Source organism: Puma concolor, chromosome B3 (assembly GCF_028749965.1).
Source record: "Puma concolor isolate L17-30 chromosome B3, mPumCon1.1.hap2, whole genome shotgun sequence".
In the NCBI taxonomy this organism is placed as follows: Eukaryota; Metazoa; Chordata; class Mammalia; order Carnivora; family Felidae; genus Puma; species Puma concolor.
In genome coordinates, this window is record NC_141672.1 from 44,099,520 (window position 1) to 44,243,698 (window position 144,179).

Below are 144,179 nucleotides of genomic sequence, written 5' to 3' on the forward strand. Positions count from 1 at the left end.
GGCTTTGAAGTTAAAACTGGAATAGGACATCTTTCTCTAAGACCCTACCTGACTGAAGTTACTATTGCAAACTGAGAAACACATTAAACCCCTTCCGCTCACAGACTGTTTATTCCCTCCTGGTCTAGTTTTTGAATCTAAACTTAAATGGTGAGACAAAGGAACATGTTTGCCAAAAGAGAGAGCAATACAGGAAGCTCCGGTTTCAGAAATGCTGAATTAATCTTCACAAAAACGGCCAACTTTTTAGAAAAGAGAAAACTCAGCTAAGCTCATTAGAAAGTTATCTAACCTTATGTTGAAGACAAAAGTGTGGATAAGTGTGGATGTGCAGTTAGCGAATTACCTACCTCATGCGTCTTGCAGCTTTTTCAGAACCTTGGGAGGACCCAACTACTTGAAGAGAAAACACAGGTACGCTCAAAAATAGCTACACTCCATGCACTGGGAGAGGAAGCAGGGTGAGTTAAACCACTTGAGTCCCTGAAATATCATTTCCTCAATCTGCAAAATGGAGATAGGCCTGTTTTATAAAATTGTGGAGAGTTATATAGTGCCCTGTTTCTGCTATAACAAATTACCACAGATTTAGTGGCTTAAAATGACACAGCCTTCTCGTTTACCATTCTGGTGGTCAGAAGTCCTAAATGGGCTGACAGGACTGCATTCTTTCCAGAGTCTCTAGAGGGATAAGCCATTTTCTTGCCTTTTTTACCCTCCAGAGGCTGCCCACATTCCTTGGCTCCTGGCCACATCACTCCAACTCCTGCTTTGGTGTCACATTTTCTTTTCTGACTCTGACCCGCTTTCTTCCCTCTTATAATGACCCTTGTGATTATATTGGTCCACCCAGATAATCCAGGTTAATTTTCCAATATCTTATCCTTACCTTAATTACACCTGCAAGGCCTCTTTTTTCCATAGAAGGTAAGAGACTTTCAGGGGTTTCAGGGGTTAGGACATAGACATGTTTGGAGGCCATTATTCTGCCCTACTACAGGAGTATAAAATGAAATAATATCTGTGGAGATTTGTAGTGTTGTGCTTGCCACATAATAGCTACTTGACCAAATGCCAATTTTCAGATTTTAAGTTTTAACAATTTAGATATTTGACTATGCATTCAGTCCACTACTGAATTCTTTGATATTCAATAATCTAGTGGGGGGTGGAATACATAATTCTATGTTCTCATGGATGCCAACCTAATTTGTTTATATTTATGAGCTCTGTGTACTGACCTTAGAAGATACTTTCTGTTCAGAAGTAAAGGGCAGTCCTTGAATGGAACCATTTTAAACAGCAAAATAGTTAACATGCTAGTTCTCTTCAGTGACTCTAATGAAAGCCAAATGGAACACATAGGTTGTGGACAATATCCAGAGAATACTCAGTGTCCTAAAAAATGTTACATCTTGTAAAAATTAAAAGGTTATTTCATCAAAATATGTTGTAGGAGGCCAAGATTTGACAACACAGATGTTTGTGCCTCGGCAGATCTCCTCATTTGTATTTGGGGCAACAGGTTCCCAGGTCATCCCCTGGGATGCCCTTTGGGGAGGGTCCTGCTGGCCCTAAGCTGTACTCAGCACACCCCAGTGCCCTGAATCGGGGTGGTAGATGCTAAATACTTCTGTTTTTTGCATGGCCCATTACACTCCAAGGACCTCAATGGCCAAATAAAACTCCTTATCACTTTGAAGATATGCAGTAGCCTTGAGAGCCTCCCAAAAAGATTCATGAAACTATATTCATACATCTAAAGAAAGATAGAGACGATGGCTTTATTAATTTTAGCGAAACAAATAATCACCCATGATACCCGGAAGGGTCAATCTTTGCAGTAATGAAGTTTATATTTGGTATGATGGGCCATCCCTCATACGTGTTCTTCCTGGTTAATAATAGTCTTTGTTTGGTAGGCGCTCTCCTAGTAGGGAATGCTAATGTAATACTCACTGAGTTTTTCTACTGCCGGCTGGGAATTATCAATAGGTCATAAATAAACTACCACCACATAGGAAAGACAATAAGATTATATATACTCCTACTACCTCCAATTACAGTAAGAGCAACAATTATAAGGTTGCACTCCTACAGCCACCCTGGGGAGAAAATGAAAGGAAAATGTTCCATTAGCTTAATGAAGAGAGCACAGCAGAGCTACAGTCAAATTTTCTCACTATTAGCACCTATGGTGTGCCCCAGCACACAAGGGAAGCTCGATACACAGAGTAACAATTAAATTTCCTGACAATTAGCCCCTACCATGTACATTCCCTGAACCCAAAGGAGACATTTCAAAGCATCACATTTACATTCCCCACCTTTCGATGATGGAATCTGAGTGAGTCATTTGCTTGTGGAGATGGAGCTGGGACTAAAAGTTTATTTTATAGATGACTGCAAAGTGTCACTGGCAGACTTGCCAGAGAGGACATACAAACTGAATGGTGGGTTTGTAAAAGGGAGGGCTTTGAAAGATGAAAGCAGAGAAATGTTCATGCCAACCTAATTAGGAAAAGATGGACTGGATCCATGTTGGTAATTTCAGTGTTTAGAGTAACTTCACTGTTACCTGTGTTAGAAAGACCAATTGTGGGGGAGGTGCTGGAAATAGATGTGAGGTCTCTCATTCCAACTGCCAAAGAACCAGGTTTGCTTCCTGGAAGGCATTATAGAGGAGAGAGCTCCTGAGACTGGCTCCCCTGTGTCCAGATTCTGGTCTACCACTCCACCTCACCAAACTCCAATTTCCTTCCCCTACAAAGTGCAGGTAGCACATTTCCATGGGTTATTGGGAGGATTAAAAGACAAAAAGCCTAGGGATCAATCAACAGTAAGTGCTTAACAAATGTTAGTTATTATGATCTACATTCAGATCCAGCCTAGAACAGTATGCATTTGTATGGCCTAAGTAAATATTGGTGTGCAAAGAATACTCTCAAAATTTCCTTCTGGAGACCAAGATTTAAACTTTACTTGGGCAGTAGACAGGGAACAGTTCACTTTGTTTCATCTCAATTTAAGAAGTAAAAGATGTTTTTTGCAATTTGGAGATGCAACTATCTGAACTGCTCTACAAATCATCCATAAATATATGGATAAATGTGGACAAATAATGGGTATCTCCCTCCCCCATTATCTAGAGCACAAGAGGCTTTTGCTTGGTCCAACTTCTCCACCCCACGAAGTGGAATACTGACCTTGAGCACACCAATCCACTACTGCGACTGCTTCTCGTTGCCACATGGAGTTGCCGTTGAAAAATGGGTGCTCCACTGTCCAACAGGCCTGACACATAGCGCTATGAAGTCTCTGGGCAGCACAAAGCAGTTCTTAGATGAAGGTCAAGTCCTCTTCCTTGGAGCTAGCTTTGACCAAATGTGCACTTCCAGCGTAAGCCTTCACCTGTCTTATACCCCATGGCCTCCAGGGCACGCGTTGGCCTCAGTACCTCTGGGTCAGAGTGGGTTCAACCCAGAAGCCTCTCTCACCCTTCCCTGGAGTTCACACCTCCAGGAATCAGATAACTTCTCAGTTTAAATCCTCAAAACACCCTCCGGAGGGTTTCCTGGATTGCAATTTCTCAACCTTTGACTTCCAATAATAGTTACTGATAGAAAGCTGAAAAGAAAAGTGGCAAGTCAAATAGCAGACTTTATATTATTGAGAAACAGTATTCTCTAGGATGGTGTTTCAAGCATTATTATCCCTTAGTGTCTGTGGATTGTGCTGGTGTTTCAGAAGGTAGTTTGGAACTGCAGTTAGAATGCAGGTGTTTCGTGAAATTGCCCCAGTTGTTTTAATATCATTTAGTTTGTATCAAGATTCTGAGTTTAAAAAGTGAAAGCACTTCTCAGTAACACCTTCACCTGTCCTTGTGATACCTGCCATTTTGTGACAAGCAAGGTCACTTCTTTCCCGAATGGTGTGGAAGCTGCTTTTTACAGCACTCGCTGCTCTCTTCCTGATTACCAGAAGGTTCACTCTTGCCCTCAGTTGCTGTGACAGTTGTACATCATGTAAAAATCATACCTTGCTTCCATCCCCCAGAACTCTTCATCCTTCTTCTTTCCCCTTTTTTTTAACTGTAAAGAATTTATCACTACTGACATACCACATATTTTACTTATTGTTGTGATTTTGTTAACATTTGTTAAGTAGAGCCCTAGGGTGTTGGAGGGTGGGCCACAGTTCAACAAAAAGCACAAGGGAAAGTAAAACAGAGAAGCTTATTACTCACAGATCCCGGAGGAAGTACATGGCACGCCTCAAGGGGCCCGGACGATGGTCAAGGCAAGGTGCCAGGGGAGAGAGTGTGGTAAGACATAGGGTGTTTCCTTAATAGAGTCTGCAGGTAGACCCTGGTGTTCCTGGCCAGATTGGCCGATTCAAACTAAAAAAAGCAGGGTTTTCATCTCATTTAAGGGGTACACAAGGAGAAGGCTGAGGGAGATGGGAGAGACTGCTTATCACAAAGGTCAGGAACTTAGATTTACTTGTGACTGTGGGCGTGTGTTCAAGGGAGGGGCAAGTGTGAGTTCCACACCCCAGCAGGCAGCTTGGCCACACAAAATAGATGCCAAGGCAGCAATCTTACGGTGTAGTTTAGCTATACTCTCAACACCTATGTATGTCTCTATTTTCTGTTTCTCCTTAATGTAAGTTCCATGAAGACAGCGGGTTTCTTTTATTCATTGTTGAATCCCCAGTGCTCAATTTAGTGCCTGAACATAGTACATGCTCTATATGTTGTTGAATTAAAGAAGAATCTGTAGGTTCACAAAATCATGTGTGTGTGTTTGTGTGTGTGTGTGTGTGTGTGTGTGTGTGTGTGTGAAAGAGAGAGAGACCCAATCAAGGGACTTCCATAAGAGAAGAAATTTCTTTTTAATTTTATTTTTTTATTTTAGAGAAAGAGCACAAGTGGGGGAGAGGGACAGAGGGAGAGAGAGAGACAGAGAGAGACAGAGAGAGAGGGGGAGAGAGAGAGAGAGACAGAGACAGAGAGAGAGAGAGAGAGAATATCTCAAGCAGGCTTCATGCTTAGTGTGGAGCCAGACACGGGGCTTCATCCCATGACCTTGGCATCATGACCTGAGCTGAAATCAAGAGTCAGACACTCGACTGACTGAGCCACTCAGGTGCCCCAAGGAAAGATTTTCATAATTCTACAATTTGCTTTCCTAACCATGAGCCCTGTGATCATTGTCACCACTATCACTTTTTCCTGTTATTAACAATTTGTCTCTTCTGTTTCCTCAAAATTATGTGCCTATAGACGACAAAATTTGGTTTATGTAAAATTTGTTTTATGTGTACAATAGAAATATAGAAAGTGATAGGAACCTTAGAGATTATGTAGTCAACGTGCCTTGTTCCTACATTTTTTGAATGAAAAAACTGACAATAAATGATATAGTCATGATTGCATAGCCACCAGCGCTGTCTGTTTTAGTTTTGGGATAGAAAAGTCTTGTGACTTTAGAAAAAGATTTGCAAACCTGTCCTCATCAGGATAGAAGCTCCCCTAAGCTCATGAGCCCTCATGCACCATTTGCAATCTTGAGGTGATGACATGGGCTAAGTCACTGTATCAGGCGGGCCATGGGAGTAAGATGAGCAGAGTGGTTGATGTGGTGTGATCTGATCTGAGAGGTGGTATGGAGGCCCTATAACGCAGGATACAGAACAGTCTCCACGTCAGAAGTTGCACCTTTGGTCTTTGTGCTAAGCTTTACTCACTCTGCAATCCTATTTGAAAAGTGAATCCTCTGAATGGTGGAACACACAAGGTTCCTAATACTTTAGTGGGGACACAAACTTTGAAGTGATCTTAGATTTCTGGGATTTCACAGGAGTACTGAGATTCTAGCATTGGGGAAAGAACAGAGTGGAAACTAGGTTGTGCTCAAAGATGAAACAAACATGCTGAGAGCTCAGAGAACTTAAGGAGTTCTGAGTTGCTTCTCCAGTTAAATGTTTTTTGTTTTTGTTTTTTTTTAAAAGGCTTTATAGTGTCAATGGTGGGATATGATGCCGAACTAATCATGTTGTATAGTGGCTCTGGGAAGCAGTAACACACAGTTACTTAACAACTGTTAACTTTACTAATTAACCCTTGGTTCTCCTCACTGAGTATTGATGAACGTGTAAAGATCGGTGCAGAGCATCTCTGGATATTTTCTGCAGCTGGTGTACCTGGCACGAAACAAAGCATGTTTTGTGGGTAGAGATGAAATGAAAGCATGCAGTCATGCGTTGAGGGCCGGGTGGTGCCCTCCTGACATTGTCTGTAGAGAAGCTTAAACACAATAGTAAAACTGACCAACCATGGGTTTGCTTTTTATTGTCATATGCCAATAATTGTAAACAATGTTAGTGCCAAAACAGTTCTCTTCCAAACTACCTCTTGTGTGTTTAAATTCTAAATAATTAGTTATTGTAGAGTTGAAATAAAATATATGTAAATTTCAGATTAGCACATTTTGATAATTTATCCTTTAATAAACAATGCATCCTGCATGGAAGTTAATGTGGAGAATTCCCAGTTATACCATCAGCCTACACACACGGACTTGGTTGCATCCATTCCTTTACATAGTAATAGCAGTTGGGGATGTTTTTGGGTTTTGTTTTTAATTTTTTTTAATGTTTGTTTATTTTTGAGAGAGAGAGACAGAGTGCAAGCAGGGGAGGGGCAGAGAGAGAGAGGGAGACACAGAATCTGAGACAGGCTCCAGGCTCTGAGCTGTCAGCACAGAGCCTGACGTGGGGGTCCAACCCACGAACAGCGAGATCATGACCTGAGCTGAAGTCAGACACTTAACCTACAGAGTCACCCAGACACCCCAGTTATGGATTGTTAAAGCCTGCTTTGCAGGTAATTTCTATCTACAAACTTTATGGTCCTACATAATCCTATTGAAATTAATAATTTAGCACAGTGATTTTAAAGATAAACAGAACTTGAGTCATCTCAATCCAGTCATTCTGGGAAGTTTTATTACAATAACAAGACAGCATGCTAAACCTGAAGTGTGAACTTTTTGTTTGAGAAGTATAAATCTTATTTCAAACATCAGATCTTTTACTAAATTTGAATAATACTTCTTTTTATTGTTAATCATTTGTTTTCAACTAAACAGTAACTCAAGAAAATGGAAGGCTACATCATGGTGGTATGATTTAGTTGTCTAAACTGTACCTTTTGTAGACATTTTGATTTTATTAAAATTCACATCAGTTACTGTAATGCATTACTGTGACAAGCCAATGTGAAGGTATAAATTCACCTTTTAAAACACATTAATGCAATTTAGGGGCACCTGGGTGGCTCAGTTAGTTAAGTGTCTGACTTGACTTCGGCTCAGGTCATGATCTCATGGTTCATGAGTTAGAGCCCCACATCTGCACATCATCAGCACAGAGCCTGCTTGGGATTCTTGCTCTCTCCCTCTCTCTCTTCCCCTCCCCTGCTCATCTCCCCACCCCCTCTCAAATAAATAAATACACATTAAACAAGTACATTAGTGTAATTTAAAAGTATTAGTATTTTTTCTTTACTTATTCTGCACTAAGTATTCCATTTTATTTTTCCCCCCACTGGCATGATTATTATGCCAGTAAAAAGCCCCCAAAATATCTATAAATGAATGTTCAATAAAAGACAATTTTCATTTATCTGCACTCCTTTTCTGGCCATCATTCTTATTCCTTTCATGATTATCACTGAAAACCACATGGAGGTGATAGGTATTAAAAATAATCCACTCCAGGTGTCAAATAATCTAGTATGCCACTAATATCTACACTGAGTCTATACTGAGATCTTCAATTAGGATCTCCAGTAACCAGTTGCAGCTTTGCAAGTGGGCTTTGCATTTTGGTTGATTTGCTAGGGATTACTAAGCCAATGAGCTGTATAAGAACAATTTGAGTTCCATTTTTAACTTCGTCGGAAGAAAGGAATTCTTATTATTGGAATTACTTTGTCTTTACTGGTTAAATTAACATTCAGCTATTGAGGTTGCTGTGCAACAGACGACATTACTTTACCTACTGTGTGTTCAAAGTAGTCTTGTCACAGAAACAGCATGCTAGCATGAAAAGCCATGGCAAATAGGTAAATACATGTCTCTTGTGAATTAAAAAGGGGTAATTATGTCAGCCTCGCTGCATTTGTGTGTGAACAGCTAAAAATAATAGAAGTAAAAGTGTCAGGTAATATTTAACACTAAATACAAATAATCACAAGATTGTTATAAGGAAAAGGAGGACCTATAAAACATAATTTTCAGTTTCTCTTGAGAGTATCCAAATTAGAATATGAAAACACATGCATGAATACTCGTTTATTTTCCCTTCTTTTTAGGCAGTTCCAGTCCTACACACTACAGATTTGATGGCTGCAATTTTCCTGTCAAAATAGATCTTTGCTCTAAAAGGGCCTCAAATTGTTATTTTTATTGAAAAAATTATCTTTATGCTTTATACAAACAAAACTCAAATAAATCCTGATATTGAAAATATTTTGGTTTCCTAGAAGAAACAAGCAGAATTATGCTGTATGGGGTGTGCTTATGAATGAGATGCATTTAAAAACAAACACACCTAAACTTGCAACAGAGCTCCAAAACTGTCTCTTTGGTTAACTACACACTTATTCCAGTGATTTCTGTCCTCATACCAAATCTTTCTGGAAATCCCTTTTTCTTTGTGATTGGCCTTCAAATCATGTGGCATACTCTTCCAAATATTTGACTTCTTAAAAATTGAATCCTATGAATATAAGATGGTTGATTAAGCTAGATAAAGTGGGTGTTATTTAAAGAGGCAATCATAAAGTTCATTTTTTCTTCTGCAGCGTCTAAATTAGCTTTGAAGGCTTTTGCAAAGAGAAGTCCCCTCATTATTTTTCTAGCTATGATGGCTTCACTAGAATCATCTCCAGAGGAGACTAATTTGAAAGACAATATGTATGTGAAGACATAAGCTGGTAGAGTTAGTGAAGTGAGTTTCATTTTTAAAAAATGGTCAAACAGATTCTAATGGCTTTTGATGTAAAGTCATGATTGGTGGCATAACTAAGTTCACTGTGTTTTAGCAAGAATGAACTGCTTAAAGTTAGAAGTCACCAGGGGACTGTCTGACATGATCAGTTTCAGGATCATATTAAATTCTCTCTAATCTTTTTCTTTTAAATTTTGCCTAGAACTTTATCAGTTGTAGATTAATAACACTATTTTGGATATAATTATTAAATATAAATAAATATATAATTAAATAATTATATAATTATTCTTAACCTTATTCCAAAAATGACTTGAGGAAACTAAAATAAAGGATATAATAGCAATAAAGATTCATTAATAAAGATCAATATAATAGGATAAGGTAGTATAGTAGAATAAAAATAGATGCATTGAAATAAAAAACAAAATAGTAAAAGGAATACAATACAAAAATAATAACCAAAAAAATATTTTTAAAGCTCTGGAAAAGGTCAAATAAGGTCAACATGTCAATTCTTAGTCTTTTTAAATAAATTTTTATGTTTGTTTATTTTTGAAAGAGAGAAAGACAGAGCATGAGAGGGGGAGGGGCAGAGAGAGAGGGAGACGCAGAATCTGAAGCAGGCTCCAGGCTCTGAGCCATCAGCACAGAGCCCAATGCGGGGCTGGAACTCATGAACCATGAGATTATAACCTGAGCCGGTCAGACGTTTAACTGACTGAACCACCCAGGCACCCTCAGCTCTTAACTTTTAGTTACCAAAGCAGAGAGGAAAATTGTGTGTGTTACAAGAATGAGTACGCGTGTAGGTTAACTTACTGTGTGTGTGTGTGTGAGGAGAAGCAGTGAGGCTGGTTAGCTTCACTAGATGAAAATCTACATCTGACTTCGCCAATAACACAAACTTTTAATTTTTCTGTGCTGCACTAAATGTGGGAATTCAATATATTGCTTTCCTCTATTTTACTAGGACATTCCAAAAAAAAAAAAAAAAAAAAAAAAGGACTGGAAATAATTGTGACCTACTTCCAGTTCACAAGTCATTAATAAAATAGAAACAGCTCACATTATATGAGGGTGAGTCGAAAGGAACGAATGAGATCACCTATGCACTATCCTCTTTATATGTGTTATGTCATTTAATTCACATACCAATCTTATGAGGTAAGATTCCTATTTTACAAATGAGGACCCCAGGCCCAAGGTTTACTTACATGAAGATGGTATTTGAATTGTGTCTGCCTAACCCAAAAGGCAGAGTATATACTCCGTAGACTACACTGCTTATCAGCCCCTCTGAGGACTTTACTGAAAAACTTTCTCAAGTAGCATAATGAAGAGCTATTCCTATTTTAGATTCCCTAAGTGTCAAACTTTGGTTTTCCAAGAGCTCCTAAATAATTTTTGTGCACTCATCTGTGTCTCCGCCTTTCTGTTCACCACTTACCACCTGAACTATTATTTACTCAATATTTTTCTTTATGTGTATTCATTTTTATTTTTTAAATTTAATTTTAATTCCAGTACACTTAATACTGTTATATATTCACTTTTCATTTAAATTTAAGGAGGAGACTTTATATCACTATTAAAAATGTAAAACCCGTGTATTTGCTAGAAATAGAAACAAAAAGAGAAATACCTATGAGAACTGTGGGTTCGAGCAGCCTCTGGGAAGCTCTCAGGCGCCACCAACCGGGCAACCATAGGGAACCCTCCAGCGCAGGACTGGGAATTTAGGAAGCCCCTCCCCTCCATGGGTGTAGGGGCGTGGTCTTCAGCGGGAGTTTCCTGAGGGTCGCATAGGCCTCGATGTTATCTTGTTCCTCACTTTTCCACTTTCAGACAGCAGGCAGAGAGACTCAGACCTTGGGAGGATGAAGGAATATACCCATTGCTATTAGCACTCTGCAGCCGCAGCTTCTTGTATTGTATTCAACAGAGCTAATTTGGGCAAAAGGTCCAGTAAAACAAAACAAAACAAAACAAAACAAAATGTACCTAGTCTGTTGGGAAAGAACAAACTATTTTCAACCCTTTTTAGCATTACTAAGATTTAATTGCCTGGTTCTGTAACTTCAGGTCTCCAGCTAAATTTGACAACTCAAATGGTGCTTTAACTCAATAAATCAAGCAATTTGACATTAAAAAGAAAAAATTATGTTGTCAACTAAATCAATTTTTTTCTATTATTTATAGGAAAAAGTTTCAAGAAAATCCAAAAGATAACAACTTAGAGCCTTTCTATATCTTAGATTATAAATTCTGGGAAAGCAAGCACTTAATCTTTACATTTTTTCCTATAGCCTAGTACAGTAGGTTACATTAAATATGTGTTTCAGAATATTCTGAATGTATTCGTTTCCTTACCAGACATTAGACTCAGGCTTAATCAGTGGTTCACCTTATGAAGAAATGACTTTCACATGTACCTATTAGTTATGAATGGCACAGACTATATCTTGGATGAGATACAGAAAAGACTTCCAGAATTAAGCTCTATCAATAGTTTGTGCTATTGCTGCATTTGTTCAGTGTTCCTGTGAATAGATTTTATTTTCATTCAGTCTCACTTTTGGCAGATTGCCATTTTTTCAAACCTTATAATATGTAAATTTTGAGTGAATGTCCTTCCAGGAATAATGACAAATTGTTAAACTTCAGTGAGCTTTATAAAACTTACACCCACTCAATTCTACAGCCATTTTATTAATTCCAAGCACCGAGTCAAGCAACGGAGTAGGCATTTCTGCAATATAACATAAAGCTGAACATTTAAAACCAAGGCCAAATAGGGGCACCTGGCTGGCATAGTCGATCGAGCAAGCAACTCTTCATCTCGAGGTTGTGAACTCAGGCCCCATGTTGGACATACGGGTTACTTAAAAAACAAAACAAAACAAAACAAAAAACAGCAAGGCCAAATGCTGTCCCAAATGGACAACTCATACAATTTGGAGAATCTGAAGGCATAACTGTCAAACTACGGGCAGAAACAGTGGCATGAAAAGGCCATTCTGAACATTTGCTACAGAAGGGAAAAAGCATTGATTGAATACCCATGCAGAAGACTTGGTATCCTTTAATACTCAAAATAACCCTATGAGGCTAGGAGGAAAGTGAAGATCACAGAAGTTAAATAATTTATCCAGGACCACCCAGCTTGTAAATAGCAGAGATGGTTTTTGGGATCAGCTGTGTATGACTTCAAAGATCACGTATTTCCTCTACAGCACTTAATTATATGGATATGTTCCATATATGTTAATGGATGTGCTCAAGATAATCACTTGGGATTCTTGGATACTAGCAACTCTATTTCATCAGTATAGGGAATCACTGAAAGCTGTGGCTTTATGGGATGAGAGGAGTCATAGCAGATCAGGTCATACTCTATTGAATACAATCAGGATCAACTCTGAATAGTGGGGAACTCACAAAGCCATTGTAGAATGAGTTCCAGAAGGGATTGCTAAGATGGAAATGCCCAGTGCTTTAAGGTTCACTGAAGCAGAACTGCAAAGAATGTGTCCTATGATGGGCAACAACTGCAGGCCTCAGCTGTTGCTGGCCCAACAGGCTGAGCCAAAGCTCTGCACAGTGTGTCTGAAGAAGTGTCATAAATGGTGGCATTTCTTGCAGTAGTGCTACAGATGGCAGTCATGGGGCAGAAATCACCTATGCTGAATGTGGACCGAACCACTGTTTGCACAATGAACTTTTTATATACACATGCAAAACCATAATCACTGAAACATCATTGATTTAAGTGGAAAGACAATCTGCTTTATTATATATTTAACATTTTGCTACTTCATTGAATTGAAGACTAAGCTTCTTTTGTGGCATGGGGAATACAAAGATGGGAAGATGTCACTGTCCTCAAGAAGTTCAAAATATTGGTGTGGGAAGCAGGGGAAAGGCTTGCAAACTAATACATGAGACCAGTGCTTGAGAACTTGTATTTTTCTTATTTTACTTATACACATATATATGTGTGCATGTATATTTATTCAAATGAAACAAGGCTAAGAATGTGTTCCAAAGGTACCAGTTCTACTACAGGTGAACTAGAGAAAATTTTAGCTTATTAATTGACTATAACATATATTACCATATCAAGTTATATAAATTCTTCACTTATAATTTTCTTTATAATCCTATTTATACATCACCCTATTTCCTTGATATTACAGAGGCAAATCTCAAACTATGGATTCAAAATTATCAAGGAAGGGGAGAAGGGGAAACAAAATAGGGTGATGTATACTTAGTACGTAGAAGTGCTTTCATATATTACGTATGTTAGGGTGGAAGTTAAATATTGCAACAACTGTTTCGCTTAGAAATTTGTATTTATCTCTCCCTCCAAATTTCAGACATTTGGAAGCAAAAAATATTCCTTTACGTGTATACACTTACCACATTAGATGTTCAGGTTTCTGGAATTCTGTTTGTCAGATAGACCTGCACAGATACGATGTTGCCCTTCTGATGCCCTTCTTTGTTTGCCTGGTGAACATCTACTATCACTTCTTTGAACAATTTCTGTATTAATAAACGTATAGAAATAGTCTTCCATATTACAATGCTAATACATTGTGGGGGTTATAAGGTATCATTCAAAATCAAATATTATCTGTCTTTGTGTCTAGTTCTCGAGTGGCATATAATAAGAGTACAATAAAAGTTTAACACTGAATTTTTATTGACCAAATTAAGGTCTCCGTTTCAACTAGATTACTCAGCAGTTTTTAGTTCCAAGTCATACCTTATGTTCAATTGTGTTTCGGCCTTTAATGTTAAATCAAATGACTTGTGCTTTTATGAAGGAAATACATATTATGGATATGAAGCCACTGATAGCCACATCAGTTAAAAAGTCCTCTTGCAGGGTGCCTGGGTGGCTCAGTTGGTTAAGTGTCCAACTTCACCTCAGGTCGTGATCTCAGTTTGTGAGTTCAAGTCCTGCATCAGGCTCTGTGAAACCTGCTTGGGATTCTCTCCCTCTCTCTCTCAAAATAAATAAATAAACTTAAAAAAAAAAAAAAGTCCTCTTGCCAGTATTAACTAAGCTATACACATTACTAACCACTTTTCCTTGGTTACTTCCTTAGTAAAATCAGCGTTAGAGGCATTTGCTTTTTTTCAGATTAAAAAAAAATTTTTTTTTAAATATGGACAAAGATAAGTTTTTTAGGAATGTTAAATAAAATTCATTTAAAATATAAACTTAAATATAGCAATTCATAACTTTTAAGTAATTTTTATCAATTCTTTCTGGATTTTAAAGTATATGTTGTAGAAATGTAAGTAATAAAATATCTGGCTAAGAGGTTCTCAATAGCCTACAGCATGTGCTAATGATCTTTGCTAATTGTGATAGATATATTTTTTAGGCTGAAATGTAGAAGATTGACAACCTGTCCTATTGGTGAATCTAAGAAAAATGTCTTCAAAAATTAGTCAATCCATAAGAGACTGCAGAATACTGAATTACACTCAACACTTATTAAGAGACCAAGTAAAATATGGTATTTTAATCCCTGTTAAATACTATACTTTTCCTACTTCTAAAATAGAAGTGATTTCAATTGTTCATTTTAGATAGGTGAAAGACTAAAATTATTTCTGAACTTTTAATTATTAATTTCCCATCTTACCAGTACATACAATACTCCTTAAAATTTTATTGTTTATTTATTTTTGAGAGAGAGACAGAGACACAGAATCTGAAGCAGGCTCCAGGCTCTGAGCTGTCAGCACAAAGCCTGACACAGGGCTTGAACCCAGGAACCATGAGATCATGACCTGAGCCAAACCAGGTGCCCCATTACTTCTTAAATGTTTAAATGTTAGACTGACATGTTATCATTTGCTGTCTTGTCTATTGTCAACTTAGTTTTTATGAAGTAGTTCAAGATAACTGCAACTCACAAAAGCTCTCACAATTATCATGCTCTTTCTCCAATGCACATATTACATATTGTTACACATTCACTTCAATAATTTCACAGCTGTTTTCTTTTTTTGGTTTATTTTTAGCTCATTATTTCTTATGCATTGTTGTTTTGGGGAAGAAAATTTTACCAAGCATTTAGAAGTAATTGGAAGGTATATTCAAGCAAATGAGTCTTTTCTTACGGGATACATTTCTTAGATGAAAATCTTCAAAAAAGAAAGTATTAAAGTCTGATACTTAAATATTTTGAAGATAGATCAGAAACAAATTAAGTTAAATGTCAGTTATTTTTCTAAAATGTACACACAGCTCATTTTTATTATGACTCATGCACTAGGCTAGAGAATAATAGCAGGTTGAAGATGCAACAAATATTCTTTGAACACTTCAATAAACACAATGTAAACATTCCCTTTAATAATGTTTCCTTTGTTAATACAAAACTGAGTGCATTTTTCCCTTGCCTCTGGCTAAGCCATGACTAGCTGAGTAGCAACAGCAGAGTGCTGAAAGAATTTTTCAACAGTAATTTGCTTGTTCTAATTTACTTTTCAAGGTTGATGATCAGGAGCATTATGTTGCTTGCAAAAAGATCTATTTCTATTAATTTGATCCAGTCATTCCTGTTCTCATCATATTTAGTTTCCCTGGTAGCATTAAGTGAATCAGAAAGCCACTGGCACTTCAGTTCTATAGTTTATATACAAAATGAACTTCTAGATCTTTAAGAACAGAACTGTTACACCTGTTGAGAAAGTATGGGTACACTGAAATGAGGGACTCAATGAAACCTCCGCCGTTTGCTCTTCCAATAGAAATGATCCTTCTATTTAGCAGACTTATACAATACTGCCACGAAGCATTATCTGTTCAATCCTTTCTTTAAAGAAATTCTAAGAAGCCTTGGTTTTTAACTTGAACACAATCATCACCCATCAATAAGATCAATACATAGAACTCATATGTAATTTAAAATTTTTACATGGTACATACTGAAAAAGGCTTTACATCAAATGTATAATATTCTAAAATGTAATGGGAAATAATCAAGTTATTCTCCAAATCTCCAACAAATTTGAAAATCGCTAAATGTTTTCCTGATCTCCTTTCTTTGAGGGAATGTGTATGGTTAGTTCCAATGTGTATAGTTCCAACATTTAAAGAGTCCCAGCTAAGTGATTTGGAAAATTCAATGGTAGTATTTTTCACACTACTGGCAAAGAAAAGAAAGTCTTTCTTCAATCACTGGCAAATGAAAGAGTTAACAATATAAATAAAATGGATCGCACTTAATCCAGGCTATGCTTCTAAAAGGGAAAAAAATCACAGGGTTTAAATATAGTCATTAATTATCTCTTTATAGCCTGCAGAGGGCACTCAAGTCCTTTGAAAGAAAAAGTAAAAATTTTAAGAGGGATAATAATTTTTTTATTTTTCATTTCTATTATTACTATGTTAACTAAGCAATATTGTTTTTACAGAAACTGTCATTTAAAAAGAAGACACATAAAGGAAACATACAATTTGACCTCAAACGTTTAGTGGATTATTAAGACATATAAATTTCCACATGTCTTACTGCAAAAAACAATTTAGCAGGTGGTTTCCATCCCAGGGTACCGGACAATCCATAAATGCTGTGCATCTTACATTAGCACCACGCTGCCAACAATTACACAGATTAGTCAGGGCCTAGAGAAGTCAATCTGGACCTCAGAGTAAACTGATCATACAGAAAAGGCATTGACTTCTCCAGGCTACACATAGACAATATGATCATCTCCATAAAATAGCTGATGAAAAAAATTAGAAACTAGTTGAAAAGGCTTCAGTTCCTAAGAGCTGTAACCATCTTCTAGAGTAATTGCATGAGTTCTTTGGCAATTTTCATTTTAACGAACCTCTCCATCACTATTAATAAATATGTTTAGAGAGAAGATACTTGACTTCAATATTCTTCCTTTGACATGATACACAAATATTTCAGAGGGAAAGCCACCAAGTCACACATACTAACATATACATTATACAAATACACACATACATATGTATACACATGTTTGATATAGTCTTTCTCTGACAGCATATTTCAAAATACATTACATTTTATTAACTAAATATTGACTGCATAGAGTAGTAATTATTAAAAATACTAGTTTCTTAGCAACATAGCCAGGGGATCCTGCCCTTCCATCTTAAGTCTTTTTCTGCTTTTCAATTTTCCTCTGGTTAAGTAACTTGGTATCAAAAGATATTTCAAAACAGATTGGTTACTAAATTGAAACTAGAGAGACTGATTCGGCACCAACATGAATTAGATATGCATAAGACATTGTTTCAATTTAGAAACTGGATCACAAAATGTTTGAGCCAAAAAATGTGTAAGAAAGTTATGTATATATGCAACTTACATTGCAAACTGCTACTAGAATAATGAACAATTATTAAGCATTTAAAAAAATGCTTTGTCAGTAATAATAAAATTAATAATAATTTAATACTAAAAAACAATTTTGTTACACACCATTGTTTCTTTTTTTAAGAGTCAGTCTTGAAACCTACTTGAAATATACTTGAAAATAAATCTCCAAATTTGGTATCTCGGATGATAAATACTGACATTGAGGTTGATAATAGTTTTAAGTGAACCTCTTGAGAAACCTAGCATAAAACACATCTTAATATTTTATTCTTAAAATATTGTGCAAAATTACATAAAATATTTTAAAGCTTAAAGTTATGGAAGAAGAGGTACTCAATTAAATGAGAAAAAGGCAGAAAAAATAGTGAGCAATACAGTGGAAGGCAGTTATTTTAATAATTTAAAATAATCTGAATTGTTTTTATAATGGCATCATTTACCTTTCTTCATAGAAAAAAACATCATTCTGAAAAAGAACATGATTATCTTATGATGGCAATGTAACAAGCCTTTTTTCCTCAAGAAAGAACAAAGTTAACAAATAAAGCTTTGAAACCCTAAGTCTTAAGATGAATAATTGTGTATTACATGTTTCCCCCATTGGATTTCTTTACCACATAGCATGACATTTTTTTTAATGGGGGAGAGGGCAAGGAGAAACCATGCAGTTTAATAAAAATAGAAGCATTTTCTCAGCCTAAGTTGTAGCCATTGCTTTGATTTTGGGTTTATCGCAGGGCCAATAAGTATACACTCTAGTACATGAAATAAAACTAGAAGATATACTTAGAATATAGTCTTTGTTTCTTCTTTCTTCAAAGCCTATGTTGCCTAAAATCATTGTTAGTCAAAGCAAAAAGAAATGTTTGTTCTATTACGTAAGAAATAAACTTCATTTGGTATTCAATTGACTTTCTAACTTAGCAGACAGGACTTTACATCTTCAAATACTGAAAATAAATTGCATTCTTGGCCCTTGCTTTAAAAGGTTAGAGAGAATAAACGCACACCCTGGTAGTGTTCTAGTGATCTCCCTAATCTCAGTTGCACTTTGTCAGAACGAGGTAACTGGTAGTTAAGTGAAATACCCTAGATCAAAGGGGGATTAATCACCAACTGAATCCTTGCTGAATAAACCTGTCATTCAAGAAAATTATTTCCACTGAACTTAGCAGAGGATTGAAGGTATTTGCATAACAGGGACCAACGTACTTCAGCCAGGTTAAAAGGTTCAGAATTCATCCCATGTTTAGCTTTTTGCCTCCTTTTCCTTTCAGCAGCTGGGTACAATGGTTTCTAATCTGATAATACAGCTAACTATCTAAATGATGTCAGAACAGGAAAGTATTGCAAAGTTTGGATGAGGGATGGATCAATTTCACTTTCAGTAACTCCTAAATCTGATTTGTTGGAATTTAAGATGTAATCCTAAAAAAGTCCCTTAAACCTGAGGACTGTTTATTAACATCCCTTTTCTGACCTTTGTCTTAGAAACGACCGTTCTGCTATGGCAGCAGTCCCCACAGAGGCTCTGGATGATAACTCGACCTACCTACCTCTCAGGGGTGGTACAGGGGTATATGAATATCTATAAAGCAGCCTGCAATACTATAATACAACATGAAAGAAAATATTAGTTGTTACTGTATATAAAATTGTGCTTTGAAAGATCTTAAATCACACAATGTATAAAAACGACAATAATTTTAACTGAAAAACACTGAGTTGGTGTGAAAAAATTAGTTTATGAGACAGACTATTCTTTAATCAAAAAAGCCTTTTTATATAAATAATTCTCTTAAGAATTCCTGAGAAGGCCATTTACTTCAAACCTGACGTTCACACTGATTATCTAAAAAAGAAAAGTAAAAAGTGCCCACCAGTGTAAAGGTATTAACTTATACTCTAAGAGTACTACTGGCTTTACAAAGTTTTAAAAATATTGTTTAGTAAAAAATGAAGAAGGGTTTTATGAAAATCATGAACTATTTTTTTGAGTCCGTTTTCAGAAATTTAACACTTTTTGTACCTTTGGGGTCTACTGAAGAATAATTACCCTTACGACAGACATCAGATTTCATAATCATATTTTGGCACTAAAAGGGAATTTAGCAATTTTGCGTCTAGAGTATGTCTGACACCATCCAAATCTTTAACTGGAAGTAGATGCTCATATTCACCACAAACGCAAAGCATCTTTCAAGTTAAAAAATGCAAAGAATAGTTATCAAAGAAAATGAATAAAATCCATAGTGAGATAATTTTTTAGAAAATGATTGAAGTTTTAACCCAAGAAAGGACTCTTAGAGTGTCTTATAGCTTAGAATAAGAACATGTCAATCACGATTAAGCTTCTGGAATCGGAATCCCTTTGAAATGCAGCTGTTTCTTCTTTAATTGTGGCAGCGGACTCTGAAGAAAAGAAAGGTCCAGCCTTAAAGATGAGTAAGGAATACAAAATAGCTCAGGATTAGTTGTGGAGTTCAAAGGTCGCTAATTACACTAAGGAGTTCCCAGACACAGGGAAAACATTAAACAGGTCACCTACCAAACGGGAAACAGACTTTGTCTTCAGAAATTATCCTGAAGTGACAGGTTTCTAGACAAAATCAAAAGCATCACAGTGTGCCCAGCTGATCTCAACAGGATGAAAACATGAGTTGGTTTTAGTTCTGTAGCATTATGTTAGAATGGAATGGCAACAGATGGCATCAGGTTCCCCTTCGCCCTATACTTTTCCAGGACTCCCTACATTTTCCTCAGGCTTCTAGAAATGTCAAACCAAAGATTCACTGGTTTTTCTCATAGCTTGTAAGGAAAGTTTTCCCTAGGGGATTATTATACTGAATATCTGTGTACTTACTAGATAAATGCCTCTTGCCTATCTTAGTGTACTCTACCCAACATTTATACAATAATCAAGATGTCCAAATGGCTCCATTAATATTAACATAAGTTAAATGTTAAGCTTCCCTTGAGTTTAAGAGAGATCAAATAACTTAAGGGAAATGGCTTTTTCCTTCTTTCAAAAGAAAAGTTTTTACTACTGATTACCTATGATTAAGCTAGAATAATAAGTTAAAGTCCTGGTCAGGCAGTTATTCTATTTTCTTTGTTACTTGGGATAATTTTGAACATGGAACATTCTGCCATGATAATGCCTTGAGAAAATGAGAATTTATAATGAGTGAGATTGACCCTAATTAAAAAATCATACTTTAAATCCTAAATTTATTTGCAATATCCCTTCAAACTATCATAGCTCTCTTTCAAGGAGTTAGAAGCTTTCTTTAAGCTCTTCCTTAGGAGACTCATTAAGAAATAGAAACCAAGAGATAATTTAATTGAATATTAATCTGTAATGCATATTTTTTATAATGCTTCTAATGCTATTCTGTAAAAAGAAACTTGACATGGATTAAGTTTTAAGGATCTTGAGATTTCATGTTTTCTTGAATGGTCACTTAAAGTCCAACTTGACAATGAACTGCTTTGAAAATAGAATGAGACATATAATTGTAAAGACAGGTAGAGAATAAAGAATACAGGTGGTTCCTAAAGAAATCAAGAGAATGCTAATAAGAAAGCAGGAGTGACAAAATATGCCACATGAGATTGAAATAAGATTAATACTCTCTACTCACAGAACAGCTTTTGAATTTTTACCTGAATTCATTAAGAACTTTCATATAATAAACATGAAAAACAGTATTATTCCTAAACTTATTGTTAAAAATTTGCATGCATTAAGTGATCACAAAACACTATGCTCATTTTCTGAAGGTATCCCACTCCTCTTAGTATGCTTACTGACATCCTGAGCAAAATGTTGTTGTGGCAGATTAATAAGTTCACCTGAAAAGTAAAGTAACTCTAGAACAGATAAACAAACACCTTATATAGAATTATGCAGATTCTTTATTAGTCAATAAGATAGTTCTGATTAAGAACAGGTTACTTTGTTTTCATTGACTGTTTTTTTGTTTTTTGTTTTTGTTTTTTTTCCAAGAGACTGACAGTGGTTTCTGATGTGGTATCTGGTATTCTGTAACAACACATTGTACTAGGAGCTTACTACTCAGGTTTGAAAGGTTAAAGAGTTTTTTATCTTGCACATCATCTATAATCCATTGGGAATGGCTGCCTGCACCTTTGCAATGAGGAGACTGAGCCCGTATCCAGGAAGGCTCAGTGGAGAAAGAAGCCTGTGACTGATTGGCCATGTCTGCCACAGGGACAGGAAACAGCATGTATGGTAGAGTGACCAGGACTAGTCTAAAATAAGCCTAAAGTGAATCATGACTGTTTTATGCTCTGAATCTTATTTGAATAAAATCAAAGGGTAACAAAATAGGAGACATTAGCCTTTAAAATGTTCTTTCAAACACTGTCAATCTAAAAACATTAAACAATAACATTTTTATAATTAAATCACTCAATGATTTTTTTCATTCATAGTTTATATGCATACACATTAAAAATAAAAGACAAATGATTTGAACTATGTTACCATTATATAAATCCTATTTAAATATGAGATAATTACAGTAATAATGATCCATATGATACTGGAGCAGGAGCCTTAGAATTCCAGATGTAATAGTCAGAAGAAATTAGTTTCCGGTCTATAGAAAAAGGAAATAAATGGTAAGACTGTATTATCTTAACAAAAATTCAATGAGACAGCAAAGTCATGATATTTTAGAATTGTGGGACACAATTATTTCAAGAAAGGCAACACTCTGAAATATTCATTTTAATTTCACTTTATCAAGGCATTATAATTTTTATAACTTTAAAAATATGGACTATTAAATATATAAATCCATCTTTGAGCTTATGCCAAATTTATGCCAATATCCCTTACTCATATTACTTCTATCAATTTTCTCATGGTTTCCCTAAATTGTTTCTTATGGACCATTATGTCAACTACAAAAAAACTAAAAAATTTTTATTGGTTTCCCTTCAGTAACCTCTTTACCATGGTCCTAACTCTGATCTTACTATTCTTTTCCCATTCAAAGTTTCAGAGATAGAAATAAATATCCAACTTTCTAGTAATAGTCTTAAAAAGTTGCTTCGATGGTTTCTTAAAGTTCTGATCAAATTTAAGCTTTTTGTTTTAATACCTTTATAGCTTTGAACAAATGACAACCTCTCTGAACTCAAGTTTTCTGATATGTAAGTTTGAGATAGTAATGCTCACTTGGAGCTAGATCCATGTAAATTCTAGTTATGACACATATCACTAAATATCTAATTCTGCCTTTTCTACCTTCCTTCTTCATAATGAAGAAGATAAAGGTAGGATGTATTACCTTGTTATTGATTTATCTTTTTCAGTCTGAGAACCTAGTAACATCGAAAGGCAACACAGCATATTGGTTAAGCGGGCCGGCTCCAAAGCCAGCCTGCTTGGTTTGAGTCCCAGTCCTGCCATCTACTACCTATGTGACCCTAACCCCCACGTTCCATTAGCATCCTCATCTGTAAAATGGAGATAATTCTTACATAGGATGCCGTGAGGATTAATGAGTTAACACACATAGAATACTTAGAACTGTGCCTGGCACAAGGTGAGCAATAACTGTTAGCTATTATTATTTAAATAAACATTATTATCGTCGTTAATAGTTTCAGAACTAAGTTATATATTACAAAAATAGATTTTACTGTGAAGATGCACAAAGTGGTAGACATGTTCTGAAACTAACAGAGGAAGGAAATAAAAGACTGGTCATAATTATGCATTTAAAATGATCTTTTATTCAACATAGTAACATTAATTTATATTAAAATATAAATTAATTACATTAAGAAGCAGGTATATTACTGAAATGTCCCATCCTATATTATGTTCCCTGAGAATTACTACAATAATGTTAACATTAATAAGATACTTAAAGTATTTTAGACATTACTAAAGAGACAACATAGACAACCTAAAATATTGTCCCACAGACAGTCTAAAATTTTATGTTTGCATTCAGTATCCCATAGATAGAATCCAAAATATTTGTATTTAGACAAAACCACTGGTTTGTCTAACCTGATATATCTCATATTTTGCCCTCATTAAAAAAATGCATTATGAAGACTCTTTCAGGTTTATGCATTTCTTTAAAATACAACCAAAAGAATGATGAATGAGAACAGAGAAATCCTAGGGAGATAAAGAATATGACTTATTCTGGTTACATTACATAGAATTTATTATTGCCATTCACAATTGCTTAGACTTCTATAGTTCTAAGTTCTGTAATTCTTTTGAAACTTTCAAGTACAAAGTCCTGTCTTATCCTACCTATTTTGGGGACTATAATCCTTAGTTTAAGAACTATATATCTCATTTTAATACCTTTATTCTTCTTAATACATGAGGTAAAGAGGTCTGCTTACATTTAACTAACTTAACCTCATTCTAGCTAATTTTCTGTTCTATGCTATTATAAATATTTGATATGAATCAAATAATTCTGATTCATTTATAAATGAATCATCTTTTTGTCTCCCTGTATTTTCAAATACAGTATATATATTTATTTACAACCAACAAACTCACTGAAGGCTGGAAACTTTCTATTGCACTCCCATTTGTAAAATGCAGAGGATGCTAAATACTGCTCATTGACTACAGCATTTGCTAAAAATATTTAAAAATTTAAGTAATAATCATATCTAACACTTATTGAATCCATCCTACAGGCTATAAGCATCATGCTAAGTACTCGGTCAATATAATTTTAACAAAATCTCATAACAATCCTGAGGTAAACAATACTATTATTTCCATTTTATGGATGAGGAAACTAAAGCTTTGAGAAGTTTACTAACTTGCCCAAAGTTACACTGGTAATAAATTGTCTGAACCAGACTCAAACCTTTGTCTGTCCAACACCAAAGCCCCTGGGAACAACTTCTGAATCAAAGAGAATAATGATAGCAAAACAAATCCAACTTTATACTAAAGCTTGCCTCTATGCCAGTCCTTGCTCATCCGACCACTGTATAAACAAGAGAAGGCAGAGTGCAATGTAAAGTACACACACTGCTGGGGCGCCTGGGTGGCTCAGTCAGTTAAATGTCCGCCTTCGGCTCAGGTCCTGATCTCCTGGTTTGTGAGTTCCAGCCCCGCATCGGGCTCTGTGCTGACAGCTCAGAGCCTGGAGCCTGCTTTGGACTCTGTGTCTCCCTCTCTATCTGCCCCTCCCCTGTTCATGTTCTGTCTCTCTCTCTCTCTCTCAAAAATAAATAAACATTAAAAAAAATTAAAAAAGCAAAACAAAAAAGTACACACACTATTACACAGGATAGGATCAGGTCAAAATTTTTACAAATTGGCATTATTCTCTAATCTATTTCTGTTAGATTTTATCTTAGGTAGTAATTGCATAGCACCATTTTATTCCCTCAAGTTAATCTGAATCTCTACAACTTACGTGTACTTATTTTTGGTTTTCCTGATGCAAAAACTTGAACTGAATGCTGATCCGCATAACAACCAGTGAGTGTATAATCTAAGATCCTAAAATGAAGCTAGAAAAAGAAGAGAAATATACCAAATTGAGATGATTATTTGGTAAAAGTGATGGCTACATTTTTTCCCTTGACACAATTTTAGGAATTTACTTCACACAGTTCTCAAAATAAACATGTGTGTACACACATGCATGCATAAACATATACACTTTTTCCCCCTTTGCATTAAGACCATTTCTTTGTGAAGTTGTCATTAGGAAGTGCTTAATACACACCAGATGCTTCACTAATAGGGACACTAATCTATACTGCAAAGCATCCTTATTTTATAAATGAGGCAATGAGGTTCAGAGATGAGAAAGATTAGCATCCCAGAATGTAAGGAGCAGAGCTGGCATTTGAACTCAGACCCAAATGACAACAAAAGCTGGTGCTTCTTCCCCTAGGGTGTCTGGTGCCCTGTATGTCCTCTCTAGCTCTAAGGCTATCTTGCTGTGATATATTTCAGATCATAATCCTTTTACAGGCAGAAATGTATGTATACACTTTTCTAGCAAAACCCAACAATGCAATTACTAAAACTGAAACAGTTTATCTGGTGTTTGGAGGGAATGAGATGTTCTGCTTAATTTTCCAGAAAACTGAAATTTAATTTTTATAGAATTAAGCTTAGAAATCATCCTATCTGTCACCTATAAAACCTTTCTAGAATGTAATCCATATTTCTGGAGTTAATTGATAATGTGGCATCATCGGTATAAATGCCCATTATTATGTTGTACAAAGGGCTGTTAGCACCTTCTCTGAAGGCATAGTGGTGGGGTGCCTGAGTCACAATGATATTCAGATGAACTATGAAAGGTATCTATGTCTTATGGAGGGAGCACCAGTCTCCTTTTGCTGTGGTTCTCATATTTGCTGCTCAAAGCTCCCAATTTTGTAATATCCTGATATCTTTTCTATGTTTTTTTTTTTCCTTCTAGCTCCCATCCCTGCAATTTTCTCCCACTTCCTAAGTTTCTCCTTTTGATTGCCAAACTAACTGATCCACATACATAGAATGTAAATTTTCAAGTCTTCGAAGCAATTTTTTTCCTATTGCATCTCAAACTCTAACAGTAAAGGGCTTTTACTTGTTTGGTATAATTCTGGATGCTGGAAGTTATGCGAAGATTGATTTCCACATAACTAGATATTATAAAAATAAATCTGTTCAGTAAACACAAATATGTATTATGTTTATACATATAACTGAGTAGGGGATGAAAGACTGTAACTAAGTAGGGGATGAAAATAAATTACAAAAGTCAGAATCCCTACGTTTGCAAGACCTACAATGTAGTGACATCCCACATTTTTTTCTGAAAACTATCTGGAAATAGGAATTTTTATAATAATCTCTGAAATAAAGCTTGTGGGCATAGCTGAAGTCAAGATGGAAGAAACAAATATCACTAGTGTACTTCAGACTTCATTACCATTTCCTCTAATTATCTTTATATATAGATTTCAATCTCTATTCTTTGATTTCTTTACCATTCTATTTAGATTTTCCTTACTTTTCTGATCACCCCTTCAATTCTTCTCAATGGTTCTTCTAAATCATTCTCTTATTTTCTCTTTTTCTGATCTTATTCATTTCCACTGCCTCAACTATTTTTTCCGCACAGATAACACCTAAGCCATTATAAACTGTTGAGCTCTCTCTTAAGACTCAAGCTTCAGGTTTTTAGCTGCCTACTGGACACTTATACTGAGATATGTTGCTATTACCAGCAACATACATGATATGAAACCCACTCTCTCCCAACTTTCTCCATATTAGTACTTTCTTCTAAATATATTCATCCTTCATCAAATATTTATGTGGTAGAGAATGAACTAGATGTTGGTGATAAAACAATGAATGTATGACACTCACATGATCTCTGCCCTCTTGGAGTTTCAAGTGTGATTTAAGCCACATTTTTCTTTTTTTAATCTTGGGCTTAAAACCATTTCTTGTTTCTATATTTAATTAGTGACGAATACTTTACCTTTATCACAGCTTGTCCAGCAGTCTCTCTTTCTGTGACCTTCAGCATCATTAACTTACTACCTTTCATCAGGAATACTAATATAGCTAAAAAATAGTTCCTCTCTCTCAAGTTTCATTATTTTTTTTCTACCTCCCTTTCACATCCATTCCAGATTGATCTTCTTAAAGTATTGTTTTCTGAAAGACCAACCACTCCCATATTCAAAAAAAGTATAACATTTTCTAACAAAAGAATAAAAGTTAGAATGCAAACCCTCCAAAGCTATAATCTAGACCTAAATCACTTATCCAACCTTATGTGTTACTACTGTTTCTAGCACGGCCCCTAAGCATGCTTTGTTACCATTCATTCCTTTGATTAAGTCATTTATTTACCTATATAAATATGCATCAATCTTCAAAGCTTCATTTTCATGTTTATCTGGGCCTCAGAGTTTTGCTTAAACTCCATCTCTACTGCAAAACTTTCCTTGACCACTTTGGTCAGAAGTGCTCACTGTTTCCTTCAAATACCAAAAGCAGTTAGCATTGATCAATTATTGACATGTATTGGTGGAAAATCCCAGAGGTCAAGGGCTACATCTTATATTTTTTGTATACAAATGTTGAATGTGATAATTAAGAGCTGGGTAGATAGAACTTGGTTTATTTGATGTGTTAAAGTTATAGTTAAGTGTTTCACCTTAAAATTTGTTACATATGAAGTGAAACAGAAAGTGACTAATACTAAATAGAAATTGCACAAAAAAATCTTAAAAAGGACTTAGCGCAGACAAGAAGTTTCTCCAACAAAAAATGGCTAGAAAACGTTAAAAATCAATTAGATGTATTTAAACTTTAAAAAGAAATGAAAGTTTTCTAATGTGGTGAGCCATATAAATGTATTTACCTTTAAATATGCTGTACCTCCAATGCAAATCTCATCAAATGACTGCTTCTCATGACTCTTGGCTCCAAAAGTTACAGTTCCAGAAAGATTAATTTCCATTGATTTGGGGAACTTCTGTCCTAAGAACACAAATGCACCAACTGACTATTTTATTTTATTATTTATTTATTTTTATTTAGAAAATTGGTTTAATGTTTATTTATTTTTGAAGGAGAGAGAGACAGAGTGTGAGCAGGGGAGGGGCTAAGAGCGAGGGAGACACAGAATTTGAAGCAGGCTCCATCCAGGCTCTCAACTGTCAGCACAAAGCTCGATGTGGGGCTCGAACTCACAAACTGTGAGATCATGACCTGGGCTGAAGTCAGATACTTAACTAATCACTGAGCCACCCAGGTGCCCCTACCAATCAACTATTTTAACTATTTAACAATTTTAACTATTTTATTCTACAACAAATGAATGAAAAAAAGTTAATAAATAGAAGCTTACCAATAATCCAGACCAATGAGCTTTTCTCTCGAAATACTTCAAGCTGGCCAAAACTCACTTTGTATTCCACATGTGTGATTGGACCCCTTTAAAAAAAGAAAAGGACATAACTGAAAGAACAAGTGATAGTAAATAGAAAAGTTTTAAGAGATCTAAGTCAAATCTTGCTAGTGTTATTTATTATAAGTATAACATACAAAGCAGATCTGTATTCAAGTTTGCAGAATAAAGTAGAACAAATAACGAATATTATACCTCAAAAAACACCAGAAACACAATAAACATTTTTGGTGATGATATGCATTTCATTATTAATTCTAAAAACAACTATAAAATCATATAGCATGTATTAATACAGTTATATAGATTGACATAGCATTAAAACTATGATTTTGGCATCCTGTGAAAAGAACTATACTGTAGAACAAATAAAAACAGAACTGATGACAATGTAATCTTATGATATGATTGGCTTAATTCACCAGGTAGCTGATAGTTGGGTTGACTTGTACGTACAGCACAGAGAAATTGCTAGAAATAAAGCCAGGAGTGAAATAATCCCTAAAGAAGCTACACTGCTTTTAAATTTATATTTACTAGCAAGTTTAGAGATTAAACTAGGTTAATCTCTTAAACAATGTCTTAAACAAGTCTCTTAAAGAGATTATTTATATGACTAAGTTTCTATTCAGAATCAGGATTCATTTGAATAAAATAAAATTTTTAGATCTTAAAAACAAGGTAAAAAACAAAGACAAATAATTTATTGTAGGGCAGTGGGAATGTACTAAGAAAGGCAGAAATCATGGCATCACGTTTTATTCCTACCTATTATAAAAAGGTATATGAGCTTCACAGAACTCAAAATTATTTTTCACACTTTCATGAAGTTTTAAATTAACTGTTATTTTTACTTGTATTTCTTCCTCTTTCATTTGATAAAAACCCAAAATCGGTGGAACAGGGACCTGGAAACAAACATAAACAAATTTTTGTATAATTCCTAGGTTAATGGATCTAAAATACCAACGATTGAGAAAAAGGCCTTGCAGTAGTTATTATATACAGATTACTCCAAACTGTTTTGATAATAGATGATGGAGCTATATTTGTTCTAAAGGTAGGAATTTTTCCTATTTCCAGTGATGAGAAAGGTGCCTTACAAGGTATGCAATACATCGTTTTTCCTCTTACTCATCCAGCTTTCTCCTCCTCCAGGTTCTCTATGACCTGCAACATAAGACATGCACTAGACATATTGCTCACTGATGCCTCCTCACAGCTCCTGCTGTCCTATGACAGCAGGACTTACCCACCCTTTGGCTCAGCAGTAGCTTACTCAGTTGATTACCAATAACCAATTGGAGGAGAAACTATCTGTAGGTTGGATGAGCCAATCATTCTTCTAGTATATTTAAAGTAATAAGTAGACTCTATTTATGTAGTATAACTTAGAGCTATAGGTCATGTGGAAGCAGAGAAATCAAGTTGGAAGAGGAAACTGAGAAGCAGAGATGAGACAGATAGTGTAGACCTCGGTACAGAGTGACTTTAATTTTCATTTTCTGGTTCTATTCCTAGTACAGGCTAGGTATGCTTTTTATCCTTGAATGACAAGATTGCTTCTTGCATTATCAAAATAAATTCCTTTTGGGGCGCCTGGGTGGCGCAGTCGGTTAAGCGTCCGACTTCAGCCAGGTCACGATCTCGCGGTCCGTGAGTTCGAGCCCCGCGTCGGGCTGTGGGCTGATGGCTCGGAGCCTGGAGCCTGTTTCCGATTCTGTGTCTCCCTCTCTCTCTGCCCCTCCCCCGTTCATGCTCTGTCTCTCTCTGTCCCAAAAAATAAAACAAAAAAAAAAAAGTTGAGAAAAAAAAATAAATAAATTCCTTTTATGTAAGCTAGCTTGAGTAGGGTTTTTTTTTTTTTTTGGTTGCCTCTACTTTCTTTTTTTAAATTTATTTTATTTTATTTTTTATTTTTTTAAATTTATATCCAAATTAGTTAGCATATAGTGCAACAATGATTTCAGGAGTAGATTCCTTAGTGCCCCTTACCCGTTTAGCCCATCCCCCCTCCTACACCTCCCTCCAGTAGCCCTCAGTTTGTTCCCCATATTTATAAGTCTCTTCTGTTTTGTCCCCCTCCCTGTTTTTATATTGTTTCCCTTCCCTTATGTTCATCTGTTTTGTCTCATAAAGTCCTCATATGAGTGAAGTCATATGATTTTTGTCTTTCTCTGACTAATTTCACTTAGTGTAATACCCTCCAGTTCCATCCATGTAGTTGCAAATGGCAAGATTTCATTCTTTCTGATTGCCGAGTAATACTCCATTGTCTATATATACCATATCTTCTTTATCCATTCATCTATAGATGGACATTTGGGCTCTTTCCATACTTTGGCTATTATTGATAGTGCTGCTATAAACATTGGGGTGCATGTGTCCCTTCGAAACAGCACACCTGTTTCCTGTGGATAAATGCCTAGTAGTGCAATTGCTTGTTGTAGGTAGGGTAGTTGTAGGGTAGTTCTATTTTTAGTTTTTTGAGGAACCTCCATACTGTTTTCCAGAGTGGCTGCACCAGCTTGCATTCCCAGAGTAGGTTTTTTTAATCTACTGATTCACAATTAGGACAAGAGACAAATGGTATAGTAAAAAGAAGGTTAGGTTTTAGAGTGTGGAAAGTGTGGGTTCAAATCTAAGCTCTGTTATTTACCAGTTATATGACCCTGGGCATGTCATTTAACTTCTCTGAGACTCTCTTCATCTGTAAAATGGGGCTAGTAATACCTACGTTAAAGGTTTTAAAAGTACTGGAGAAAACACATGTAACATGCCTAGGACAGTGTCTGGCACAGCAGTTATTCAATAAGCAACCTTTAAAAATAGTATTATGTATTTGTAACGACAGTTGCCTGAGATTACAGGTATTTTATGTTCATGATTCAAATCATGACTACATCATAGTAGGATCTATCTTATGTTCATGGAATCCTTATTAGGAAGCATTAAAAAAAAATAACTCCCATGACTTTGAAAACAATTCAGTGCTGTAACAGACACCAGAGAAAAGAGGCATCCTATTCAAAGAACTGAATCATCTTCATTCATCAATTATTATCTGGTAAATAAATAATCAAAAGTTCTCACGTGGGCCAAAAGTATGAATGATTTGTTTACAATGATTCATAAACATGAAGAGTGGCAAAGTCTCAACTTTGCCAAGATTGCTTACCTGGGAAGTATAGTAGCATAAGTTAAATGACTCTAAGGGAGGTGTGAGTGGAAATTTGTAAGGTCCGCTAAATGCAGAATCATCCATTGCATCAATGCTACTAGAAGTCAGAATGGCAGAGTCAAGAGAAGTCACACAAGGATGAACTAGAATATCCTGAAGTGGAGACCCATTGGTGGGGAGACTCAAGCTGATGGTAACATTTGGCATGATTCCTTCTAAGTCACACTGCAATGAAAACAGAAACAGATATTACCAAGATCTTAGAAGCATACGTCTTCTGGGTGAGGCTTTTCTGAGTTTATCTAAGTCATTTCTCACAGCTTAACTCACTTTTCAAGGTATTGCTCTTGCTTTCTGTGTTCTGGTTAGTCGTTCTATCATACTCAGATTCCAAGCCAGAGACTAGGAGAGACTTCCTAAAGGCCTGTAAACCCTTAAAAAGCTATTTTAAGTCCCTAGATTTGCTTTCCTCTAATCAATCCACCCTCCAGAGCTATCTTAACAAAACAGAACTTTAAATATATTGTATCCATGCTCAAGGTGTTTCAATAGTTCCCCCTCAGTTTTGCATTACTTTTAAGTCTTTCGTTGTTTGGCTCCCAATCTACCTCTTTAATCATTTTCTACCCTGAAGCTGGGAAGCCAGTGTTTTGGGAAGGTTATGGAAGCCAGATATGACAGCTTCACAGACCTCTCCCTCAGCTCCTGCTTTACGGCTGTGCTGGCCAGATGTAGCACTTTGCAGTCCTTTCCATGAATTTCTTCAAGGCCGTTAACATGGTGGCATCTCCTGCAAATTTTAACTTCTCCAGACCACAGTCATCAGTGACTATTTCTGGAAGGCTGCAGCCAGAAGATCAGAAACTTTTATTCTCTCAACTCCTCTTCCATCTGGTATGAGCTTCACAGAATTCAAAATCATTTTTCACACTTTCATGATGTTTTAAATTAACTATTATTTTCAGTAAGCCCTAAATCCTATATTAAATACCTTTACTCCCCTAAAACTTGTAATTTTTTTTTTTTTTTTTTGAGAGAGAGAGCGTGTGAGTACATGTGAGGGAGTGCAAGCAGGGGAGGTACAGAAGGAGAGGGAGAGAATCTTAAGCAAGCTCCACACTCAACGTGCAGCATGATGTAGGGCTTGATCTCAGGACTGTGAGATCACGACCTACGCTGAAATCAAGAGTTGGACGCTTAATTGAATGAGCCACCTAGGTACCCCTAATGGCTCTTTTTCTGACCCAACCAGAATGATACACCTTACCTATATGTTCATGGTAATCAGGTTCTTCCTTTCTATCTCAACTCTAACTTGACATTTCCCTCTATTAAAGCCCCCAATTAAAACTAGCCAATTGGGCCATAAAGGCTTATTGATATGTTTTGTTTGGCTGGATATGAACAAGTATTTTAAGATTCAGTAGAACCCAGCAGGTATAATGCTCAGCTTCAAATGCAAGCAGCTAGTTCTACTATCATATACATAGTCTGCATCATGCAATAACTGCCCACCCCCATAGGTATTTGTGTCCTGTTTGTTTCCCTCTTGAAGCTTTAAGTTCTTTGAAAGCAAAAATTGTTATATCTTTCTTTGTATTTCTAGTGCCTAGCACATTGCTATGTATAAGAGACACTCAAAAAATGCTTACTGATTAGGTATCTTTTTCTAGTTGTGGACCCCACCTTTGTTTTCCATTCTAATATGACATGCTTCACTTTTTTATGCTTTTATCTACTGCTTGACATATGTGTTAATTCAAGAATACATCTGCTATACAATGTAAGCACTTAGAGAGCAGGCAGGCATTATGAACAGTACCACATATAATTAGTACCTCATAAAGGTCTTTTGGTAACAGTTACAATAATGTCTATCACATTTGGAAAAAAAAATGCCTAATAATCTTACCACAAAACTTAAATATTTTAGTGTTTTGACTTTTAAACCATCTGCTACTTCACTCTCTATATGTGAACTAGCAGGAACCAAAAAAAAAAAAAAAAAAAGGTTTTTTTGATATTTATGGAGATAATAAAATGAGCAAATATTAATAGCAAATACTATTACAATGTTTAAATATTCAGTTTGTGCTTATTAAATTAGTCTAATATCCTAACAATCTAATATTCTTTTTTTTTAAATTTTTTTAAATGTTTATTTTTGAGAGAGAGAGACAGAGCACAAGCAGGGGAGTGGCAGAGAGAGATGGAGACAGAATCTGAAGCAGACTCCAGGCTCTGAGCTGTCAGCACAGAGTCTGTTGCAGGGCTTGAACTCACAGGTAGTGAGATCATGACCTGAGTTGAAGTCTGATGCTTAACTGACTGAGCCACCCAGGCACCCCCTAACAGTCTAATATTCTTAAAGGGATCGGAAAATTGCAACCACTACGAAAACCACCAATGGATTATCTGCCACCTAGTCATTTAAAATATCAGATCATCAGTCTTTTACTATTAAATGAGGAAATTCTAGATGAAACCTGAATACTATCTTTTAAACAAACCTGGCATACATAAATTTGAACTTTTAACCAGGAATTATAAAACACAGAAGGGACCTCGAACTTACCTGATTTTTTTTTTTTTTTTTTTTTTTTTTTGAGACAGCGCACAAGCAAGCACAAGCAGCGGAGGGGCAGAGGGAGAGGGAGAGAGAGAACCTTAACCAGACTCCACGCCCAGTGGTACCCAATATGGGGCTTGATATCATAACTGTGAGATCATGACCTGAGCCAGAATCAACAGTTGAGACACTTAACTGGACTGAGCCACCCAGGGATCCCAAAGTGATAATAGTATTATTTCTATTGTCATTTCCTATTTTCTAACCTTAAACCAGAGAACCCTACATTAACCTACCAACTTGTTTAAATAATACAAGAGCCCTTCAAAATGGTTTTAGATATTAAGTCAGAGATTTGTCAATTTCATCCTTTTTAGAGAAAATGGAAAATAGGTATGATGGTTTTAAAATATTTTCACAAATTCTTTGACATTGCTCTTCAAAAGATGGAGCTTAATTCTAGTTGCCTTGAATGTGGACTGGACTTAGTGACCTTTTCCTAATGAACAAAGTGGTGGAAGTAATGTCATCTGACCTCAGCTTAGGTAATAAAAAGGATAGCTTCTACCTGCACCTTCTTTCTGTTTCTCTGTCTCCCTCATCTGATCTCTCATTTGATCTATAGGAAGCTAGTTACCAAGCTGTGAGGAGATTTTTAAATAGCCTACTGAGAAGTCCACATGGAAAGGAACAGAACCCTCCCACCAACAATTTGCTAGCCATGTGAGTTAGCCACCTTGCAAGTAGATTTTCCAGCCCCAATCAAACCTTCAGGTGACTATAGCTCTAGCTGCAATCTTGACTGTGATCTCATGATGGACTTCATGCTAGAAGTTCCCATCTAAGCTGTTCCTGAAGTCTTAACCCATAGAACACTATGAGGATAATAAATGTTTATTTGGGGGATAATGAGGCAAATCAATATGCAGTAATATATAACTAATACAATTCATAAGGAATGCAAAAAGGTAATGTTACAAAATTTCACACAAATCTAACATTTAATGACTGCTGTTTATGAGAAAAATCAAGAATGTCATATAACAATGTAAAATAAAGTCAGAAAATTTTACTTTTCTCCGTACGTGTTAAATGGTAAGATAAAACAAGTATGAGAGGAAATCTTACCTTGCAAGTGACAGTTCCAACGACCTGCCATGTATCTGCTATATCCTGTTTATCGTATTGCATGGATTTTACCTTTTCGGTGATAGAAATAGAAACTTGTGGTTTTCCTTTGTATGTTCCAACTTTCCAGGCTGGCTGTTTTTGTGAATGAGTCACAGAAGCAAAATTAATACTATCCAATGAATTCTGTAAATTGGCATCCAACAAAGTTCCAAATGGACAAGCTTGTAGAAGCAAATCAGGTAATTGGTTCAATTTTGTATTTAGCTCAGTGTCATTTTTTTGACTCAAGGAAAGAAAATCCTGTACTCCAAAAAGAAGTTCAAAGCCTTGTGAAATTCCACTAATGCTAATTAACGGTGGATGAGGGGATAAAGTTTGTTCAACTAGTGGAACACAAGCATATATCATGTTATTCTTCAGAAAAGCAACAACTGGCCAGAGTTCTCCACCTCCTATGAGGAGCCCATAGACGGATGTTTTATTGATGTGTGAACAGCTATCACGACTCTCTATGAAGTCCTCATCATCATCCAATAATCTAAGTTCAAAGAGTAGTGCTTTAAGAAAGGGACCATCTTCAGGAATAGGCACATAACTTGCTCCATTGAAGACTTTGGCTCGTTTTTCAACAGTTGGATACCGTCTTTATTGTGGAAACAAAAATATTATGAATGGTTCTTCCAAGGAAAATAAAAATAGAAAAAAAACCCTAAAACACAAGGCTAACCGTAATAACAAAACACACGATAACAAATACATACACATATCCACAAAAACCATAACCAAAAAAATATATTCCATGTTAAATTTCGACTGTAACAACTTTTGTGTAACAGTTATGTAACTGTTCACATATTATCTCAAATTATAAAGTCATTTATTACTGAACATAGTTCAATTTAATTTTTTAAATAGGCATAGCACACAGTTCTAATTCCAAATTCTAGTCTCTTGGCCACTCAGATTCCTACTTGGTCAGCCAGGTACACATACTTGGATGCATTTTAGGCATCTATAAGGACTTTTTTTCTGATTCCATCTTAGCAGGTTCAATTTAACCCTCCACAACTTTGGATTCACTAGTTGAGATGATACAAATGTAAAAGGAATGTTCTATTCTACTCAACTAATAGTGAATAGCAAAATACCCTGAGTCTTCTTGCCAACTCCTTAAAACATAAGAACATTTTAGTAATAAAACTGCTTATCTCTATGGCCCTGAAAGATATTATGAGATAATAAAAATAATAAAAACTGAATAATCTTTTATGGTTTGCATGTCCTAGACTTAATAGTAAGTTACTAATTTATCCTTTTGGCAGGAAAAAGACTAGAAGATGCTTTTGTTCATTTGCAGAATGATATGTTACAGTTTAAAAGAAAATGTACTTTTCCTACTCTTTTTCCCTCCACTCTAATGTCCAGAATAAAGTCATTTATTGGCTATTAACTTCTGTGTAAATCACCCACTTTCCTAAATCTATTTTCTTATTTGTAAAATAAAGGGGCAGCTAAAGAATATATAAGCAATTCTCACCAAGATCAAGAACAAACTTAGCCAAAATATTTTTTTGCACGAATACCACTAATAAGTTATTGATGTTTACTAATAATTTTTAAGAAGAAAAATAAGAATGTATTCAAACTTATTTATATATTAATGAACCTCACTCACTTATATTCTGATGCACTTTTTTGATTGAGAAAGGAAAAGAATTAGCTCTCCAGTAATGGCTTAGAAAGAATGCCCTTTCTTTCTCTGAGTCTCTGGATGAGAAAGGTTGAGAATTTTGAACTAAACTCTAGCCCAGTGTCTTATCCTCTGGTTATCTAGAGGATAATTAAAGTCCTTCTTAAGTGTAAGAATCTCAATATTGAATGTACAGATAAGAAGTTAATCTGGGAGTGTATATAATGCCTTGATATGTGCTCAATAAATATTTTTGTTGGATAACTCAACCTATCATTTCAGATTTATTCTATACCTTTTCTAAAATAGGACTCAGACCTTGGCCCTATAATCATAGAGTACAATAACAACCTAAGCCATACTTAAGCTGATGCCATTACTGTGTATCTGGACAGTAAACTTCTAAATCAGAATTTAGACCAAGTTTTGTTTTGGGAAAAAGTAACCACATACAGGAAAGGTCATCTGCTTTTAAAAATCTTAAATGATAGCCATTATCCTTTGGCATACATATGGGTAATATGCCGGAGCATTTATGTTTACATCAGTTCCAAGGAATCAGAAAACTGAAAATAATAAAACTTACTGCCTCCACAGAGATGTTGAAAAGCCCACCCAAACATATCTGAATTTTTCTTCTGAAATTCCTAAGTACAATGAGAAAAATCTTCTGAAAACAACCATGACTTCTTTAAGGAATTTATTTTTATAAGCATTAAAAAAAAAATCTCATCTCTGTGAGATATTAAGATAAGCTACAAAGCCACAGATATAAATACAGTATGGTACTGGTGCAAGAATAGGCAAATAAAGTAATAGAACTGAAACAAACCAGTATTTATATGGGAGACATATCAACTATCAATAATCCCAGAAATCAATGAAAAATATATATATTGAAAAAATATACTAAACATATGCAGGAAAACTGGCCCACACAATAGAGAAAAATATAAGGGGATTCCTCTATTAACACCACACCTGAAGATGGATTAAAGATCTAAACATGACAAGCAAAATGATAAAGAGAAGATAATTTAAGAATATAGCTTGTGAATAAGGGTAGAGAAAAACTTCTACAAAATCCCCAAAGTACTACTGTGATAGTAATAAAATTAGTGGTTTCTATTTAACCAAGGGATAAAGTTGAAAACGACAAAATGAGAGAAAATATCTATCGTAGCTAGAAATGACATAGGCCTAATGTCAAGAATACACAATGAACTCGTGCAAATTAACAGGAAAACAAACAGCAACTCTCAAAGGTAAAACGGACAAAGGATATGTACAAGCAATCCACAGAAGAGGAAATCCAAAGGGCTAACAATCATTGCTACACAGTGAAATGCAAATGAAAATAAGATATCCTTTACACCAATATTGGCAAAAACTGGAATAAATGTTGGGATGGAATGGAGATATAGGAACCTTTGCTCACTGCTGATGAGAAGAGTGTTGACTGTTAAAGTATTCCGAGGAGCTAATTATTTGGCAATCTTTAGTCAAAATCAGCAAAGATATGTCCTATGGACCTTTTGAGGCTATCTACTGCATCACTATTCTGGATGGCTGAGTTGGAAGCAACCCAGGGTATCATCATTAAGGGAAGGATACAGGTAAAATATGGAGGATGTAGACCACAGGGTACAACAGAGCAATGGGCTAAATCTGCACTGTCCAAAACAGGAGCCACTAGCCACGTGTGACTATTTAAACTTAAATTAAAATTAAACGAGATTGAGTTCCTCAGTTACAATAGCCACATTTCAAAAGCACAATAGCTACATGTGGCTAGTGGCTACAATATTAAACAGCACAGATTTAGAACACTTCCCATGTCCATTACTGCAGAAAATTCTATTGGGCAGAGCTGCTCTGCATGAACATAAAGTAACATGGACGTTTCTTTAAAATAGTGCTGAGAAGTCTGGCAAATGTAGAGAAAGGAAATGAAGTCTATAGCACACTTAATTGTGTAATTTGAAAAATGCATAGACAAACACAGAAATAAAAGGGTAGCAACAAACATATGAGAGTTACCTGTGAGGAGGAGGAGAGTGGCAGAAATAAGGATACTCAAGGTAATATGTAAGTTCTTGGATAAACCAGTGAGGCTGATTAACCGTACCAATGAATACTATTAAACTCCTTGCTTGAGGTACAGCAACAACAAAGTAAGCCAGGTATATTAGGGGGAAATGGTGAACTATAACTCTGATGCCCTCAGGAACAAAACAAATGTTTAGGTTGCCAGGAGGGAATTTTTCATATCCACGTTGCCAACCACTTTCATTTAAAATCACACGCATCTTTATCTGCAATTCAGGGCTATGCTACCTCCCTACAGAGCTTTCCCCAGGGAAGAGTAACAATGTTGGCAAGAAAGAAACGTCCATAGCCACTGAGAATAAAAGGTCATAGGTCACAGAATTGCCACCTATATCTTACAATGAGTTATTGTATAATTCTCATCACAGAGCTCTTTTGATAAAATGTGGCAAATGCTAAAAGTGGGGCCAGATCAGCTCACACCATCTAAGAAAAAGTGAATACGGTTCAATTTTTTGTACTTTCTCAATTTTCATCAACAATCCATCTGAAAATTTCTAAAAATTTCTAAAATAACAGTCTTTTAATGATCAGCAAAGATTTTCCGGAAGAATGAGTTAAAATGTCCTTGAATGATCTTTATCAACCAAAGAAAAATGTGAAACCTGTTTAGTGCTCAGTAAGTTTCCTTTCTTTCCTTTGGTCATCTCCATCTCAATCCTAAGCAGGTGGAATTATTTTAAGAGAAAGTAATAACAATATTGTAGAACACATAATGCTTAATGTGTGCCAAGCATCAACTCATTTAATTCTCACAACACTATTAAGTAGTAGTATTAAGATCTTCATTTAACAGATGAAACGGAAGTTAAGTAAATTGCCCAAGGTGGCGGACCAAAGACACATCCCCAAACTACAATACATCATCCATTCCTCCGATCCAACACCTCTGAGAATTCAGACCTGCATTTACCTGGAGAATCTGACGGTGCCACAAAATGGAGTTCCCGGCTCGCGGCTTATGAGCCACACTGCCCGCTGGGCCATTAAGCCACTAAAGCATCAGCTGATCCCTAAGGTCTCTACGGAAAAAGGACTGGCTTTCTCAGATGGACTTCTACCAGAAGACCCGGGGCTCACTCAACCTGAGCCACCTTCTGCCTCACCACAAACAGGTCGGGCTCTGCAGAGACGCTGGCTCCTTCTGGTGAAGTGACTAAAACCTCTGAGTCCGTCCTGTCAACACACGCCACGAAAGTTCTGTGACTCCTCACCTAGAATCTCGAGAAATATTCCTCCCCACCAACCCACTGCTTTCTTCCTCTACCGTCCACTTCCGGGACGGTGGCCCGCAAGGATCACAGTTCCTCACTCGCCCAGGCGACGAGCCTCTCTGCGGTTCGCCGGCTGCCGGCTTCCCTCGCCAGCCCCTCCCGACAGCCAACCGGGCGCGCGCAGCTCCACTTCCGGCGTATGAGGCGGTGACAATGGGAGCGGCGCGGGCGGCGCCGGGAGGCAGCTGACAGGCGTCTGCGCCTCCGCTTCATGGCCGCCCTCCCGCCCCGCCTGGGTTCTGTGGGGAGTGGGGGAGCCCGCGGCGGCCGGGAGCCAGAGCTGGCGAGCCGAGCAGGGGGCTGTGCGCGGCGCCGCTGAGGCGCAGCATGTGAAGAGGAGACGGCTTCCAGTGCGAGGCGAGCCTCTCAGCCGGCCGGGATGGCTACGACGGCCGAGCTCTTCGAGGTGAGTCCCGGCGGCTCCCCGGGGAGTGGCAGGCCCGGAGTGCGGGCCGCGAGGTGGGCGGGCGGGCGGAGGCGCGGGCGCGGCCCTGGGAGGAAAGGTGGGAAAGGCGAGGGGTGGGGTGGCGGCTCTGGGGGCCGCGCGGGCGGAGCGTGCAATGGGGGAGGGGTGGCTTGGGGACCTGGGTGGGGAGGTGGGCAGGGAAGGGAGCCCGGAATCGGAAAGGAGGAGGGTTGGTTTTGTCCGCGGGGCTGGAGGGGAGCGTCGGAGGTTTGGGCGTTGGAAGATGTACTGGGGATGAGAAGTGGGAAAGGCTGGCTCAGGGCGCGGAGAGAGCAGCCGGGAGCCCCGGGTTGGGCGAGTCTCCCGTCTTGTCGCTTGGATCCTCAGATAATATTCTAAGGGGGCCACCTGAGACTGGGCCGACTGGGGGCTTCTCGCTGTTGAGTCATTAAAATTATTCCATTAGTGAACGTTACGAGTGGCACTCAGGTGCCTGCCAGTTTCCCCTTACCTTACGTTCGAAGAGGCTGAAATGCTTTTTAGGACAATAAAGGCCCACTTAGCCCTTCAGACTGAAGGGGGGCGGGGGGAGCGAAACTAAACATCAATGTTCGGGTCTCAAGGAATTTAAATGTGTTATAAAACCACCTAACTGCTAGCTAGAGAATCCTTAGTGCCTGAGACAATGAGCATTCTATTGTGTTTCTTTCCTTGAGCGTTTTCACTCTCTAAAACTTAAAATTTAATTTAGTGAAATCCAATGTAAGAAGCTGTGGTGTTTGAGACGAACAGAATAGGAAATTCTAACTGGATCGCCAAACAATGAAACGTTATAAAGGCTCTCCTTTTGTGAAAGAAGTGAAAACAGATGTAACGAAAAAGGAAGGAAAGGCCCTTTTTGTGTGTGCTCGTCTTTCACAGCAAAAGTATAATAATTGAGACGACTGTAGTTGACAATAGAGAATTTCTCCGCAAGTGAAGATTGGATTTTCTGCTTCAGAGTCAGCAGTTTGGGCTTGAAATTTGGCCACAGTTTTTGCAACAATTGGGAACTTTTCATATGTTACTGTTACTATGTTTTGGATTTCTTTCAGCTCCTGGATAGATCATGGTTTTGTTGAGAGGAATAACATATATTATTGTTATAATAGCTAATAAATAGTAATTTGTGAGTGAAGAGAGAGAATTACAAGAGAGAATTTGGAAATATTAATTGTATGTTCTCAGATATAAGTGTTGGGAGGTAGATTATATTAACTTCTCAAATTTCATAATTGTGCCATCTGTTTATTGATTGATTCAGGAGCAGGAAGACACTCCTTTGCTAAAAGCTTTTATTGTATGTTCCTGGGCAAGATACTAAATAGTTCTGTAGCTTCTTGTTTTATTTTTCACGTCTCTTAAAGGTAGAAAACTGTTCATGAAGTTGAGATCTTTAATATACTTCATGAAATACTGTTAACAGAAAACTGTTATTCTGTTACATGATTCATAAGGCATTAACCTGTGACTTAATCCTGCTTGACGTTTCCAGTTGTGTTTTGGACCATCTTATATCTATTTTTCTTTAAATGTTTGACCACATGAGTCCCCTAACTTTAAAATATATTTGATTTCTGCCCTCCTTCCCCTCCTGGGGTAGAGGGGAGGAGGTAGAGAAATACATATATATATTTGGGGGGGGGGGGGATAGTAAATATTTATATTTGCTTTCTAGGGTCATGCCATTTAGTAAAGTAGTTAAACCAAATTAGGATTTAACTTAGCTGAGTGACTCCTTATGTATAGCTGGTAACATTCACTTAACTGATCAGTGATGGCAGACTAGTCCTGTGGCCACAGGGTTCATAGGACAGCCTTACACATGCATAGATCTTAATTCATGTGACTTTCTCTTCTTGCTTCATCAAAATTAAAAGCATATTGTGTTAAAAGTTACAATTAAATGTTAATAGTTATGATTAAGAAATGTATTTATCTTTTCGGCCCTGCAGTGGACTCCACTCTTGAGTAAGCTTTCACCCCTAAGTGAAAAGTTGGTCTCTCTGCTTTTGAGTGAGGAGGAAGACAAAAAACAAACCCCAGTCATCGCTGCCGCTTCCTGTTGCTACTGCCATAGGATCTAGATTGTAGGACATGTTAGGGAGGGTCTTTTTCTCTTCCCGTTTTTTTAGACCTAGCTAGAGAACTGTAGGAAACAGGTCAGGATGTAGTCAGGATATTTTGTTTTTATGCATCCTGGTTTCTGCTTTCATTTTTACACATTGGAGATGAGGTTAAATCAATACAAAATTATGCTTTCAATCCATGAAATTTCATAAAGTGTTAACTCTCCTTCTTTTAAAGTCGCATTGTTGATCCTATGAGACTTCCTCTTATCGTGTAAACACCCTCATACAACAAAATAAAACTCCAGGATATGATTTAGTAATAGATGTTTCAGTTATTTTAATAACATGTGTCCTGGAAATTGACCAGAATATCTTCATAGTTTCAACCCTTTTTGACAGATTTGCTGAAAAGTTCTATCTCCATGTTTACCTCAGGATGGGCATTGTAAATAGGAATTCCTGTGTGGTTTGGATTAATTATGTCCTCTGCATATAAAAAGTGGCTGAGGTAGTAAATTCTTCTGTTGTCACAGATATTCCTCTCTTCTCTTACTGCATTACCAAGGACATTGTACTCTTACTGTTTTTCTCTGCTGTCATTCTTGGAGTCTTCTTTTTGGGCAGGCTACCTTTATGGAGGAGTTCTTTGTTAACCAGGGTCCATTACCCATTCATTCAACAAATGTTTGTTGAGTTCCTATTAAGTTCAAGAGAAGATGCCAAGATTAATGAGACTGCATGTCTCAAAAGGAATGCCATAGAAATATTAATCCTATGAGATGTGCTGCAAAATAACCCAAATGGTTTAGAGGCCAAATAAGTTTTGGAAATGGGCATACTTTGTTTCATTACAGGTTTACAACATACCTCCATATATTAAAGATTGTTATATTTTCTACTGCTTGTTAATTTTGTGAATTCCATGGAGCATACTTTGGGAAATGTTTAATTACATATAGAACTTGCCCTTATTATTAAATATGAGGAGAGAATATAGATGCATAACTATGTACACTTGAAACAAAGTTGTAAATGGTGTCAAAGATAAAGTGCTGTAGGAGTTGAGAAGATGGAAAGATTACCTCTAGAAGTGGGAAAGGATTAAGAGGTGGCATTTGAATGATGTATAAAGGATCTGTTAGATTTGAGTTTGTGCAACTGCATGGAGGGACTTTCTAATAAAGTAGACAATAAAAGCCAACACACAAAGGGAGGCAAGTATAGATCCTTGAGGCAAGGGGAAGAGTTCCACTTTGGCTGGAGTATAGCATGCATGAAGAAGAGGAGTGGCATGTAAGGTAATTTGGGGTTTAATTGTGGAGGTCCTAAATGCCAGGATTAAGAATTTGACTTTTTTCTTTCCTGTGAATGTAGGTATCTTGATAATTGTGTTTGAAGTCAAGTAATTTAACTGTGGTAACAATGTTTGTTTTGACCTCCAGATTAGAATTTAAATAGCCAAGAACACATTTTTTGCACACAAACACATTTATGTTTCTTGGATTTTGAAACTAAGTTAGAAAAGTTATTTAAATGTAGTAAAAAATCTCTCTTGTTCAATTAACTAGGTAAATATAAGTCAACATGAGATATGCAAGTAAGCACCACTCCTTTACCTTCTCGCTGCTGAAATGCTTCTTGTTTTAGCCATATTAGCTGTTAGATAAGTGTTTGTGGAACCTGGCTACCGATTAATTAATTATCGTGTATCTTATGAAATGTGTTTATTCCCCAAACAATTATTGAGTACTAGGACAGAAGTCATTTCAAGTACTGGAGTTAAAAGACGGTTTGCGTTAAAAACCTACTTGGGGGAATGAAAGGAAAAGAACTCTGTTCTCTCAACACTCTATCACTAGTCTCAATTATTCATTTCTGACCCCAGATGTGTACAGCTTTTACCCACAACAGTGCAGTTTTCCAGCAGACAGTGACTGGGTGTTCTACAGTTCAGTTCAATTCTGACACTGTCTACTTGGAGTTAGCATCAGATCTCACAAGTTAAGGGCTCAGTACCACAGGAATGCCACCACTTCAGATACTAGTGGCAGTCCAGGTTGTTACCTGTGCTTCTAACAAACTAGCTGTAAATTAGAGGTTCTCATGACCACCTCCTCAGATTCGATAATTTGCTAGAACAGCTCACAGAACTCAGGAAAACAGTTTACAAACTAGATTATGAGTTTATTACCAAGGGATGTGACTTGGGAACAACCAGATGGAAGAGATGTATGTGGCAAGGTATAGAGGAAAGAGCATAGCACTTTCATTCCCTCCCTGGGTGCACCACCCTCCCAGCACTTTGATGTATTCAGCAACCTGGAAGTTCTCTGAACCCCATACTTTAGATATTTCTTAAAGATTTTTATAGAGGCTTTATCACTTAGGAATAACCAATTATTAACTCAGTTAATTCAGGAGTAGAGGGGCTTCTAATCATGCTTGATCTTTCTGGCAACCAGCCCCCATCCAGGAGCCCTGTTGCTTCAGTAGAACAAAAGACACCCAGGAAATTCCAAGATTTAGGTGCTCTACGTCAGATGCTCCTATCAACCACATCACTCAAGAAATTACAAGGGTTTTAGGAGCTCTGCATCTGGAACCAGAGCTAAAGACCAAATATTAGAACAAAAGATGCCTCTAGCACATTTTTCACTTAGGAAAAAACAAAGGCTTTAGAAACTATAGTCAGGAGCTAAGTACAAAGACTAAAATGTATATTTCTTAAAATATGTATATTTTAGGGGCGCCTGGGTGGCTCAGTCGGTTGAGTGTCAGACTTCGGTTCAGGTCATGATCTCACAGCTCATGAGTTTAAGCCCCGCATCAGGCTCTGTGCTGACAGCTCAGAGCCTGGAGCCTGCTTCAGATTCTGTGTCTCCCACTCTGCCCCTAACCCACTTGTATTCTGTCTCTGTGTCTCTCAAGAAAAATAAATAAACATTAAAAAAAATTTTTTTAAATATGTATATTTTATATACATATATATGTATTTGTTATATTGCAGTATTACAGGGAGATATATATTGACAGATAATACAGTGTAGTGCAAGTACGCAATCTCTTCCTGGGATAATTAGGAAAGCTTTCATATAGTATTGACATATAAACTGGGTATTGATAGATGACTAGAAACTTCTCAAGCAGAAGAAGGGCATTCCAAGGCAGAGAGAGAAGTGACTAATTTTTAAGGTGAGCTGTGTTCAGGAAAACATTGAGTTGAGAAGAGATCGGGTCTGTGTATGCATGTTTTAGGCATGTGGAATGGTGGTTCATAGCAAGGCATTTGGACCACAGAGGCAGTTTGGGGGAATCTTTGAGAAAGCCTTATAGGCCATGCTTATGGGGGCTGCCATGACTTTTGTTGGAGGCGGGTAGGAGTGGAGAGGCAGATAATTTTAATGTTAACTGTGAAGAATGGCCTTCAATGAGGAAGAAATTGTTAGCTGGTAAAATAGAAGTCCTACCCTGCCAGGCATAGTTCTTGTCTAGGCAGGTGAAATTCTGACCTAATTCGGTGGGGACAGAGAAAGCAGGAAATTTGGGAAGACATTTTGGAAGAAGAATCAAAAGATTTTGATTACTGAGGAGTTAATTCCAAATTTATGAAGTTAGAAAAGTAGGTGGTTGGTGATTGATTAACTGTGACAGAGAAAATAGGAAGGACCCTTTCAGAGGGAAGGGATCATGTATTCATTGTTTAAACCTATATTTTAAGTTTTTAGTAAGACATCCTGGTGAAGAAGTCCAGAAGGCAGTTGGAAATATGAATTAGTATTTCAGAAAGACACCATAGGTGGAGATAACAACAAATTATTATGGGGATCTTCATCTTTTATGTGTGGCTGTTTAGACCTGGGAATCTCTCAGCTTTATCCCTTACTATTTTATGATCTTGGACAAGTTACCTGACCTTTCTGTACCTGTTTTCTTTAAATTTTTTTTTTCAACGTTTATTTATTTTTGGGATAGAGAGAGACAGAGCATGAATGGGGGAGGGGCAGAGAGAGAGGGATACACAGAACTGGAAACAGGCTCCAGGCTCTGAGCCATCAGCCCAGAGCCTGATGCGGGGCTCGAACTCCCGGACCGCGAGATTGTGACCTGGCTGAAGTCGGACGCTTAACCGACTGCGCCACCCAGGCGCCCCTGTACCTGTTTTCTTATCTGTAAAATGAGGATAGTAATAGTACCTACCTTAGAGAGTTATCTCTAAGATTAAACAAATTGATGTTTGAACTTCTTAGAAGAATGCCATTAGAAGAGTAGTAGCTTTTGGGGCAGCAGGCTGGCTCAGTCGGTTGGGCATCCGACTTCAGCTCAGGTCATGATCTCACAGTCCGTGGGTTCAAGCCCCATGTTGGGCTCTGTGCTGACAGCTCAGAGCCTGGAGCCTGCTTCAGATTCTGTGTCTCCCTCTCTCTCTGCTCCTCCCCTGCTCATGCTCTGTCTCGCTCTGTCTCTCTCTGTCTCAAAAATAAATAAAAACATTAAATTAAAAAAAGAAGATTAGTAGCTTCTTAAAATTAATACTGGTAAGTGGATTGAGAACAGGATTAGATTGAGAATAGGTCAGGGAGAAAAAGCCTTCAAAGGAGACTAAGAAGAAATAATCCTGGAAGTAGGAGATCACACTAGGGGGAGAATTACAAAAAGGTGACATGGAGACTTGTGTTTTCCAGGATGGCCACTATTTGCTATCCTATAATGAGATGTCGACACTCCTCACGTTGAGAGGTAGGGTCCATGTTGCCTTCTTGAATCTAGACAGGACTATAACTATAGAAGTGATGCTATGTGATTTCCAAGGTTAGGTCATAAAAGGCGATACGCTTGACCTTATTTGGATTCCCCCTCTTAGAACCCAGCGACCATACCACATAGTCCAATGAGAAAGCCAAGGCTTTCAGTTCTGACTGAACTCCTAGCCCATAGTCAACATCAACTTGCTAGCTTGAAAGTAGATCTTCTAGTGCCAAGTTGAACTGCTTCAGCAGATGTGACGTGGAACAGAGACAAGATTCCCCTCCTGAGTCCTGCCCAAATAGCAGATTTGTGAAGAAATAATCATCATTGTTATTTTAAGCCACTAATTTATTGGAGTGGTAATTATGCAGCAATAGATGTTTGGAACTGGGGCTGATCAACTCCTTATCTACACCAAGATTTAGTAGGCTTCTGCCACTCTCAGTAGAGAGGTGGAGGTAGAGGCAGATGCTTAAAGAGTAATAATGGTTTTATATTTAAGTATTTTGTAGACTGAATTTTCCAGTCAAGCCAACCTGGTAGTGAACTTTTGGAATGAACAAGCCTTCAAGTGGAGGATCATTTATTGACTGTGTATGTGTAATTAGTGTAAAATATTGAGTCCCTGGTGTGTTCTGGAGCTGAGTGGTATGTAATTTAAAAGTTTTGATTGCTAAAAGTTTATGTATATAAGATATTTTAAAAACTTATACTGTTCTGATTCTGTTTTCTTTCCTTGGAATGGAAATATGAAAATAGTAATAACAATATAGTTAACTATATCATATATATACATTTTTGTTAAGGATATAATGAATCAAAAAAATGAACAATTCCTTGGATCCGCGTGCTTAATTTTATTCCAAAAGTGTTTATTAAGTGCCTGTAATACACTGAATGTGTAAATTGGTAAATGCATTTGATTTGATTTGAAATGCTAATGTAACATTGTTACATACTTCAGGTGATGATTTTCATGGTCTTTGTATAATTTTAAAAGATACTGTAATAGAATGGAAAAATCTCTGGTTAGAATACTGGATTAATACCTTGACAAGGCTTAAATTTCATTGCCTCAGTTACTTATATATAAAAAGGAGTTGAAGGGACTAGGGTAAGATGATATTTAATGACCATTCTAGCTTTAAAATTTTTAAACCTAATTTGTGATTCTTTTGAGACTGGTATAAAAAATGCCGTAATGTTCTGTTACCTTTCTCTTTTGGGCATGGAAATCAGATACTACTTTACTGTCAGAAGTGAGATATACTCTATTCTGAAGAGAGATTTTGTGTAAGAGAAACTAAAATGTTTCATAGGAGTCTAAAGTACCACCATGTAATTGTCTTCAAAACAGTTCTGCTAGTAAGATTAATTGGCTCATTTTATCATAGTTTAAAGAGCTGCCATCTCCTTCAAGATGGATATTAATGACTTTAGGGGCGCCTGGGTGGCTCAGTCAGTTAAGCGGCCAACTTCGGCTCAGGTCATGATCTCGCGGTCCGTGAGTTCGAGCCCCGCGTCGGGCTCTGTGCTGACAGCTCAGAGCCTGGAGCCGGTTTCAGATTCTGTGTCTCCCTCTCTCTGACCCTCCCCTGTTCATGCTCTGTCTCTCCCTGTCTCAAAAATAAATAAAAACCGTTAAAAAATTTTTTTTTGAAAAATGACTTTAAAAAACTAAAACTGTTCATCTCAGTGTTGCAGGTAGTTTTCAAATTTAACCTTGTAAAAGTTTGCCTTAGTTGTACTTAGGTGTCCTTTAAAAATTTTTTTAAATGTTTATTTAGTTTTGAGAGAGAGAGAGAGAGAGAGAGAACAGAAGCGGGGGAGGGACAGAGAGAGGGAGACACAGAATCTGAAGCAGGCTTCAGGCTCTAAACTGTCAGCACAGAGCCCAGTGTGGGGCTTGAACTCATGGAGTACAAGATCATGACCTGAGCTGAAGTCAGACACCTAACTTACTGAGCCACCCAGGTGCCCCTGTATTTAAGTGTCTTAATGTGCTTTGTCTTCCTACCTTTCCCTAGGTAGAATGAATCCATTTTGTGTGCTTTTAAAAAAAAAAAACAACCACCAATACTCAATAAATGTAATTCATTTCTTAATCTGTCATAAAACACATAGTCTCATGAAAACCAAATCAAGTGGGGCTAAAAAAGGAGAGGCAAAATGTAGTAACTCATTTAGTTCCAGTGTTAGAATTGCATAAGGTTCATATTTGGTTTCTGATAAAATTTTGGATTTATACTACCATAGAATGCTTGTTCTTTATTTTTGGCGTGTGGGGTGGTAGTACTGCCTTTCTGATTTTGTATGTATGAATCAGGGCTTGATTTTCAAGATCTTCTGCAGGGGATTTGGCCATGGTCCTAACTAGCAAGTGTTTTGATTTATTGTGCATCTGTGGTGCTCAACATTATTCTATTGACCACAGTTGGAAAGCAAGAGAAATGTATGACATTTCAGCAGATGCTGCCTCTGCTTTCAATTTAAGTGGGGAAGAGTGAAACTTACAAAAGTTATTGTAAAACAATAAATGATAATAGTATAGTGTTCTGTGTTGAGGTTTGAATTTCTAAGCCTCTTTCGGGTTTAAAGAGTGAAGAAATCAGTGGAGGTCATGTAGGGAAGGAATTCTTCAAGGAGGAAATGGGAATTGAGCCAGGCTTTGAATAATTATATAGAGGTGTTTAAATTGTGGGAGGAGAAAGAGTAGCCTTGTGGGATGAGTTACCTGGCCACATGTAAGGAAGCAGAAGTAGCATGGGTATGAAGAGAAGACTGAAATTGGCTGATGCTAGCTAGTGTGGCTGTTCATTTTGGGGAGCAAAGAAGTTGGGTAGGAAATGTAAGATAAGAATCCAAAAGGGTAAACAGAAGAGTGTGAACTTGATAGTTTAAGAATTGCATAGAGAAGTTTCTGATGAAAAGAAAGCAGTGCCTTTTTTTTAAATTTTATTTTTTTATGTTTGTTTTTGAGAGAGAGAAAGAATGAACGAACATGGGAGGGCAGAAAGACAGGGAGACACAGAATCGGAAACAGGCTCCAGGCTCTTAGCTATCAGCACAGAGCCTAATGCAGGGCTTGAATTCGCCAACCATGAGATCATGACCTGAACTGAAGTCGGATGCTTAACCAACTGAGCCACCCAGGCACCCCAGAAAGCAGTGTTTTAGAGATTAGTTTGGCATGATATGCACAATAAATTTAAGAAAAATACTTTGTAGGTAGTACTTGAACCCATGGTTTGTTGGCTTAATAGGATACAGAAATACTTCTTTCGGAAATCCTTTGAGCTTTATTTTTTAAATAATTAATTAATACTTATTTATTTATTTTCTTGCATAGGCTAGGGCAAAATATTACAGTTTCTTTGAGTTTCTAGGTGGTTGTAACACATTGTATTGGATCTGTTTTGGGAAAGGATGCTATAAGAAAATATAAAAGTTCACTTTTCTCAAACAGTGTTAAATTAGGGATTCATGTTCCTGTCCAGGGGCTTGATGTCTTAGTTTTTAATAGAAATAACTACAAACTCCATGTTTTTCTTGTCATTGGTAGCATTTGTAAAAAATATGAAATCAGTTTGACTACAATAATGAGTTACATAAAGTTGAATTTAATATAATAGCATTTTAGTCTATAGTGCATAATTCATAGGTATTTGTTTTTGTTGGGACAATTTTTGCTTTTAATTACTATAGTGAAATAGAAGGTAAAGATAGAACTTTGTCAGGTTTGTGAAATTCTGAAAGATTTTTGGGGGGATTATTTACATGTATTTTTGAGAATCCTTTGGGGTGACTTGGTCATTTGGAGGTCTTAAAATCTGTTAATTTGGCTATCTTTCTTATTGTAAATGCCTCTGCAGCAACATTAAGTATTAGAGAGCAAGTTATTGGGATTCATTTGTTTGGTTTTGTTTTTTGCTTTTTTGGAACTTTCATTCCACTGGGAGCAGTAGCTGATTTATCTTAAACTCTAGTGATAATTTGCCTCTGAGATAAAACCTGCACTTTGCTTCCAGGACACTCCTTCACTCCTGAGTTTTCTTCCTCCTTCTCTAGTTCCTCCTACTTGGTCTCTTTTGTTGGATCCTTTTCCTTCATTTATCTCTGAATGTTGTTGGCATGCTGTTCTCCTTCCTAAATTTCATCTAGTTCTGAGATTTTAAATAACTCTAATTTTATATCTAGCTCTAGTTTCTTCCCTGTAATACAAACTTATTTTTCTAATCATGTGCTATTTTCAATTACTGTATATTTAATAAGCCTCCACAACATGTCATATGCAAAACAGAACTCATTTCCTCACTCCCTCTTGCATCTCTTTCCAGTCTCAGTAAATGACACTACCCATCATTCACACAGTTGTTCAGTCTGCGTTCCTCCACGAATAATCATGATTTCCTTTTTAACTTTGTCTCCACATCCAATCCAGCAATTTGTGTGAATATATTCTTTAAAATGTTGTGAACCTGACCATTTTTTAGCATCTTCACCACCGTCACTTCCGTTTGAGCCATTATCATCATCTCTCCATTGGACTACTACAGTGTTGCAGGTTGAGTTCTCTGAAAAGCAGACTTTGAGACAGAGTTTCGTGTGCAGAATATTTTTTAGGAGATACCCTTGGTGTGAATATCTGCGAAGGGACAGAGTAAGGATGCAAGATCGGGCGTATGGAGAAATAGAGTTACAGTGTTGGCCCAGTGAGAGTGTTTTTGGCCCCTGGGGCGAGTTCTGAAACAAAAATAAACTGTCAGAGTTGTCCTGCTTTAGACCAAAATTGTCCCTATCTTAGTCATTTATATAGACCACACTGGGAAAGGTATGATATTGAGTGAATTGATTCTCTGCAGTTGAGGTGATCCCTGAAAATACTGCCAGCTGAAGGCTCTCTACTGACAGCATGGCACTGGTAGCAGCTAGAACAAGTCCCTTCTTGAAGGGAGATCTGGATAATACATCAGTGTGTCTACCACAGACCACTTCTGTGCCACTAGGCTCCACTTTTTCATACGCATTTGGGGAGCAGCTCCTTTGGCATTCCAGTTGGGAGGAAAATTAGAAGAAGGTTAGTGGGATGAACTGTGGTTCCTGCTATTGTGACTGGTTTCAGGTTGCAACTGATAATTCTCTCTTCTATGTTTCCCTTCTCTGTTCTCCATTCTAATGCCCCCTTACTTTCAGCTAGTGCCTCCACTACTCTTGGTGGCTTAACTGGTTACCATACCCATCTTAGGCCAGGGTTGCTACACTTGTTTGTGTACTTTCAGAATTGGTCAAAGGAGTACCAAGAGTACTCCACAAATATATCTGTGTGTCACAAATACTGTTACGGCACCTATTGTGTAATAGCAGCCCTGCCTCCTGGTAATCAGAATCTGTTGCCTCTGCCAAGATGGTCACTCCTCTTCTTGCCTTTTATCCTCTGGATATAAGCAGCCAAAGCCCAGGCAGCACTTATAGTTTAATGGGACTCTTACTATATTCTCAGGCAAAGAGATCTTTGCCTCTGGACATCAAGACTCCAGAATTGTGGGAATAGCAAGTACAAATGGAGAGTCATTATAAGCAGGACCACTTCTGCTTTTATACTTTGTTCTCAGACTCTTGTTTTTCCTGTGGGAACACAGCATCATGTAAAGGTTTTATTTTTTTTTTAAGTTTATTTATTTATTTTGAGAGAGAGAGAGCACAAGTTGGGTAGGGACAGAGAGAGGGGGAGAGAATTCCAAGCAGGCTCCACGCTATCAGCACAGAGCCTGACACGGGGCTTGACCTCATGAACCGTGAGATCATGACCTGAGCGGAGATCAAGAGTTGGATGCTTAACCAGCTGAGCCGCTCAGGTGTCCCTCATATAAAGGTTTTAAATTTGGAATATATACCACATCTTGTAGAATAGTCCTCCATCTTTGTTGAGTTATTGTCTCTGAACTGGCGCTTCAGCTATGCCTTCATCAGACTGTTCCAGTGCCCTATTAGACTGACAGCTTCTGGGTGGTGTGCTTTGTGATATGACCAGTGGATCCATGGTTACCTTGTCTGCTGTAAAATGGGTCCTTTACTCTGATGTGATATGTGGGTTCCAGTGCCACAGGAACAGACACTCCCTCTGAGGAGAGGCATACCCAACTTGAATGCTTTTATTCTTGTCAGAATGAATTACTCATCCAAAATGGAAAGGAACCAGGTAATCAACTTGCCACCATGTGGTTGGGTTAGTAGTCTTCTTGAAGGATGGGGTGATTTCAGGGGCTCAGAGTTGGTTTCTATCACCGTTAGGCTAGATATTCAGTTTTGACAGTACCTGGATCAGCCATGGTAAGTAGGACCTCATGCTATGGGGGCCATGTTGTCTCTGTACGGTGTTCTTTCTGTTCATGTCCCCAGTGTGCTAATGCTGGGTAAAGGCTGGCTGATGTCACCTGGCAGAATCATTTTGTCTACTTGGTTGTTTGATTTTTCTTCCATGGTGGATGTCCTCTGGCAAGTGTTAACATGTGGCACAATGATCTTCACACTCTGTGCCCACTTTCATGTGTCCATGCACATGCCTCTATCCCAGATTTCTCTGTCTTCAATCTTCCAGTCTTTGTCCTCTCATAGCCAGGCCCTTTGCCATTGTCTGTGAGTCCATATATATTCTAAACTAAGGTCAGTTCTCTGTCTACCCAAGATGATGGCCAGATGTCTTTACCAAAACTTTGACTATTGAGAAGATTTTTCTTGCCACTGAATTTTAAGGCTTCTCCTGAATGAAGTTTTAATTACTGCTGCTGTCCATTTTTAGTTGGCACCCATATGCCTAGCCAACTCTCTGCATGAGCCAAGTTCAGGCTGTTTCCTTCTCCATCAGCAGGTTGTAAGAGATGCCCCATAAGGCTATCCATGTAAGTTGAAGGAGAGAAGCTAGCACAATAATGGTAGAAGTTTGGCTTCCTGCTTATGCAGTTTGCTTTCTGGTCCTATTCATGTTTGGTTCTGGGTCTACCACATCCATCTAGGTTAAATAGTTTCTCAGTCCGTTGACATAATATCTTGGTGAGTCTTTTAGAACCCAACTCATGCTATGTAGTTCTGGATGCAGGTTCACTTCCTGCTCTGTGGTTAGGTGTGCTGTCTCTACCAGGGTCTAGTAGCACACTGGGAATTATTTCTCAAAAGGTGTGTAATCCTCTGCTGTAGATGGCATGATCTTTATTATCTGGCAATTTGTGTTGTGATTATTCACTGAGGTTTGCCACAACTCCACGTGACATTGTTTCCCAATACTGATACCTTTAATACTTAAATTAAGACTGATTCTTTTAATACCATAGGGTCTGCAAAGTTGTATGGCCCAGACAGCAAGGTTGGTTGTATGGCCCCCACTTCTTCAGAGCCCTTTCTTGCTTTTGTGTCGCTTGGTATATGTGCCAGAGCATGTGTGCCCTGCATGCAGAACCTGGAAAGTCCTATCAGGTATTGTGTGTCTTTCCTTGTGGTGGGATGTGCAAGGTACAATAATTCTCCTTTACTTTGGGTGAGATGTCCTGGAGGGCCCCTGACTACCTTAAAATTTTACTGATTCAGTGTGCCCTGGAATCTTTGTATAGTATATACATGAGTACATGTATCTTACCAAGATTCCACCAATGATGTCAGTTATGTATGATGGATCAGTAAGGTGTTCTGCAGAATGTTCATATGGTACAAATCATGTTATAATAGGAGAGTTCACATAGTCCTGAAGCAAAGCTATAATTGTATACCACTGTCAGTTCTATGTGACTGTAAACTCTCTGATCCTCTTTTTTTTTTTTTTTTTTTTTCCAATAGGGACAGAAAATAGTGTATTTGCCATAGAAAATAATGTATTTGCCAAATCATTGGTCATATACCATGAGGCTTGGAGAAACTATATCTGGCATGACAGATGTAATAGGCTACTTTTTTGTTGATTTTGAGATAAACACCTTTCAGGATTTATCTGGTTTTTGTAAAAACCCAGACTGATGAATTAAATTAGAAAATTGTGGGGAATATTGCCTGAACATCCTTTAGATAAGGGGTTGGCAAACGTATAGCCCCTGGGATAGATACCTGTTTTTAAAGTTTCACTGATATACACCTGTGCCCATCTGTTTATGTATTGTCTATCGCTACATTTGTACTACAGCTATAGAACTGAATGGTGATAAGAAAGATTGTAAAGTACTTACTGTCCAGCTTTTTAAGAAAAAAATTTGCTGATCCTTGCTTTAGAGCCTTAAGAATGGCACTAAATTTTGACATTCCACTTGATTTACTACATTGAGTACAGAGGGGCAATTTCAGAGACTTCTTGGACTTCCCTACTGTGAAAGCTCTTACTCTATAGACCAAGGACCCAGTGTGGGAATTATGTCAGCCATCAAGTGTGCCTGTCCCTCTTACATGTTTGCGGACTGGGAAAATGGCCAGTAGTTGGGCTAATGGACCCATTGGATCAGTGATGAGCTGGATCTTGGCTCTTGTATATCTTCACTCTCTTGAGTGCATGATGCTTGGAGTCCATCAAGTATCGGAATCAACTAGGACTCTGTATACAACAGACCTCAAAATGTTTGAGTATTTCCCTTTACCTTGTGTACAGTTATTCAAGTAAATGGTTGTACCTCTTTTGGCAGGGGGAAGGAATAGTAGAATCATTACTGCATATACTTGCTAGTATATTGCAGAGTCCTTCATCCTGGGAACCTGCCTTTTCTTCATTCATAGCTGAAAGTGTATCAAAGTTCATCCTACAATCTCTGGGCTCTACTACCTCTTGTACCTTATCTACAACTGTTCTCCCATTCACTCACTCTGCTAGTTACACTGGTCTCTTGTCATTGCTCACATACTGTTTGTTCTCTGTACTTGGAGCATCCCTTTCCTAGATGGCTTATTCCTTTAGATGTATTCAGGTCTTTGTTCAAAATTTATTTTCTTAGACCTTGTCTGATCACGTTTACCAAAATAACCACTTTAATCCATCACTCTGCATCCTTTTTAATTTTCTTCATAGTTGTTATTTATCATGTATCTGCTCGTTTGTCTGTCATTCCCTTTCATGATATCCATAAGGGCAGAGATTTTCTCCTGCCTTGTTTACTGCTATTTCCTTGGTTTATAGAATAGTCAGTAACATCTAGTAGGCTCTCAATGAATATTTGTTGAATGAGGGAATATTGTATTTTGAGAAAATTGAAATATTTCATATGAAAAATTCTTATTTTTCTCCATGTCAGTAATATTTGTCTGTTGACGTATGAGTTTTGGGGCATATATCATTTGATAAAACTTGTGTATTGAAATTAATGAACAGTGTAACATATTTAATTAGAAATTGCAACTACTATAGGGGCACTTGTACCCCAATGTTTATAGCAGTACTCTCAACAATAGCCAAATTATGGAAAGAGCCTAAATGTCCCATCAACTGATGAATGGATAAAGAAATTGTGGTTTAGGGGCGCCTGGGTGGCGCAGTCGGTTAAGCGTCCGACTTCAGCCAGGTCACGATCTCGCGCTCCGTGAGTTCGAGCCCCGCGTCGGGCTCTGGGCTGATGGCTCAGAGCCTGGAGCCTGTTTCCGATTCTGTGTCTCCCTCTCTCTCTGGCCCTCCCCCGTTCATGCTCTGTCTCTCTCTGTCCCCAAAATAAATAAACGTTGAAAAAAAAAAAATTAAAGAAATTGTGGTTTATATACACAATGGAGTACTACGTGGCAATGAGAAAGAATGAAATATGGCCCTTTGTAGCAACATGGATGGAACTGGAGAGTGTTATGCTAAGTGAAATAAGCCATACAGAGAAAAACAGATAACCATATGGTTTCACTCTTATGTGGATCCTGAGAAACTTAACAGAAACCCATGGGGGACGGGAAGAAAAAAAAAAAGAGGTTAGAGTGGAAGAGAGCCAAAGCATAAGAGACTCTTAAAAACTGAGAACAAACTGAGGGTTGATGGGGGGTGGGGGGGGGAGGGGAGGGTGGGTGATGGGTATTAAGGAGGACACCTTTTGGGATGAGCACTGGGTGTTGTATGGAAACCAATTTGACAATAAACTTCATATATTGAAAAAAAAAAGAAATTGCAACTACTGAATAACTAATAAATAAAATTAACAAATGAGAACTATGATTATTAAGTATTTACATAGGTATGCATGTGCAAAAACTGACAGGGAAAAAGAACATTACTGGGTAAAGCTATTTGATGGAAGTATTGTGGAGTTTTGGAAGAGCTGACTACTTCGTAATTAATTTAGCTTTTTTTGAAGAAAAAACTCTGGATTTTACCAAAACTGAAAACTTGGACCTTTGAAATCAGATAAATCTATATGACCTTGGATTAAATAACCTTTTTGTATCACACAATTTCACAGGTGTAAAATGAATGAATATTAATAAAACCTACCTTATAGAGTTGTATTAAATGATACTAAGTATGTAAAGTGTTAGGCACCTAATAAACACTTAAAAATTAGCTGCTGTCAGCATTTTGTCATTATTTAGGAATAATTCATATGCTTGTCAGATTTCCTGAAGTTTGTAAGTAGCTGAGTTTCTAAAGATCTAAGTATTCGCTCTAAACATAAATTCCTTGATCTTGAGTCAATGTTTCCCAATTTATGTATGTAAATTAAAAATTATTAGACATATGTCAACTTTTGTTTCAACACAAATGAAATTGACTAGAGAGAGGTATGATTATCTAAATGATGATATGTTTGCTAAATGAGTTGTTATTTCAGAGGGTCAAAATTTTTCCTTTGCAGGATATCTAATTCATCATTAGGGTTTAATTCTCAAACATGTCAGCACATGGATAAACTGGTTTATTTTTTAAGTAGTTAACAATATTCTTTATTTTCTATGCCTTCCGCGTTATCAGATAGCTTTCCTATAATGGAAATCTTATGAGAGAAACTGGATTAATATAACTGCTAATCTTTAGTTATTTGACCACTATAAAAGAGCCTCTTGTAGGTAAAATATAAAAAGTCTTTAAAAAATTTTAATGCCCATTTATATTGTTTTGTGTTCTTACTGTTTAGTGTTTACTTTTTGGGGCGGGGGGCAGTCAGCGATATTAACGGTCGTAAAAGCTGTATGGTTTTCTTACAAGATATGATCCAGTTTGAAAGTTGATATTAGATCTTATGTATAGATAGGCATGTGACAGTTTATCAGTTGTCTGAGAAAATTATTAGTTTACATTATTGATGGGTCATACAATTAGAATGTTTATAAATTTAAGTAGAAATTTCAAAAGAAATTTTGATCAGTGATGTGTGTGGGCCTTCATGTGACAGTTTTCTCCTTTTTAGCTTCACCTGTTATCCTTACCACCTAACTTTAGGTACAAGGAGCTACTTATAGTTTCCCATATTTGCCATTCAGTTTTACCTAGTAATAGAATAGAATGATTTAAATCTCAGCCCAGCTTGTGTTGTCTTGAGTAAGTAATTAACCTCTCTTACTCTCAGTTTCCTCATCATAAAGTGAGGATGAAATAGGACCTCCCTTCTAGGTCTTATGAAGAGAGTAGTAAATGAGGCAATGCGTGTAAACTGTTTACGTGAGCTGTTATTCTTGTTGGTACATATTCCTGTTTTGGGCACATATTCCTGTTTTTATGATGATGGTTATCCATAGTCTGACTGAAATTCATCCTCCCATTCCTCCTCTCACATCAGACTCACGTCAGTGAAACCAGTCTCTCGAGTACCAGTGTGATGATAATGATAAAAAGAGCAAACTTCTTATCTGTTGGGGTTAATAGTCACCTCTCTTGTTCCATCCAGATAAGCTCTTTGTGATCTATCCATCTTCTCAGTTCCACAACTAGGTTAAGTTCTATCTTCTTTTTCCCTAATGATCTGGAAAGATATTTGTTCCATTTTTGTCTGGATGATTTTTCTTCTTTCTTTTGGTCTCAGCTTAAGTGTTAAGCTCTCAGAAAGTTTGCCAGTTGTAATTCCTGTGTCTTACCAGTCTTCTGTCCCTTAGTGTCTTCCTGTCATCTCTGTTTCTGTTGAATAGTCTTGGATCCAGGACTTTTTTTTTTCCCCTTACATTTATCACAGTTGTAACTAGTTATTTCTGTAATTGTTTAATGTTGGCATCCTTACCTAGAAGATCATTTCTTTGAGGCCTTTCAGGAACCCTGTCTATTGAATTACAATTTGTATTCTCAATACCCACCACTGTGCCCAGCACATAGCAGTTGCTCAGCAAAATTTGCTGAATTAATAAATAACCCCTTTTTTGTTGTCCAACTACCTGTTGAGGTAGCGACTTATTCAGCAGTGTTAATATTAAAGTTTGGGCACAGGTTCTTAATTTTACTTGTCACATACTTTTGCATTCTTTATAATTTCTTCTCTATTAGGTTGTGAGTTTCCTGAGGTTGCAGTTTTTTAATACATCTTTTTATTCCAAAGCCTAACAGCGTGCTTGGCACTGGAAATTTTATTGTTTAATGAGTGTTTATGAATGAAAATATGTTTTTAAGATATGATTAACAAATAGGAAATTTTGCAAATAATAAGAATTCAGACTGGAATCACCAGCAAATGGTAGCAGTCTAAGTTACATGCTAAGTGGGAAGCAATACAGGATACCCATTTACATGAAAGAAGATGGTATGAAAAATATGTACACTAGCGTGTATTAGTCTAAAAAATTCATTGTCAGCTGCTAATGGTAAAGATTTGAGTGTTTATTTTCTTGATTGGATCATCTGCTCTAATTTTCTTTTTTTCATAATAAATGCTTTTTTTCTCAGAAAATTTAGAAAATTTTGTATCCTACTTTTTTCAGTATTATAGATGAACATTTTTTTCTCATTGCATGATTTTTCAGCATGATTTTAATAGGAACATAGTTTTCATCCTGGAAGTTTGTCATAAATTTTCAATAATGATTTCATTAAGTATTTATATGAACAATTTTTCAGTATTGTACATAATACTTAGTGGATGTTCTGTAAAAAATTTTGTGTTCATATCTGCTTTTCCCTTAGAATTTTAAAAGTAGAATTACTAGGTTAAAGGGTATGAGTATTTGTAATACTGTTTATGTTACTAAATCATTATTTATTATCCTTTAAAAATATTGTACATGTTAGATTAGATGAGAGTGTGAATTTCAGTTTACCCTCTCCGATATTGCATATTATAATTACCAAAAACAAAACCAAAACAAAACAAAAAAAACCCACCCACTTTGCCAGAGTGTGAGGTTAAAAACAAAAGTGATAATTTGACCTGATTTGTTTACTAGTGAAGCCACATATATTTCATGTTTCTTGTTTTTCTTCTATAAGTTGTGTCCTTTGCTCATTTTCCCACTGGGATGTTCTAACTAGTCATGATACTGTTCTGATATTTTAATATCCTAATTTTTATTAATTTGATTTTTTTCAACTGAAAAAGCCTTGCACATTTTAATAATGTAGATGTATTTAAATGATAATTTAATTCTATTTTAAGTGCTCACATAGTAGAACCTGTTTAATTTTTGCAAGTAGCATTAAGTTATCTTCTATGAAACTTTTTAAAAGAACACTTATTTTGTATACTAGGAGCCTTTTGTGGCAGATGAGTATATTGAAAGACTTGTGTGGAGAACCCCAGGAGGAGGCTCTAGAGGGGGACCTGAAGCTTTTGATCCCAAAAGGTGAAGTAAAAATGTTTTTTCCCCATAGATCCACCTAGTTCAAGTTTCTGTTTGGAATAGAGGTGACTACTGAAATTCCTTTCAACGTTTATGTAAAGGGGTTTTAGTTAACAGTTGGACGATAAAGACACAAGCATTAGAAGTCAGGGATTGATTTATTTTCTTTTATATTTCTTTTAGAGAAGGATTTTAACTGGTATGAGGGGAGGAATTTTATTGTGTTATAAGAATTTAATATTTTCTTCAATTAGTAATAAATCAGAAAAGGTTGGTTCTACCTGTAAAATAAAAACATGTTGAATATGTTGTTTTAAGTGTAGCTATAAATCAGAGGAACAGAAAGTCATTGCCATGGAATGCACAGTATTATTTTTATATAGCATGTTTATCGTTTTGACTGTTTTCTATAAAATTGGTTTCTATTCTGGCAGAGATTCTGAGTGAGGTTTTCATTCATGTTAAAGATAATTCCTAAGATGCTATAGAGAAAATTAACATCATTCCTACCTTAAGAAATGCTTATTAATATTCTGTTACAGATGAACTGGTCAGTTCCTAATGATTAATCATACTCTGATTTTCCTCTACTAGGTTATTAGAAGAATTTGTAAATCATATTCAAGAACTCCAGATAATGGATGAAAGGATTCAAAGGAAAGTAGAGAAACTAGAGCAACAGTGTCAGAAAGAAGCCAAGGAATTTGCCAAGAAGGTACAAGAGCTCCAGAAAAGCAATCAGGTAAACACTGATTAAGCAATGAATAGTTTATACAGATTATATTTTTATTCCCTTCCACTATTAAGTTCTTAAAGAACTCTAGTCAAATAATAGTAACCATTGAGGTTTCTCTCCACCGTTTGCATCCCTGGGGAAAAATGTCAATGAATTGTTGTGAGGCACTCTTAGCACAGACTTGCTGTTGATCCATGGTTTGGGATCACAGTATTCCCTTCTTAGGTTGGAGTGGCATCCAGTACAGTCACAGTGCATTCTTTGAAGAATGTCACTTTAGCTGACCTGCATTTTTAGGGGCTCATGATTAGCTTGGATATTTAAGTGTCATTTGCATTCTCATGTAAACATAAAACAAAGCAATAACAGAACAGTATTGCCTGGATCACATTTTTCCCTGATCTGGGAAGTTTTACAGAAGTCACGGAATATGTGTCCCCATGAGAATTGTAGTATAACATGGGGAAAGTGAATGCAGTACTCTTCCTCAATCCATTTTGAAGTAAAATCAAATCACAGCCTGGCCCTGGGGTAAGTAGGCCAAATTTCTTAGCCCTTCTTAGGTCCTACACTGAATCTGGAATCTGTGAACCCCTTTTATGGCCTGGGCCTGATCTGGAACTTGATTGCCCTGTATAAGTGTAGTTCATGGAGCATTGTGTAGCATTGCTGCCTCCCAGGGGCTGTTTGTTCTTTAGTGTTAGGGATTAGCAAACTGATTTCTGCTCAGATTTTATTTAGTTAGATTCCTTCGCTTAAGCATATATGGCTGTGAGAAAACATTTAATAAAGTCAGTAGTTTACATAAGATAGAGGATGTGTTTTTACATAGTCAAAGTGATAGATTCCAAATACTTCCAATGCAGTTTTCTCTTGGTAATAATAATGGTATTATTAGTTAACCTAACAAGCTCTGGAGATAAGTCTGCTCTGCCACTTACTAGCAACTTAACTTCCCTGTGCTTTAGTTTTTTTCATCTATAAAAATAGGTGGTTACAAGGATTAAATAAGTTAATACATATAATATGCTTAGAACAGTGTCTGGCCCAGAGGAAGGCCTTAGTGAATGTTTGCCTCTCCCCCCCCCCCCCCGACCCCCATCTTAACTTAAAGTAAGAGTGAAGTGTCATACTGAATTATCACCAATTTTGTTATTGGCAGTTCTAAGGCATTCATTGTGTATAATTTTCATATACCACAGAACAATCTCTATAGTCAGAAAAGAGGAAAAATATGTTAGGAAGTATTGTACCTTTGCTTCATTTAAATAATTGTTATAGTCTTTTCTGTTTTCAAAACTGGGCAAGAACCATCTTACCTTATTTCTAAGGTTGGCATTGCTCTTCAAATATTTAAAATATGTGTTAACTACTCTATTTATTTTTGAGAGAGAGAGAGAGAGAGAGAAAGCATGAGCAGGAGAGGGGCAAAGAGAGAGGAAGAGAGAGAATCCCAAGCAGGCTCTGTCAGCGCAGAACCAGACATGGGCCTCAATCTCACAAACCATGAGATCATGACCTGAGCCAAAATAAAGAGTTGGACGCTTAACCAAATGCGCCACCCAGGTCTCCCAATATTCTATTTTTAATTAGTGTTTTTCACGTCTGACGTATTTTGACTCCGCGTGATGGCAAGCAAATTGTCCAGATCATGGGTCCCTTTGATACTTAGTTCATTGTTTTCAGGACTAAATGGTACTGGGAATGTTGTTAAACAGGATACTGTTTTGTTTCTAAACAAATGTTGATAAAATGTTTTAATAGTTAAAGGTATAAAAGTGTGCAAGTTTGTTTAAAAGTTTTCAGATCATGTTATGCTGCTAATGGGCATAAGTTGTTTTTGTAGTTTACCTCATATATAACTTCTATATTATCTTTAGTTACCTAAGTTAGAGAGTAGGGATGAGATTGGTGCTCTGGGTTTGATATGAATTAATTTATAAACTGGATTCTCTGATTATATTTTATGCTTGTGTACATTTTTCCTAGGTTGCCTTCCAACATTTCCAAGAACTAGATGAGCACATCAGCTATGTAGCAACCAAGGTCTGTCACCTTGGAGACCAGTTGGAAGGGGTAAATACACCTAGACAACGGGCAGTGGAGGCTCAGAAATTGATGAAATACTTCAATGAGTTTCTAGATGGAGAATTGAAATCTGATGTTTTTACAAATTCTGAAAAGGTGAGCACTATCAGAATGATAAAAGCAAGCTGCATCATTAATAGCAATGCCCTAATTATTACTTTCAAATCACTGAGTAGCTGATTTATTGAAACTTTTTATTGTTCTGAAATGTGTATTAGTACACTTGCCTGCAGATTCCTGATGAAGTGTGTATATTCAGATTTTTAACTACAGGATTGTCTTGGCATTTTTGTTTATAGAATTATGTGTGGTTTGGAAATGCTGAGGTAACTATGTTAATAGTTCTTTCCCATAATTGACTTATAATATTAACAGAATTTAATAGTTATATTCTGTTGGGTTTAGGGGGTGGTGTGACCTAAATCATTGATAAGCTGAAATATCTTTCTGCACAAGGAATTCAGAGTTTCTGGTTTCTGTTGCTTAAATAAAGAGCTCTAGTTTGGACCAAAGAGATTGGAAAAATCTGAATTGTTTATGTTAATCCTTTTCATGGCACTAGTAACTTAATACTGGTCTGAGGGTACACGGTATTGACTGTTCTGCAATCTTGAAAGAAGGTTGTTTAGCTGACTTTCTTCCCCCCCACTGTATGTCACAGTGACATACAGACAAGGAGAGAAGAGATAACTAAAACCAGAATGCTATGTTCACTATTGTTTGGCAACAGTTTGTTTGGCCCTGCTGTTGTCCACTTTGCTTGCCAGACTTCACATGAGTGCTTGGTTAGAAAGATCTGTGTTAATGTTTTTAGCTCTTGCTTCATGTTTGTAAGAGTCTCTTTATTTTTTAGTGTAAAAGAAAGTGAGTGATCATAAATCAGTTACTGAAGGTGTGCCAAAACTCAGTACTTAATTGAAACTTAAAGAAAAAGAGAATATTGTATAACTCCCCCCACACATTAGTGTAAGTAAGCATGGTCAAATATTTGCATTTCAAGAACTTTCGACCCTTGGCCTGAATCCTTTAGTTCCACCACTTAAAGAAGTACACCTCTGTACCATATTTCATTCAGGAGACTTCATATTCAACTCTATATTTGCTTTTAGAACAAGTTTTATAAATTTATGTGTTTACTAAATGATAGGTATGTTAGCTGTTTTATTTAGTTATATTCATTCAGTTCAGCTTAAAGTGGGATATATGCAGCAATATGATCTGAATTATTTTCATAAATCTTGTTTGTCTTTTTTGGGTTCATAAACCAGAAGAGACACTTAGGCTTTCAGCAAGCAATGATTTTAATTTTTTCAGAGTAAACTTGAACTGCAAGTTTCACTGGGAAGGGATTATGGCATTATAAAATCACAAAATTTCAATACCAGAAAGACAGATGTTTATGTTTTATTGATTCATTTATTGATGATAATGTATTTCTGTTGCTCACAAGGTTTTATTTGTATGGATTTTAAAAGATAATTGTTGGAGTGAGGGTCTATTGGCATACATAGGGGATTATTATTTTTTTCAAATATAAAGATATATTTGGTATGTATAGGGTTTGTTTTTTTAATTATTGCTTTCGTTTATTTTTGAATAGATAAAGGAGGCAGCAGACATCATTCAGAAGTTGCACCTAATTGCCCAAGAGTTACCTTTTGACAGGCAAGTTCATTTCTCAAGAGCTAATTTGCATGTATGCTATAATTTATAAAGTTTCATTTTTCCCTGTATGTTTTTGCTTATTCAACAAGAGTTTATTGAGTACCTCCTTTGTACAAGCATAGTATATAAGAGTTGATTGAAAAAATATAGTTTCTTAATATCTAAATTTAGTGGTATACTTTGAAATACTTTCAACCTTTTGTCTTTTTTTTTTTTTAAGTTTATTTTATTTTGAGAGAGAGTGCGTGCATGCACAAACGGGTCAGGGGTAGAGAGAGAGGGAGAGAGAGAATCCCAAGCAGTCTCCACACTGCCAGCAGAACCCCAGACACGAGACTTGATCTCATGAACCCATGAACCGTGAGATCATGACCTGAGCCATGATCAAGAGTCAGACACTTAACTGATGGAGTCACCCAGGTGCCCCTCTTTGTCTTTCTTCTGAAAAAAAAATTGCTGAAGAATTTTGAAATTTCCTAAAGTGATGTTTTAAATTTTCATTTTTTGTGGACTCTGATAAGCTGGAATGGAGGGAATGGGGAAAGTTTAAACATGGGGCCATTCAGCTGCTTTTTCTTATATCTAGATGAGAGTCCTTAAACTTTATGGAGTTTTAGACACCTTAAAAGTTGATGAAAGCTAAAAAAGTTTCTTCAGAAAATTCAGATCCACACAGATTGTTATAAGCAACTTCATGGAATTTTAGACTCTTTAGCCTAGCCACAGACTCCTCCTTAGGGACTTCAAAATTGGACCATTTCCTTAAATGGGTAAAATGTGTAGATCACAATAAGTTGCCTGATAATTGTTGGATAATCTCTCCATTCTATTCTGCATATACTCATCTTCTCCTATTTCTCAGTTACATATTTCTCTTAAAATTCTGTTTTAGTCTCTGCCAAGCCTTGGAGTTGAATATATGTCCTAATTAGTTTTAATTCTTTCACAGAGATCAGTATGGCCTTACATGCATTCTATTCCACCATGACTTTGATACATCAGTTTTGTATAACTCTACTTTTTTAAAAAAAATTTTTAATGTTTATTTATTTTTGAGAGAGAGGCAGATTGCGAGTGAGGGTGGGTTAGGGGCAGAGAGAGAGGGAGACACAGAATCTGGAGCAGGCTCCGGGCTCCAACCTGTCAGCACAGAGCCCAACGCGGGGTTCGAACTCGCGAGCTGTGAGATCATGACCTGAGCCAAAGTCGGATGCTCAACCGACTGAGCCACACAAGCGCCCCTGTACAACTCTACATTTTTATCACCTTCTTTATCTGTCTTTGCCATCTCTTTTGCCAACCATCCTCCTCTCTCTCCAAACTGATTACATAGGATCTCTCAACATTACTTTTTCATAACGTACATTCTCCCTTGATATTTAAGATTTTAAAAAATTCTAGTGTAGGGGCGCCTGGGTGGCTCAGTCGGTTGAGCGGCCGACTTCGGCTCGGGTCATGATCTCGCTGTCCGTGAGTTCAAGCCCCACATCGGGCTCTGCGCTGACAGCTCAGAGTCTGGAGCCTGTTTCGGATTCTGCGTCTCCCTCTCTCTGACCCTCCCCCGTTCATGCTCTGTCTCTCTCTGCCTCAAAAATAAACGTTAAAAAAAAAAAAAATTAAAAAAAAAAATTCTAGTGTATGGTACTATGTAATATTTTAGTTTTTGAATTTGCAAAGATTGGATGGTTCGTCTGTAACACACATTGCTGGGTCCTTTTTATGACTTCTATGTTTCGTATACTGTTCTTGTTATTTTTCTTTTAAATAACAGTAATGGAATTTTTTTTTATGAAAAAAATCCCAACAGAAGGGGCAAATAAACAAATAGGAATTTAAAATGTTAGCGAATAGGGCCACCTGGGTGGCTCAGTCAGTTAAACATCCGACTTCGGCTTGGTCATGATCTTAGGTTTCATGAGTTCAAGTTCTGCATTGGGTGAGCTTGAGCCCCTGCTCTGAGCTCCACATTGACAGTGTGGAGCCTGCATGGGAATTTCTCTCCCCCTCTCTCTCTGCTCCTCGCTCACTTGTGCACACTCTCTCTCTCAAAAATAAATAAATTAAAAAAAAAAAATCTTTGAAAAACTTGTTAGTGAATATAAGCAGAGACAATAGCTCAGTGTTGGGGCTGGTGGGGTTGTTAATGCCTCATATAGAACATCTCCCTCTTTAACAAGTTATTGGTTATTCAGAGTGAATTTCATAAATGAGAACTAGCCGCCCCATCTGAATGGCCCAAATTCAGTTTTGTTACCTGGCATGCTTACTATCAGTACTCTTTCCCTCCTGGTTGGCTGACTAGCTGGTTTGTTTGCTTTCCTTCTTTCCTTCCTCCCTCCCCCCCTCCCTCCCTTCCTTCTTTCCTCTCTTCTTCCCTTTTCCCCTCCCTTCCTTCTTTCCTTGATGATGACCTTTAGTACAAAGGTTTCCCTTACACTCCCAGACCCCGTTTCCCCTTTTATTAACATCTTAGATTACTGTGGTACATTTCTCTCTAGTATGAACCTCATCATTGGTTTTTATTTTCCAGATTTTCAGAAGTAAAATCCAAAATTGCGAGTAAGTGGAGTTTGATTTATTTAATAGTTGTGAATAGGTGATAAAAATACTTCTGTAAAAGAAAAATAGTAAAAGGAGAGTTAGTGGGAACAATGTTACCTTCTCACCTTATCCCTGAGTTTGACTCCTCTTCCTTGAAGCAGTCATAACCAGTTTCTTAGGTATTCTTCTAGAATATCCTATGGATATACAAGCATAGGACATAAATCACATATACATGTGTAGAATTTATTCCTACTGTCCCTGGTTATTTTTAAATAATTGGTAGCATCCTATACAAATAGCTTTATACCTTGTGTTTTTAATTTAACAGTGTATCTTGGAGGTTGTTTTGTATCCATGTATCTGTAAAGTAGGTTCTTTGTCTTAAAAGCTAAGAGCTTTTAACTTAAAAGCTCGTGTGAGCATTTCAGTATCTTTATAACTGCTTACATGATTAGTTTTATCCTTTCCAATCTTTGGATTATATTTTAAGCAGGTCATTCTGGGTCTCTGGAAAAGCCATTATATTTGCAGGCTCCCATGGTAATTTGAGTCGTGTTTGGGAGACCATTGCATAGAAGGTTTAGAGAGCCACCTATTTTCCCAATAAGAATGACATAGATAGTTGGACTTCTTGGCAACGTTTCTGATTACTGTAGATTAACACAGCATTCAGGTTTTCACACAGAACATTAGTAGCCTCAATAATGTAGTGAATCAGACACCATGTATTATCTTAAGGTGATATTTGGTGTTAAATCCACGATAGTTCATGGTAAAGACATCTGAATTCTAGTAAAGAGTTCTGTAGTCCTCTTCACCATTTCTACAGCTTTATGTTTAAGATTTTTCCTATCTCATACTATCAGAAATGACATCCAGAGGTTTATCTCAGTCAGCTGCTTTTTTAAGTAACAGTGGTAAGTGGTAGTCAGACCAAGGGAGTTCAGCTGTTTTCCTGGTTGGGAAGATTTCTTTGTCTTTAAAAATACAGATTTATATTATATCATAGTGTATTTTAGGGGCTAGACTCACTGCCTATAATCACATATTGTTTTTATAAGTCTTTCAAAAGAAGGCTAGATCCATAGTCATTATGTTTGTAAATAATTCATGTGCTTGTAAATAACTTGCATACGTTGTCCTGTTGTAGCTGAATTACTTCCTTTTTACTTTTAGGTAAATACCATGATTTAGAATGCCAACTGATTCAGGAGTTTACCAGTGCTCAAAGAAGAGGTGAAATCTCCAGAATGCGAGAAGTAGCAGCAGTTTTGCTTCATTTTAAGGTAAATAGTAATTATTAAAAATGAAGATTAATCTTCAAGATTGTGGAGATTATATAAATTCTATATATTATAGTCACCGATTATCCTGTTAGTTGTATGACTCTCACAGTGATTATTTTTATTGTTTTGAACAATTTAAATGTATATTTCATATCTCTTCCATAAATTATGTTAAATTTTAGGTATTTAATATTATATTCAATAAAATTTTATCAATGAATTTTTATATTGGTTGACATAGAAAATCATACTGTCTTCTTGTCTTTTTATTTTTTCAGTCAAACATGTTATGAAATAGGTCAAAAGTAAAAAGATTTAGCTTTAAATATCTGGTGGAATGTAGGAGCCAGAGATTAGATGGAATATAATTAGTAAAAGACTTAAATCCAGAAGATCTTAGGTAGTAATACAAAGAAATACTATCTTCTTGGATTTTGAATTAGGGAGAGAATCCCTATAAAGAAATTAAAGAAATAGTGCTTTGCAATTTGTTTCCTTTTTTTTTTTTTTCAGAGAGAGAATGCAAATAGGGTAGGGGGGCAGAGGGAGAGGGAGTGGGAGAGGGAGAGAGAGAGAGAAAATGAATCTTAAACAGGCTCAGCACAGAGCCTGATATGGGGCTTGATTCCATGAGCCTGGGATCATGACCCAAGCCGAAATCAAGAGTCGGACTCTCAACCACCTGAGCCACCCAGGTACCCCCGATCTGTTTATATTTGTATCTGAGTAGGAAATAGGAGTTTTTTGTTGGACTTTTCACTTACAAGTAACATACTAAGTATTGAGAATGGCTCTTGACACAATAGTGTACTTTGGCATTGCTTACTTTACTTGTTTTTATGTATGATTTGTTAATGGACAAAAATCATTATAGAGAGCTTAATATGACACATTATTTTGTTTAAATACATTCTGCTAAAATAGATTTAATTTTAAAAGTAAATTTCCAGAATGCCAGTTAAATACAGCTCTGTTCAGAGTCTTGCAAGGGAACACAAATGCTTTGAATCCAAGAGTGGAAAGAAGGAAATATATACATATATATATATATATATATACACACACACATATATATATACACACACACACACATATATATATATTAATATGAAATACATAATGTATTTATTTATATATATTAATAACCTTTTCTGAAGAGTGAATCTGTGTGTGTGTGGGTACATGCATGCATATACATGTTTTGGAGTTGAAGGAGATTGGCTAGGTGATCATAGGCAAAATGACTACAAAAAACTCATACCAGTTTTCTTCTTTCATTCTAAAATCTTGCAAGGATATGAACCAGGTGATCAATTTCATAAAAAGCAACTGGGAGAATTTCATTTAATCCAACAACTGTTATTATTGGTGATTTATTGGGACATAGACATAGCTTTATTACATATAATAATTTTTATTGAGATTATTACTGTTGTGATTATTGTTATTAAAACAGAACTGTGATAATGTATTTCTTTCTTCTTTGTAGGGTTATTCCCATTGTGTTGATGTTTATATAAAGCAGTGCCAGGAGGTAACCTAATAGTACAATTTTCTGGATTTTATTTTATGCTAATTTGTATTTTAAAAACCATTTTAAAATTATACATTAACTATGTAAAATGCCTCTGTTTAGGGTGCTTACTTGAGAAATGATATATTTGAAGATGCAGCAATACTCTGTCAACGGGTAAACAAACAAGTTGGAGATATCTTTAGTAATCCAGAAACAGTACTGGCTAAACTTATTCAAAATGTATTTGAAATCAAACTACAGGTAATTTTAAACTATGACTAAGTAATTCTTAAGGCAATAAGTGATTTTTTTCTCTGTTTTGAAAGTTATTTATTTGTTTTTTAATTTTTGGTTTACTCATGTAATGCCCTTTGGAATAGTAATCTCCTTATTCAGTGAATGGGAAAAGAATAACAACGTCATGCTTTTTTAAAAAAATATTGTTCACCAAGAAAAAAGGTGCTAATCACCAAGCATCATCAGAGCACATGTTTAAAATTTGTGTAGCAGCAGTACAAGTCATAAAACGTTGTAGAGGGGTAGCCTCAGATTGTTGTTGTTGTTGTTGTTTTTTGAGAGAGAGAGAGCATGCTAGTAGGGGAAGGGCAGAAAGAGAGGGGGACAGAGGATCCAAAGCAGGTTTTGCACTGACAGCAGAGAGCCCAATGTGGGGCTTGAACTCATGAACCATGAGATCATGACCTGAGCCCAAGTCAGACGCTCGACTGACTGAACCACACAGGTGACCCGGTAGCCTCAGATTTTTATTTTTATTGGGTCCTCACTTTGACCAATGAATGTATTTATGAAATTGAGTAAGAATTTTAAGCACAGTATGTAGAATTTTCATAATATGGTACTAATATGAAAAGAAAAATCATAGTAATTTCTAGGTGTGTAGGATGGTTTAGTGTTGTTTTGGCTGTATTTCATGGACGTGAGACACACAAAAAAGTTCCTTGCTGTTCCGCCATCTTGGCTCCTCCTGAAAACAGTAATTTAATGTACAACCTGGACTCCCATAGCACTATACATTAAGGCAACATTTCCTAAACTGTGTTTTCTACTGGATTAAGCAACATAAAAGAAGTTTTTGTTTTTAAAACACAATTCAGGAATTTTTATAGCCTTTAAAGGTACTACTAACACATATTGTGATTCTCTAGGAGGAATGTAAAGTACAGCATTTCCCAATTTTAGAGTAATGCCTGTTAATCATAGGGGACACTAGTGTTAGCCAGGCCACAGTTTGAGAAATGCTGCTTTAAGGAATTGACTATATCGATACAGCATCAGATTTTGTGGGGTTTTTTTGTTTCTTGTTTTTTTTTAAATATTTATTTATTTTGAGAGAGAGAGAGAGAGCATGAGCAGGGGAGGGGCAGAGACAGAATCCCAAGCAGGTGCCACTCCATTAGCATAGAGCCTGATGTGGGGCTCAATCCCAGGAACTATGGGATCAGGACCTGAGCCAAAATCAAGAGTTTGATGCTTAACGAACTGAGCCACCTGGGTGCTTCTGGGTTTTGTTTTTTAAATGTACTTTAAAAAGCAAGATAGGCCAGTTTCAAAAGAAATTTTGAAATTCTTAATACTTATTCCCAAGACTGCTATAGATGAACATGTAAATATGAGAAGCATTAAAAATTAAAAGCCTATTATTTTTTTATATTGGTATACTTCTTAGGCATTGCCTTTTCCATTGTATTTTAAGTAAGAACAGCCCCAGAATGTGGAGTAATTTAGAGAAAAAATATAATGTTTACTTGACATAATGTTGGCCATTTTTTTTTCCCCTCCAGAGTTTTGTGAAAGACCAGTTAGAAGAATGTAGGAAGTCTGATGCAGAGCAGTATCTCAAAAATCTCTATGATTTATATACAAGGTATGTTTTTAATTACTAGAAAATAGTAACATCGCAGATTTTCTTTCCTTTTTTTTTTTAATAGAAAATGGTGAAGTATTCAGGTATTTTTGAGTAAAAGTTTGTTAGTAGTATACCTTTCAGCATTAAATACTTGGTTACGTAGATTACTGTTATAGAAAGAGCAGCATTCTTAGCACATTAACTTAAGGAATCAGATATTCTTTATAGTCATGTACTTTAATGAAACTTTGTTTATGTTGTTTAAGACTCAAGAATTTTGTTTTGAATTTTAATTGTAAGCTAGTTCCCTATCATTTTTTTTTCTAAGAAGTAGTATGATTATATTTATCTGCAGTTAAATCTTTAGAAATTGAGAAAGTCACAAATTCTTAACAAATGAGTTTCAGCCTTAAGTTTGATATGAAAATTTGCCTTAGGCTTTTGTAAATGAAAGTGTTACACTTAGAAATATTATATCAGAAGCCTCTTAATGGAGTTTTTTTCCAGTCCTATTGTTCTTTGTCAGTGACGTCATTTTGGGAGGAGGGTCTTCAAAAGTAACTATAATCAGGAAGTCCATCCCAACAACGTTTATTGTGAGTCTGTGTTTAACAATGCAAAACAGAAGATTAAAGAAAAGTCCACATGGGCAAAGACAAAAGGGAGAATGAACAGAGAGTAGATCTTTCAGTATTCTGACTTGGGTACTATGTTATGAATGCCATTAGAGTGTAGTTGAAGTCATTCTGCCACTGTTGTCATTTCTAGACTGGTTGGTTGCCTAGATTTTTTCTCTTCTATCCCTAGGAGATTATCCTTAGTCAGTTTGCAAAACCACAGTGTTGTTTGTGATGTCAATCTACTTTATATATAGCACTGTGCAGCTTCTCTCTGTATCCTAAGCACCTTCCCAAGGTTTAAGAAATGGTGGTTTAACATAAGTTATTAAAATTACATTGTAAAAATATGTATTCCTCAGTGTTATTACTCTACCTAAAATATACATTCATCTTTTTCTCCCTTTTTCCATGAAAAGAACCACAAATCTTTCCAGCAAGTTGATGGAGTTTAACTTAGGTACTGATAAACAGACTTTCTTGTCTAAGCTTATCAAATCCATTTTCATTTCCTATTTGGAGAACTACATTGAGGTAGAGACTGGATATTTGAAAAGCAGGAGTGCTATGATCCTACAGCGCTATTATGATTCAAAAAACCATCAAAAGAGATCCATTGGCACAGGAGGGTAAGTGTTTTTTTAAATGTTACAGTTAAAACTAAAGATGTTAAGAATTTTATTGTATTTGGACAAACTTGTCAAATATTGACAGTTACTGAAATTTTCTATGAAGAACTCATTTAACCCAGCTTATTTATGACACCACTGATCAAATCTTGTCTCTTGAACCATGTATTGAAATGACCTAACATGATGTAATTAAAATGTAAAGCAGAATACCAGCACTATAAATAGTCGCCTTTTTTTTTTCCTAGACTGAATAAATTATTCCAGGTTATTAACTAGGAAACACATCATTTTTTGTTGTTGCAGGTGTGGAAAAAAAAATAGCAAATAGTTTACATTTTAAGTACCCTGAGCTTTTAATGACTCGGGCATAAAATTAATTAATTAATACCTAAAGCCTGGGATTATTCACATACTAGAAGAAAATGATTTGTTCTGAGAATTGGTGGCATCTTAGTTATCCAGATCTCAACTATGTGGAACCCAGTCATTTTTAGTATGAAGCAGAATGACTTATGCAGAGCCATGTAATTAGAGTCCAGAGTATACACAAATCACTTTCTTGATTCCCAGTTTGGCATATACTACATAATGATCAGGGAGAGGTTATAGTTAGGAATAAGAAGTGACCTCTTGGGGGCACCTGGGTGGCTCAGTAGGTTAAGTGTCCAACTGTTGATTTCAGTTCGGGTCATGATCTCATAGTTGTGAGATCAAGCCCTGCGTCGGACTTAGCATGGAATGTAGAGCCTGCTTGGGATTCTCTCTCTGTCCTCTCTCTGCTTCTCTCCTGCTTGTGCTCGTGTGCACGTGTGTGTGCACGTGTGTTCTGTCTCTCTCTCTCAAAATAAATAAACTTAAAAAATGACATCTGAAAGGCAGCAGCAAATAAGGGAAGAAAAAAACTAAAGAACAACCATGAGAATTAAAAAAAAAAAAAAAAATTAGTTTGGGGCTCCTGGGTGGCTCAGTTGGTGGAACATGCAACTTTTGATCTTAGGGTTGTAAGTTCGAGCCCTCCATTGTGTGTAGAGATTACTTTAAAAAAAAAATAACATCTGAAAAAAAAATGTTCACAATACTCCAGAGTTAGGTATTCTAGGAGCAAAAGAAGTTTAACCTAAAGATACCACCGTATAATAAATGTTCAAAGTGACTGGTTACTCAGTCATTAAGAAAAGCTATATTATGGTTAATATATCTTATTTAATAATAATGAAGAAATAAGAAGTATGTTAAAATGGTTAAATGTATTTAAAAAGCATTAAATTCCTAAAGTTTATTTTAAGAAGGACCATTTAGTTATATTAACTAATTTGGAATAGTCCACTTGCTAAGGAAACCAAATAAGGAGTTTTTGGCTATTGAGTCAGAATTATAGAGCTGAAAAAGACTTTAAAAGTCCTAACTCCAAATATACTAATTTTTCAGATGAAAGTCTTCTGTGTAGACATTAAGGTTTGTTTCACTTTATAGAACTAGAGTTTGTTGGAATTAGAACTTTTAGGTCTCCTGGCAGTTAGTCCATTTTTCTTTGTTGGTGTATACTAAGTTGAACAGCATTTGAAATTGAAATCTGTGTATAATAAAGTGTTCTCTTTTTATTTGTTGTCATGATCCATTAGTATTCAAGATTTGAAAGAGAGAATTAGACAACGTACTAACTTACCACTGGGGCCAAGTATCGATACTCATGGGGAAACTTTCCTATCTCAAGAAGTGGTGGTTAATCTTTTACAAGAAACCAAACAAGCCTTTGAAAGATGTCATAGGGTAAGAGTAATTGTAAATTTATTTTATTTATATATAGTTGTGTATTTTAATTTTTGCCTTGTAATAAGATATAAATCTGCTATCTGGTTAGGTACAACTATTTTTTGTAATAAAGATAGAGTTTTTGTTTTGAAGAACAGAATTAGGGGCGCCTGGGTGGCGCAGTCGGTTAAGCGTCCGACTTCAGCCAGGTCACGATCTCGCGGTCCGGGAGTTCGAGCCCCGCATCAGGCTCTGGGCTGATGGCTCAGAGCCTGGAGCCTGTTTCCGATTCTGTGTCTCCCTCTCTCTCTGCCCCTCCCCCGTTCATGCTCTGTCTCTCTCTGTCCCAAAAATAAATAAACGTTGAAAAAAAAATTAAAAAAAAAATGAAGAACAGAATTATTTTTAAAGTTATTTACAAGTATATTTTAATATAATTTTACGAGTTGAATATACCAAAATTTTTTTGTAAGATATTAAATCAATACATGAAAGGGAGGTTTAGAACTATCTTATAAAAATATAGAGCATTAGGGAGAGAAGGATGTTTTAAGAACCCAGGTATTAAAGGAAAAGAATGAAAAGTTGACTCTATTAAAATTTAGAATTTCTGTCCAACAAACACACTTTAACAAAGTAAACAGATAAGTCACAGCCTGCAAGAAGTATTTATAGCTAGTATTACTAGCAGAAGATTATGTGAAACAAATAATAGTGGCACATAATTGTATAGCACATACCATGTTCAGAGCACTTTAGGTATACATTACTCATTTAATCATTGTAACCACCTTGTGAGGTTTTTATTCCATTTTACAGATGAAGAAACTGAGATATGTACCTCTTAAGCAGTGGAAATGAGAGTTGAGAGCATCTTAATTTTTTATTTGTATTGATGTGTATATGGTTTATATAATTTATATTGACAGGCGGTAAATCAGTATAAATTACACACATAAATCAATAGGAAATAAAGGCTACACATAAACAAATAGAGAAAATGCAAATTACCAATAAGATTTTCACTCTCACTAATAGGAAAATGAAACGTAAAATAGGGAAAATAGTATCTCATTCAGTCTGCAAAAATTAAGTCTGATGATATCAAATGTTGGTAAGGATGGAGAGCAATAGATATTTTCATACACTGCCATTGGAATAAAAATTGTATCTTTACTTTGGATAGTAACTTGAGAATTCCTTAGAGAAACTAATAGGTATATGTGCCACATTGTTTATAATGGTAAAAAATTAGAAGCAAATTAAGTGTGCCTCAAAAAGAGAATTGATAAACTGACATTGTTGATACACTAGAAAACTATATAACAATTTAAATGACTAGAGTTACATGTATCAACATTAGCAAATCTCAGAAATACAATGTTGAACAAGATGGGGAAAAGATATATTCAGTATAATACCTCTATATAAATTTTTAAAAAGTAAAACTATACCTTATATCGTTTAGGGATGTGGACAAGCATAGGCATGATAAATACAGGATAGTGGTTGCCATGAAGGAGGAGTACCTAAGGGACTGTATCCATATTTATAATGTAGGACCCCTCACCCCCCAGATCTGAAGTACATTTGGAAAAATGTTAAGATATGACACATCTGTGGGTTATGGATATATTTGGTAAATTACTGTGTCTAGTTTTCTGAATGCTGGAAATAGGTTAAAATACTTCTAAAGATCATCGAACTTGAAACTGTCAACATTATATTGTTTGAGTCACAGTAACTAGCTCTAAATCATGACCTTTGTCTGGAAACTTACAAGATAGAAATTTAGTTCAATTCAGTGCATTCTGATCCAGCAACATTATGTGTTTACTTTGTACCAGCTGCCATGTTAGACATTGAGGATATAAATGAAAGACATATACCTTACTTTCGAATAGTGTGGAGAAAGGAGGTAGCATATAAAGAATCAGTGCAAAGTAGGTATATCCTGCTGGGACCAAAGAAGATGCAACCAGCTCTGCCTGGTGAAGGAATTGAAGAAGAGTATTTTTTATAAAAGATTACAAGAAGGGAACTTTTGAGGCCTGAGTCTTGAAAGCTACATAGGATATCTACAAGAAGGTAATTCTTGCAGACAGAATACTACATATAAAAAGACATACATAGGGCTGTCTGGGTGGCTCAGTCAGTTAAGCGTCCAACTTTGGCTTAGGTCATGATCTCACAGTTGATGGCTTCAAGCCCCTTGTTGGGCTCTGTGCTCCAGCTCGGAGCCTGGAGCCTGCTTTGGATTCTGTGTCTCCCTATCTCTCTGTCCCCCCTCCGCTTGCACTCTCTCTCTCTCTTTCTCTGTCTCTCAAAAATAAATAAAAATGTTAAATAAAAAAAAATAAATCCTTGGTGGATGTCAAATGGCTTTCTTCCTGTAAAAAAAAAAAAAAAAAAAAAAGACATACACAAAGATTGGCTGTGCAGCATAAAATGCTTGAAATAAAAATGTACAGAAACTTTTTGTGTACTCTGCTTAGAAATTTAGACTTGACCTTGTAGTTGATGATGGAAGCTTTAAAGGATAATTAAAAAGGGCAGTGTAACTTTTGCACTGTTGATGGGAATGCAAGCTGGTGCAGCCACTCTGGAGAATGGTATGGAGGTTCCTCAAAAACTTAAAAATAGAGCTACCCTCTAGCCCAGCAATTGTACTACTGGGTATTTATCCAAAGGATACAAAAATGCCCAGTGTTTATAGCAGCACTATCAACAATAGCCGAATTATGAAAAGAGCCCAAGTGTCCATCGACTGATGAGTGGATAAAGAAGATGTGGTATATATACAGTGGAATACTACTAGGCAATCAAAACAATGACATCTTGGCATTTGCAACAGCATGGATGGAACTGGAGAGTATTATGCTAAGCAAAGTAAGTCAGTCAAAGACAAATATATGATTTCACTCATATGTGGAATTTAAGAAACAACAGATGTACCTAGGGGAAAGGATGGAAAAATAAAAGTAGAGACCATAAGAAACTCTTAAAGAGAACAAACGGAGGATTGGTGGAGCTGTGTTGAGTGGGGGAGGGTGGGCTAAGTGGGTGATGGGCATTAAGGAGGGCACTTGTTGGGATGAGCACTGGGTGTTACATGTAAGTAAGGAATCATTAAATTCTACTCCTGAAACCATTGTTACACTCTATGCTAACTTGGATTTAAACAAAATTAAAATATTAAAATTAAAAAGGGCAGTGTAATTGGTCCTTTTTTTTCCTTTTTTAAAAAATAACTTCCAGATATCTTTGACATTCAGTAAACTGCATGTATTTAAACCACATGATTTGATAACTTTGATAAGTTATATCTACATTTCTGAAGCTATAACTTCAATCAAGATAACAGATCCAGTACCCCAAAAAGTTTCCTTTGTCCTTTTATAATCTCCCTTTCCTCTCCCTCCACTTCTGTTCTCATTTGCATGAGACTGAACAGCTTTATGTCACTGTAGATTCATTTTCAAAAAGAAGTCGACATTTGAGGACTGAGTCTTGAAAGCCAAATAGGATGTCTTTGAGAGGTTGATTAATTTTCTAGAATTTTTTTATAAATGGTATATAGGATATTATAATACAGTATTTTATAAATGGTATATAGAATATATGTACATGTGTTTCTGGCTTTTTCAGCACTATTCTTTAAGAATTCATCCATGTTGTGTATATTATTTACTATGTTCCTTTTTACTGCTGAGTAGTATGTCTTTGCATGAATATACCACAGTTTATGTATTTACCTATTGATAGACATTCAGATTGATTTCATTGTTTGACTATTAATGAATGAAGTTGCTGTGAACATTCATGCATATGTCTTTATGCAGACATAAGCTTTCATTTCTCTTGGATATATACTTAGTAGTAATACAGGTGAGGCATGTGGTATTTCTTTTAAAGAAACTGCCAAACTGTTTTCCAAGGTGGTGGTTTCATTTGACATTCCCACCAGCAATATGTGAAAGTTTCATTTGCTTCCCCATGACCTCCAACATTTGGTATGATCAGTCTTTTTAATTTTAGACAATCTAATGGTGGGTAGTGATATCTCATTATGATTTCAGTTTGCATTTTCCTAATGACTAATGATGTTGACTGTCTTCATGTGTTTATTTGCTATTTGTATATATTTGAGGTATTTTTTGTACATTTTAAAAATTGAGTTCTCTTATTTTTTGAGAGTTCTGTGTTCTGGTTACATTTCATTTATCAGATATGTGATTTGCAAATGTTTTCAGTCTGTGGCTTGTCTTTTTAATCTCTTAACAGTAGTGTTTCATTTGATGAAATATGGATTATGAGAAGTTCTTAATATTGGTGAAATCCAGTTTAACACTTTTCTGTTATGGATGGTGGCAGAATTTTTGGTATCATATATAAGAAATCTTTGCCTAACCCAAGGACACAAAGACTTCCTGTTATGTTTCCTTCTAATAGTTTAATAGTTTAAGATTTTGCATTTAGGTCTTTAACCAGTTTTGAGTTAACTTATGCGTGTCATGTGATGCATGGATCAGAGGTGGGTTTTTTTTTGTTTTGGGTTTTTTTTTGTTGTTGTTGTTTTTTGCATTTAGTATCCAGCTGTTTAAACATTATTTATTGAAAAGCTATCTTTTCTCCACCAAATGCTTGGGAAACGTTGTCAAAAACCATTTGAGAGTTTATATGTTGATCTATTTCTGGACTCTGTTCCATTGACCTACTTGTCTTTGTGCTAAGACTACACTGTTTTGATCACTATAAGTCTTGAGTCAGGTAGTATAAGTCCTCTAATATTTTCATATGCCTTATAATCAGTTTGTCAGTCTCAGGGGAAAAAAGTTTGAAATTTTGATTTTGATTGCATTGGATCTGTAGTTCTGTTTGTGGACAATTAACATCTTAACAATATTGAGTTTTTGGTCTATGAACATCGTATATCTCTCCATTTTTTTAGATCTTCTTTAATTTTCCTTAGCAATGGTTTCTAATTCTTAGCACACAAGGTTTATCCCTGAGTGTTTAGTATTTTTTGTGCTCTTTTAATGTAATGTCAGTAGTATTTTTTTAATTTGTATTTTTGATACTCTGTGTTAGTGTATAGAAAAACAGTTGATTTTTATATGGTGATTTTATACCTGCAACCTAACTAAACTCACTTATTAGTTCTAATAGTTTTTTTTTTTTTTCTGTAGATTCCACAGGATTTTCTGAATAGACAATCATGTTGTCTGCCAATAAAGTCAGTTTTACTTATTCCTTTAAAGTATAAAAACCTGTTATTTTGTTCTCTTGCCTCATTGCATTGGTCAGAACCTCCAGTTCAGTGTTAAATAGAAGCAGTTTGAGTAAACACTGTGTACTATTCTTAACCTTAAGAATAAAACACTCAGGGGGCGCCTGGGTGGCTCAGTTGGTGAAGCATCCAACTTCAACTCAAATCATGAGCTCATGTTTCATGAGTTCAAGCCCCACATCGGGCTCTGTGCTGCCTGCTCAGAGCCTGGAGCCTGCTTCGGATTCTGTGTCTCCTTCTGTCTATGGCCTTACCTCCCTCTCTGTCTCTCTTTCTCTCACTCAAAAATAAACATTAAAAAAAAAAAGAATAAAGCATTCAGTGTTTCGCCCTTAAGTATGATACTAATTGTAGGTTTTTCACAGATGCTCTTAATCAGAATGACAAAATTCTTTAATTTCTAGTTTTCTAAGTAATTTTATAAGATTAGGTGTTGTATTTTGTCAAATGCTTTCTTTTTATTTTGTTAATGTGCTGAATTACATTGATTTCCAAAAGTTAACCTTGCCTTTCTTGGATAAACCCCAATTGTTCACCATGTGTTATCCCATGTATATTTTGTTGGATTAGGTTTGCTGAACTTTTGTCAAGAATTTTTGTGTTTGTGTTCATGAGGGATATTGACTTAATACATATACTTTTTTCTCATAATGTCTTTGTCTAGTTTTGGTTGTCAGGGTAATACTGGCCTTGTAGAATGAGTTGGAAAATAATCCTTCTTCTTCAATTTCCTGGAAGAGTTTGTATAAGATTGGTATTATTTTTTCCTTAAATGTTTGGGAGAATTTACCAGGGAAGTCATTTGGGCCTGTGGTTTTCTTTGTGAGGGTTTTTAACTACAAATTCAACTTCTTGAATAGACTTAGAAATAGGTTATCTATTTCTTTTTAATTGAACTTTGGTAGTGTCTTTTAAGGATTTGTATATTTTACATAAATTGTTGAGTTTATTGGGATTAAGTTGTTCATGATAGTTCCTTATTGTCCTTTTAATATCTGTAGAATATATAGTGATGTCGCCTTTTCATTCTTGATATTGGTAATTTGTATCTTTTTTTCCTGATCAGTCTAGCTAGAGGTTTATCAGTTTTATTGATTTTCCCAGAGAATCAGCTTTTGGTATCTTTGATTTTTCTCTGTTCTTTTGTGTTTCATCAATTTCCACTCTTTATTCTTTTTTTTGGTACCTAGTTGGGTTTCATTTGCCTTTCTTTGTTTATTTTTTTAAGGTGGAAACTGAGGTCATTGATTTGAGACCTTTCTAGCTTATAGCTAGTTAAGGGCATCTGTTGAGCATCAGTGAGCAAAGAAGAGAGGTGAAGGTTGTGGTTAGAGTGACTAGTGAAGAATAAACTTTGGGGAGTGGTATTAAGAAGACCAGGAAGGGAATCGAGTAATAGCAAATCAGTATTTATAATAGATCTTTTAAAGTGGGCTATGTATTTCAACTCCCCCCTCTTTATATCAGACGATAATCGTTACTCTGAGAAAGGTACATGAATGGAGACTACAAAGAGGCAACAATCAATTGATAAACAATACAGGAAGCAGTTATAAGAAGTTGAGAGGTAATTTTCTAACTTTTTAAATAGAGATTTCATTTTCTCACTGTGACGTTAATAATTCTTTTACTGAGTAATCATCAGCAACATCAACAGCAAAATGAACACTTGGGAGTTTACTGTGTGCCAAACACTGTGCTAAAAATACTTTATGTGCATTTTCGTATTTTATTCTCACCTCTGGACTAGGATATAAGTACTGCTAATAGTATTCCCACCTTACAGATGAGAAAGTGAGCCCTTGTGGGGTTAAATAACATCTTAAGGGTTTACTCAACCAGGGAGTGATGAAGCTGGGATTTGAGCCTGTCATAGTTTAGTGCATCAGCTACTGATTTCCCCATCTCTTCCCCCAGTAGAATAAAGAATCCTTCTTATTTTGAGTTTTGCTAGAATAGCTTTTGTTAAAGTTAGTGGCTCTGGAACTTCTTTCACCACAACCTACAATAAGAAATGGATCTTACAGGGGCACCTGGGTGGCTCAGTTAAAGCATCTGACTTTGGCTTAGGTCATGATCTTGCAGTTGCAGTTCATGAATTTGAGCCCCACATTGGACTCTCTCCTATCAGCATGGATCCTGCTTCAAATCCTCTGTCCCCCTGTCCCCCTGATCCTTCCCCACTCACTCTGTCTCTCTCAAAAATAAATAAACATTTAAAAAAAAAAAAAAAGGAAATGGATTTTACATGGCAGCCCAGGGGACATTTGTTATATGTATGTTTGTGTATGTGTTATGTTTTGAGTGTATGTGCATCTCATTAAACTATATTTGGTTTTAATATGTACATTGTACTTCATTTTCTATTGATTCTCTCTTCTCTCCTCTCTTTCTTGTCACAATCCACTAATGGATTGCAATCCAAGTGAGAAAAACACTGATCTAGTCTAAGCCAGGAGAATTGTAGACAAATAGGGAGCATTGTAACTATATGTCTATGTATGTGAGAGAGGCATTGGGGGTGGGAATGGGAGTATAAGTTATTTTGATATCTGAACACTGGCTACATCTTAGACAAAATTGATTGCTAAAAAAAAAAAGTTGCTTTTTTTTTTTTTTTTTTTTTAAAGATAGACTTGAGGGGCACCTGGGTGGCGCAGTCAGTTAAGCGTCCGACTTCAACCAGGTCACGATCTCGCGGTCCGTGAGTTCGAGCCCCGCGTCGGGCTCTGGGCTGATGGCTCAGAGCCTGGAGCCTGTTTCCGATTCTGTGTCTCCCTCTCTCTCTCTGCCCCTCCCCCGTTCATGCTCTGTCTCTCTCTGTCCCAAAAATAAATAAACTTTGAAAAAAAATAAATAAATAAAGATAGACTTGAGGAGTAATGTGTTTGGTTTTTCTTTTTAAAGCTTTCTGATCCTTCTGATTTACCAAGGAATGCCTTTAGAATTTTTACCATTCTTGTGGAATTTTTATGTATTGAGCATATCGATTATGCTTTGGAAACAGGACTTGCTGGTAAGTATATTTATTTGTCTTATAATTTGCATTAAATTTCTTTAATCATGCTTAGTTCACTGTATGCATAATATTGTTTTATATATATTCAACTTTATACATCAAATTCAGTTCAATGCAATGAATAATGCTTTTTGAGCTTCTTTAATGCAAGGGTTTTCCAGGTGCTGAAAGTTACACAAAGACACAGTTGTCTCATATTTCTTACATCAAGCAGGGCAGGGCAAGCTACATAAGTTACTGCAGCGTATGGGCAGACTGTAGTACAATGCTATAGGTTATAAAATGTCAAGGGAGCAGAAATAAGGATGACAGCAATTCTTGTTGAGGCAATTGAGTAATATAAGGTGTAGAAAGAAAAATATTCCAAAATAAGCCTGGAAAGGAATGAATTCATATTAAAATTTTTTCTTTTGCTTTTGGTCTTTTGGGTTTACTGGTATTCATAGGGTAATGATGACTTCTTCCCTAAATCCCAGTCCCATTAATCCAGTTGTCTCTGAACTTTCCACCTGTCTATTGTGCATCTCAGATATAACATATGCCTAATGAAGCTCTTTATCTTCCATCTAAATCTGTTTGACTCCCATTTTTCTCCATGTGTTTGAAAGGTATTACTATTTATGGGTTGCTCAGGCCCCAAACATAGGAGTTCCCATAATTTTTCCTTTTCATGAATGCTGATAGCCAGTCTATCAGCAAATCCCATTAGTATACTTGCAGACATAACTCAAATTCATCTACTTTTCTCAAGGTCTACTGATGCCACTCTAATGTAAATACCATCATCTCAGGGCACCTGGGTGGCTCAATTAAGCGTCTGACTTCGGCTCAGGTCATGATTTCGTGGTTTGTGAGTTCGAGTCCCGCATCAGGCTCTGTGCTGACAGCTCTGAGTCTGGAGCCTGCTTTAGATTCATGTCTCCCTCTCTCTGTGCCCCTCCCTAGCTCGCTCGCTCTCTCAAAAATAAATAAAACATTTAAAATACATACATACATATATACATACATACCGTCATCTCTGTCTACTCCTAACTGGCCTTTCTGTGTACATTCTCACTTCTGCACAGTACTGACTCCACATAATAGTCAGTTTGATTATTATTTCTTTGTTTAAGACCCGTTAGTATCTTCCTGTTACTTTTAGGGGGAAAATAATAACAGACTTCACAAAAGCATGGCTTTTGATCTGTCCTCCTCTTATGTATTCATCTACATCTCATATTGCACTTCCTCTCACTACCTCAATCGCTCTGGCCTTCATTCTTTTTTCCCACTCAGGCTTGTTGCACTTGGTGTTTCCCTATCCTTCAAATCCTTTTCCTTCAGCTCTTCAATGCCTGGCTTTTCAACCTCTGATCTCAACTAAGAGGTCACCTTCTCAAAGAGTCCTTTGCTGATCACACTAGCCAATGTAGCCCACCTCTCCCAGTCCAGTAACTCATTATTTCATCACTGAATTAATGTTTTTCATAGCACTTCTCGCAATGAAATTTTTCATCTGTTAACATCTGCCTCCACTAACCAGAATTCATTAATTCAACACATACCTTTTAAGTGCCTACTCCTGCACTCATGGAGCCTTCAATCTCAGGGAAAGGATAGACAAATGACTAGAAAGTGCAATGTAAAATTGAGTAAGAGTTAATGAGAAGTGTTGGGGAATTGGGATGGGAAATTCAGGAACAGAGGGCTTTTTTTTTTTTTTTTTTTTTTGAGGAAGGTTGGTCAGAGACTGCCTGTCTGAGGAGACATGATCCAGAGAGCTGAATGAGGTGAAGGAGTGAATTGAGAATTTGGAGACAGTATTTTAAGAGAACAGCATGTATGCTCTTGTGGCTAGGAATCTTAATCTGTCTTATTCACCATTATTGTCTGGCACCTAGAAAGCACATAGTAGATGCTCAAAAATGTTTATTGACTGTATGTCACATCATTTCATAAAGGTTTTAACATTGAAGCATACTCACCCATAATTCAGTAACCTTGTGGTTTATTCTTACCCATTTTTTTATTTGCTCTCATGATGTAGATAAACATTTGTAGCCTGCTTTTTTTTTTAACTTAAGTACAGCAGACTCTTTTTTTTTTTTTTAAGTTTATTCATTTTCTTAAGTAATCTCTACACCCAACGTGGGGTTCAAACTCATGACCCCAAGATCTAGAGTCACATGCTTTGTTCCAACTGAGCCAGCCAGGTGCCCTAATTACAGCAGATCTTGACATTGAGTATTTAACATTTGCCACTTGCAAATGACTTAATGTGGCAATTTGTATTGGGTAATAATACCTCACAGGTATGAAAATTAAAGAAGATAATGAAAAAAGATAACATGAATTTGAATCCATATGGTATGAAGGATCTGTTATTAAGCTCATATGGAAATCTAGCATCTTCATTTTAATAGTTGTATGTATTCACAATTTGGAAGGGCTTAGGGGTGAGAATGTTTCTTATATTCATAAACTTTCTTCCATGCAGCCATTTAGTTAGTATTTACTGCTGTTATTTTTAATGATCGAATAAAATTCTGTCATGCATATATATAATAAAGTTAAATAAACTTAACTATCCCCTATTTCTAGATATCTTGAATCTTTTCAGTAATATAAATAATGCTGCAGTGAACATTGTAGAGCTTAGAGTGTTTTCCTTATTTTGAATTATTTTCTTCGTATGAAATCCCAGAAGTGAAATTAGCAGTTCAGAGTGTGGTACCTGGGGCCCCTGGCTGGCTCAGTTGGTAGGGCATGTGACTCTTGATCTCTGAATTATGAGTTCAAGCCCACGTTGAGGGCAGAGTTTACTTACAAAAACATACACACACACAAAGTGTGTTACCAATTTCAAAATTTCTATACATATACAGTTTTGCAAAAGGGTTTTTTTTTTGCAGTAATTTACACTGTTATTGACCTTTATGATTGTACTAATTCTTTACATAGTGTTGAATATTTTTTTAGAATAAAGGGATTTTTTTTTTTAATTATGTAGAGAGAGCGCACACATGAGTGAGGGAGAGGGGCAGAGGAAGAGAGAATCTTAAGCAGGCTGCATGCTCAGGACAGAGCCTGAGGCAGGTCTCAGTCCCATACTGCTGGTTCATGATGTGAGATGAAATCAAGAGTCAGATGCTCAACCACTGAGCCACCCAGGTGCCTTTGGATATTCTTTAAAAACCTTTAATTTAATGGTTGAAAACACACATAAATATTACCTTTTGTATCTTCCATTAATAATAAGGATTGGTATTTTCTACATGTGTACTGACTTAATTTTCTTTCTAAGTTTGTGTTGGAGTCTTTAGTTTTCTTACTATTTGGTGATTTTATCGTATCTTCTTTTTTTTTTTTTTTGAGAAAGAGGGAGAGTGTGTGCAAGCATGTGCACAGGTCGGGGAAGGGCAAAGGGAGAGGAAGAGAAAGAATCATAAGCAGGCTCCATGCAGCCAATGCAGGGCTCTGTCTCACAACCATGAGATCATGACCTTAGGCGAAATCAAGAGTCAGACGCTTAACCAACTGAGCCACCCAGGCACCCCTTTTGTTTTCATTTTTAAAACTTTGAAAAAAAATCATCATCCTGTAAAGAATTCTAGGTATTAAACTTTTATTTTCTCATGTATGAATATTTTCCTTAGCCCATTATGCTTCTTAATTTTAGCTAGAAACATAGACATCTAAGGTTAGAATGTATCTTAGAGTTTATCTATTGCTCTTTTACAAAAAAGATGAATCTGAAATCTGGAGAGGTCAGCTCTCTTTTTTGGAGTCAGCATGTGGAGTCACCTGAATAGCATGCTGAAAAATCAAGAATTTTTTTGTAGACAGCAAGGAGACTTTGAATATTTTTGAAGAAATAATAGAGAGCAAGATGAGTGAAATGTGTAAATTTAAATATATTACTCTGGCAACAATATATTAACAGAAAAGATAAAGTGATTTGAACCCAGGAAAGTAACAAAAAAATTATTTTAACTGAGATAATGAGGCCTTGTTATAAGAAAAATGGTGGAAGTGGTTCATGGCTCATGTGAACCACTGGGCGTGAGAGAGTAGGAAAGAAAAGATACAGACCAAGACGATTCATTTATTGATGTATTTTTTGTTTATCTCAGCAAATAATGAAAACTGAGTAGATGGTGAAACCTTGCATGTAAAAACTTTGGATTAATTTTATTATTAAGCTTAATTTTACTTTTCTGTCCACAAAAATCATTGCTGATTTATTAAAATAGCAGTTGCTTTTATTCATAATATCACATTCATTTTTTCAGTTAGCAAGATGAATTTCTTCAAGTGTGATTCTAATACATACATGCCTTCCAATTTTAGGAATTCCTTCTTCAGATTCTAGGAATGCAAATCTCTATTTTTTGGATGTTGTGCAACAGGCCAATACTATTTTTCATCTTTTTGACAAGCAGTTTAATGATCACCTTATGCCACTAATAAGGTTAGTCAAATTGATTTTTGTTGGTATGTCAGTGAATATTATAATGTTCTCTACATATAAAGACAACAAAAATTTCATGAGATTAATAGGACAGATTTTAATATACGACATTAAATAAGGTTTGGTTTATATTTTCCTATCAGTTTATGTGAACTTTTCAAGCATGTGAGGATTAAATAAGGTGGAGTATATGTGAACATGCCTTATAAAATTATATGTGTACTATTAAAAGATGAACAATATATAAAAGATAATATTTTAAACATTTTATTGTAAACATTGATATGCCAAAAAATTAGTCTAGAAACAGTCTTAAAGATAAGATCACTTGTAATCCCTAAATCACACTTTGAAAGGAAATGTACTAATTTAAGAACTGTAATGCCACATAGCAAAGAATCCACATAACTGTTAGAGTTGTATATTCCTTAATATTTTGTGTGTTTTTGACATTTAGGTGGCATTCAGAAGGCAAATATGACTGTCAAAATTATTTTTTAGTGTAGGAAAGCTAAATCAACTGGATTGGCTGTAGTCTCCAAACTTTAATTAGTATAATTGATTATATTCTTAAGATATCCAATGGATTTTTTGTTTTTTATTTTTTGTTTTGTTTTTTACTGTTATTTAATTAAAAAGGAAACAAACACAAAACAACAAAACAAGAAGAAAATGAAACAATCCCAAAATTTCAAAATCACATATATTTATATTCTTGAGGGATGTCTTCTCTGAGATGAAAGTAATGAATCCAAAAAAAAAAAAAAAAAAAAAAAAAGAGGTTAGAGTGGGAGAGAGCCAAAGCATAAGAGACTCTTAAAAACTGAGAACAAACTGAGGGCTGATGGGGGGGGGGGGAGGTGGTGATGGGTATTGAAGAGGGCATCTTTTGGGATGAGCACTGGGTTTTATATGGAAACCAATTTGACAATAAATTTCATATATTAAAAAAAAAAGTAATGAATCTAAATCTTCTTCTTCCTTCTCTTCTAAATGGTTAATTTTTCCTAGTGTGACTATTAGGCATAGTAATACTGCATAATTTCCTAGTTTGAATTGGGCACTGTAGTTACTACTTACGTGCTTCTTGGATTTGCAAGCAAATTAAAATAATATATATGTTTGTGTATTTATAAATTTTTATAACAATATACATATGCATATGAAAAACTTTCAGAGTTATAAGGCTACTAATGTGATTTTTTTTTCCTTTTAAACATTGAATAGCTCTTCTCCTAAGTTATCTGAATGCCTTCAGAAGAAAAAAGAAATAATTGAACAAATGGAGATGAAATTGGATACTGGCATTGATAGGCAAGTTGTTAGTTTTTTGGGTTTTTTTTTAAGATTTTGTTATTATTTTTTTAAATGTTTATTTTTGAGAGAGACCATGTGCGAGGTAGGGGAGGGGCAGAGAAAGGGAGACTGGATTGGAAGCAGGCTCTGTGCTGACAGTAGAGAGTCTGACGCAGGGCTCGAATCATGAACCATGAGATCATGACCTGAGCTGAAGTCAGATGCTTAACCAACTAAGCTACCCAGGTGCCCCTAAAGATTTTATTTTAAAATCCACACCCCCGCGTGGGGTTTGGACTCTCAGTCCTCCAAAAGCCACATGCTCCACCCACCGAGCCAGCCAGGCACCCCCCGCCCCTTGCCTCTTATATTTTTTAAATTGTAAAAACACTAGGGGCGCCTGGGTGGCTCAGTCGGTTAAGTGTCCGACTTTGGCTCAGGTCATGAGCTCACGGTTCGAGAGTTCGATCGATCCCCACATCGGGCTCCGTGCTGACAGCTCGGAGCCTGGAGCCTGCTTCCGATTCTGTGTCTCCTCTCTCTGCCACTCCCCTGCCTCACACTCTGTCTCTCTCTCTCAAAAATAAATATTTTTTTAAAAATTTTAAAATTTTTGTAAAAACACTATTATAAATGCAGCATGAAAATGGTTTTTAGTATGTTTAGATTCTTTTAAACTAGATTCAGTTGAAAACTATTCTTGGAAGCCATCGTTTTCTCCTCCTCCTCCTTTCTCCTACTCTTTCAAAACTCCTTAAAAATGGTATGTAACATAGAGGATTTTATTTTCATTTAGAATTTTCAGGGTTATGTCTGAAATGCTTTAAATAAATATGCTAATTTTCTGTAAGTAAATTTCATTAAGTGAATGCAAACTCTGTGTTCAAAAATTTTTGTAACAGTTTTTGTAGTTAATTATCTGTTTACGGAATAGAGCGGTGGGTCTCTTCTTGAGATGATGTGGTGGTCTTATACTTACTAATGATGATGACAGTTACCATTTATCAAGCTTTTGCTGTGTGCCAGGCACAGTGTTAAGGACCTTCACTTGTGTTATTTATTAGGTAGAAAATACCATTTCTGTTTTACAGATGAGGAAATCGAGGCTTAAAGAAATAAAGTATTTGCTCAAGATTGCACAGTTAGTAGTGGTAGAGCTAGGATTCAAATGCTAAAGCCCTTGCTACTAGGTTTGGGCATATCTTCTTTATATATTATAATTCTGTTCCTTTCTCTTCTATTCAACAAAGCATATTTGAGTGCAAGTTAGTTAATAGTGCTGTTACAAGGATAGCCTGAAATTCACTCTAATTTGTGAAAAAGTAAATAATTTTTACTTTATTAGTAGTATCAAATTTGCAGGTCACCTCCCAATTACCTTTTCACTAAGATCAATATACTGTAGAGTATATGATAATGAGGGAAAGAAAAATAAAGTTAAAGAATAAAACTGGGAAAAGGGCATGTTATAGAATTAATTACTGAGCTTAATTTACTGATTATATGCTTAGAATAATCCTAAAAACTGGCCTCTACCTTTTGCTTTCAGTCAGGACAACAGGAGATTATACATACACAGTATTTCACATAATGTAATATGTTTATATACATTATAATCATCCCTTCAAGAAGTGTGTATTTTCCTAACCTAAATCCCTCATATTAACTTAATTTGTTTCTTCTTGGTTTGCCTCAGAATACCTAAAAATCATACTTGGGACGTGGGGAGGTTGGATACATTAAGCTTTCAGAGGTACAGGAAAGATGTATTTGTTAGGTATCTTCTTAATATCTTTCTATATAAGCTTTAGTCTTGGGCTCCTGGGTGGCTTAGTCAGTTGAGCGTCTGACTTCAGCTCAGGTATGATCTCACGGTTTGTGAGTTCGGGCCCCGCATCGGGCTCTGTGCTGACAAACTCAGAGCCTGGAGCATGCTTTGGATTCTGTCTCCTTCTCTCTCTGCCCCTCCCCACTTGTGCTCTGTCTCTCAAAAATAAATAAGTATTAAAAAAAATTTTTAAGCTTTGGTCTCAAAGTCTTTGTACTAGTTGACCAATTGAAAGCACAGTGATCTGTAGTGGTCTCATGAATGTGAACTTCTAATTTTTTTACCCATTTTCCATGGATAATGGGTAAAAGAGGGAAGCAGAGCATCCACCTGATCCCTTCTGGTATTTTCAGACCAGTGTCCACCTGTGGGTATTAGGTCAGAACCTCTTTGCCTTTGAAGCTCACATCATCTTTTCTTATTGCTGTTATCTCTCAGTCATTTACGTTAGTCCCCTGTATTTATTGAGAATTTGGGCAACAGGCTCACAGTTTTTCTTTTAACCTTAGTGTAAGTCATTTCCACTTCCTTGTGTCTGACCCATTCATTTTCTTGATCATCTTCACTTTAGCTACCTACTCTCGTATCCTGCTAGACCTTGTTATCATTGGTAACAAAAACCTCAAACTTGAATATCCCACTCATTGCTCATAACCTCTTGTTCTTCCAACTCCACAACCTGCTTTCTGACCTCAGCACGAGCTCTAGCCCTTAATTTATTAATCGTTTGCCAATTACCCTTTTCCTAGCTTTACTTTATTATTATGCTTAGGTTGCTTGACCCAGCTCTTGAATTAGTCCCTTCTAATTCCCCTAAAATATATTTCCATTAACCATAACTATCTTACAGATCCTAAGTTTTGGATCAGTGCAGTCTCTTTTATTACCATAACTGGGTGACTGATTGCTGTTAGAGAATATCACATAACTCAAATGTTATTGGTACCACTACAAACCCATGCTCTCATTTCTCAACTGGGTCTTTAGTACCACTTGTTCAGCCTACTGATTGTCCTTAGAGTGTAAACTCATATGCTTCTCACGTCTTCTTCCAAATGTTGGCCATTCGTCTTAAACCCTCTAGCTTCCCCTCTTGTAACCATTCTCTGTATATAACTGTTAACGAAATAAGTTAGTGACAGATTTCTAAGATCTTTTTTTTTTTTTTTTAAATTTTTTTTTTCAACATTTATTTATTTTTGGGACAGAGAGAGACAGAGCATGAACGGGGGAGGGGCAGAGAGAGAGGGAGACACAGAATTGGAAACAGGCTCCAGGCTCTGAGCCATCAGCCCAGAGCCTGACGTGGGGCTCGAACTCATGGACCGCGAGATCGTGACCTGGCTGAAGTTGGACGCTTAACCAACTGCGCCACCCAGGCGCCCCCATAAGATCTTTAATATTACCTTAAATAAAGTATTGGGCAAGAGCAGGAATCTAAATAAAACCAGAGTTCATTGATAGCAAGACCTAGAATTTATTTTTTCTAAAATCTAAAGTCTACCAACAGTAAATAATTTTACAGAGCTATGAAATTAAATAATTTCAGTTTAGTATAAATAATATAAAGTGAATATAAAATAAAGGATCAAGGGGCTCCTGGGTGGCTCAGTTGGTTAAGTGTCTGACTTCGGCTCAGGTCATGAGCTCACAGTTCTTGAGTTCGAGTCCCACATCAAGCTCTGTGCTGACAGCTCAGAGCCCGGAGCCTGCTTCAGATTCTGTGTCTCCCTCTCTCTCTGCCCCTCTCCAGCTCACACTGTCTCTTTCTCTCTCTCTCTCAAAAATAAACAAACATTTTTTAAAAATTTTTAAATAAAGGGATCAAATATATGGTGTTCTCAATTCTCTAGGACGTTAAATTGTATGATTGGACAGATGAAGCATATCTTGGCTGCAGAACAAAAGAAAACAGATTTTAAGCCAGAAGATGAAAACAATGTTTTGATTCAATATACTAATGTGAGTAAAATGATTCAATATACTAGTAAGAATATCTGCTTTGCTTAATAATTTCATTAACATTTTCATTGGTGCATCTTACTGTGCTCTAAGTTATTTTCTTTTATACTTAGAAATCAGTGAGACACTATATGTATTTTCTCCTCATCTAAGTTGATATCCATTTCTATGTAATAAGTGTAGAAAAAATTTTACAGGCCTGTGTTAAAGTCTGTGCTTACGTGAGAAAGCAAGTGGAAAAGATTAAAAATTCCATGGATGGGAAGAATGTGGATACAGTTTTGATGGAACTTGGCGTACGTTTTCATCGACTTATTTATGAGCATCTTCAACAATATTCCTACAGTTGTATGGGTGGCATGTTAGCAATTTGTGATGTAGCTGAATATAGGAAGTGTGCCAAAGACTTCAAGGTACGTATTCACAAATCTGAAGCTTGTAAATAGGCTCAGGAACATAAGTCAGACCGTTAAGAATGCATGCTGACTTACTGTCATTACTGAAAAGTTTACAACTTGTTGATATTGTAGCGAGACAGATTTAACATTTTCTAACTGGAAAAGTGTTGTTCCAATCATATTTTCAGTATTAACACATTTTTGCTTTGTGCTTTATTTTAGACAAGGCCATATTTCAGTTCCACAATTCAAATGACATTGTTGACTTTCATAACTAAAGCTGTATATATCACACATCAGGAAAATATGTTCTTTCTTCATGTACATCTCTCTGAAATCAGTTTTCCTTAAGGTTTAAATTATTTAAGAAAAGTGCTAAATTAATGATAACTAATTCTAATCCACAGAAGTATAAATGATTGTTAACTATTGAAGAAAACTGGCATACTATATATCTTTTCAAAAAGATTATACCACGTTTTTGTAATGTCTGAAATATTTGAGTTTTAATACTTTCTGAAGCTTTAAAATTTTTTTAATATATTGAACCTCTCCCACATTAGTGACTCCTGAATAACAGTAAATAAGTGAGAAGGATTAAAAACTAATTGTAAAACTAGAAATCGTTTTGTTTCAATGCTGGTTGTTTTTTTTTTCCTTAATTCAGATCCCACTGGTATTACAGCTTTTTGATACTCTGCATGCACTTTGCAATCTTCTGGTAGTCGCCCCAGATAATTTAAAGCAAGTCTGCTCAGGAGAACAACTTGCTAATCTGGACAAAAACATTCTTCACTCCTTCGTACAACTTCGTGCTGACTATAGATCTGCCCGCCTTGCTCGACATTTCAGCTGAGGTTGAATTTACAAGGGAAACATGTTGTACTTCAGCAGGTCTTGGTTGACTGAAAGCACAGGAGATTTCTTATGACACAGCCAACATTTTATGGAAAAATGACTGTTTGGAAAAACAGCAGCCATACTTACCCTTGAGATTTTATTTGAAATTTGGACACTACCCGGCCATATTTTGCTTTTTTCCCCTTAAGTTAAATTTTAATTCCATTCTTGAACTTAACAAATTTCAAATTCTAAATTTCAAATTATGTGAAACTACGTGTCACTCTTTTCATCCTGGAAAATGCTGGTGTCAGAAAACAAATGAGATGTTATCACTGTTCCAGTTCATGTTCTTTGACATATTCCATTGGGAAGTTTCACCATCCTATTTTGCATTGATGGTAAAATACAGCAAAACTGCATTTATTATTTACCAATTTTTAATGACCTTTTCAGCACTTGGTAATTGTTAACCAATTGTTATTTTAGGTTTTCTTAGAGAACTTTTGCCTCTTTCAAAAGGTTAACAACTGAGCATAATTTCTGTAGTTGGTTAATTGGATTTTTCCCTGAGGTACAACAGTAGTATTCCAAGAAAAATGTTATAAACTGAACTAATATGATGAAATGTTTTATGTAGATATTAGGAGTGGATCAGAATACATCTGCTTTCTGGGTAAAAAAACTTAAAGTTTACTATTTCTTATTTCATAAACAGATTTTAAGCCAATGCTAGCAGGAATTAATAAGTCTACCTTATTTTATATTTCACTTAAGGTAAGGTGGAGGACCTTAACTGAAGGACCATATTTATTCATTATTTTAATATTATAAGGGAAGTAAAGTTGAGGTATAGTCTAAATGGTGAATATGAGAAATATTGACAGTGTTTAGCAACAATGCAGCCCTTTAAGATTACTTTCTTAATACTAAACTGGAATAAGATGGGATGGCTGAACACTGGTAATCTATTTTAAGGGGAATCAGTAATTGATAGCATTATATATTCTAAGTCTGGAGACAAGCTTTGTGAAGACTGATTGCTTTTCAGATCTATAGTTTCTGTCATTATCTTTTTCAAGGCATTTCTGAAGCAATTCTTGAATGGAGTTAACTGAATTGGCTTAATATGGTGACATAATAAATCACTTATAAAATTTTAAACGTCAAGTGGAAATTTAGCAAGGCTATTTACTCTACAATCTCTCTAAACTTGCTCTGCAAGAATTCATTCTTATCTGTGTGTAGTATTTCAGTTCCCTTTGTGTTGTTCGCAATCTTCTAAGAACAGATAAACTTTAATATTCAGCTCATTCTTGGCATTTTTTTCCTTTAATGTAGGCTTTTTGGCCTAATTTTGGCAAACTACTTTTCTTTTAAGACTATGTTTCTGAATAGTCATCAATCTTACCAAAACTTCCAGATCCAGCACTACCTACTGTTTAAGTTACTATTGACTGAATTTTCTTAATTTTCTGTTTAGCCCAGTGTTATCAAGGTAAGCAAAAGAAACAAAGTATGCCAACTTTTATCAAAGCATTTTAGAAAATTGTGGCAGCTTTAGAAAGCTGTCTAGTTTTCTATTCCCTAGCCAAGGGGAGAGCCAGAACAGATTTTGGATACTAGAGAAAGTCATATGCTTGTACTATTGCCATTTTAGAAAGCTCTGATGTGAATTCAAATTATACCTCTGTTACTTAAAGCCAACAATTTTAAAGCAGTAGTTTTACTGGCCATTTGAACTCTTTGTACAGTGTCAATTTGTATAAAAAAAAAAAAAAAAAAAGAGAGAAAGAGAAAACAAAATCTTAAATAAAACACGAGAGAACATTTTAAGACTTCCAAATCAGAGAAGTGCTTCAAATTATTTTGTTTGGATTAATTTTTTTAAATGTAAAACATAAACATGTTGCTTAAATATTTTGTTAATTATTATTTCCATGCTTGAATTTTGTGCAATATTTTCCATTATGTCCATTGACCAAGGCAGTGACAAAGAAAACTCATAAGTGAATACTTAATTTAGAAGTGTTAACATTAATGCTTAATAAACAAATTCCCTGCAATTGTTTTTTTATTTCACTCCATTTTTTACATCTTAAGGATATCCATAGTTAATTTTCTAAATTATTGCTATTTAAGTTTTTAAGATGTTCCTTATTTTTTATAGGTCTTCTCACCTCCTTTTTTTTTTTTTAGAAGAAAAATACTTTTTTTTCTAAGATTAGAAATTTAACTGATTATCTTTCTTTAAAAAATTTTGTTCTATAAAGCCCTGTGCATTCCTTGCATTCTTTTTATTCCAATTTTTAAAACATTTTTTATATTTATGGCCACTATAAAATTTTGCCCACAATTTATGACTCAAAAAAGATGATCAATAAGTAAGATGTTTTTCAAATGCACATGATAAAATTTTAAGTAGCAATAATGGAACTTTGTATATTAGTAACATTAGACAACATTTGATTAAAGAGAATCCTTACAGTTTTCTGCATTTCTACAGGAGCTAACAGACAATATCTATGTAATGTTTTGAAGTGGAAAATATGCTCCAAAACACTGCAAATTATTTTTCTGAAACTTAAGTATATTATGTTTTTGTAATATGGTACAGAAAGTTAAAATACAGGACACAGGTTTTAGCCTCTATAAGTTATGGTATTGAAAATGACAGTCTACCACAGTAGATGAATAGTCCTTATCAAGAATTATAAAATAACAGTTGAATGAATCTTTAGACACATGACTCATTGACTATTTCAAGACAAGTATTAGCCTCATTTTGAGCATCTCCATGGTTGCAAGTCCCTAGCACCTTCCTTTTTTAAAAAAACTGCTAAATACATTAACTTATGATATATTTAGATGATTTTCTTTCCTCTTTCACTTTAAATTTTCACTATCTGAACATCAGCCTTCTGGCTTACAGTGAAATAATTTTATTATTAGATTGATTCAAAGTGGAGAATGTACTGCTTCCTTAAAATGCCTTTTTCTCATCTAAGATGGTGAATATTTACAGGTATCCAGATAAAGAGATTTTGGTTCCTGAAATGCCACAAAACCTTTTAAGGTGGTCATGTTTATAAGGTAGTGCCTAAAACATGCTTGAACAACTGTTATGTGAGAGTCAGCAAGGTTCACTCTGTGCATAATTTGTTTTTAACTTAAAACGCTCAAATCTGGGATTTAACTTTTTTTTTATCAATACAAAAGTAGGTTTCATATTACCCACATACTATTCATTGACTCAGAAGTGTGAGGTACTTTCTAGAAGTGTACTGAATTCTCCTGATTTCTATTGGAGAATTTGATATCAAAAGCACTTTAAACTTTCATCCAGTTAATTTAACTATACTCAATTCGGTAGTACTTCTCTCCGCTTGAGAAACTCGGTCCGGAAATATGTTATGTGCTTTCGAGGAAAAGACCAGTTTATATTGTTAGAGTAAATAATTCTACATAAAGTAAAACAACAATTTTTAAATATTGATGCATAATACAGATAATTATAGCTACATTTATTGGTTCAAATTCAATGCACTATGCTAACCATTTGTATACATGATCTCATTTGATTCCAAAACAGCCTTAAGAGTTGGGTAGTATTATCTCCATTTGACAGATGAAACATCTAAGTCACAAAAAACATTAAGTAGACCTGCTAAAGGTCTGTAGGTAATAAAAGGCTCAGATTGAAACCTAAGTCTTTCTCACTCACTCTTGATGTTCTGTGCACTATTCTCCTTATGTAACATTAAATAGGTCTTTTATTTTGATAGACTCATTAGTTTTCCTTAGTCTAATTTCCTTCTCATTCAATGTTTGGTTCCCACTGTAGTGTTTAGGCTATGAAGTTGATACACAGGATCAGTATTTCATTTACTGTTGGGTTTTTTAATGTTCCCAATGTGTGGTCATACTTTTTAAATTTGGTTTTTAAAATTTTATAAGTGGTCATGAAATTTTAATTTAATATTAAGTTTGTAATTAATAGAAATCTTTCAAAAAGTTCTCTGTAGTATTATTTTACACAATTACAGTACTATATCTGCTTAACTTTTACAGAAGAAAGAGTCCAAGTGTTTTGTAACATAGGAGTAAATCACAACTCTACCTTGGAAAATATGGGCAAATCAGTATTTCTGCCTTCAAACACAGACTATTTTAATGTCATACGTTTGCCAATTGTGTTAATTATTTAATGCATTTGGTAGTTTTTAAATGGCTAATGCTGGAGTGAAAATATAGGGGGAAACATGCATGTTTAATCTTTTAAGAGTTAAGACTCTTAACTTTTATTCTTACCACTGATCAGTCCTTTCTCTTTCCAAAGAGAAATTTGAAGAGTTTCTCAAGTGTATATGAGAGAGAAACCTGACATGTTAGAGTGTAAGAATTTTAATTGATGATTTGGAGCAGTTAGGCTGATAACTCTGGGCTTTAACAAGATTGATATTTTTGAATATTTGGCCCTGTATACTTTAACACTAATATTTGGGTGATAACAGTAAACTTCAGTTCTTGAGATGAATATCACTTGTGGTGGGAGAGAAAAGTAATTAACCATACTTGTTCATTTTTTGAGTGTTTTAGATGGTTGCAGTCTGCCTCACCGTACAAAGCCAATTTAAATATGAATATATCACATCATACTCCAAACAGCAAACAACCTCAGAGGAAAGTCATTTATTCAGAAGGCATAGATTTGTGCTAGACATCAGTGATGCATTACAAATATATAATTATTTGCACTAATATTTGAGCAGGTGGAATGGATTAGAACATGGTCAACATTATGCTGCTGATAACATGTATTTTTCTATATTAATATGTACTGTGCAACATGTATTAAAATTGTCAATAATTCATTTTAGCCAGGATACTAATATTTATATTACTATGTTGAAGAAACAGTATCCAACTGAGCCACTTTTAATTTAAAAGTCTGAAACTGGAATTAAGTTTACTTTGAAAAACCACTTAAATTTATAATCACTGGAAGGTCAGTAAAACATAGAATTATCAGTGACTGGTGACTTAATTGGAAGAAGTGTGGAAGGTTAAGAATAGGTGTAGGAATCTGGAATGAGTAAGTTAAGTTTCATTTATTTATAGCTCAGATGAATGACTTCCTTTTATTTTAACTATTAGCAATCTTAAATGAAGGAAAATATCTAATCCCTTCCAACGTATCTTCGTATTAATACTCTAAGTCTGCAGATTGGATGGAACCACCTCTGAGGAATTCATCTCAAATGGTGGATTTTCAAAATTTTTGGATTAAACTTTGAGAGGTAGGAAGCCTTCTTGGTGCCCCTGTAATCTTAAATAGGCAGGTGCCTTTAAGTGAAACCATCCCTTTTTATCTGCCTATCATATTAATCTTTATACTGTGGGTAGATTTGGTTCCTTTGAACTGTAGTATTTTGTTGTGGCAGTTTTATCAAACCTGCAGCTTTTTGCTATAGAGAATAGTATCCACACAGAATCTAGACACTGCTGACCTAAGAGAACTGTGAAACTACCTCTAAGTATATTGTTTGCAAATGTTGTGTGCTATTTAGAGGATCACATGAGTTTATGTGAAAATACTTTAGAAGGAGTAATACTAAGTGCCTCTATATTAGGATTCTTCAGTAAAATGTATTTTCATTTTTTGCCACAAGGGGGAGAAGTTATTTTTATAGTAATACGTACATTTTTGTTTGATTTAAAAAAAAAAATAGAACTCACATTGTTTTTCTCTACTGAACAGCACTTACGAACATTATCACCATCCTAATAGGAGTGAGTGAATGTGTGTGTGTGTGTGTGTGTGTGTGTGTGTGTGTGTGCGCGTGATTCTGAAAGTCATGTGAAAAAAATTTCTGGGTCAATTAATGACAAAACTAAAACCATTTTGAAGAACCTGTATGTGCACAGCAGACACAGGAATTGGACAAAGTTCATCATAATTAAAATTATGTTTTTTGGAGTTCTATATCTCATTGAATTACTTTATCAGCTCTTTAAGAATGATCTATTGATTAGTTCTCTGCATTCTGCTTTTTAAAGAAAATTTTGAAACAATCTCAAACTTACAGAAAGGTTGTAAATACTGTACAAATAAAATGTTTCTGCTTTGAGAGTAAGCTGCTGTCATGGTGCCCCATCACCCTCCAGTACTTTTACATTTACAAAAAGAAAGAATTCTTCCATATAACCACAATACAACCATCAAAATAAGGAAATTAGCAGAAATTAGCACTGGTGTATTACTTCTTCAGACCCTGCCCAATTTTCACTAATTGGCCCAGTGATGTTTTATAAAGATCCAGTTCAAAGTCACACGTTGTCTTAACGTTGCAGAATCTCTCATTTCTTTGGCTCTGGAGCAGTTCCTCTGTCTTTCCTTGACTTTTGCTACCCTCGACTTACATAGATTACAGGCCAATTATTTTGTAAAATGTCCCTAAATTTGGATTTATCTGTTTCCTTGTGATTAGATTCTAGTTGCATTTCTTTTTTTTTTTTTTTTTTTAATTTTTTTTTTCAACGTTTATTTATTTTTGGGACAGAGAGAGACAGAGCATGAACGGGGGAGGGGCAGAGAGAGAGGGAGACACAGAATCGGAAACAGGCTCCAGGCTCTGAGCCATCAGCCCAGAGCCCGACGCGGGGCTCGAACTCACGGACCGCGAGATCGTGACCTGGCTGAAGTCGGACGCTTAACCGACTGCGCCACCCAGGCGCCCCGACTAGTTGCATTTCTTTTGCAGGAATATTACTGAACCAATTCTGTCAGATAGTGCACAATTTCATTTTGCCCCATTTCTGATGATGTTCATTTTGATTTTGATCTCTTGCTTACCTATCATGCTTTTCCACTGTAAAGTTACTGGGTTTTTCTTTGTAAATATTTTTTGGGAAAATAGTTGAAGCTATGTATATATCCTGCACCTAATCAAATCTTCACTTTATTAATGGTCAGTGTGAATTCATGGTTTTCTTTTTTCTTTTTTAAATGTTTTATTTATCTTTTGAGAGAGCATGAGCAGGGGAGGGGCAGAGAGGGAGGGAGGAACAGAGGATCGAAAGCAGGCTCTATGCTGACAGGCTGACAGCAGTGAGCCCTATGTGGAGCTCAAACTCCTGAACTGCAAGATCACGATCTGACCCGAAGTTGGATGCTCAACCATCTTAGCCATCCAGGCACACCCATGGTTGTCTAGTCAATAGGTTGTAATCTGTTACTTATTTTGCATCTCAAATTGTCCTATGTTTGGGCACCGTGAGCCCTTTCACATTGGCTCCTATGCCCTTTTGATATGTTGCCATCATTTTTAAAGCACTTTCTTACTTTTAGGCACACAAGTTTTCCAAACTTCTTGTACTGCCTTTGCCCCAGCCTTAGAATCAGCTATTTCTCTACCATTTGGTGGGAATTGGTATTTAGAAGCCATGATTTGTGCGTGAGCTGTGCTTATCATGACTGAGGTGTCATTGTTACTGCTGCTTCTCAGGGGACAGTGCTATGGGGCTTTATGTGTGTATATACAGGCACATAATTAGTTTTTTAAATTTACATACACATACACTCTCCTATGTGACACCCTTCTCCACTTGAGCTCCAGCACCCCATATTGGGTTTCTCCTAGTCAGGAGGAAGCCTTCCTTACCCCATTCAGTTACCAGAGTTTTGGCTTTCATATAAAGGGGAATGAAAAATGGTTACTACAGAAAGCATGGAAAGATTCTAAATAAAAATTACTCATAATTTCATCACTCAGAAACAATTATATTTTGGTGTGTTTTCTTTTACTGTAAGCAAATTAGTAAAGCCAAATCGAGAAAGGTTAAAGTGTTTATTCCAAAACATGGCACTTAACATTTTGAAGGAATTAAGTTTGAAGTGCATGCATATGCGTATATTTTTCTGTATCTTTTGCTACTATGAGTAGTTGCTAATTACATCAGAGAAACTGCGAATGCAGATTTGACCATTGATGACTGAATACCAATAGGGTATTTTTACTAGTAAAATTCAGAGGGAAAATGATCATACAATTGTCATCTCACAGGCCAAAATAAAAATACACTTAAGTAAGATAGACTTTATGTGAGAAAAGAACAGATATCTGGGATGAATTTAATAGATGTTACAATAAACTTAATGTGAAATGGGAGTCTACATGAACAAATTAGTCAACTCTCAGTTTCCTTGTTAGGTCTCTATGATTACTAAAATTCTATAATTCTAAATATAGGAAGATGCAGGCATTCTATTAAGAGCTTATAGTGATGTCAGAAGTAGATTAGCTCAAGAAGTCACCTCCGAGCCCAACTGAGAATGAATGTATAAGAGCCAAATCCTCCCCTAATGCTACCAGCACGCAATGACCATATACCATTGTGATGAAGAGCTAAGGCTCTTGATCAGACAAATAGCAGATACGAATCTTGGCTTTGTTGCTTACTAATTCTGTGACCTTGTTACAAATGTTGTGAAGTGGGGAGAAACATTTGTGATCATTTTTCATTCTCACCATTTTTATAAGCCTTTTAAAGGGGTTTCTAATCCGTTGGGGGATCACTTCATTCTTCATCGGATGAATATTGAAATTCTGTTTTTTGCCAGGTACTGCATTAGAAGTTAAAGGGAATTAAAAAGATCCTCTCAAGAATCTAGCCTAGTGTGAGAATGTATGCAACCAATCATACTTACTACATCTGTAATAAGTACTGTAATAGTAGCATGGGACCAGGTGCTGCAAGAGCTCAGAGGAGCTGGTGATTAAGTTTGTGGGCCGGTAGGGGTGAGGCAGGTCATTAAAGCTACTAAAGTGACCATTTATTAAATACTAAGTCAAGCAGCTTGCGAACAAGTACATTTGTTATTTCAGTTAATTCTCACACTGCAAAAGTGTTATTATCCCTATTTTACAAAGGGAATGAGAAGTTCAATAACTTGACCAAGGTTATATATCTAAAAAGTAATAGAGTCACAATTCAAACTGTACCCACAAGCTCCCAGAGCCAATGCCTTAACCACTTTATTTCTTCTAAAAAGGTTTCGCAAAAGAAAGTTAACATTTCAATTGAACTTTGAAAGGCAGGAACATTTCAGGAAACGGGGCAGGGGAAGGGGCATTCCAGGTAAAAGTGACTCATACTTGGAAGGGTTTAGCGCGGGAGTCACTGGTATATTCACTGAATGGGAAGACTTATGTGAGTAGAGCTCAGGGTGTGTGGTCTGTCAAAAGGCAGGTAAAGTTGGAATACTTGGGTCAGGGTTAGCTTATCTTAAATGTTATGCTGATTGTTTAGCTGTATCAGGAAGATGACAAAATCGACCATTAATGATTAGGTGAATGACATGAACAGCTCTAAAAGGATGACAGGAATGCATGCAGTGGTTCAGAGGGGAGAAGAGAGCAGAAGCAAGGCTGTTGCATTAGTCTGGATGGGGAAAGCCTGAACAGCGCAGCACAGGAATGAAGAGGATGCGATGGATTCAGAAAACACTTGGAAGATTAAACGAATAGAACCTATTTACTGTTGCTTATTGGATGTGGAGGGCAAGGAAGAGAATCAAAGATGATTACAAGATTTTTAGCTTACTTATCTTGGTGAATGCAAACATTGTTAATTTACACAATAATGTACAATGTTGTATACATTAGCAAAAGTAGGTGTGGAGGAGAGTCCAAGCATGCCAGAAGAATATCTTCTTGCACCAGGAGAACTTGGTTAAGGTCATATAAAAAATTCAAAGTTTTCAATCTTCTGCATTTTTTCAGATATACTAGAAGTTGTGGCAGGGAAAAAAAATCCATTGGCTTTGAAACATAGGAGAATGTTTTTGAAATTTGAATAATATATTATTTGATGGTTGTATAGTTGTTGAGTTTGGTTTTTACTTTAGGCAAAACAAAACAAAACAAAAATATTTAGCATTTTAGTGTATAGATATATTGGGTAGAATTAAATGGAATGACACCTGTCCCCCTTCCTCCCCACTGAAGGCAATCCTTTAGAAAGTTTAAATTGGGAAGTATGTAGATGGCCTCCTATGGTTGGATCACTTACATGTTCAATAATGAATGTCATCTGACCTCAAAAGATAGGCCTACTATAGTAATCCCTTTGTAGATTGATTAAGACAGGTATATATAATAATTTTTCTCTTTTTCTCATTTCTAAAATGATGTATATATACTGTAAGTACTCCAAACATGACAGAAATATACAGTGTAGTATAACCAGAAATGTATAGTGTAGGGCACTGCTTTACTGGCTTGGCCCACAAAAGGTCAATTTTTTAAAAATATTGAAATTCTAACAATTCCAGTTTAACACCTTGCATTCCCCCCAGACCTAAAGTTATGTTAGTAAAGCTTTTACTGCATGCTTGGGGGATAACCAAAGAACAGCTCCAAAAGTGATTTACTTTGCCATTGGCAGTGATTTTTCTCAGGTTCATGAGCCCCAAATTCAATATCAGGGACCCTGTGGAGTTTCTATCAGGCTCCCAGATGTTGAGGCCAATTTAACGCCCATCAAGAAACTCTCCAAGAACTTTCATGCTCCAAATCCAGACCCGAAGAGGCTCTTTTTGTCCCACTCCCACACTGCTAATTCCAAGGCCCCTTCATTTTTCTGCTTTAAAATGATTGAGAGAGGGAGTAGAAGGTCAGTTACAGTAGAGTGGATTTCTCAAAGCCCAAGTTAGTTCATTTTAAATAGCCACACAGGAGCACTGAGAACCCTCTATCTAAATCTACATATAGGGAAGTATTTCTCCAATGTTTCAGGAGCCCAGCACAGCCAACACCAACCACGTTCAGTTGCTAAACAGAACTAATGATAGCTAACACTCATGGAGCATTACTTTGTACCAAATGTTATTTTAATGAGTTTGCATTCAATCTACACAAAAACTCCATGAATAGATGCTGTTGTCATAATTTCGTAGATGAAAGGGTCAAGGCAAACCCAGTGCAAATTTACCCAGGTAGGGGAAGGTAGAGCAGGAATGAAACATAGTGAGACATTGGTGCCCATACTGTTGATTCTACGATGTCACATTTCTTAGAAAAACAGTCCCTCAGATTATAACATCCAGATTTAGATTTCTGATGACTTCAGAGGTTTCTTCAAGATCAACTGGTGAAGAGTTTATCCTAGATAATTTTCCCCAAACAAAGGGTACATCTCGGATTATAATGGATTTACCTTCTACCAGGAATCCAAACTATCCAGCAACCCCCAAAAGCTAGATCATTTACAAAACCAATGAACCAAAACATTGGAAAAGTGAAAATTCCCAGCAATTCTGCTCTGACCTCAACTCTGTTAATAGTCAAAGCCATGGATTTTGATTGATGTTACTTTTAAAACTTGTTCTTACCCTTAAAAAAATCCATATTTTTCACACTTCAATACACAGCAGATTGAACATTCATATGGCCCTTCATACATAGCATGAGCAGAGGTTGGAAATACCTAAACCAACATGAAGAGTTTAGAGAAGGAGCCTTGCCTTTCTTATTTTAAAAAGCCAGAGGGTAAAAATTCATTGTTGATAATGTTGCCTAAATATTGGGCTAGGCCACACCCAGAGCCTTGTCCAGATTCAAAGATGGGCAGTAAAGACAACTTGGGCCCATTTTAAGGATACTTTTACCCAATTAACCAATCTGCAAATAAGCAGCAATACAAGTGTGTGAGTGGAGAGGTTCCAGTGTCTCCTTTGCTCTTTGTGGAAGGGTGCCCAAAGTTCACAAGTTACCAAAGCACATTTCTAGTGAGGAATCATCACAAACTACCTCATAGAGTTTTATTAGTCTAGGATGGAGACCCTATTAGCACTGAGGATTTATCATTCAACTCAATAACTATTTACCGAGTGCCTACTATATGCAGGGTTCTAAGCACATGGGATACATCAGTGGACAAAACCCCAAATATTGTTGAGCTTACATTCCAACAGCAGAAGCCAATCACTATAATAAATAAGTAAATTCTACAATACATTAGAAGGTGATGAGTGCTTTGGGGAAAAAATTGATCACAGTATAGAGAAAAAAACTTGGCAGGGAAGAATTTCCATTTTAAATATGGACGTCAGGATGGCAGGGTCAGCTTCATATGAGTGCAATCTGCAATTGCACGTGGCCCATGCTCAGAAGGGGCTGAACTTGGTTTGACGTTCTAATGACATCCTGAAAGTCTTAATTTTGTATTTGAATTTCTGTGTGTGTGTGTGTGTGTTTAATGTTTATTTAGTTTTGAAAGAGCATGAACAGGGGAGAGGCAGAGAGAGAGGGAGACACAGAATCTGAAGCGGGCTCCAGGCCCGGAGCTGTCAGCACAGAGCCCCACATGAGGCTCAAACTCATGAACCATAAGATCATGACCTGAGCCGAAGTCAGATACTTAACCCAATGGGCCACCCACGTGCCCCTGAACTTAACGTTCTTTAAGTGAAGTCTGATGGAACAAGGGAGTTATGTGTATAAGCAGAGGGGATATGCACAATTTTTGTCTGTTGAGGTTCTACTTGAAAGTGTGGTACATAGGCATATTAATTTAGGGACAATTGATATTTTTAAAATATTAAGCTCTTTCCATTCAAGAAGATGGTATGATTTTCTATCTGGTTTTATGTCCTTCAGTGATATTACATAGGTATTTTCTGTTTAAGGTCAGCACATTTCTTTTTAATTTAATTTAAATTGTATTGGAATTTATTCGCAGGACTTTTCTGGGAGAACAGCAGTTTCAATGCAAGGCACATCTTTTTTTGTATTAAAATCCAGCATTTGGGGGCACCTGACTGGCTCAGTTGGGGCCACTTGTAACTCTTGACCGAGGGGCTGTAAGTTTGAGCCCCATGTTGGGTAATAGAGATTATTTAAATAAGTAAATAAACTTAAAAAAAATTTTTTTTTACATTTATTTTTGAGAGACAGAGAGAGAGACAGAGCACAAGTGGGGAAGGGACAGAGAGAGAATGAGGCACAGAATCCAAAGCAGGCTCCAGGCTCTGAGCTGTCAGCACAGAGCCCGATGCTGGGCTCGAACTCACAGACCGCGAGATCATGACCTGAGCTGAAGTCGGCCGCTTAACCGACTGAGCCACCCAGGCTCCCCTAAGTAAATAAACTTTTTAAAAAATTCCTGTATTTTGTCCTTTTACTTATAATCATAGGAGAAGAGAGAAAATATTTGGAGAAACATACAACTAGAAACGTGTTTCCTGGCACATTGTATTCCTAGTTGTCCTTTGCTTGCGAGTTTATTATCAAACTTGTTGGAGTTAGATAAATAATCCCTTTCAGGGGAAAACAGAGAGATCAGTAAGTCTGAAAGTTAGAGTAGTCGTGGACAAGACAAAGTCTATATTGGCCATGAGAACAGACTGCTCTGTGGTTACTTGTTGGGATAGCCATGGTTGTCAGCAAGACCAAGAGAAATAGCCAGAGAGGTCAATGGCCCCATGGCCTTTTGGGTGGGGTCTACACATGCATCGCTGACACCAATGGCCAATGAGGGCTGAATGCAAAGAGCAGCAAAAGCAGGAACCATAGGGGCTGATGTGATGTGTGGTCCAGGCTTGATGTGTGCCAACCAGGTGAAATGGAGCTCATCCCAGATCAATAGGGCTATAAGTCTTACTGTAAACCACAACAGACGTATTGAATCAGCAGCAGTATCTTCACCAGCAGTATAGAACATGCAAATACACAGAGATGGAGTGGCCAGATGTAAAATGAGAGCAAAATCTGAAAAATAGCATCAGGGCAGAAAGAGGTAGATATTCTAGACTAAAATTAAGTGGACACAGAGGTACTCATAGACTGCTCCAGCCCAGCAGCATACTCCTGGAGACACTGGGATTCTCAGAAGGCAATCAGCCCAGCCAGGACAAGCATGGATCCAAGAGAAGATGAGGCACAGAGAGGAGGAGGTCTAAGACGGGTCTGAGAATGCTTCTTTCTGCTTTGGGCTATACGGGAATACCTAGCCATTAAGAAATTGTGGAGTATAGTGAATCAGTTGTGTCCAAATGAACCACTTTAATGGACATATGCCATCTACTCGTATAGGTGTAATTTCTTACCAATTCATATTTCTTTGTTTACAGTGGCCAAGGCAGTCTTCATTCAGGAGTGAGAATAGGAACAAAAGCCTCTTCTGCACCCAGATAAATGTCAAGCCGTGATAGTGGTTTCTATCAGGACACTTAACTGTCAGGCCCCAGTTTCACAGGCCACCGCAATTTGCAGCCATGGGAAGGCAGGATGGGAGGCTGTTGTCTGGATCCAGAATGGTAACACCACTCTTAGCCTTCATTTTTCAGCTGAGCATTGTGTGAATCGCAGGCAGGGTAAGAGTTGTGTATGTCAAACTGCATACACAAAATAAGAAAGAGGGAGAAAGAACTGTTACCAGCCTATTTTTAAACAAAAGGCATGAAAATGGAGGCTCTTGTGGGTATGAAAAAAATTTTTCCTTTTCATACATATTGACAGCCAGAGGGGGTTATTATTGAGAATATGGGTAAAGTTACTGCCAGTTTCTGCTGGTACTCATGTTTAAAAAGAAACTATGGAAACCAGGAGAAGGAATATTAATTAAGTTCACATTTGGAATGTCTTTGCCAGGAGTACATGAATGAATTCAATGAAGCAACCTGTTGGGTTGTAATTCAGTGTTTTGTTGGCAATTTAATAGAGCGCTGAACTTTTCATAAATTAACACTTTGTTTTAATCATCTTATTAAAAGGTTATTTTTTTTGTAAGATTAGGCCTGGAATGTGACTTCGTTTTACATTTAAAGAAACTGTATATATATTTTGTCTTCTCACCATTTTAAATAACCTATTAATAAAAAATTTTTAATACAGTGACATATTAAAAATAAAAAGCACAAAAAAATATAGACAAATAAATGTCTTTCCCCCTCTATCAGCCTTTCCCCACCCCTAATTGAAGAAAACTGCTATTAGTGTCTTGTGTATTTCTTTTAGAGAGATTATTTGCACTTCTGTTTCATACACATTCTCGGAATCTGTTGGTTTTTTTAGACCTATTACAATTCTTTTTAAATCTTCCCTATTATATGTAGATATAGATATAGATATAGATATAGATATAGATATAGATATAGATAGATATATCTAAGACCTTTGATGATTACATCTTTGGTGTGGTTATTCATTAAGCACACATGCCTTTTAAAAGAATATTTTCTAACAGTGAAAGCAATATGAATGTCTGGAGCAGGTGAGGCTAATGAGAAAATACAAAATGGGAAAATTATTCACCTGAATAAACCTGGAGAGTTTACAAGTAAAGCTTCACTGGTCACTGCAGGGTTTAAAGTTTCCACTTTACAATGTAAATATGTTGTGGTAGTCTTAGTTCTTGGCCTAATTTGCTTCTTTCTGGTGGGGAGGATAGGAGTGTTGAGAAAGTACTGACTACACTGAAAATCAGCTCCATTTAAATGTGAAGCTGCATTCTAAACACAAGCACAGGCTGCTGAAGGGCTCTGCACATTAAGCTGCCTGCCTTGCTGAGTTTTATTCCAAATAGACAACAGCAGATGGTAACAATGCACTTCTCATAGATGGTAGGAGGGAGGCAGTCTTGTTTCAAGTAATACTATTTCTGGGCGATAATCCAAAATGTGCAGTAGGCAGAAGTTAAAAGGAAGCGCTTGCTTTTAGGTTTTTAAAATACATCCCTTAATCCTGGGTGATGATTGACAATCATGATTTAGAGTACGAGGGGCCTCTCTTTAATCTGGCAAGTTTGATGTTATTTGCGTATCTAGTAGGGCTTTTATTCAACTAAAACTAAGTGGAAGCCTGTGCAATTGATGCCGCATTTCAGAATTGATTCCTGGCCTGGTACTCTATTTACAGATTAGTAAGTACACAGGATCCGTCCTCCTCATCATCTTTTTGAAATTTAAAGGCTCTAAAAGGCACATTTACAATTAAAATGTTTCTTGCTGTGTAAGACTATGACCAGGAGATGACGTTTTTCCCTTGTAATTTAATTTCTTGAGCAAAGAAGCAGTCTGTAAGATTATAGTAATCCTGATTTGATTTTTAAAATATAATATTAGCCATTGGTATTTACAAGTGATTCAAATGTTATCACTATTGACTTCGTGCAGTTTGCTGTAAGTTCTTGGGAGAAATTCTAGTAAGTTACCTCCAAGCCTCCTGCTCCTGTGTAAAGGTTTCCAGTAAAGCCTTTGTAAGGAATGGATCAATTTCAGCTATTGAATTCCTATTGTTTTATCGGTTGTGATAATAAATTGATTTAAGAACACACATTATCAAAATCTAATTAATTAAATAATAAACTCCAAAACAAAATATAACTAAGAAAAGAAGATGCACAAGAATGAAAGACGAATTTTACAACAGCAACAATAGAGTAATTTTCATTAAGGCCCGTAAGTACTAGCTTTAACGTCTCTGTCACAGTTGCCTTAAACAAAACAAGATGGGCTTATAAGAAGTGAGAGAGAATTGTGTATGAAGCCCAAGTGATTTGGTGTTTAACCTGTGTTCCCGCTATGATGTCTTTAATTATGACTTGGGGAAAATTTTTAAGAAATAAGCCCATTCATTACCCAAAAAATCAGAAAACACAGAAGAGTTTAAAAAGAAAATAAATCTGGCCCTCAATCCCGGTTTTCAGAGGCAATCACTATCATGTATAGTCTTCTTTCTTTTTTTTTCCTTAGTGAGTTGCAAAGATCCAGATTTAAGGGCTAAAATATACTTCCCAGGAGACATCCTGGCTGCTGGGAGCATGCAGAATTCAGAAAGGGTGCCTGGCAGCCTCTGGAGTGGGGGCGAGCAACAACGTCCTACAGGTCTGGTCTGCGCTTTGTAGCTGTTATCAGCAGAGCTTTCTTCCCATAGAAACCCCGGTGACGGGCTCCTTTGTGTTTAGAATATATTCTAACCTAATAAGTGAATGTTGATAATACCTCTTTTTGTTAACATTTCAAAAGCCTGTTTTGCTGCAGAATCATGTGTTTGATATTTCAAGTCTAACAAAATAAATCCAAGTGATAGAAAATTCTATGAAAATCATATTGGAATATCCATTGCAAACAGTTATTAAACCCAAATTTCCTTTTTGCCCTTGGTCTTGGGGGTTCTTGCCAGTGAATGATTGGGCGATTGCACAATGAAAACACTACTTGCCCACAGCTTTGCTCAGTGTATTCCTAAGAATTGCATAGGTAACTCATCGAAGCTTAATGAGGATTTTCTGAGAAGTGTGGTAGGTAGACCTAAGTCTACAGGGTCAAAAATCAGATCTCAACTCCTCAGAATGCCATATCCAGGGAAAAGTCAAGGCTCTTTCTCTCTGGTCAGCGATCGATGGCTATCATCCCAGAAACCTATCTTGTCACACTGCTTTCCCTCTGCCTGGCATCCTCTTCCCCTCCCTACCTCCCACCCACACATCACTGGCTGCACATTTCCTTTGAGATGCTGTTCTGAGGTCTCCTGTGCCATGAACCGTTGCCCGCTGCCCTGGGCAAGGTCGCTGGCCCCTCCCTCCGCACGGCTAGGGTGCTTCACATACACACCTCTGATGCAGCTCTCGTCACTATTTACTTATTGTCTGTTTCCCTTTCCTGTGAGCTCCCACAGCCTAGCACAGCATTAAAAAATGATTTGTTGACTGACTGAATTACTAAATAGATGAATAAACAAATGGATGGGTGAATTTGCTCGTGAGATAAAGGTGTCTCGCACCTAGTCTAGCAGCACAGTTCGTACACATAGTAGCAATAATAAGTCTCTGATGCTTATTACTCTTTGAGAAGAGTTAGCAGACATTATGTTCAGTATTTTAATGAGTTACTCATTATGGTGACGTTATTATCCTATTATACATGGGAGGAAACTCTGATTAGAAGGAGTGAATCACTTGTCCAAAGGCATACAACCTGCAGCTCACAGGGCAGGAACTCAAGTTCAAGCTGTATTATTCCAAAGCCTGTGTACTTACTATTATCAGATACCACCTTTTTCTGCAACGGGCAGTCGATACTTGTTGAGTGAATGAATGAATCAATGAATGCTACTTTGCCTACGTGGGACTTTGCCTACGTGGGAAGAGTTTTAGTAAGAAGCAAGTTATAGTAATATTTGAACATTTGTTTAGCGATGTGGGTCGACGCTGGCAAGAATGCTTTTCTTTCTGTTCCTGTTTCTGTTTCTGTTCCTTTCTTTTCATTCTTTTTTCTTTTCCTTTCTGTTTCCTCTCCTCTCCTCTCCTCTTCTCTCCTCTCCTCTCCTCTCCTTTTCTCCATTTTAATTTCTTCTGGAAGGTCTTCTACTTCAGTAGAAATGGAACCATGTTACATTTTGCCCTTCATCTTAGGAGGTATGTATTCAAACCCGAGTTCACTGGCAATATATTCTGTGACATTTTTAACACTTCTGTTATATTGTTACCAGGTGTCTGTCCGGATGGGACACTCCATAATCTGGCTCATATAACGATTGATATTATTATGATAAGTGCCAAAAGATCGAAGGGATCTATGTGGCTCAGTGATTCTCTCAGCCTTGGTTTTGAGGGTTGTGGTGGACATAATGTGTTTTTAGGAAGCTCAGCCCTGTGGATTAGAATGTGGAGCTTACATTCAGAACTGATGAGACAAAATATATAAAGGCCTCTTCAGTGTCTGCCATATAAATATATACTTCCCTTACCCTGAACTCTCCTAAACAGGATGGCAGACAGAAAAAGGAAGTAGGAGGTTATTTCCAGCCTTGTCTAAGGAAGAGGGGAATCTGTGGATATGCTAATAGTTTAACCTAGTTCAGTGGTTCACAAACTTGGCTTTTCTGGGGGAGTTTAAAAATATAACCTGAGTTCACTGGAGACACATTTCTAAAGTATATTTAGAACCCCCATTATGTTGATGTCCTGGGTTCCCACCCCACAGATACTGACCTAATTGGTCTGGAGTGTGCCTTAGGTAGCAGGAATTTTTTAAAGCTCCCAAGTGATTCTAATGTGCAGAAGAGTTTGAGAACCACTGGTCTGGTTGGAGAGACTACATCAGACATCAGGTAACTGATTGTCTTTGGCAATATCCCTCAACAACAGTGTCCTCTTGGACTGATCCTTCTGCCACTCCCAAAGTCTGATTTCCAGAAAGCACATCTCTACTTCAAAGGCAAGGAGAAAATGAGGAAGTGGGTATGGCTAAATATTTTCTAGAATTTCCAGATGGAATCTCAGGAAGTACTTTGTGGAGGCACTGCTTTGTTATATATTTTTGCTCTACCTTTATTCTCACTAACGAAGCCCTTGATCTTAATTTAATTTTCTAAGTTAAAGGATAGCCTGGACAATGGGAGTAGTCCATTTAGCAATCAAATATCTCAATAAAAATGAGTCCATTGGGATTATGACTTGTGGGGTAAATTAGTATGAGCCACCTCTTGAAGCTGAATCACTCTCGGGCACAATAATAAAACTGTGGTTCAGAGCCCACAAAGCTGAGAAACAGATCCTACTTTCTCAGTGATCCTACCAAATTGCCACTCTATGAGAATTGTCCAGAAAGTGACGGTCAGCTTTAATTGTTCTCTTTACAGAAAGACCTGGGGTCCATTGCCACAGCATTTACCATGCTTAATAAGTCGGGGCCCCTTATTCCAGACAAATGCTGGAAATCATAGACAGGTATTTGAATCAAGCCTATAAAAGAAAATAATCTGACAACATGGAGGAAAAATAGAGATAACTGAAGGGTCTCTGAGTGTAGGCAACATGAACACCAGTCAGAGGGTGGTGTGTGTGAAAGGCAAACCATGAGATAGAATGACCTTAAGCCAAATACACATGTTTGAAGGACCTTCCAATGACCAGTCCCACAAAGCTCACTGGTGGAGATGACAATCATAGGATACAGGGAGTGACTTCATAGTAACACTTCTCCTCTCCCTCTAATTCTCCTCTACTCTGCCTTAATCTTAGAGGCTGCATGAAAATACCAATACTAAGGCTGTGCTACTATATGAAATACAAATCTCCAGAAAGACTTATATAATAAGCCTACCCATTTATGTATAGATAGTGATCCTCAACCATGGCTATGTAGAATCTGTTGGGGTGATTTTTTTTTTTTTTTTTTAAATACAGAAGCCACGGGGCGCCTGGGTGGCGCAGTCGGTTAAGCGTCCGACTTCAGCCAGGTCACGATCTCGCGGTCCGTGAGTTCGAGCCCCGCGTCAGGCTCTGGGCTGATGGCTCAGAGCCTGGAGCCTGTTTCCGATTCTGTGTCTCCCTCTCTCTCTGCCCCTCCCCCGTTCATGCTCTGTCTCTCTCTGTCCCAAAAATAAATAAACGTTGAAAAAAAAATTTTTTTTAAAAATAAATACAGAAGCCAGAATTCCATATCAGTAATTCTGATTCAATTAGTCCAGGGTGGAGCTCAGGCATACACACACACACACACACACACACACACACACACAGTAAAACCTTGGTTTGCGAGCATAATTCCATTATTTGTTCTGGAAACATGCTTGTAATCCAAACCACTCGTATATCAAAGTGAATTTCCCCGTAAGAAATAATGGAAACTCAGATGATTTATTCCCCAACCCAAAAATATTCATATAAAAATGATTACAATACTGTGATATAATACAAAATAATAAAGAAAATATAAAATATGAAGACAAATAAATTAACCTGCACTTACCTTGGAAAACTGTCATGGCTGGTGTGAGGGAAACTAGAGAGAGGAGGGTTATTGTGTAGGATGACTTTCACTATCACTAACAGAACCACTGCTATCTATTGGCTCAACAGAATCTTTTTCTGCATGGGGGCCACTGTATATGCTCATATGGATGTTGACTACAGTACAGTATTAATAAACTCTTGTCATATACTGTATTTAATGTAACTGGCAATAAGACAGCAGAGGAAAGGGTCTATACAGGCAGGCAGCCTGACCTAGAATGAAGCAAAGCATTCCTCAGCTTACTCTTGGATGGAAAAGCGAAGGACTGTCCATAGGTGCTTTGAAGTGACAAAAAATACACTAGTGCCGGTCGTGGGCATCTTCCAACATTCTGAAAAATCACCGATTTCTGCCAAACACCGTGGCCTGAGACCGAGCATCTGAGCATGGGAGACGATCACCCACAGTCCCACAGCAAGAGAGAGAGAGAGAGAAGAACCATTGGCTCAGTTGTGCTCATGTGGTGTTCAGTGTCACCGACTACTGGTATTGCAAGACATCGCTCATTTATCCAGTTAAAATTTATCAGAAATGTTTCCTTTTCTTGAGACACTCATAGAACAAGCTGCTTGCTATCCAAGGTTCTTTTTTTCTTTTTTAATTTTTTTTTAACGTTTATTTATTTTTGAGACAGAGAGAGACAGAGCATGAACGGGGGAGGGGCAGAGAGAGAGGGAGACACAGAATTGGAAGCAGGCTCCAGGCTCTGAGCCATCAGCCCAGAGCCCGACGCGGGGCTCGAACCCACAGACCGTGAGATCGTGACCTGAGCTGAAGTCGGACGCTTAACCGACTGAGCCACCCAGGTGCCCCGCTAGCCAAGGTTTTACTATACGTGACTTTAATGTGCAGCCAAAGTTGAGAACCACTGGTCTAGAACAAATGTGGACATTTTGATCATATCCTTTCTGGAGGGCAGATTCTGATTGGAAAGGAAAGAAAACCGAGTTCTTGGGTGCAGGGAGGTAGGAAGAAGAACCTGGGGTTTTTATAAGAAGATGGAGAGGGTGGAGATTAGGAATGAGGAGATGGTGCTGAAAATAAACTTGTATTTGTCAGTATTGCCTAGGGCTGGCTCTGACCCAGGACGTAAGAGAGATAAGAAGGAAGGAGGGGAATGAGCTCAGGAGAGAAGTGTAACTTCATGAATACATATTTAAAAACTGTGTCGACAAGCATTCTCAACATCACTGGCTCTCAGAAACTGACCGCTTTTAAAAGCAATTTTAGTTCCTGTAGTACTGAGTCTTCCTGGAAAATCCTAAAATAAAAAATCCCACAAAATTTGAGCATTAAATATGTCTATGGGAGCATTGGTGAGTGAGAGATCGGCTTAAGGATCCCTCAGGGATTCATGTAAGAATCTTGAAGTGTACCTTCAGTTAAATCTCTTATTTTGTTCTTGTGAGATCGGTGTATAAATGTCTTTCAAAAGAAAAAACAATCCTATACTATCTTTTATTTGCTTCTCCATCGTTTGCTGGCCAAACAGCTTTCCCCTTGCCTCATTCACTTCTTACTTTGCTTGGTGTGGAGAATTTAAAGTGCTTTGTGTTGGTTGTCCTCCTGGCTTTTGTGTAGCACATTTTCCGGGGCTGCTGCTGTACATCTGTTCATGGCCTCTGAGAGGCAGTGTGGCATCAGGCATCAAGCTTGTGCAGCCTGGGTTTGAATCTCAGGTCTTTGAACTTGAGCACACCTTGCCGATTGCCATTTCCTCATCTGTAAAATGGGAACGATGCTACTATCCTTGCAGGATTATGAAAACTGAATGACAATATATGTGAAAATTGCTTTGTAAACTATAACATGCTGTGCAAGGGATTTCCACCCCCCACCCCTCTTTCTTTAGCCCATCCTACAGGAAATACCTGTTAAACTCTTCAGCATAGCACGAAAGACGGCTGGATTGTTTGGGGATATATTTTAATGTGTCTGTTCTTGGTCTATGGATCATTTCAGAACAAATGCGCTGAGATCATCCTCTGGTCTGCCTGAAGCCATGTCTTGAGAGTCATTGTCAGCAGCCTCTGGGGATATCACTCATCGGGTGCTCTGCCCTAGAATCTGGCATCAGAAAGATTTGCATGGACTCCTGGATTTGCAGATCTGACCTTGGGCGGGGCTCCAAATTAAGCCACTGTAGCTTGTGATAATCAGTGAGCCATGTACCCTTGAGGATATAGGACCAGAGTTTCCTCTCAAGCTATCTTGGTGGCTTTGGGTCCACCAATATCTCAGCCCTTAAAGGGCCCATTTCTTGGTCTGTAATTCCCTGGGGATGTGAGAGACTCCAAAAACACCAACCCAAGGCAACCTCAGAGCTTGAGCTTCTTTAGTAAGTCTTGTGGTTGTTCATCAATATCGTGTGATGGAATCCGCTCTACAAATACAATTCAATGAAAAATATAAGGTTATGTTTACTCTTTTCCTGTTCTAAGACTGTCATCTTAATCTAGCACAGTGATTCTCAAAGTGTGATTAAGGGAACTTGTTAAAAGTGCACATAAATTGGGGCACCTGGGTGGCTCACTCGGTTAAGCGTCTGACTTCGGCTCAGGTCATGATCTCGCGGTTTGTGAGTTCAAGCCCTTCATGGGGCTCTGTGCTGATGGCTCAGAGCCTGGAGCCTGCTTCGGATTCTGTGTCTCCTCCTCTCTCTGCCCCTCCCCTGCTCATGCTCTGCCTCTCTCTGTCTCTCAATAATAAATAAACGTTTAAAAAAATGTACATAAATTATGAGCTCCACCCCAGACTTTCTGATAGAAACTCTGGGAGTGGGGGCCCGGCAAGCAGTCTATGCTTTAATAAGCCTCACCAACCCCCTCCGCCCCCACCACCCAGTCATTCTGATGCTCACTGAAGTTTGAGAACCACTGGTCTAGAAGTCAGCTATCTAGGAAGCCTTGACAACTGTGTTCTCTCCTGGGCTCGTTAGAAGTAGAAACGATAATCTTCAGGGGCTTCTCTTAAGTCCCCTCATGGTAGTCACCCAGCAAAGGAGCCACTTCCAATGACCCTGTGCTCCGAACACAGCCTGACTGGCTGCCATTGGACTCTCCATCCAGCTGGCTGCACTCCCAGAGCTTTGCTTCATCAACTGCCTGGATTCAGTTGCTTTTACTTTCAGGCCTCACAGTTTTGGGAAGAAAGGCCTATGATTTCTCTTCCTGGGTAAATGTGCGTTTTGTTATCTGACCTCAAGAAATAGCATGAAATTAACTTATTTCCCTTACCCTTGGTTAAAAGAAATGTAATTTTGTTCTGTGGCTCTTCACACGTTTGGTAATATCTGACCATAAATAGTTTTAGGACTAGAGAGGGTCAAGCAAATAAAACAGCCTTGCCCATAGGCTGGGGAGAAAAAAATTCTGCCCAACAAATTTAAATTGCCTTTCCTTTGATCATAACGCATATTGGTGGCCTGAAGGAGGATAGTGCCAGTGTGCTGAAGGCTAAAATTTCCATTTCTATCATTTTTTCTTTACCCACTGGAGTGGCTATCTGAGACTTTTGGTCATACTTACTCTCTAAATAGGGTTCTGTGTCAGTTTCGGCTTTCAAAACGTGCTGGAAATCATAGGAGAAATATCTTCCTTGCCTTGTTACTGGTCTTGAGCTCTAAAAAGGTTGTTTCACAGTCCTAATTGACAAGGAAAAGAGACATTCAGGGAACTACAAATTCAAAGGCAGTTTCCAACTATCGTTCGACTCTAGGATTCAGTGAGAGAGGCCCCATCCTAAACAAGATCCCCTCTTCATTTGGTCATGAGCTCAGGATGCTACTGTGTAGCAATGAGCTCCTCGCCAAAGCTTTAGCGGTAAAGCCAATATGCTAGATGTTTCCATTTCCTCACCACCAAATACTTTAGGAGAGAGCTAGCGATCTTTGGCTTTCACCCCATTTTGGGTCAACTTTTGTCATCATCGGTCATGGGTCAACATTGGCCATGATGTGACAAGTGGGGGCTGAAGAAATAAATTGGCTGAAGTATGAGTGACAACATTACAAGGAAATGGCCACGAGAGTCGTGTTCAACTAGCTGCTGGGTATTGGGTAAAAATGACCAATTCAAATCTATTCTTTTCCTGGCTTTGGTTGGCCCCACCTGTGTCTGTTTTTCACCCTGGCTTGTATTTCCGTCGGGTAGTTCCGGGTCTTGAGGCTATCTGGGACTGACAAGACAATGACAGCCGTTCCAAAAAGCTCCCGGGTAATTACCCCTGCTTGCCCTGGTCTAATAGTGGGAAATTGGGCTGGGAAGATATGGGATTTGGGGCTCCACGCTCTGCTTCCCTGCTTCCCAGTGTTTCCCCCTAAAGCTTCACCCCCTCCCCACAGAAGGTTAGAATTTGAGAATGAGGGCTACAGGAAGACAGAAGTCAACTGCCAATCTTGGTACATCCAAACTAATTAGGGTTTTCTGTATTAAGATTGTCAGCACACTCCAGGTAAGAAAAGGCTCAATTTATGTTTGACTAATTGAGTTAAAAATACAGGTAACACACCCCTGGGAGAAAATGCTAATTTTTATTAAAAGTTTAACTTTTAAAGATTTATTCTTTATCTTCGACCTCATTTTATTCTTGCAACTTTGCCTTCTGGTAGGTTGGGGCTTCCTCCATGATCTACATTTTTCAGAGGAGGAACCTAGACACAGAGTAGGAAAATGACCTGTCTAGGATCACACAGCTAGAGAGAAGCGGAGATGAGACCCAAATCACTGCTTGTGATTTCCAGCCCAAATCCTTTTCTGCCTCTACCTTAAAGCAATGTCAACTATATAACTGAGAGGCTGCAAACTTTAATCTCTTTTCCCTCAACCGAAAGAGTCATCCAAAAACGGTCTTACATCAATAAAACAGAAGCCCTCTTTGGAAAGGTTGGTAGAATGAACAAAATAAGAATTGGACTCAAAGAGGACACATTTTTATGCGTGTGCCCAGGGTTGTGGAGGTGCTTTTGTTCATAGTCAAGAGCCCGGCACATGCTTCCATAACTTCCCAGGCTCTGCTTTCTTCAACCCCAGCACTGTATGGGCTTGGGAAGCCCCCTTCCATCTCCCTGAAGTTCACAGGTAAAAACCTGTTTCATGTTGTTCATTACGGATGTTTTAGAATTATTTTCTGTGGCTAGAAGAGACTTTACAGGGATGGTTTACAAACCTATCTCATTATTACACAGTCAAATGTGAGTGTTTTAAATGAATAATTATTTAAATGAGCTGGGAGCGGTATTTTTTTTCCTCTAAGGAGAAATAAAATTTTGTCACTATTTCTTTCCCTCATTCTTTTCGCTTTACCTCTAAATTTTATATTAACCCTCTGAGTTGCTCTTTTTCTGTTATTCTTCATTATTTAAATCAACCAGGCAAATATGTACTCTTGCTAGTCTGAGACTATGCGAGTAAAGAACGATGATTTTATTTTATAACTTGAGTACCCCGGGGAGAAAAGTAACTGGCAAAAATGTCTTGACGTTAAAGTTCAAGGTTGATTGTTTTTCAAAGATTTGGCTGCGAAGTGTATGAATTAAAAAATCAGCTATTTGCAGCAGTGTGTTCTGAATTCTGGACATCAGATGTGGTATGTTTATTAGTCTTTGAGTAGACATACCCAAAAGCTTCTTTTTGGTGGTAAAATCTACGTTACAAGCTATTCATATAAACTGCCCCATATTATTCACCTAGAAGAGGGGGGTTGGTGAACTTCCTCTAAAGGGCCAGATAATAAATTTCTCAGGGCTTAAATGTGTGGAATAATAAGAAACATATTTGATCTTTGTCCAGGTTTCTGGCATAGAACTCCTAAAACCTTTGTCATCTCCTGAGTGATGGGATATTTGGTCTTTGACTCAGGCTCCTAACACAAGAGCTCCTACGACCTTTAGCATCTCTGGAGTGGTAAGAGGGTCTTTTTGTATGCTAATGAGAGGACCGGTGGGCGGTCGGGGGTAGGGGGTTGTGGGGCGAGGAGGACACAGATAGCTTCAGGATGGGCGCTGACCACCAGGAAGACCAAGCCATGTTTAGAAACTTGGAACTTTCAGTGACTCTACCTACCACTCCATCCTCTGGGGCTAGAGACTGAGTTAATAATCCATCATGCCTACATGATGACACGTCCATAAAAATCTCTAAACTACAGGGTTTGGAGAGTTTCTGGGTTGGTGAACACACCCACATACTGAGAGGACAGTGCACCCCAATTCTGTGATGACAGATGCGCCTATGCTTGGGACCCTTCCAGACCTTGCCCTATATGACTCTTCATCTGGCCGTTCACCTGTATCCTTTATTATACCCTTTATATTAAGCTAGTAAAACCTAAGTGTTTCCCTGAGTTCTGTGAGCCATTTTAGCAAATTATTGAACCTGAGGAGGTTATAACCCATTGATCAAAAATACAAGTAACAGTCTGGGGACTTGTGACTGTTCTCTCAAGTGGGGGGAGTCTCATGGGGCTAAGCCCTTAACTTAGGGGTGTGCACTAACTCTGGGTAGTTAGTATCAGAATGGAATTGTGGGACAACCCAGGTGGTGTGTGGGGAGTTGGATAATTGGTTGGGGTGGGCAAACACCCACACATTTGGTGTCAGAAGTGTTATGAGTAGAAGGAAGCAGTTTTTCCTTTGGGGGGTTGTACAGTCTCTGTTGTAAGTCCTCATTTCAGCCATTGTGGTGTGAAAGTAGCTGTAGATAATATGTAAACAAATGAGTGTGGCTACCTTCCAATAAAAGTTTATTTACAAATACAGACAGCAGGCTAGATTTTGGTCCAGGGTCCGCAGTTTGATGACCTCTGACCTAGGCACTTCTTGGAATACATTTGTTATTCTGAACTACAGAAAATCATATCAGATAAAAATTTAAAAATCAGCCAATTGTCGGCCAGAAACTTTATGGTTCTAACTCCTACGATTCAGGCTCCAGAACTATACTTTTATTTATTTATTTATTTATTTATTTATTTATTTATCATTTAATGTCCATTTATTTTTTTTGAGAGAGAGAGAGCAGGGGAGGGGCAGAGAGAGAAGGAGAGAGAGAATCCTAAGAAGGCTCCATGCTGTCAATGCAGAGCCTGATGCAGGGTTCGATCCCATGAATCATGAGATCATGACTTGAGCTGAAATCAAGAGTTGGATGCTTAACCAACTGAGACACTCAAGTGCCCTCCGAATTATACTTTTAAAAGAGGGACTTTTTATCCTCTCATCAGGAATTAGGATGAGCAATTAAGAGAACTTAATTTAAGTGCTTCATTTTAGCATACAACTTTTAAACGAGGTATATTACTCAGGAAAATATGTATTATATATGTACATGTTTACATATATATTCATATATGGTATCTAAAAATCTATTTATATTTATATCTAGTATCCTGTGAAATCCTACAATTTTTCAAGCTTTATTTTTGGTAGTGACTTTCACAAAGAATAAGACTGGGTCCCTCCTTGTCCTTCTCTGGACTCCGAGAGAAACAATCATCCCAAACCCATCATATGTCTGTTAGTGATTCCACAGTTGATCTATTCCAGGTGAGGGCTGTCCATGGAGGCAGGCATGGATATCTGAGGCTCTAAGGCTGCCCCAGCCAAAGCGATTGCTTGCCAGGTTTTTGATCAAATGGATGGTACAGGGATTGGTAATTAGAGCCCAGGTCATGAAGGCAAAGGCTGGAATTGGCAGATTAGGTAGATGGGTAGGAGAGGTTTAACACATGAAAAGGTGACATAGAATAGTCAAGAAGACAGTTTGGAAGCAAATGCTATGAACCCTGGCCATCCGCTGGGACATCCCTTCTCAAGGGCATCCTGGCCAGTGTTTACAGTGAATAGACTCGGTGGGTTACTTCGTGACTCATTCTAGGGACTTATAGGGTCCTGAAGGATCAATTCACCTTGGATCTCACAGCATGAAATTGACTGGCCAGAATGAAGGCCACAAGCACTGTCATCAAACCAGCACAGAATCTCCTTTCATTGTGTGTTAGTGGTCATTTTCAACATGACTTGGGACTTTAGCTATCCTTCGAGGCAGTCAAGGTTAAAAACCAAGGCTCTGGAGTTCAACTGTCAGGCTTCACACATCACCTCCACCGCTTACTAGCTACTGTAATGTAATGTAATGGTACTGTGTAAAATAACCTAATCTGTCTCAAATTGTTGACTCTGTAAGATAATCTATTCTTCTTTCTAAAACAGTGCGTGCTTCTGCCTGCCTCTTCTGCTGCCCAAACCCCCATCCCACATATTTTCCTCTAGCTGCCGCAAATGGCCGGATGGCATCATATGAATTCTAAATTACTCTTGAAAGTTGACATTACTTTGCTGTAAGCCAACTACCTCATAAATTGTGTCAGCTAAAGGTCTCCCCACCAGTTAGTCTGAAGAAGTTTTTGCTGTCATATCTGTCCTGTTAATTTAAGCAGAAACTGTAATTAGCTGTAAGTGGTTCTGTTCCCACAGAAATGAATGGCAGCATCTGTAGAGAGACAACTGTTCCAAACCCTTTTGGCTACCAACGCTCTACAAGTTAGCAGTATGGAGCGAGGCCCAGATCCAGACTTCTGTCGGCCTAATTTTATATCTGTGGATGCACAACACTAAATCCAATATTTCTAATGCCTTGCTGTGATGGGTGCAAAGCCAAGCACATTCCAGACTTTTGTGCTGGCGACTCCTCCTGAGAAGGACACACTGTGTGTGTACAGGGTGTGTTTATGTTTTCCTCGATCACTTAGCATAGATAGGAAAAAACAGAGGTTGTATAAGTAGCCATGTGCAAACCCCCGCCCCCCACCCCCCGCCAAAATCAGAAAAAGTAGTAAGCTGTGTTTATAACTCAGCAGTGGAATCACACAGATATTTTGACGAAAGATGTTTTGTTCCTTTGTTTACCTCTCTGAGAAAGGAATGAACTTCTTGTATTCTGAAAGGCTGGCCAATTGCAGAGTCAAGCGCCAGAGCCTCCTGTGCATGTGGGGATGTATCTGGGGTTGGAGTATCTATGGCAGACAGGTTTCTCTCCAGGCAGTTAAAGAAATCTATATTGAGGCAATGGATACTGTACTAAAGGTTCGATCGTGCAATAGAACTGGTAATTGTTGAATATTTACCCTTCATCCATACCACACTAGACACGGTGAGGTATACAAGAACTATAGAAAACATGATTTTTCTTCTCTGGGGAACTTGGAATTTGGCTGGGAGTTGAAATATACAAGCTCGTTAGTAACACTACATAACATTGAGTATAATAGTAAGTAGAGTAAAACTAGCCATGATGAGAGACGCATGGCCCAAAAAATTCACTTGCCTAGATCCTGGCATCATATTGCAAAATTAATGAAATGACCAGAGTCAGGCTGCCCAACTAGCCATCTGGGAGTTCCAGGAGTCTGTGCCATCTGAATCAGTCCCGGTCCTGGCCACAGTTTGGTGCCACCTAGTGGCAGTTGTCAACTCTAGCCCGAGTGTACGTGGAATGATGCTGGCTGGGCCTTGTAGTTGCCCAGAGTTCCAGGAAAGAGGCAGTGATTCCAGGAATCTCCCAGAGAGTTGACACCCATCACATTAGCTCAATCCACGGAAACTGGGGACGTGGAGACCACCCTTGGTTTCCCTGCTTCCTGATGCGGTTACCCGCATAGGCTTCTCCTTCCCTTCCAAGCAGCCAGTCTTCCCACCCTCCAGCATCTTTGAGGACAGTGATGGGCAGACAATGGCAGCCAATCATTACTTTTATCACATTCAAATTTGCCTTTTCATGTTTAAAAAAAGGTTTTTAGTTTTTCTTTTCTTTTACAAACTTGGAGAGGAGTCATCCCAGTGTTGGTTGTAGCAGCAAGGGTTTCTTGAAAGAAGTGAGGTTCACACCTCGATGAAATGTGAACTGTAGTTGTCCCAAGGGGTAGTGAAGACATTTCAGGAAACAAACTTTACAGAAGCAAGTAAGGAATATCTCCTAGCTGATTTTGCAGTATTCTAGAAAACACTCACCTGGTTTAGCATGTATCTGCCCAAATAAAATCCATTTGGGAGACTTTGGAATCTCTTTGGGTGGTAGTAAGGGACAAAAGAGTCTATCACACCTGACGCCATTCTCTGTTTTCAAAATATTTGATGGCCCCTAAGCACTTTTGTCAGTAAAGAAAAAAGCTTCTCTACAGGTAGATATTTAGCTGTACCACACATAACTTAGAACACCATCAGTTGTGACATGATTGAATGTGAGGATCAACACATGACAGAGAGAGAAAGAGACAGGAAGACAAAGACAGACAGGGGGAGAGAGAGAGATAAAAGTTGCCCTAATGCTCACCTAACAATTAAGTTACCTTCAGTTTTTCTAGTTTAAAGAATGGGCTTGGTGCGCCTCGGTGGCTCAGCTGGTTAAGCGTCCGACTTTGGCTCAGGTCATGATCTCACGGTTTGTGGGTTCGAGCCCCACATGGGGCTCAGTGCTGACAGTTCAGAGCCTGGTGTCTCCCTCTCTCTCTGCCCCTCCCCTGCTTGTGCTCTGCCTCTGTCTCTCAAAAATAAATAAATGTTACAAAATTTTTTTTAAAAAAATGGGTTTGCCCGTTAGATAAACACAGCAGCTTTGCCTGGAAACTTGATTTCAGCTAAGTCTCAATCAGGCAAACTACAGATACTCCAGGGATCAAGACAGGAAATTTAAGTTTATATCAATCACATAGCTCATTTTTAGCGATGGTTTCCCTTCTGGTTGATCCACTTGTTATTACCTCTTCTCTTGGTGATTTTCCTATTCCTCCCCTATGGCTAATGCTTTGCTTTTTTTGTGTAGTGCATTTTAATCTTTAAAGTGCCATGCAGGCAAGAATTAATCTCTGGTGGAATTTTTCCATTTTGTCAATGGAGGAGATAGCAGAGGAGATGTAGATAGTCAGGGACTCCAAAGTGGAATGTTTTCAGAGCTGGGATTTGGTAAGCAGTCCGAGCCCTAGAAATCCTGAGGCAGCATTAACATATCTGTTTGTTCCTGGATTGTACATTCTCTCTTTTCTTTTTCTTTTCATATTTTTATTTAGATTCTAATTAGTTAACAGACACTACAGTATTGGTTTCAGGAGTAGAATTCAGCGATCCATTCAGTGATTACTTACAACACTCAGTGCTCATCACAACAAGCGCCTAGTTGTAGATCCTCTTGAACCACATTTATGACTATATGTTGTGTATCTTCGTGGAGGAAGGGGATGAAAGGCGACCAATGGATAGAATTAAATGATATGCTTTCAATTGGACCAATGGTAAAAAACCCACGTGCAAACAAGAAAAATGCTGATGGCCTCAGATATAATAGAAAGAGCTCTGAGCAATTATCTTATCCTTTTGGGGTGCAGTGCCCTTATCTATAAAAAAATAAAGAAAAAAGTATTTGCTGAGCAACTATGCATTACCATATATTCCTGATATTGAATTAGATGTATTCATCATGGTCACTAAATTTCCCGAAGTCCAGTATCTTAGAGAAAGGAGACCCAGAGAGATGCCATGATTTGTTCATGTTTTGTCGTAGTTCATTTTTTTTTTAATACTTATTTACTTATTTTGAGAGGGTGGGGGGAGGGACTGAGAGAGGGAGAGAGACAATCCCAAGCAGACTCTGTGTTGCCAGCACAGAGCCCTACATGGGGCTCGAACTCACCAAACCATGAGATTATGACCTGAGCTGAGATCAAGAGTAGGATGCTAACCCAACTGAGCCACCCAGGTGCCCCTGTCATAGTTAATTTAACTGAACAGAACCGTCTAGTCCTGGACCATAGATCCAGTGCTCTTTCTGTCACGTTATTGCTTCCTCAAAAGCAAGGCTAGCTGATCTTGAAGGTCCTGGATGGCTCCAATGTAACATGGTCCCATGATAACTGAGAGGGTATAATTCAACGAGTCTGCATGGAAGATAAGAAATGAGTAAAGAGCTGATCCTCACTGTGATGGCTCATTGAGTTGAGAGCAGAGCTTCTCAACCTTGACTTTATATCAGCATCATTTCATGAACTTAAAAATAAATAAATAAACAAACAAATAATAATCCTAATACTTAGGTCTCTCTCCAGGCACATTAAGTTATGAGGTCCAGACGTCCGTCTTTTCAAATCATCCCCAGTGATTTCAGCAGTCAAGGTGAAGTACAATGGCTTTAGACTTAGGAATTCGTACCAATGAACCTCCTTTCTTGAGGCTGACACACTCCTTTCTCCATCTCCTACATCTCATCTCCTTTTGCTATTGCAAGCCAGTGGAAAGGACGGCAATGGTTAGCTTTCTTGCTTGTTCTCCTTACCATTTACGACAGAGCACGATTGCTATAGGGGAGGGGAAGAGAGAAAATTAATAACAACAGGCATGAACAACAAACATTGGCAACAGGTCTATTCCTGACAAAGACTTAGCAGTGCATAATCATGGCATGCCAAAACATTAGCAAGGAAACTACTCACGCGTGACTTGCTCCGGTGGCTTTGCCAGCAGATATCAACGGGCTCTTGGGAGTGGCTTCCACCCAGCTCTTCAGATAGAGGGTGTTGTGGCTTTTCTTTAGGGGAGAAACAAAAGTGGTATGCAATGTCAAAGCATTCCCATGTTCAAAATGACCCAACACCATATGGGATTCTATGAGCTAGAAAATAGTTGATTAAAATTTCAACCCTCTTCACAGACCAAAAGGGATTTTATCCTCAAATCTGGCATAAACTGTGGCTGCTTCTAGACTTGGATTATATCCTCATGAAAATGGGTCTTAACAATTTCCATGGGTTTTTATTCAGAGTTAGGCTCCCTGTTTTGGAATCTGATTTCAAACTCTGACAGATGGGAATCCACACGTCTTGATAATAAACAATATGGCAGAGTTATAAGCAAGTATCCAGATCACCTAATTAAGTGTATAAAATATATATTCATTTCAATAGTAAAGTGACAACAATGGGGCTGGGTAATATTTAGTAAAATATTCCCAGATTTTTCTAAATTTTAAATATGTTATGAGTAGTTTTAAAATGAACCAGTCTTTTTCTGATGTTCTCAACTGAGTGAGAAAGGAACAGCGAATGTGAAAATGTAGATGTTTTTAAATTTAGAAGCAGTTTCCCAACTCTCAGATTGTCAAAAAGAATAAAGGTACTCTTTCATTTTTTTTCCAGTAAAAACATTTTTTGATGTTTATTTATTTTTGAGAGAGAGACAGACAGAGTGTGAACAGGGGAGAGGCAGAGAGAGGGAGATACAGAACTCCAAGCAGGCTCCAGGCTCTGAGCTGTCAGCATAGAGCCCGACATGGCCCTCAAACTCATAAACTGTGAGATCATGACCTGAGCGGAAGTCAGATGCTCAACCGACTGAGCCACCCAGGCACCCCTCCAGCATTGTGAGTCTCAATTATTAGTTACCAACACAGCAGAAAGAAAAGCTTTTAATAATTTTTAACCTTTTTATTGTGAAACATACACAAACACACCAAAATATTGCTAAAATAAATGATGTTTACCTCCAGTGATCTATCCACAAATAACATTTGTAGACCTACTCTCAGGTCAAGGAAGGTAGCAAGCCCTCCTACATTGTTTTTTCCAGTTAGAAAAAGGCCATCCTTTTGAAACTCTATTTGAAGTGGGGCTTGAAAGATTCCTAAGAGGGAAACAGAAGGAAAGCGTGTCAATGGGAGATATTAAGTTCATCTGAGGTGTTGAAGAGTCATCTCTACAACAACTAGAACATTCATTGTTGCCTAAACAGATTTCTGTGCCTTTGCCCCTGCTCTTCCTTCTGTTTAGAGAGCCATCACCCGGTGGGATGTAAAAAGGAGTTGATAGGGGCGCCTGGGTGGCGCAGTCGGTTAAGCATCCGACTTCAGCCAGGTCACGATCTCGCGGTCCGTGAGTTCGAGCCCCGCGTCAGGCTCTGGGCTGATGGCTCAGAGCCTGGAGCCTGTTTCCGATTCTGTGTCTCCCTCTCTCTCTGCCCCTCCCCCGTTCATGCTCTGTCTCTCTCTGTCCCAAAAATAAATAAACGTTGAAAAAAAAAATTAAAAAAAAAAAAAAAAGGAGTTGATAATACCTTTCCAGCCAGAGGCTTATATAATTATGGAATTTAAATATTAACTAAAGCCAAAGTAGCCCAGACTCCGTGTGGAGTTATATTCTTGAGAAGTCCAGCAACCACAGACATTTAAAGGAATTCTAATTCCTACTTGAATTATTTAAAGAACATTTTAGGAGGTATATTTCATATCCCACACTGACAAAAAAAATCCCCTCTCCCTTTCTCACTTCTTCCACACCCTGCAGCAGTTCTAGACTCTCAGTTATCACCTCGATCTCAGAAATAATTTCCAGACACCTCATACTGGGGTATTTTCTGTTCTTTATAGTGTGGACCAATTAAACCATTCATGCTTCTTTTTTTAAAAAAAAGTTTTTCTTTCAGCTTTTCTCATCTCCTAGATTTCTTTTTTTTTCAACAAGGGCAAGCAATGGAAACAGCACGGCTAGCAAGATTTTTTCCCCACTCTCTTCTTTCTTTTGGATCCCCTTTCTGTCTATTCCTTCCTCAAATTCTATATGGCAAAGAGCCCAAACTGGTTTGGCTACTGGGTGGCTCAGTAGGTTAAGTGTTTGACTCTTGATTTTGGCTCAGGTCATGATCTCACAGTGGTGAGATTGAGCCCCATGTCCGGCTCAAGCTGGGTGTGGAGGCTGGTTAAGATTCTCTCTCTCCCTCTCTCTTTCTACCCCTCTTCCCCCCTAAAAAAAAAAAAAAAAACCTTATTCCAGAAATGATTCATTGACTTGAACTGAATTTTAAAAAACAACATAAATTGAATGTGAATAAAGTTTCAGGATATTACATCTTAACCTCATATAATAAACAGGACAGTCTGTTAAAAGGTTTAATAGTATTGAAAGAGTGCCCTGTGTGGGTCAGAGTTGCAGAAAGTGTCACTTTGGCCCTGGGAGATTCCTGAAGATTTGTGTGGTGGTGGCTGAGGGTAGGATAGGGAGAGAAGGGTCTGAAAGGAAGGAAAAAAAACTAAGTCATCTCTTTGGGTGATGGTTGTCTTCCTCCTGTTTTTTGCTGAGATCCTCTTCTTTCTCCACTCAAATCTGCAGGGATCACCTGGATATGGTCAAAACCTGCCTCATGTAGGAGAAAGCCAGAGGAGACTGAGATCAATCGGACCAGCGGGACTGAGGCCACGAAAATAGTCAGTGTGCAGCCACCACAGCCATTGGCTGTGACCACCTGTGTAGTAAATGTGGTGAGAAAGAAAAACTGACCTATTGAGTCATAGACCTGAGAGGTCAGGCAGACAGTGGATGCTTCCTTTTTCTAAAGTGTCAGGCAAACTCAGAGAAAAAATTTGTAGTCTTCATACAAAATGGAGGGAGCATGAAGATGAGGTCAACTGAGTCCACATCATGCAAGACAATGCCCAGATGTATAGCCTGCCTAAGAGAAAAGGAAATGATTTTCAGAGAACAGGAACAGAAAAGATCTAGAAATTTCATTTAATAAAACTTGTTTCTAAGCAACCCCATGATGTGACTCAGGAATTCTGAAGTAATGCTAGTGTTTCCGAAATCTTTCTTATAGAACCACTCGGGAATTGTCCGTAATAGAAATGCCTAAATCTGATTCCACCCAACAGAGTGAACATGGCTGTTCACTCCGGCCGTGGCCCATCGGGGACTGCTGTTCAAGTGGTGTCCTCCCAGGGATGATACCACAGTCATCCTCCCATTGTTCCTGACTGATAGTACTGATTTTGAATTTGTAGTTCCTTAGTTTATGACTTCAGATTTATGACTGGTTGCAACTATTCATGCTCACTGGGCTTCATGACAAGACGGGTGGATTCAAGTTGCCCCCTCCAAATTCCCTCTTTTTGTTGGTGAGACCACCAGATTCATAATCTTTTTTTTTTTATCCTTAATGTCTCCATTTCCTTTGGCCCCCATATCCTATTTTAGATCTTCCTTTTCAATGTTTCTGGAATCCAGGACTGCCCTATCACTTGAGAGACCCAGGACAAGAGTAAAAGAATAGCGGTCCACATACCTAGTGTCTAAAACACCTAGCAGTTATGAAACATTGAGCTCACAAACTACTGAATAAGATCTGATCCCTTTTGCCTGGACAAAGAATACCTTCATAATGACACAATAATATGAGTACAGCTTGGCATATATGAGACTGAAAGTTGGCAGAATGTCAAAGACAACTGAAACGAATTATAATTGCATGTGGCTGGGCGTCTTGTTGGTAGGTTGGTAGTGTTTAGGTGAGCGACAAAGTAAAGATATACATATTTCAAAGGTCATGTACATATTTCATAAAATTTATTTTCTTCCCTTCATTTTAGCAAAATCACCAAATACGTTGCTATAATGAAGATTTTCACTCAATTTGTATTCCATTAACAGGAGTGACCTGTTATATTTTTAGCAAAAATATAAATTAAAGTAAAAGTAAACATTGAATGGGAATGCAAGCTGGTGCAGCCACTCTGGAAAACAGTATGGAGGTTCCTCAAAAAACTAAAAATAGAACTACCCTAGGGCCCAGCAATTGCACTACTAGGTATTTATCCAAGGGATACAGGTATGCTGTTTCGAAAGGACACATGCACCCCAATATATATAGCAGCCCTATCAACAATAGCCAAAGTATGGAAAGAGCCCAAATGTCCATCGATGGATGAATGGATAAAGAAGATGTGGTATATATATACACACAATGGAGCATTACTCAGCAATCAAAAAAGAATGAAATCTTGCCATTTGCAACTACGTGGATGGAACTGGAGGGTATTAGGCTAAGTGAAATTAGTCAGAGAAAGACAAAAATCATATGACTTCACTCCTATGAGGACTTTAAGAGACAAAACAGATGAACATAAGGGAAGGGAAACAAAAATAATATAAAATAAAAACAGGGAGGGGGACAAAACAGAGGAGACTCATAAATATGGAGAACAAACTGGGGGTTATTGGAGGGGTTGTGGGAGGAGAAATGGGCTAAGTGGGTAAGGGACACTAAGGAATCTACTCCTGAAATCATTGTTGTATTATATGTTAGCTAATTTGGATGTAAATTTTAAAAAATAAAAAATAAAATAAACATTAAAAAAATGAAAATTAATTTCAAAATTAAAATTAAAATTACTACTCAATGTGTTTTCAAAAGAGAGTTATTTTCTTCTAAAATGTTCAAATTTATCTATTGAAGTTAGAAGGACAAAATGCAAAGGGTGAACTTTTATGCTTTATTTTTTTAAAACAGTTTTTTTTTTATATTTATTCATTTTTGAGAGACAGAGTGTGAGCAGGGGAGGGGCAAAGAGAGAAGGAGACACAGAGTCTGAAGCAGGCTTCAGTCTCCAAGCTGTCAGCACAGAGCCCAATGCGGGGCTCGAACTCATGAACCATGAGCTCATGACCTGAGCCGAAGTCAGACGCTGAACTGACTAAGCCACCCAGGCACCCCTGAACTTCTATGCTTTAAAGTAAAATTTTTCAGGTAAAGCTCATCTTCATATTGAATTTATTTTATTTTTAACCTTTTTATTTATTTTTGAGAGAGAGAGAGACAGAGCATGAGCAGGGGAGGGGCAGAGAGAGAAGACACAGAATCCGAAGTAGGCTCCAGACTCTGAGCTGTCAGCACAGAGCCTGACACGGGGCTTGAACTCATGAACCATGAGATCATGACCTGAGCCGAAGTCAGATGCTTAACTGACTGAGCTACCCAGGTGCCTCTTAATTTTTTTAAATAAAGCTTATTTATTTATTTTGAGAGAGACAGAGACAGCGCAAGTAGGGGAGGGGCAGAGAGAGAATCCCAAGCAGGCTCTGCATTGTCAGCACAGAGCTCAGTGCAGGGCTCAAACCCACAGGACATGAGATCATGACCTGAGCCAACCCAAGAGTTGGACGCTTGACTGACTGAGTCACTCAGGCGCCCCCATATTTAATTTTTAAAATGATTTTAATATTATTAACTGCTCTTGTCAAAATGAAATAATTAGCCATAATGAAAAATCCTTATTACATACCTGTTATAGCTAGATCCTCAAACTGAAGGGTGATAGTTGTTTAATACTGCAAAATGTTCTTCAGCTCCCAGGTGCAATTGCTTTTAATATACATTAAACCACAAACTGGAGCACAAAGAAGCAAGAAAATGGATGCTTAACGCTAGCAGGAAAAGATTTGTTTTAAGCAGGAATTTATTGCATTCATGCCGAGAAGAAGGCTTTTTGTAGGTTATTGTCTTTTCTCGAACCTATGTACTCCTGCTGCTCAAGCCCTCTTGTACTCCATTGTTTGCCTCCAGTGTAGTCAGGATCTCAACTGACAGCCTTCGTGGTTTGGACACAGGTGCCTGAACAGCACTGCATTTTGCTTTAAGAGCTTTAAGAGCAAGAAAGGTGGGAAAGCATTTCCCTGGGACCTAAGAGGTGTTAGTAGAGTAGACATTTAGGGTTATGGGTTGTGCTGTGCCAGCACAGAGCATTGAACCCAGAAAGATATGTCCATTTGCTCTTTACCAAAAATCTTTTTTTAATTTTGTGACATGTGGGGCCCTCTAAAGCTTGGGATCCCAGCCTTCTTGCCTGGGTCTGAAGGTGGGACTCTTCTGATATATCTCTTCCTCTCCATTTTTTAGTCATGGTTCTAATTATCTAATGCCTTGGTATTTGAAAAGTTCCAACCACTTATGGGCTCTTCTCCTTCCAAGGCGTCTGAATCATCAAGGTGAATTTCCATAATATTCTGGGACCTAACAAGTCATTTCTTTGCCTTAGAACTTATAGTAGTTACCTGTTGCTTACTAGATCAAGTTCCAAATGTTAATAGACTATCTCACATCATCAGATTAATTTTCTTTTTTTTTAATGTTTATTTATTTATTTATTTTGAGAGAGAGGGAGAGAGAGAGAGAGAATGGGTGGGGGAGGAGCAGAAAGAGAGGGAGAGAAAAAAATCCCAATCATGGTCCACACTGTCAATGCAGAGCCCTACATGGGGCTCGACCTCATAAACTGCGAGATCATGACCTGAGCCGAAATCAAGAGTTGGATGCTTAACCGACTGAGCCACCCAGACGTACCTGGAATTAATTTTGGTTACTAATAAATGCCCTTTTGTTCTCTTTGTACCTCCCAAACTTATGATTCTTCTCTGAGTAACTTTGCCCTCTCTTTATCCATGTCATCTTGGCTAAGGCAACTCCAAGCATCTTTTGGCCTATCCTTGTCACCCTCTGTTGGGTGGTTTGGGGAATGTTTTCCAGCTGGGTTGTATTATGTCTTCCTAAATATTAGTAAAAATAGGGTAATTTTATTCTTCTTTGGTCTTTTAGAACTATAATCATACTTTAATTATAAGAGTAAATATTTATTTTTTAAATAGAAGTTTAAAAGTATATGAAGTACAATGTGAAACTATCTCTCTTCATCACTTAGACTCTCATTCCCCAGGAGAAAGCCCTATCAATAACTTGGTTCGCAATTTCAGACCTTCTTCCACGTGCAAATGCTTGCAAACATTTTTGTGTACACGCGTTTAAACAGTAAAAAAGGTAACCATCCTAAACATTGTCTTGTATGATTTTCTTTGCTCGCATAACAATAATCATGGACATCTTTCCATGTCCACGCGTCAGACTGCGTTATTATTTAGAAGCTGTATGTGATGAATATTACACGAATGTGATATCCCAACTGTAAATAGGTAGCATAATAGTGTGTATTTCAGAGAGTTATGGTGGGGATTAAAAAGGTTAAGACAGGGGCGCCTGGGTGGCGCAGTCGGTTGGCGTCCGACTTCAGCCAGGTCACGATCTCGCGGTCCGTGAGTTCGAGCCCCGCGTCGGGCTCTGGGCTGATGGCTCAGAGCCTGGAGCCTGTTTCCGATTCTGTGTCTCCCTCTCTCTCTGCCCCTCCCCCGTTCATGCTCTGTCTCTCTCTGTCCCCAAAATAAATAAACGTTGAAAAAAAAAAAAATTTAAAAAAAAAAAGGTTAAGACATCTGAAGTGCTTAGAACTGCATCTAGCACATGGTAAGAACCAATAAATTTTACCTACTAATAAAAACAGAAATAATAATAATAATTATTATTAATTTAAGTATGCCCAATTCCTGCTGATAGACATTCATGGTTTTTTTTAAATTTTTACTTTTATAAATAATGCTACAGTGAACATCTCTACATATACGCCTGCCCTCCAAATCATGCTAATCCCTCTTTCCATCAACAGAGTAAAAGAACCCAGCGTGGCAATTTTTAAAAGTTCATTGTGTTTCTGATTATAGAGAATTTGGAAAATATCAAAATGGCAAGAAACTTAACCCCATCTTAGCCCATTCACTATTAATATTTTAATACAGTTCATTGGAGATCACTTTATTGATTTACTTTATTTTTTTCACTCAATATTATAGAGAAAGCACTTGCCCATGACATTAAATGCTTTGTGCCATGAAATTACCATCATTACTTATGTAAATTTACTGTTTTCCAGTTGTAGGTTACGGTTACTCCTAATTTTTCACTATATGAACAAGTCTATGGCCGGCTTTTGAACATACATTTTGGCCCACATTTCAGTTTTACTTAAACATAAAGGATATAAACTTTGCACTGCCGAAGTGCTTCCCAGGAAGGTTGTCAGCAACATAAGAGAGTGTCTTTCCAGGAATGGCCTGCAGAAGTCAGCCTCCACTTTTCCAACCTGGAAACATTCACCGGATCGCGACTGCTCCTCCTTTCCTGGTGCTGAACTGCTCCTGGTGATCTCAACCTCATCGAATATTCTGGATATTCTCTTCTGTCACAAGACTCTGACGGTCCATAGGCTGGATTCTCGATCTGTATTCAGCTTATCTAATAATATCATTTCTTGCTCTTCACAATCTTCCTTTCAAATTCTTTCTGGTGACATTTCATCCCCTTTTTGGATATCATTTCAGTAAACCATCAAAAATTAGAACCTCAGCAAATCTAAATTCTGTTTTCTGTTTGGGCAGGGACTGGCTGTGTGACACTGGGAAGTAACTTATCCCCTCAGTGCCCCGGTGTCCTAATCAGTAAACTAGAGATACATGTAATAGGCTTTTTTGCAATACAATAGTCACGGTATTTTTTTTTAATTTTTTTTTTTTAACGTTTATTTATTTTTGAGACAGAGAGAGACAGAGCATGAATGGGGGAGGGGCAGAGAGAGAGGGAGACACAGAATCGGAAGCAGGCTCCAGGCTCTGAGCCATCAGCCCAGAGTCCGACGCGGGGCTCGAACTCACGGACTGCGAGATCGTGACCTGAGCTGAAGTCAGACACTTAACCGACTGAGCCACCCAGGCGCCCCAGTCACGGTATTTTTGGAGTGAATAAAATCACTACCAAATGATTTGCAAGTAAAAGTTCCCTGGTAAGCGCGCCGGTAGTGACCATCTATGGCTTCTAATTTGGTTGCCCTGCCAATGTAGACGTCTACTTTGTTGATCAAGTTGATTTTCCCATTTCTTTTGGCTTTGCAGGAGACAGCTGGCACGGCCTTTACGCGGTAGTGTGACCTTACCACGAGGTAGGCAGGCGGTGAGAAGGGTGTGAAAGCAGAGAGGGGGTGGGCAGGTAATGGCTGTCAGGTGTGTTGATAGCTTTGGTCAAGAATTCACATACCAGGAAGTCAGACACGAATACCACAATTTCTGTAGCCACAGGCAAACAGTTTGTCAGTTCCTTTCTTCCTGCTTTCATCCATATGCAAGCAAGCGATAACATGTACTAAGTTAAATAATGCATGGTACTTCAACTATTCTTACTTTCTATCCTTTGGTTATTGTAATTACATGTAATTTTGTGACGGATTTTCTATTTTTTAAGAAATCGCACTTTTGTACTTGATCCAGCTAACAGGATTTTCTTACATTACTTCATAAAGAGACCATCTTTTAAACTTCTAATGTTATTTCTTATTCATTAGTACATTTGCCTGTGGGGTATGTTCATAAATGGGTTAAAGTTACAAAGTTATGCTTATAAAAGCTCATGGTAATTTGGAGTATCAGGAGGATTTATTAATTTTGAAATCTTAAAAGAGCAAAAGCTAAAATGAGATTGGATTAAGTATATTCTTGCATGCAGTTATTCTAAACACCCTTAAGGACCAAAGACTAACTTACAGAGGACATTATGCAAATGTGAATATATCTCTAAGTGCCTCGTAGGCTTGCTGATGTAATATTTTACATGGTTAGTTAAGTACATCAAGTAAAAGGTTTGACCTTGATAGAGTAGAAAGGTGCTTATTTCAAAACAAGTCAGTTGTTTCCCAGGCCATCGCAGAGCCATCAACATGAAGTGAATGAAATCTAGAATCTCATTGTCGGTAACTCAGTCAGCTAAGCATCTGCTTCACAGGAAGCCAAATATAGTCTTATAATACACTCGTATCCCCTATATTCATGTTTCCATCTAACTGTTACACGTGTTTGGATGCTTCTTAAGTACTGCACTGTTGTAATGTGGAGAAATAGATCCCAGAGGTAGCTGATAGCAAGAAAGGAAGTTAAAAAAAAATTAGATCCCCGGGTGTCATTCATACTCAATTAGATTTTTTTTTTTAGGGTGGGCCTGAGAATCATGAGCTTTTTAAAAAAGCTTCACCACATGAATCCCATGATCTGGTTTAGGAACCAACAGAGGCCTTATAAACCATAATTTGACAGACTGATGCGGTATTTTTGTATCTTTCCTTTTGGCCACATTATCATCTCAGTACAATAAGTAGATATGCTTTTCTGGTATTTATAGTTTCTATATTAATATGACAGGAAGAGAGTGTTAATGAGAATATTATGATTAGACCCTAGGAACTTGGAACAAAGTGACCATTCTGGTACATTCTGGCTTACCCATTATTAATTGGCATCTACTTGTGGTGTCCATGTCTAGGGTTGGTTGAAAGTAAGGGAAGAGTCTGGGGAAAGACGGGAAAATGTTACAAAGGAAACTAGACATTCGTTACCTTACCTCTGCTTCAAGTAGAGTTTTTTTTTTTTTTCCCCCAAAAGAACTTAAATTCATGATCCATTAATTGATTATTCATCACTAATTTAGGTAAGCACTCAATTTCTAAAAACTATTTATTTTTGAGAGGGAGAGAGAGAGAGAGAGAGAGCTCAAGTGGGGAAGGGACAGAGATGGGCAGGGACAGAAGATCCAAAGCAGGCTCTGCACTGTCAGTGCAGAGCCCGATGTGGGGCTCGAACCCACGAACCGTGAGATCATGACCTGAGCTGAAGTCCTGAGGCTCAACTGACTGAACCACCCAGGTGCCCCCATAAGCATTTACTTTTTAAAATTTAGTCAACAAATATTTACTGAGCATTTATAGGGTCCGTTAGAGTTCTGTGCTTGCCAAGGGTCAGTGGTTTTAGGAACTATCTAAATATTCTCTGCCAAGTTCATTAGCCATGGGCAGGGAGAAAGCAGAATATAAATCTGATTGACATATTTACTTTAGAAGAAATTATTCTGAATGTGTGTGGACCAGGAAGGATGCAAATTTCTGATTTTGAGGTAAATTTATTCTTTCCCATCTTAATAAGAAGTGTGTGCGTGTTTTATTTCTCTCTGATCATTTCTTTGATCATTTTAAGCATCACTAATGCCCCAACAGACTAAAATGGGGACAATTGGCAGGTGGAGAAAATGGATGATGAAAACTAGAAGCAAAATGTAATTTCTTCCACTATAATTCTCTACAAGCTGTGTAAACTCTCCTCAGTTAAACAAACATTTTTAAAGACAAAGATTTTACATTTTCATCCAAACACCGCTGGTAACAACTGCTCACTTTCACTCTTTTGGAGCCTTCCCAAACAGCCAGGAGATTTGCATTTTCTTTAATAGTCTCAGCAGTATGCTTCCTTCCAAAAAGAGCAAGAAAATGAAAACCCTGCATTTCCCTGAATGCTGAGTAAAATAACATGACTATATTCCAGGTAGCCTAGTGGATAAATATGCAATTATTATTATTATTATTATTATTATTATTGATTTATACAGCAAACATCTCAAGCATTTGAACTTCACACACTATTTAAAATGACATCACAGCCTGCATACCAATGGAAAAGTATCAGATTGTGTTTCAATGTCCTTCATATATGAGTGTGCCTTACGCTATAGGAGTTCTCAGCATCTAAATTCAAACTAAATCTCGGGGCCATTCTCTAACGATCTGATTAAGAGGAGTCCCTTGTCTGGTTCACAATATACCACCAACTCAGAGTTCTCTACTCTTTGGCATGCTTTTATTTTGCTGATTATTTTTGTGTCCGTGAACGATGAATAGTGATAAAATCTTCAGTTCATCTCCATAGTATCCAGTGTGAGCTTGTGGGAACATCAAATGGCATGTTCACTGTATTTGAAGGGAAATTAAAAGTTTAAAAAAAGCAATTTAGGAAAATGATGGGAGGAAGGGGCACACAGCAGAGGGGAATATTTGTTCACGATCTAGATGAGAGTCAGCAGCAGAATCTCAATACAGTGGCTCCCAGAGAGCGGGCCTCTACCATGAGCTGGCGCATTTGTTCCAAAACAGTTGATACTCTTGCACTTAATGGTGACACCCTCAGCAGTGACTCAGAGCCCAAATATTCGAAGTAGCCAGCAAAGGGCTTCTCTTGGACCCATTGTTGTATGTTGCTCTCCTAGGCATGATAAAAGAGCTATCCTGTGTAAAGGGTTCGTATCCAAAATTCATAAAGAACTTACCAAACTCAACACCCAAAAAACAAATAGTTCAGCGAAGAAATGGGCAGAAGACATGATTAGATACTTTTCCAAAGAAGACATCCAGATGGCTAATAGACACATGAAAAGATGCTCAACATCACTCATCATCGGGGAAATACAAATTAAAAAACCACAATGAGATACCACCTCACACCTGTCAGAATGGCTAAAATGAACAACCCAGGAAATAATAGATAATTGGTGGGGATGCAGAGAAAGGGGAACACTTTTGCACTGTTGATGGGAATGCGAACTGGTGAAGCCTCTCTGGAAAACAGTATGGAGGTTCCTTTAAAAATTAAAAATAGAACTACCCTACAACCCAGCAATTGCACTACTAGGTATTTATCCAATAGAGACAGGTGTGCTGATTGGAAGGGGCACATGCACCCCAATGTTTATAGCAGCACTATCAACAATAGCCAAAGTATGGAAAGAGCCCAAATGTCCGTCATCTGATGAATGGATAAAGAAGGTGTGGTGTATACACACACACACACACACACACACACACACACACACACACACAATGGAATACTACTTGGCGATAAAAAAAATGAAATCTTGCCATTTGCAACAATGTGGATAGAACTAGAATGTATTATGCTAAGTGAAATAAATCAGTGAGAGAAAGATACATGATTTCACTCATGTGGAATTTGAGAAACTCAGCAGGTGAATATAGGGGAAGGGAAAGGAAACTAAGGTAAAAACAGAGAAAGAGACAAACCATAAGAGACTCTTAAATACAGAGAACAAACAGTGGTTTGCTGGATGGGGGCTGGATAGGAGGGTGGGCTAAATGGGTGATGGGCATTAAGGAGGGCACTTTTGGGGATAAGCACTGGGTGTCATATGTAAAAGATCAATCACTGGGTCCTACTCCAGAAACCAAGACTACACTGTATGTTAACTAACTTGAATTTAAATTTAAAAAATTAGCAAGTCCAAATGAAACGTGACCAGTGACAGAAATATATTAAAGGATATGTGTACATAAAAAATAAAATAAAATAAAATAAAATAAGACAGAAAGAGGCTATCCTGTGAATACAGAATATCAGAAATTCAGAGGCCTAATACAAAAACTGAACTGACATAATTTTGTGTGGATTGTGTCTCCCTCACTGTCAGCTAGAATTGACCACCTGACTTCCAAGTTTCCCACTGATGCTCTCTGCCTACCGGCAGACGGCTTCTGTTCTAGATTCCCAGAGCAGGAGAATCGGACGAAGCCAGGGAGAGCAGCTGGTTGCAATAAAAAGAATTCCAACTTCAATTAGATTAGACAAAAATGCAAATGTGCTTCATGTCGCCTGGAAGGCAGGCATTGCTGGATCCAGGACCTCAATGATGAGGCCTTGTTCTGTCTCTCTCTTGATTTGTGCATTTCTTCTATTTGTTGGTTGGTTGGTCTTGTTCTTTCCTGCTGCCCAGAAATTCTCACCATGTGGAAGAAAAGGAGTCTACTAGCAACATTAATTCTGCAGTAACTACCAGCAAAGCGACGGGTAGCATGTGTCTTTGACTCAAGTGATCCACATTGCATCTAGTGCTGGGCTTTCAGTGGCTCTATGTACTGTCTGCCCTGGGCCAGCACAACTTAACAGATTGATTGCTTCTTTCTTGCACGCGGCCTCCTCCCAAGAGTGTGCCGGTGAATGTGAGTGAATGGGCTGAGCTGCATGAGGGAGACACGGGGCAGGTTTGATTTCTTGTGGGCATGTATGGGAGTGCCACTGGATGGATTCATTGCACAAATTCCAGCTCTCAGAATGGAAGGAATTCTGGTCTGTGACAAGCTGTAAAGTCAATAAGTTCCCTTGCCTTTGCGTAGGCTGGTTTGGGCTCAGAATGCCATTCATTCATTCAGGCATGCCGTTCATTCATTCATTCATTAGTCCTTGAGTTGCTACCATGTGTCTGGCAGTTCATTGCAATTTATGTTGTTACATTGCTCTTGCCCTCACGTAGCTTACAATCTATTACAGAAGATAGACATTAACCAGTGAATTATCCAAATTACCTTCTCGATTTTGTTATGGTTCCAACTAGTGCTCCCTCACCCGTTGTCTGTACAGCAGCCAAACTAATCTTTTAGCAACCTAAATCATGTCATTCTTCGGCTTAAGATTCATCGATGAGTTTTTATTTTTCTGGGAATAAAATCTTTTTGATTTAAAAAATGTCCCAGCTTTGGAATGCCTGGGTGGCTCCGTCAGTTAAGCATCTGACTCTCGATATCGGCTCAGGTAGGGATGTCAGGGTCGTGAAATTGAACCATGCTAAGCATGGAGCCTGCTTGGGATTCTCTCTCTCCCTGACTCTCTGCCCCTCCCCTGCTCATGCTCTATCTCCCTCTCAAAATAAATAAATAAACATTAAAAAAATTTTCCAGCTTTATTGACATATAACTGACATATAACATTGTACAAGTCTAAAGTGCACAGCATATGGATTTGATACATTATGGCGTGCAAAATGTTTACACTAGAGTGTCAACAAATATTTCTATCACGTGACATAATTACCATTTCTATTTAGTGGTAAGAACATTTTTTTTTTTAACGTTTTATTTATTTTTGAGACAGGAAGAGACAGAGCATGAACAGGGGAGGGTCAGAGAGAGGGAGACACAGAATCTGAAACAGGCTCCAGGCTCTGAGCTGTCAGCACAGAGCCTGACGTGGGGCTCGAACTCACGGACTGCAAGATCATGACCTGAGCCGAAGTCGGCCGCTTAACCGACTGAGCCACCCAGGCGCCCCAGTGGTAAGAACATTTAAGATCTATCCTGTTAGCAAGTTTCAAGTATCTAATACAGTATTATTAATTCTAATCACTATGCTGTACATTAGATTTCCGGAACTTATTCATTTTATGACTGGAAGTTTTTACTTTTTGACCAACATCTCCCCATTTCTCCCACTCCCTGGCCCCCTGGTAACTAGCTCTGTACTCTGTTTTTATGGGTTCATCTTTTTGAGATTCCACATGTACATGAGATCATACAGTATTTGTCTTTTCTGTCTGACTGATTTCATTTGGCATAATGTTCTGGGGTTCCATCCATGTTGTTGCAAATAGCAGAAAGTCCTTCTTTCTCATAGCTGTGTATATATATATATATATATATATATATATATATATATATAACTTCTGTTCATTTGTTGATGGACATTTAAGTTGTTTCCATATCTTGGCTATTGTCAATAATGCTGCAGTGAACATGGAGTGCAGGTATCTCTTTGAGATCCTGTTTTCATTTTCTTTGGATGTATACCCAGAAGTGGGATTGCTGGATCATAAGGTAGTTCTATTTTTAAATTTTTGGGAAACCTCCGTACTGTTTTCCACAGTGGCTGCATCAGTTTATATTCCCAACAACAGTGCACAAGGGTTCCCTTTTCTCCACATCCTCACCAACACTCGTTATCTATTGTCTTTTTGGTGACAGCCATTCTAATGGGT

At 37.3% G+C, this 144,179-nt stretch overlaps 2 protein-coding genes across 4 annotated transcripts; one reads left to right on the forward strand and one right to left on the reverse strand.

Moving 5' to 3' along the window:
* Positions 1–10,628: 10,628 nt before the first annotated feature.
* On the reverse strand, positions 10,629–40,378 carry AP5M1 (adaptor related protein complex 5 subunit mu 1). Of its 3 annotated transcripts, none has more exons than XM_086709662.1 (9): positions 39,954–40,378; positions 35,239–35,884; positions 31,539–31,766; positions 29,129–29,268; positions 28,301–28,386; positions 27,812–27,930; positions 24,845–24,941; positions 21,949–22,027; positions 10,629–10,886 (listed from the first exon to the last, which is right to left on the reverse strand). In XM_086709662.1, exons 1-9 carry the CDS (start codon positions 40,025–40,027, stop codon positions 10,796–10,798), a joined length of 1,560 nt encoding a protein of 519 aa, XP_086565788.1. In that variant the 5' UTR covers positions 40,028–40,378; the 3' UTR covers positions 10,629–10,795. The 3 variants fall into 3 exon arrangements, with proteins under 3 accessions (XP_086565788.1, XP_086565789.1, XP_025775394.1); XM_086709663.1 differs by lacking the exon at positions 10,629–10,886 and adding an exon at positions 15,261–19,814 and having other exon boundaries at positions 39,954–40,376; XM_025919609.2 differs by lacking the exon at positions 10,629–10,886 and having other exon boundaries at positions 15,261–22,027; positions 39,954–40,376.
* Positions 40,379–40,438: 60 nt separating this feature from the next.
* EXOC5 (exocyst complex component 5) lies at positions 40,439–97,127 on the forward strand. Its single transcript, XM_025918964.2, has 18 exons — positions 40,439–40,720; positions 61,181–61,275; positions 61,867–62,014; positions 63,998–64,192; positions 65,697–65,761; positions 68,292–68,320; positions 69,482–69,591; positions 71,081–71,125; positions 71,228–71,368; positions 72,910–72,992; positions 74,011–74,220; positions 75,846–75,993; positions 84,173–84,281; positions 88,617–88,737; positions 89,965–90,051; positions 93,715–93,823; positions 94,021–94,236; positions 94,889–97,127. Exons 1-18 carry the CDS (start codon positions 40,694–40,696, stop codon positions 95,075–95,077), a joined length of 2,127 nt encoding a protein of 708 aa, XP_025774749.1. The 5' UTR covers positions 40,439–40,693; the 3' UTR covers positions 95,078–97,127.
* Positions 97,128–144,179: the final 47,052 nt, after the last annotated feature.

Excerpts from the sequence above, each read along its gene's own strand:
- EXOC5 (XM_025918964.2), top strand. The coding sequence starts at position 40,694 with ATGGCTACGACGGCCGAGCTCTTCGAG. Across the intron at positions 61,276-61,866 it reads GAAGCTTTTGATCCCAAAAG|GTTATTAGAAGAATTTGTAA; the intron begins GTGAAGTAAAAA and ends TTCCTCTACTAG. Across the intron at positions 71,126-71,227 it reads ATATAAAGCAGTGCCAGGAG|GGTGCTTACTTGAGAAATGA; the intron begins GTAACCTAATAG and ends GCCTCTGTTTAG.
- AP5M1 (XM_086709662.1), bottom strand. The coding sequence starts at position 40,027 with ATGGCCCAGCGGGCAGTGTGGCTCATAAGCCGCGAGCCGGGAACTCCA. Across the intron at positions 31,767-35,238 it reads TTGGAACTGTCACTTGCAAG|TGTGACTTAGAAGGAATCAT; the intron begins GTAAGATTTCCT and ends TTTTCATTGCAG. Across the intron at positions 22,028-24,844 it reads AAAACCAAAAATAAGTACAC|ACCGGAAACTAATTTCTTCT; the intron begins GTAAGTTGTAGA and ends CTTTTTCTATAG.